Below are 110,792 nucleotides of genomic sequence, written 5' to 3'. Positions count from 1 at the left end.
GGAGAGCCTGTGTGGCCCTCCTGAGTCCCTCCTGAGACCCTTTCAATTTTTGGTGGGGTGGGGGGAAATGCATTTCCAGTAAAAAGGGTAAGGGGGCATTCCTCTGTCATGGACTGGCTGAATCAGGATGATGAGGACCCAAGAGAGGTCTCTTGTCATCCCAGCTCAGCCCAGTCCTTGACCTTGGGGAGTCATTGCAACTCAGAGTAGACAGTACAGGGCTAGAAGAACAATTATCTGAGTATAAGGCCATTGGCTTGCAAAGAAATCTATTTGACTAGTTCAACAAAATCCTCTTGTCAGATTCTAATCTCCATGGGATATAGGACCCCAAGAATTGAAAGTGACTCCAGGCATCATCCAGATGGAATCCCCCCCCCCAAAAAAAACCCTACAACAAAATGACTGCCAGGCAATCTTGAGCTTCCCACTTTTATTTTCTTTTTTAGAAAATTCTTGGGGTGGGGAAGTGGGAAGCTGTCCCATTTTAAGTTCCTGTCCCCGCATTTGCTGCTGCATCTCAGTACAGAAGTGCCATTAAAATGATGGATAGTGTAGACTTATCATTAGGCCTGCAAACATTCATTGAGCAAAGCACTGCTTGCAGATTAAAACTGACTGAATAGAGGAAATCTACCTGTCTGCAATGAAAATTATGAAAATTGTGTCATGTTGCGTTGAGGTTTTGCTGAGTTTTAGTACTTAATTGATTAATTGGTGGGCATGTTAAAGTCAGATGACTTTAATCTCTGACTTACTCAGTTAATACATTTATTTCTCCCCCTCTCATGACATACACCAAGTCATTATTCATGTGTGTATTTCTGAAGGGCGAGGGCCAATAGATGAGCAGTGTACAGGAGCATGAGATTTCATGCTGTCTTGTAATAGGGCTGCATTATCTATTAATTATTGTTATTAGGCAATTACTGTGTGCTCAGGCCTGGTGCGGTTACACAACAGCCTCAACAGAGAGGCAATTAATGTCACATATGGCATTGCTTGCTATCACTGATGCCCTATAGTGGCTCACTTACAAATCAGGCATTAAAAATGGGAACACACTGAAGTCCGAAGGGTTGCCAAATTTGCAAGCTGTCAATGTAGCTGTGCTTTTAAGAGCAACTCAGTGTTTAGGCATCATTTATTAGTTGATTCAAATGGTGTTACATATGTATCTGAGGTAATAAATAAATGAGATAATTTGATAAATGACAATGGCAACGGATCGTGTTTTATCTCCATGCTGTGAAAAGTTTCACCTGATGATATTTGGCGGGGGGTGGGTGGGTAGATCAAACTGCACAGCAGCAGACTAGAATATCGTTTGGTGAGGGGTTGTGCTGGGCAGTTAGCAACCCTAGAAATATTTTACATCACTGAGGACATGCTCTTTGCCCTTAGATTTGGAAACAAACAAAAACTAACCAAGCATAAAATCCCTCAAACATTGGAGTGAACTTGCACTCCATTCTCCCATTTTATTTATCTATTTGCTTACTGCAAGTTGTTTTTTTAAAAATCAATGTGATTTATAACAATTACAATACAATTAAAAATTGCACAAAAATCAAAGCAGATCACCAGCTGCCTATTACAGGAAAAGATTCCCGCCCCCCTTGACTATGACAGCAAAGCACACCCATCCTTCCACGTGTTTACTCTGAGTAGCAGCAGCCCATATTAGCTCACTTTCTAGTAGGCATGCTTAGTATTACAGCCTTAGGGTCTTTCCATATTACAGTGGTAGCTCAGGTTACAGACTCCGCTAACCCAGAAATAGTACCTCGGGTTAAGAACTTTGCTTCAGGATGAGAACAGAAATCACATGGCAGCGGCGCAGCGGCAGCGGGAGGCCCCATTAGCTAAAGTGGTGCTTCAGGTTAAGAACACTTTCAGGTTAAGAACGGACCTCCAGAACAAATTAAGTACTTAACCCGAGGTACCACTGTATTAAACCCACATTCCTCCTCCACCATCATTATAACACTGCATTATTATGAAAACAGGTCTGTTACAAGTCTATTTCACAATGGACAGTGAACTGGCAGGTAAAATAATGATAAAATGGAGCTCTAAAGAAATTGCAACAGAAAGGGGGAAATGGCTATCATAAAAAAATGCAAGAGTCTTGCTGTGACTTGAAAATGTGAAGGCAGTTCCTTGTGCACCTCTGCTACAGCAGCTGGTCATGCTCACACTTCGTTGAACTGGTCATGCGGTGCAGATGCCTGATGATCGTCTTCCAAAGCAACTCCTCTATTCCGAACTTGAAAATGGAAAGCGTAATGCTGGTGGTCAACAAAAGAGGTTTAAAGACTGTCTCGAGGCAAATCTAAAAAAATGTAGTATAAACACTGACAACTGGGAAACACTGGCCTGCGAGCGCTCCAGTTGGAGAACAACCTTTACCAAAGGTGTCATGGGCTTTGAAGACACTCGAACTCAGAACGCAAGGGAGAAACATGCTAAGAGGAAGGCATGCTTGGCAAATCCACACCGTGATTAACTTCTGCCTGGAAACCATTGTCCCCACTGTGGAAGGATGTGTGGGTCCAGAATTGGCCTCCACAGTCACTTACGGACTCATTGTTAAAACCGTGTTTATGGAAGACAATCTTACTCGGCTATGAGTGATCGCCAAAGAAGAAGAAGAAAGAAGCAGGTAAGGACCCTGAAATAGGGAGTCAATGAGCAGCCACAAGTGCTGAATCGGAGACTCAGAGAACTGTAGAGCTGGAAGGAGGGGATCGCGAGGGTCATCTAGTCCAACACCCTGCAATGCAGGCATCTTTGCAGCTTTCAAATGAGACTTAGGTCACATCCACACCACATATTTAAAACACTCTTATACTTTAACAGTAATAGCTTAACCCAAAGAATCCTGGGAACTGGAGTTTGTTAAGAATGCTGGGAATTGTAGCTCTGCAAGGGGTAAGCTACAGTTCCAGAATTCTTTGGGAGAAGTGGCATAATTGTGCATTAAACGTATGATGTAGATATAGCAGGTGGCTATAGTGGCATTTAGCATGCTTGTTTCCCCAATCCATAGATCAGGGTGGTGCCCTCTAGATGTTCCTGGACTCCAACTCTCATCAGCTTCAGTCAATACAGCCAGTAGTCAAGGAGGAGGTTCCCAATCCCTGCCATAGAAATTTGTGGGATGCAGTGGGATGCAGTTTTGCTTGCAAGCAATCTCCCCACACTCCCTTATCAAACAGGCAGCTATGGTAGGTTTTGTGTGTATGTGTTTCTAGGTGTATGCAGGGGGGAGAGACTTGGAAAGAAGTTTGGAGAAGGAGAAATTCAAGAAGTTTTTACTAGGTGCTATGATCTGCTTTCCCCCGGAACTGCTCAATGTGGGACAAAAAGTTGAAGTTTACAATGTAACTTCCAATGTGAAATGTGACAACTGGGGGTGTAATTCAGGATTCCATCTTGCATTGTTAGTTTTTCATGAATTTCTGAGCCTATCCTGCTTTGCCGTTCTTTCTCATTTGTAATTGTGACGTTATTTCATCCCTGCGTGCTTCCACCTGTGTAAGATTTTATGGTTGTTTTTGAAAAAAATCTGATAGGTGTTTCAAAACATGAATCCTAGCCATGTAACCATTACCTCTGAGAAGTCCATCAGGGAATCATGGTGGAGGCAACAAACCTTCCACATTGCTTGTCTCCATGGTCTGGGTTTCAAATGTCAACAGGAGGAGGAGGAATCTCATAGTAACTATCCACTGATGGTCTCTTCATGAATTGACCTAATCCATTTTGAAGGCCACCTTGCTGGAGCTGCCTCCCCCACGTCACCCCTGGTCCATTCGTAAGGAAGGTGAATCTGGTGGTGATGAGTTTTGTATTTGAGTAAAAAGCTCTCTCACTTTGCCATCAGAATTTTGAAAGAACCCTTTGTTTGACTGAGCTCTTTTGGCAGCTGCTAAAAGGTGGTCTCTATTTAACGTGAAGGAATAACATTAAGGTTTAAACAACAACATCAAGCATCTGATGATGCACTTTCCAAATATTAATCAAATGCCATTAGGTAAATGGTCAGACAAAACATCCATTGAGTCCCTGGCACAGATGGGACACATCCTGGTCTGGGTCAATCTGTTGCAAATGAAACTCCTGGTGCACAGCACTGCTCTGGCTTTCAGGAAGCCCCCCACACTGGAGGGCATTTGAATAGTGAAGATCTTCCCATGTGCTTTTGTTACATTTTCAAGTTCATCTGGATACCAGGTATAAACCACAGTGGACAGACCACCTGTTGCATCTCAGACCTTTCCTCTCCAGCCTCCATTACCATTGGAGAAGCTGAATGCCAGGCTAGATGGATCATTGCCCTTATGCTGTCTGGCAGCTCTTATGTTCTTGCACTGCTTGATTCACACTAAAGTGCCCCAGGGGTCTCTTGTTCAGGATGAAAGGTGCTTTATGGTGTAGTTACTGCACAAACATATCCCAGCTACTAAAGATCATTCCTTGCAAGAGTTGTGGCTTTAATTCCAACACCCCCCTGGCTCCATCCCAACTTGGGTTATTGCTTTCTCCCTCCATAAGTACCCTTTCTGCTTCCCATAGAGACACCCACACAAAGTGGATGTTGCTGAATCATTGGTTGTACTGACCTTATCCAGAACTGGCTGCATTTCAAGTGAGTGCCAACAGTGAGTCCACCCCAACAGCAATTCAGGATGTTGAAATTAGGGAGGTGATCAGTAAGGTCTTCAGTTTTATCTCCTATAACCACTGGAGACATGTTTGCAGACTTCTCTCTGGGAGGAGGAGGAGGCTACAACTATAGGGATCAATACTGATACAGTGGTACCTCGGATTACAAATGCTTTGGGTTACAAACTCTGCTAACCTGGAAGTAGTACCTTGGGTTGAGAACTTTGCCCCAGGATGAGAACGGAAATTGTGCACCAGCAGCGTGGCATCCATGGGAGGCCCCATTAGCAAAAGCGTGCCTCAGGTTAAGAATGGTTTCGGGTTAAGAAAGGACCTCCAGAGTGAATTAAGTTCATAACCTGAGGCACCACTGTATACTGCTTTGATTTATGCTGTGGTTTTGTTTGTTACACAAACAAGAAAGAAGCTGGGGGGTGGGAACCATCTCCAACACATATTTGTTTACGCGAGACTGTAAAATGTAAGAATGATTAATAGCACAATCCTAAACATTGCTACTCAGAAGTCCTTTTGAATTCAGCGAGGCTTAATCCAAGTAAATGGGATTAGGATTGCAGCCTGAAATATTAGTCTATGTGAACAACCATTATTGAAAAAGAAATAGAATCTATCACTGCGTAAGATTGTAAAGTAAGATGTACCATGCCGATGACATCTGCAAAATTAAAAATTAAAAAAATGGAATTACCTGTAGGAAAATTGCAAATATTGTTGTTTTCATTGCTCTTTATTGATTTTATTAAGTAAAATATTGTTTTAGATTGCTTTAAGTATATTTAATTTGCATTAAAACATAATGATAATTAATAATGAACTATAGGACTCCATGCCAGTTTGGGGGCTTATGCTTTTCATTTGCATTTGAACAGTGTGATCTAGCACTACAAGTCTTCACTTCTTCTTTGACGTTTTCTAAACCAGGATATGACTGGCAGTTTGCAAGCACAGCTCATACCCTTTGAAGGCTTTATTATATATTCCTGTTTCTAGATGTGAGTGATCTGGGTTCTCCTCTGCACCTTATCTCCATGGTTCTGTATATTAAGCGATGCATATATGCTCCAGTGTGCGCTCCAGTAGTACACATGCAGAGCCAATATTGTTTTAGGAGCATTTAGGCTTTGCTGTTGCTGTTATTTAAAAATACACCTGAAGTTTCGCCTCTGAACTACTAATTCAAGGAGAACAAAATGAAACCAGAGAGGCAGGCCGAAGTGCAGAGATGAAGCTGCCTTAGGGCTCATCCACACGTTGCTTGTCCCATGCCTAGAAAGTACGAGTCCAAGGTGTTTTTCATTTGCCCTGTCGCTTTCCCTGGGAAAACCTGCTCTTTACTGCTGAATCAGAGAAAATGGCAAGCCCCGTTGAAGTGGAAGGGCAAATGGAAGTGTAGACTAGATAGATAGATAAGATAAAACTTTGTTCGCATTAGCCAGTGGCCATAGCAACAGTAAAACATTACAGTATACGCAGAAAAGGAAATTTGATATAAGAGCACAATTTAAAGTCCTGAATCAGCTGTCAGTTAGTGGCCCTTATTCTGATTGCCCCTGCTATGAACCTAGCAACCTTTGTTGTTATCTGCTCATTTTGATCTGATAGAAGAAAGGCCATTGTGGCAGTGGTTGAGCGCCCTGGGATGGTTAGTACAAGTGAGGTGATGATCTCGTTCCTCAGGTCTTTGTAGAGAGTACAAGACAGGAGGATATGTGCCGCTGTTTCGGTGCTACCATCTCCACAGGGACAAAGACGTTTCTCAGGCAGGATCTTTTGGAATCGACCCTCAAGTACCGCAGATGGCAAAACATCCAGTCTTGCAAGTGTAAAAGCATGTCTGTATTTTGGGATAATAAGTTTGTGCAGATATAGGGCCAGAGATTCCAAATGGAGAGGTACATACCAAGGACAGAATTTCCTTATAGTGGCCAGGTTGTTCTGATGCTCGATATCTTTTAGACGTTGCCCAATTAGACTGTTTGCTTTAGTAGGGCCCATAGTGAGTAGGTGTTGTGGGAATAGGCCATAAGAGGGAAGTTTTTAAGTGTGAACGAGCCCTTAGGCAGAAACAGACATCAGGACCATTCTGCTCAGTGTTGTCTACAATGACAGGCAGTGACAGGGGTCTCTCCCAGCCTTACCTGAAGATGCCAGGATTAAATCTGGGTCCTTCCGCATGCAAAAAGCAGAAGCTCTACTACTGAGCTATGACCTTAAGATCCACAGGCTCCCCTGCTCCTCCTCAAAGGTGCCACAGCCCCTTTGCCATTACTCATGCCACTGGCTGCACCTCTTCTGCAGATGGGTCACCTATGGCCCTCCTTATGTCCCTGGACTGCAACTCCCACCATCCATGCTGCCTGGGGCTGATGGGAGTTGGAGTCTGCCTACATCTGGGGGGCACTGATGTGGTGCATATGCAGTTAACAGCACTATTAGAAGGCTACTGAGGGCTACTTCTGCTGCCAGCAAAAGGTCCTGGATGTGCGATCTATAACTCCTTCACCACCTTGAATGCTCTCTGCACTGAGACTGCTGTTTCCTCCCCCTTTCTAGCCTTTCCACCTCCTTTCCCTACAACCCTCTTCCTTCCCTTCCTCTAATCCCCCCACCTCTTCTTTTTTTACATTACTTGCTTGAGGCAATACTACTACTAACTGAACAGAATCTAATTAAAACAACAACAAAACCAAACATCTGGGCTCAGGAAATAAAGCTTTCGCGGTGGGATGCAAGAAGATAAATTTCACGTGATGTGTCAGCTAGCAAGAAGCGCTGCGCAAGAGCTGATGATGAGAAGAGAGAGCAAGAGAGAGAGGCCATTTGGGGGAAGATCATCTCTATCTGTCACTGCTAGTGCGGCTTTGAACAGGGATACATTGTCCCAGTCTGATGGACATTCCAGGGGGAGATTCATAGCGACGTCCCTCAGTACCTTCCACATGTAGTTAATTTGTGGCACAGTTATGTTTCTCATCATTAATGGGCCTGGGAAACTAAGGTTTTGATTAATACTGGCACATTGATTTGAAGGGAAAAGCAGGAGGAATAGGGGTGGTTTGGGGAAAGAAGAAAAAAGAGGATGTTTCCACCACCGCAACTCTGGAAAAGTGACCAAGGGAATCTAGAAAAGACAGAAGGGACTTGGCCACGGCGTGTCCTACAGTGGCGATCTGAGAAGGAACTTGAACACACTTTCACACAGCAATCAACAAACTCCCACCAAGTAAATTTGCAACTGGCTGAGGAATGACTCCACATACTCAGTAAGAGTTCTGAGAGTTCTCTCCCCCGGCTCAAGATGTTGTGGTGTGCTTGCAGGTCCAGGCGTTGTGCTCCTCAGTCCCCAACCCATATGAAGAGGATTGGTTTGGATCGAAACAGGCCACAACTTTATTGAATACAGATGAAAGAGGTTTGGCTGGGGCATGGGACAATCAAAATACTTCAAGCTCGCACACCGGAAGTGATGTGTAGGTCACTCCAAGTGGGGGTTCCTAAGACTTACATCAAATAGGGTGACCCCCTCAGGGACTGCCGTCTGTGGGAGTTCCTTCAGCCCTGGACATGACCACTCCCCCTGGATCCCTTTAAAGTGATACCCCAGCATTTGGAGGGGCAGGCGCAGACTACAACTTCCCCTCCATCCAAGACAACAGATTGACCCGATGCCCAACCCAGTTCTTACGATTGCTATGAGGTAGGCAAAACCACCAGGTTGGAGCCCATCTGCCCAGTGGACAAATTGGCCCCCAAAAACGGTGACCACTGTAACCACAACAAAGTCCTTGACTATCAGCTTAAACCGAGGGTGGGCAGGTGAGGAGCCCGATGAAGGAAAGGCAGGTAGGGCCCCAGGCGAGGCCTGCTTAAATGGCCAGGAAGCGGACCCAAAGGAAGCTTTCCCGCTCTGCCCCCTGGCACGGATAGGAAAGGGCACCGAGTCCATGCCTCCCTTGTAGGGGCCCCAGGGGAGCCTCTGCCATCCTGCAACAACACTGCACCAAAAGGCCTTGTGTGTTGCAGACCATATTATGCCTTAAGGATTGTCATTCCCAGCACCAGCTGTGGCTTAGAGCCACTTGGAAACACAGCTCACCCCTTCCCACAATACAAACACCCCTAGGACCAAGGGAGGGTTTTGGGTGTTGGAGCCAAATAAAGAAAATGCTAACCGAAAATGCTAACTGAAATGATGCTTTGTTGGACAAGGGGTTTGGTGGCATAGTTCACAGCAATCAATGAAAACTTCAGTTAGAATTAAAAGGGATTGACATAAAGTAGCTTTTGCACACGGAAAGCAACAGGCTTTTGGTATATCTGCTGAATTATAACAATGTGCATAAAAAATCCAGTTTACATTCCAATTTGGAGAATAATTTTTTTGGACGGAAATGCCACTCATTTCATAATAGAGATGAGCATTATGAGTGGGACCAATGTTATGTTCTGATGTTTGGTGATGTCACTACTTTTTGTGCATCCCACATTAACACTCATTCCACATTAACGCTCACCCTTCCTTTCTGCAAAGCTCTGGATGGATCAGTTGTGTGCTGTCTGCAGGTACAGCCTGCAGACTGAATATTGATTGGCATGTGTTACTTCTAAAATTGATGGTGTCTTGGTTAAAGGCTTGAAGACAAGGTAGCAGAGGAGAACCAGGAGTTGTCCCAGGGAGTCAGAGTTGAAAAAGCAAGCCAGGGGTCTGAGCAGAGCCAGATGTCCATTATTGCACAGGCAGACTTTCCCCCCTGCTGCACCTGCCCTAGAAGATGAATGGAGGAGGAAGTGCTGACTGAGTCTTGGCGTATGCCTACCCACAGTGTTATTGGACAGACACTGATATACCCGACATCAATGGGACTCAACATTTATTTTCATCTGTTTTAATGGGCACATTGCAGGGCAATGCAGAATCAACCTGCAACAAGCTTTTCTTTCCAGAATGAAACCACTTTCACGGCAAAAAATATGCAACAGATCTTGATTGTGTGTGGAGTACATGGAAACAAGCAAGTACTCAGTCTCCATTGTTTATAGAATAAAGTGTGGTGAGTACACAGCCAAAGATTAGCATGCGAAGAGGCATCTCCATACCTAGCCATGGACTCAAGTCCCACAAATTACTGCACACACACACACCCCTTCTCAACTCCTGGGTTGGTCTAGCCCAGCTAGGGACACATCAGTGACACAGAACCAGAGGTTACACAAACTCTTTTCTGGTGATGGTTCCACTTGGTTTCATGGTGAAAAGAATCCACTGGAGCATAGAGAAAAGGAATCGGTAACAACAACAGCCAGCTCCTTTTGATGAAATGCTGGAAGAGAGAAAGGAAGATTGGACCAGCAAGAATCTGTCTGGCGACAGAGAAGCTCATATGTACCACAGAGGATCTTGGAATTGACACAAGCATTATATTTAATATTTGACAACATCTTGCAAGCACAAAAGAATTGCACCACACTAAAATATGTCAGAGCAGCAATTGGGAAGCTTGCTTGTTGGCTTCTATATTCTCCCCTGAAGTTTATGCTGTGTTTTTACTTTAAAACAAGATGCAGATTTTTATGGCACAGCTGCGCTACAAAACTTAAAACTGTCTTTGCAGTCATTCCTGCTCCACAGGGAACCCCAGGAACTGTAGTTCTGTGAGATGGGCAAGGGATCTCTGAGACAGAATTCTCAGCTCCCCTCTTCTAATACCAAACCACATTTCCCACAAGTCTTTGGGGGAAACTGTGGCAGTTAAACTACTATAGAATAGAGCCAACATATCTGAAGGGTAGCTATAGTGACCACCTTATTGTGCACAGGGCTTCCGTTTCACAGATGATGGCGTCTTGCATCTGATTTGCTCTTGTCCCACCTCTGGTGCTTTCTGCTGAATGCTGTCTGATCTGTCATCATAACAATAAAGATTGACTACTATGGCTCACTTAATAGTGCAATTAACACACAACTTGAGTATAGAACAGGGGTCAGCAAACTTTTTCAGCAGGGGGCCGGTCCACTGTCCCTCAGACCTTGTGGGGGGCCGGACTATTTTTTTTTGGGGGGGTGAATGAATTCCTATGCCCCACAAACAACCCAGAGATGCATTTTAAATAAAATGCATTCTACTCATGTAAAAACACGCTAATTCCCGGACCGGCTGCGGGCCGGATTTAGAAGGCATTTGGGCCAGATCCGGCCCCTGCCCTGGGCCTTAGTTTGCCTACCCATGCTCTAGAATCCATCTCAGCATGTTTAGTTAGAGCTAAGACCCACTGATATAAGTGAAATATATTTCCAGCTATTTGGGTTTAGGGTTTCAACCAATGTAACCAACTCTGAAAGGGTGTATGCCAATCACTTTGTAGCAAGACAAATCTGGGCCAGATTTAGAAGGCAACTGGGCTGGATCCAGCCCTCGGGCCTTAGTTTGCCTAACCATGGTATAGAAGCTTGTGCTTTGAGAGCTCTGGAAACAAAATGGCCTGGCAGCAGGACCAAAGGGGCAGGGGGATCATAGGAGTTTCTGCAAATACTTCTATTGCCATTCCCATTTTGTATCTGCTGCGAGGCTCCCCCCACCCCCAGAACTCTCAAAGCACTAGCTCTTGTAGTGAACCAGTGCAATGTGATTGTTGTGTGGAATAGGCAGCGCACTGGTTGGCTAGTTCCTGTGTTGCAACAAGTGACAAGCACAGACTACCCCAAATCCTTATCCACAATGCCTGCACAATGTAACACACACCTTTTTGCAGAGCCTTTGTGCTTCTCTGTGAACAAAGCTCCAGCATAATGTAGATCTAATGGCAGAGGCCTGTAAAAACACACACAACCACCCTCCTTACCTGTTCATGGATTTGGGAGCCATTTGCTTGTGTCTTGAAATGAGCGCCAGAGAGCTCTTTGCCCATGCCTTGAAGTTGAGTGGCTGAATAAGACAGACCATCCCCCAAAAAGACAACCCTTGAGACCAAGTTGCTGCCAGTCCAATTAGATCCAGTTTTTGGAGAGATGGACAAATAGCTTGAGCTGATGATGTAACATAGCTCGTTATGTTCCTAACACCACATCTAGATACGTTAACATTTTAAAAAATAAAAAGTATATTTGTATTGTGTGTTTTATGGATGCTTGTTTGTATGTTTTGTAATTGGTTTTATACTTGTGAACCGCTGAGTAGCCACCTTGGCAATTAAGCAATATATAGGCTAAATAATAATAATGATGGTGATGGTAATGATAATCATTTTTCTTTTATTTCACCCAATTTATACACCACTTGTTTGTAATAAAACTTCAAAGTGATGCCACATTCAACACTCATAAGTCACCCCTTTCCAAAAAACGAATTCTCTCCAGTTTTTCATTTATTCATTTATTTAATTTAAATATATAAAAATATGAAGAAGTATTCACCCTGGCCAAGGGTGCAGCCAAAGGTGGGCAGGGTGTGGGTTTGTACCACTGCAAAGGGAGCAACCCTGCCGTGGCGAAGTAGACTTAGCTGCTGCCCCTTCTCAACCCGTCGTCCAGTGGCCTGTTGCTTCTTCACAGAATACAGACATTCTATAGATAATGACAACAATGAATGGCTGATAGTCCAGAGGGTGGCAGGGCAGGGGGTGATTCCCCAGGAGTGGTGACAGTTCCTTCTCGCTTCCTGTAATCTGACCTCATCTGCAGGCACAGCTCTCTAGTCCCTGGGCAGAAGAGGTTGTTGTCGCAATTCCCGTCTCTGATTTCCCAGACTGCACTCACAGGCAAGACCTCCTACCAGCTCATCAGCCTCTGCCAACTCCTGCAACCTCTGCCGTGTAGGTAAAGGTAAAGGACCCCTGAACAGTTAATCCAGTCAAGGGCGACTAAGGGGTGTGGCACACATCTCCACTTTCTGGCCGAGGAAGCCAGCGTTTGTCCACAGACAGTTTTCCAGGTCATGTAGCCAGCATAACTAAAATGCTCCTGGCGCAACGGAACACCATGACAGAAGCCAGAGCGCACGAAAATGCCATTTACCTTCCCGCTGCAGCGGTACTTATTTATCTACTCACGCTGATATGCTTTCGAACTGCTAGGTTGGCAGGAGCTGGGACAGAGCAACGGGACAGAGCTGGGACAGGCAGGAGCTGGGACAGAGCTGGGACAGAGCACTGTCACACAGATTTGAACGGCTGACCTTCCGACCAGCAAGCTCAAGAGGCTTGGAAGTTTAGACCACAGCACCACCCGCGTCCCCTCTGCCATGTACTGTCTGAATTACACATACACACTGCACACACCCTTGCCACGCCTAGCAACTACATGCATACGTACTCACACATACAAATAGATGTGCATGCACACCCTTGGCATCTGCACACCCACACCCACACACACACACCCCTTTGTGTTTCTCACAACAGTAGATGCAGAAACAAGTAGCGTTCCAGCAACCGGTCAGGAATTGCCACTGACGTGAGGATTTATGCCATTCGATGCTATGTATGATCTGATGCCTGAAATGAATGGAGGCAGTGAAACAGGATCTTGACAGCAAAGAGTCACATAATGATGTTTCTCATGCCATCAGCTGCAATAGGGGGCTGAGTTCATGGAGAAAATCTGTTGATAATGGATTGTACAAACTTTGGCTCCATGTTTGGAAAGAGGCATAGTTATGCATACCAATACACGACACGAGTACACGGCAGTACAAACTCCAAATGACACAACCACCTGTGGACTCCATGCCTCTCGCCTTCCACCTCCTGCCTCCCCCTCCCTGCCTGCCTCCTCCCTAAAGGCTGGATTAAAAAGTAATGAGGTATTTACAAACATATTTGGTTCCTTCACAGTTCAGAGATGTAAGAGTATATTAAGAGCTGCTGGCGTGTTTTCAAGCTTCACTACTTCACTGGCTAAAAACTGCCTGGCCTTTCCAAATGAAAACAGTTGTGATTCACCTTATTTCCTCATTAGGAGCCCCTACTGGTGTCACAGCTCAGCAGGAGAGCACATGCTTTGCTGGGCAGAGTACATGGCACTGGGCTTGGTAACGTAACAATCTGACTCCTTGTAAGGTGTTCTTTGCATCCTAAATTAAACAGAGCAAGCATCTGAACTTGCATGGACAGAGAAAGGACACACAAAACAAGACTGAGACGCAATGACCAAGAATCGCTTCCCAGGTTTTCCTTTGCACGTACAGATTGCATGCACCACCATGTATACATTATGATGTGTGAAGATTGTTCATGAATCTATTTGGCCATGTGCAATTGGGAAGCTGCAATTGGCAGTGGGTTCCAAACATGTATACATGCAGGAAGCTGGACTTGTGTGTGCAGTACGCCCACATGGAAGTGACTAGAGATTTCTTTCTGCACTAGCGTGAGACTGGAATGGTGCTTACGGAAATGCACATAAAAACACAAAACAGGTATGACTGAAGATAACAATACACACATACACACTGGGGAGGATACACCACTGAATGCCAACTATGTGCTAGGACAAATTAGCCTGCCACAAGAGGAGCTGAACCAGGCCTTAAAGAATGAAGAAAGCATGTTGGATGCATCCAATATTCCAGAAATACCTAGCATGGTACCCTCCAGATGTTGATGGACTCCAACTCCTATCAGCCCCCAGCCAAGCTAGCCAAAGTGAAGGGTGATGAGACTTTGGTCAAGCAACATCTGGAGGGCAGCACGTTGGAGACCCCTGCCATACTCTTTATAGGGGGTGAGCAACCAGTTGTGTTATGAAGGTGAGCTGGCACTCAGCACAAGCCCAGCACTATCTGGTTCATTTAGCTTTGCTCAACAGGAGATTGTGCTGTGAGTGTGGATTCGTATCAAGCGCAGAGGAAGTGACCACATAAGATGCAAGAACTCTAGATGTATGCTAATGCCTCATTTTGAGGCTAAGCTATCAGCCAACTGCCAACACAAGGCAGCACAAGCCACCACTTGGTCTCCCTTTGCCCTAGTGAGACCAGAAGTTCCTTCTGGCTGGCACTGCTCTGCCAGTAGCCTAATCACTGACCATTTGCTTCTCCAAAGATTAAGACCCCTACATCTGCTTCCATGTAGGACACCTCTGATCCCCACCCAAGTCCAAGCATGGTATGGGTTTGGAACATCTTGTCCCAATTGACTTCACCTTTGCCCGCTGGGACAATTCAGTCAGTCTGTGGCTGCAGGAACCTTGCAGTGATTTAGCACATTCCCTGTTGACTTTGGAATATTCCTTCGCAGCCTCAGTCTAATAATTCTTGGATTCAGGTTATCATGTTCCCTCAGGAAGTCAACATCTCTCCCCAAGAAACCACATTATTCGTCTTTGGTGAGCCCCCCCCTCAAACACGTTGCTTTAAGCTTTGATTGAAGTATGCTTGACCTCATGGAATAGATCACCACACCATGCTTGAGCTAGCACCATTCCTTTGCCTCCTTTGTCCTGCTGCCCTGTTTTTATTTTCCTTGGGTTACTCAGGAACTGCAAGGGAACATAACTTCCACATGTTCCATCTTGTAGAAATGGCTGTTTTTTGAAATTACATAGAGAGAATTTTAAGGAACTGACCTGTGGTTCCCTTATCCTTACCAGGGTCCTGAATGATCCATAGAAGTGGTTTTCAACCTTTTTGAGTCCCGGCTCCCTTGACCAACCACATTCTTTCTGCGGATCCCCTGTGGAAGCCGCTGACACTGGGCTTCCGTTATAGGACGTGTGTAAGTGTTCCACCCCGCCCCTTGCCAGCGCCATTTTGGGAGTGCTTGTGTCGACAGGACCCCAACCAACGCCACTGCTCTGCAGGGCCGAGCTGACTCACTCCACATGGCAGCCCCAGCCTGCCTTTCCAAAAATTAGTGTGCACATGGTGGAAGTGAGGGTGGAGAGGGCAAAACAAGATTAAGGTCAGAAGCAGAAATATATTGTTATTGCAGGGAAGGCAAGTGAGAAACACACAGCACAGGACACACATGCATACATGGCCCTTTCCTGCAACACTCCCTCCATGCCCATAAAGCTGGGTGACTGTTAAGGAGGAGGGAGGTTGCCTGGAGGAAGAAGCAAAGAAGAAGCAGGAGAGGGATGTCGGGGGCAGGGGATAGAAGGAGAAACACAGAAGACACTCCTCACTTTCAGAGTTATTTTTAAATACCTCCTTATAGAGCCAGCGGAGTAGCTATCTGCTCAGGTGCCCAGTGCGGTGCACGTGTCCTGCAGCCAGGGGTGAAGCGAGCTGCCCATGGGGAAGGGGTGAGCCAAGGCAGGGCGCACTGCATGGAGCCTCTCCACAACCGCCCCCTCAGATGCAGGGTGGCTGAAGCGGTGGGCAGACGCAAGCCCTGCGCTGCTCGAAAAAGCAGTGTGGAGCTTGCAGTCAGTCCACCCGGCGCCACCCCCTCAGGAGAGACAAGTGGCTCAGGCACGCTGCAGGCCCCGCGGTGTGGCGCCCAGTGCCCCCCACCTCACCTAGCTACCAGTGGCATAGGAAGGGGGATGCAGTAGTTATTTTTTTCAAAAAAAGTGTCGTGAGCCCAATTTTTAATTTTTTTTTTAAACACATATTTTTTTGCCATTTTGTCACCCTCCTCAGTAATGACACCCGGGGTGGCCCCCACCCGCTGCACCCCCTTCCTACGTCACTGTATAGAGCGCACACACATCCAGGCACACACACTGTCAAGCTACTTGGTTAATTTCTTGCATTTCTCAAGCCCTCTGTGTAAAACTAGGAACTGTTCGTTACTGAAGCTGGGAAGGATTTTTGTTGGTGTGGGGAAAAGATTTTAAGAAGATAGACAGTCTTGCAAAAGTGTTTCCCCACTTTTTTTGCCGCTGTTTTATTTCAGGAAGATATGGGCTGCAAGTTAAAGCTGCTGGCTACCCTGAATGTTCCTCAGAGAGAAAGATAATGCAGAAAGATATGGGCTGCAATTTAATGAAAGGATCCCCCCCCGGGCTCCCCGGAATGTTCCTCGAGTCACCCCAGGGTGCCATAGAACACTGGTTGAAAACCAATGATAGAGATCATCCCACCACACAGTATCTGCAGACTGCAGCATACAAATCCACAAAACCTGCACCTAGCCGTCCCAAGTGTCCCACTACATAGCTGTGATGATCCCAAAGTCTTGGGTCATGGCAAAACCTGTTCCTTCCCCCTCTTCAGAACATTATTAACATATTCCTTTCTCTCTTATCTCAACATCCTTCTGTCCTTGCATGGTCCAAACCCATACCATTTGTGTTCAAGCATTCTTCTGGGCACTTTAAGGCCTCCGGTTCAGCAGGCCAGATCCCCAGCACCGTTCTCCACTCCTTGCACAGTAGCCATTAGATTCTGAAGCTCCATCAGCTTCTCTCTCTATCAGAGCAACAAGCTTAGTACAACCTGCTGATCCAGGCAATGTGGCTTTGTTGTTTGCCAATGTCCGCCCTAGCAATCAGACAGAGCACAACAAGCTCTGGATTAAATATTCCAGATAACATGCCTCCTTGGCAACATGTATAAACTTGCAAGTTCACCAAACACGTAAACAGGGGCATGTGCAGACAGTGGTAAGAGTGGCTTTCTCCAGAGGTTGCTGCACTCCTATTGCCATCAGCCACAGCCAGCACAGCCAATGGTAGGGATGATGGGAGTTGTAGTTCAGCAACATCTGGAGGGCCACAGATTACCCGCCTGTGCTCTCTACTTTCACGTAGGAAAACTTTGTGCAACATGGATCCTTTCTCTGAAGTAACATCTTCCTGAGGGAGGGAGTCAGGGAGGATTCAGACTCACTAATGCAGCCTGCACTAGAGTAGACAAATGTGGGGAATCCCAAAAGCATGTCATAGTCCCAACCCTGAGTGCGAGTGTGCAAAGGGAAGGATGCTGAGAAAGAATACTGACTAGGATAACCTGTCATTCCAAGGAAAATGCTTCCCCAATGTTCTGGAAATATATATCTCATTTTGAGAATACAGGTGAAGTATGCCTTCAATTTTAAGTGGAAGCGGTGGGACGGGGGAAAGAATTTGGGAAGTTTAGGAAACGCTGATGTTATTGTGTAGACTAAGCACATCTACGCTTAATTCTAACACAATAGGAAGTACACCGATACAGCCACAGAGACATCAGACATTGTTGAAAGCACTCACAAAATCACTTACATACACCGACAGCTGCATGAGATTCATGCCTATCACATCAGCTGATGCGCACGAGCATCCCTGTTCATGGTTGTGTACACCCACAAAACACAACACTAGAGACACTAGCCTGCACACACTTTCAGCTGGGCTGCTGTACTTCTCTAGCTTTGCTGCAACAAGTAAGGTAAAGGTAAAGGACCCCTAGACAGTTGAGTCAAGTCAAAGGCGACTATAGGGTGTGGCGCTCATCTCGTTTTTCAGGCCAAGGGAGCCGGCATTTGTCCAAAGACAGCTTTCTGGGTCATGTGGCCAGCATGACTAAACTTCTTCTGGCACAATGGAACACCGCGACGGAAGCCAGAGCACATGGAAACGCCATTTACTTTCCTGCCACAGTGGAACCTATTTATCTACTTGCACTGGTGCACTTTCAAAATGCTAGGTTGGCAGGAGCTGGGACACAGCAATGGGAGCTCACACCATCGCGCTGATTCGAACCGCCTATCTTTCGATCAGCAAGCCCAAGAGGCTCAGTGGTTTAGACCACATTGCCACCCGTGTCCTGCAACAAGTAGGAGAGTAGTGAAGGTACAGCCTCTACCTCTAGAACTGGCAAAACTGGATGATTCACCATTTGGCCATGCAAATTCCAGGTGGGATCCCTTACAGCTGGGATGAGGCTTTAGATTCATGATCTACAACTCATGAATTCCAACATGAATCTTTTATTTCATTTGTAAACATCACCCACAGAGGTCCCCAAGACATTAGTCACTTGGTTATATGTGAATTGGCTGTGTTTCTGAATTCATCACCCGCTGTTAGTGTGAGTTCATAATTCAACATTTGTGTGAATGCAGCACGATGCAGCTTGCCTAACATATTCCACAACTGGCTGGATGTGTGTCACATGTCCTTGACTCATGGAAACAAAGTTGTTTTTAGGTGAAGGCAGAGTGACTTATTCTCAGTCAAAGCTACCTTCACATAAAAAGGTGCAAGTTAAAATTCAGGCCACTCTCCAATGAGTCACATTTTGTCCTCAGATTTGATTTGCAATTTTGAAAAGCAATCTAAAGTTTCATCTCTGGTGTTTAAGCTCTTGCAGCTGAACTGCACATTTGGAAGCATCAGGTGATACTGCCTTCCTAGAACTGTGCTACTTCAGAATGTAGGGGGAGGAATGAATGTCTGAATGCCCTTGTTAAAACCAAGCCAAACCATAACCCCAAACCAACATGTAGAAAGCTAGCATGACAGAGAGATAGGTAGGCTCCTTCCTCACATGCAAGCTGAATGTTTGCTTGCAGGACGGAGCACTCAAACATTTTAACAAATGTCATAGTCCAGAAATGACTGAACCATATGGTATTGCCATACTTCTTTTACTAGTACTTGACTGACGTTGCTTTTAAAAATGAATAAATGACTGTCTTATTGACAATAAATGTTTTTGAAGTTGTACATCAGAAAATATTCCAACTGTCTGATTTTGTAATGGCAGCACACAATTAAATTGTTCCTTACTTTGTAGTTGCTTTTTACTGTACGCATTCAAACCTGAAGAGCCACACGTATATTACTGTTTTGCTGTTAACTAACCAACAAACTAACCAACCAACAAACAATACTGATTGTCAAATAAAGAAGCATATCATTTCCCCTGTTCATTTCTATACCTGGCATGTGGCAACCGCTCAAAACCAACTTGAAACCCTTTGTAATTCTTGCAAGGGCAGTGGGTGGAAGGGAGAGGCTGATAAGCAGGAGGAAGGAATCAAGAGAATTCAGAGCATCGCTGAGCCAGAATGTTAGAAGTAGCTGCAATGTTACTAGAGTCTACCCACCCCTCTGAAGCCAGGACAGACGATAGACTAGCCTCTCATGGAACAGCCAAAGTCCTCTGGACACACCATGTGCAAGAGGGAGCAGGGGAGCGCAGGAGCATTGCAGAAATTGCTTTCAAAGTAACTGCTCTAGAGGACTCGCGTAAGCAAGCCCAGCCATACATTCTTACAAAAAATGAATCTGTTCTCTCCCTCCCATACAGTTTAGTAAGCCAATTTCTCTCTCACACCCCACCAGCACATGCAATCACATGCAGACTCCCATTAACACCATCTCACCTATGCTGCCACTGATTCATACAGACACTCCTTACTCAAGCATTCAGATTCCTGATAGCACACACTCATACTTACATATGCAAACTCAAATGTCTCTTCATACCCTTTAACGAAATCTTTACACTGAAATATATATGTTGAAAGTAGGGTTGTCAATTGTCTTTAAATAAATCTGCATCTTACCTAAACCACAAAAATGCAGGTGCCTTTTTATGATACAGCAGGATAGGCATGGCCTCCTATTAAATGTGAGATAGCTTAAAATTTAATCAACAAAAGCTACCGCTCAGCACTATTAAGAAGGATTGATCATCCTTTACATTTTTCTTTCTTGTGCAGAGCATTCCCTGTTACAGTAAAGTCATCAGAACCAAAATGTCTTCAAAAAGGAACAACTTCAAAATCCTGTAAGTGCTGTGGAAGATCCAGAGTTAAAAGAGAAACTGATGTGATTTTCAAATGAGCACTGTCAGCCTTAGTTGCTTTGTGCTTCATATAGCTGGCAGGAAAACCCCAGTGGGTTTTCACCCTGAAATGAAAAAAGATCTGGAAACTCTGGGTGTCAGCTGGAAAGCAAACCCATCCGCAGCAAAGAGGAAACTGCTACACCTGCAAGGACAGCACAGCAGTGTGCCGCTCAGTCTTAGCCCTGCCACTCAATCAAAGGGGACAAATTTTAATCTGAGATTAAAGCTCTAGTTGATCAATCTGCAGAATAAATCAATGAATGCTTGCAGCCCTAATTAAAACACACACACTTCATTACTGTCATGGTGGCATATATGCATTCCTAGTTATACAGACTTAAATAAATGTACTTGCAAATACATATGCCATTAAGGCCAAAAGAGCACACCTAATGTAGCACACATCCTTACTCGCTGTCATGCTGTGTATACACACACACACACACTCACACACGCTTTCCTAAGTTGTGCACACATACGTGTTTCGGTTGACTCTCACAGTCCTTAATAGAATTTCATTTGAATTTCTACTAACACTCAACTCAGGCTTCTGCTATGAACATAAAGTTTGGTGGATCTCACCCACCGAACCCCTTAACTCCAGCTGACACACATTCTCACTCTCCCTCCCAATTTAACATGATTGATCCATTGCACATCACATTCCTGTATTATATGAACAGAGAAGCTCCCGAGTTTGGCAATTTCTGCCCTCTGTTGGTCCTTTCCATTGTAGAGCATCTGGCAAGAGGTGAGTTGGCACTGTGGGTTAATATGCTTTTTCCACAATCCCAGGCAGGTCAATGAATAGCTTCAGTAGCAACTCAGCTGACAATTTGTGGCTCAGTCCAAGGAGAAGAGAGACAGAGAGATGCACAGAGGGACCTTATATTCCAGATGGGAGGCATGATCCTGAAAGACATTCTCATATAAGTCAGTGTTACAGCCCCACAGAAGCAGCAGGGTCCATTTATGCACAAAAGAGATGAAAGCCACAGCAAGCCATTTCTTCATATTGCTGGGAATTCCCTTGAGATGACCCAAACAGCATCGGAAAGGGGGTACAGTGGGGAGCAAAAGCAACAGTGTCCTTTGGGCCAGTTTCTATTTTCCTAAAGTCCTGGGACGTTTAGTGGCCACTGGGAAGGGAATGCCTTATGAGATGGAGCAGAATCCAGTTCCTGCTCAGAACCGGCCATCCTTCTCTCACTAAGCATCGGGGGGGGGGGGGCTCTCCTGTTTCTTTCACTGCCAGCCAAAGTTCTTCCAAATCCTGTCCTGATAAAAAGAGTGCAACTTACTTAACACCCCTCTGCACTGTCCCCCCCTCCCAAAGTCTTTCCCCCTCATCAGCCAAAGTAGGGGTTCTCGTTCTGGAAGTTGTAATCTGGACAGACCTTCTGGACCAGCTTGTAGTCGATGCTGAAGAAGGAGATGAAGATGCAGATGACCTTGAAGGGCTTGGCACACAACCAAGCGGCGTGACTCTGCGTGTGCTCAGTGAAGCAGATCTTAGAAGGGTCATAGAGGCAAGGCTTGTTCTTGCGTGCCCGGTTGGTCTTCTCATATTCCACGTGACAGTTGAAGGTCTTGGGCTCCTTGGGCTCAGCTAAAGTGGACTGCTGAGGGTGAAGGTGCTGGGCTTGGATAGGGGGAACCAGTACATCAAACTCAACTACCTTGGTGGGTGGCACAATGCTCACAGAGACATTGCCCAGGCTGGAGGAGTTGTGACGAAAGTAGACGCTGAAGGTGCCATTTATATGATCCACAATCTTGCCTGTCACCAGCAGGCTGAACTTCAGGGTCTTGATGTTGAAATAGAAGTCACCCCAGCCAAAGATCTTCTTGGTTCGGCCCGCCTTCATGGAGGGCTTCCTCTTAGCTCGCTGGTTGAAGTGCTCCATGGCCGTCTGGTTCTTGGTCCAGTCCCAGGGACTCAGGGCACCATTGTATGGGTCCAGCTTGGCTTTGGATGGCTCACTGGAAAATATTCGAGCAGGGTTGAGCGGGTGAGGTTTCAAAGCAGTGCCCTTCAAGACACTTGAGGGACTCATTTCCAGGTAGTTCAGGGTCTTGGTCACATGGCCTTTCACACACGCAACCTATCAAAGAGGTAGATAAAATAGGGAATTTGGGTTAAAACAGGTGTGCTCTGAGATCCTTCATATACTTATGGTGCATCTGCACCCTGCCCTGTGCATAGAGAAAGCATCTAGGTATCTTCAGGACACAAATAGGTTTAAAAAAAGACTTGTAAGAGTGCTTCATCTCTCTGTAATGTATACACTGGACCACAGTGGGAAATTGTGGTGCCCTACTTCATTCTAGTGCTACCCTTAAAATACAACAGCTCTGCACCTGAAATTCTACAACACAGAAAAATCCAGTTCCACGAACCATGCAACCCAGACAACAGGTGAACACATTTGTTCATATCACACACTTCATTTGGCAGATGGGAAGTTCTGCCTTTATTACAAGTAACAATAGCTGTGACATGTGAGCTCCATAATATGCCAACACTGTCTGACCTGAAAACATTTTCTGTTGTTGCCCCTGCATAGTGGAAGGCCCTTTCCTTGAGATTACATGAAGTGGCAACGATCACTTGCTTCAGACTTCTTGTGAGGACTTACCTTTTTGCCCATGCTTCCCTTGAACCACAAGATTGGGCCTTGTTCCATGTGTTTGAATCCTCTGAATTTCTCTCTTATTTGCTTTGATATCTCTTATGTGTTCTATACTGCTACTTTATTGGTTTTAAGTTGTGTTTTTGTTTGAATGTTTTACTGATAAAATGTTTGTCTTTTAGACCTCTGCTTAGAGGTTTCTGATATATTTAGCAGTTTATAAATGCTTTTAAATAAAGCAAATGAACAAATAGTTTGAACCTAAACCTGCCATGTGGTGGTGATTGGTAGGGTTTTGATTTTGATCAGAGCAGCAGAACTGGGGGAGCGTTTAATCCTTTCCCACCATGGTTTGGAAATAAACATAGCACTGGGCACACATGCAGGGAACAAGGATGACTTTCACAATGGAACTCCCCCTCTCCACTGCGCCCCCAAATAAACCTAATCTGGGTTCCCCCCAACCATCCAGAGCACGTTCAGTGGGTAGAGGGGGGAGTGCACACAAGAGTAGGGGGAAGAGAAGTTTTGCTGCACAAGCAGACCTCGTTCCATTCATACAACTTAGCTAAATCCCACCCATGCTGTTTTCCCCACTTCAAGCTGCTATTTCTCTACTTATTCATTTCTGATGTTTTTTTTCCTGGTGGTGTTTGTGTGTGAGCAATACAGAGCAAGAAAATGGCATAGGGGAAAATATCCCCTCCAGGAGTGCCACTGCTCTATTCAAAACTGAAGCACATTTAAAATAAAAACATTATAAGTGCATTAATCTTTATTTTTATTTTACAGTTAGGGGATTCACATGTGAATCTATTCTGTGAACCACCTTGAGACCTACGGGTATAGGGCGGAATATAAATAAAATAAATAAATGGAGTTATCCAACCTCTGAGCTGTTTGAAGGCAATCCTGTATAGGGAAGTTTTTCTTAATGTTTAATGTTGTTGTTATATGTTGGAAGCTGCCCAGAGTGGCTGGGGCAACTTAGTAAGATTTTCATTATGGAATGGGATGTCCCAATTTCTATTGGAGAAATGTTAGATGGTATGGAGTAGTTAGAAAAAAGTCCATTCCAATGTCGGTAGCAGAGGCTGAAGAAAGGAGGGGTTGGACTATCCATGCAATGCTAAGATACAATGATCATAATCCGAGACTGAGCTACAGCATGTGCCCTCGTAGCCTCCTGATTTCAGTGGACTTAGCCAGACCCATCTCTGTATTGAACTGTGGCGAACAGACGTGGAGAGGAATCAGAGGGAAAGGCTCTGAGGGAAGTGGAAAAAAGGAGTTTTTTGGAAGTATACTTGTACTTGCTTATTTGTGCTGAAGGGGTGAAAATACAAGCAAACCTGGAAGGTTTAGTATGCAGCCAAACAGTTTGGCAAGGGCACAAAGTGACCGCAGGGTTGGGGGGAAGGGCCAGAATTCATGGGTTTCTGTTTCCAGTGCCAGAGACTAGAGTGGGCAGGTGCTAGGGCCTTGATTTTGCATGGTGCTGCCAGTGCGGCCTCCTCTTTGCCTCTCCCTCTTCTGGGAGGCCAGGTAAGCACCGCCACAACACAACACCCTGCTGCTGAAAGCCACTGGCCAAGGTGGTCACTGAATGCTAGTACCAGATATTAGGAACAAATAATAAGGTGTGGGTCCCTTCTGTTTCTCAGCAACATTTGGTGCAGTTGAAAGCAAGGAGTCTGGGCTAAATGAACCACTAGACTGGCCCAACCTGGCAGCTTTGATAGGAGCAATCAGTCCCTCTAACCAAGTTTAAACCTTCTGTGCTTCCCTGATCTTCTCTATTCTTCTTCTAAACCTTTCCACTTTATTGGAACCTTTCCTCTCAAATTCCAGTTTAGCTTTATTCACAAATTCTCGTCATCTGCTCTCCCCCACTCAAGCCCAGGAAAGTTTTGTGCCAACGCAGCAGCTGGATGACAGGTTGTGATGGATTGCTGGTGTTCTTTTGCCATCACTAGAGCCGCTTGTATCACAGGCATATGGGCTACTTGTCAACAATGGTGGGAACACAAGGAGGATGAATCCTTCCAAAGGGGAGACGACTGGGAGCCCAGTTTAAGCCCCCCATTATTCCATGGCTTTCTGTTCCTCACCTGATGTCATATATGATGTCAGGTGTGGGGCAGGTGGGCGTGGCTTCCAAAGAACAGCCTTGAGGGCCAAATTAGGACTTCAGATAGGTCAAATATGGCCCATGGGCCAAAGATTCCCCACCCCTGAACTTATTCACACAGAAATTTAATGTGGATTTGAAGCTGCTTGTGTCTCCATTCTTTTTGGTGCTGTTCACTTTATGTCCTCTTCATCCAATTAGCAGTCCACACTTTCCCCCATTACATTTGGATTTTCCCAATCCAGGGATAATCCAATAAAGGAAATAAATTCAGTACAAATGTGTGTGCTACTCAACTGTGAATGCAGTGAAGTACATTGTGTGGGTTATGCTTTGGGTTTTTTTGTGTGGGTTTTTTTACAAGTGGGGTGATATTCTTTGCGTGCTGTCAATCTCCACAGCTGTCTCTCCCACAGCACACTATCCCAATGGCTAACTATTTGTGGGTTGGCCCCGGGGCACCAAAAGCTGCCTTGATTAAGATTTGTCTTTGCCTTCCTACCGCTCATCCCAGCACTGGTCCCTTCTCCGGGATTAAACAGCCCATTAGCACTTCATCCCAGGGAAGGGACTTGTGTGCTGTCATCAGACTTTACTCAGAGAAAGTTGATGACAGCAGCAACAAGCTGCACACGAGTGAGCGACAGGCCCCTGGCAGAGCTCTGTGAAGCCTTGATGATGCCACATGAATGGCCCTTCCCATCTCCCTCACCCACTTTGCCTTGATTGACCAGAAATACTCCACTTCTGCAGCTATTTGCCCGAGGACATGGAGCGGCCCTTGGGGACTGAATCCTGTGGCTCACAGATCTCAGACCCACTTCGCCTAGCAGCACAGAGAGCCATATGCAGCCATCCCAAATAAAGGAAAAAATGTGGAGAGTGAGAAAGAAAAGAGAGGAAATAAAAGCCCCCGCAGCTGAACGCACCTTGAATGTAAGCCACCACCAACTCTTACCACCAATGCTTCTTGACTGATTGGTTCCAGCCCAAATCCCCCAAGGCAGCAAGGCATAAGCGCAGCAGGTGGAGAGGAGCTACAGACACAGAGCTGTTCACAGGTACAGGGAGCACGCAGGGATGCTCATTAAAAGGGAGACAGGAGCTGCAAAAGGTGATGACTGAAACCGCTGGGAGATTTGGCAGCTTAAGATCCAGGGAGGCTGGAGAAGCAAGGGCCAAGGCCAGCCCTGGTGTAAACCTGGTCAAGTCAGCCTATTAGCAAATCCCGGTTCCTTCCCTCCTTAATGACAATTCTCTTCTGAGCTGGTAGATACTAAAAGAGAGGTCATCTAGTTCTCTCCTCCACCCTTCTGCATGCTACAGAGAGGCTGGCTTATTAAAATGGCCACAGCACAGGGCAGGGAAAGCTCAGAGGGCCAAAGGGCAGGGCCATATATGTGCCCACACAGACCCACACCACTAGATCAACCCATGTTGGTCACAAACTCCAGAGCAGATGCACCATGAAAAAGCCACGGAAGAGCAAACTCCTCTGCCACTTTGGGTAGGTGGGCATCCAAATTACTTCGATTGACTTGCTACTTCTGGAAGCTGGTGAAGTTTCACACAGGCCGCTTTGTTAAGGCTCTTAAGTCTTGCCTCTTCCATTTCCCTTCTCCTGCTCTTTAACATGCTACACATCTTAGAATTTTTCTCCTTCCACTAAATCTATTCCAGAACTGAAATCTCTTTGGAAGGATTCCAATCCATGCATTTGCTAGTTATGACCTATGGTGAAGCAACAAATTACTTTGATGAATGTATGCACTTGCGTTACAATCTCTCTTAAAATTTGTTGCTGATGCACTGTCTAACAAGGAAGACACATAATATGAGGCTGCTTTGTAATTTTTTTTAAAGCCTTCCATTCCATCCATGTTCATAAGCCCTACTACCTTATTCCGTTTTGAGGAACCACCAGACTGCAGTTGTCAGTAGGCATCGTGGCACCACATCCATGAATTCAAAGGTCCTTCTAACTCATCTGCAATGGCTCCTAGAATCAATGGTTTGCTATCAAGCCCAGCCACAACTTGTGGATCCCCATGTTTTTCTCACCTCTCCTGCTTCAGCTTCTATCATCTCAGTACCTCACAGAAACCTTATACAGAGGTTCGTCTATCTAGCTCAGTTTTATCTACACCAACTTGGTAGGCAGCTCCCCAGTTCCAAACTAGGGTTTCTCCCAGCCCTACCTGGAGATGCCAGGGTATGAATCTAGGATCTTCTGCATGCAAAGCAGGTGCTCTTCCTCTTCCCACTCTTCCCCATTGACCACCACCCTCTCACAGCTGCAGCTCTGCCACCTGTGTAGTGGAAGGCAGTGATGGCAGATAGTAGCAGATGACAGGGTAGAAAGGTGTCTGATGCTCCTTTGAGCTCCTCACTCTCTCATCTGCCAATGAGACTATTGCTACTGGTGGAATATAGAGAGTGTCCAGGCCTCTTTCTTCATATTCAGACATGCCCCTCGGACTTGCTGAAAAGATACAGGTAGATACATGCTCCTCAAATCAAGGAGCGGGGTTCAGCTGGCGTAAAAGCCCGGCCTTTGGTTGGGCTCCAATCCTGGAACTCACATGGGACCTGGCTTCCCCAGATGTGTCATCATACTATGAAAAGAGCCATCCTTGCTATTCTGTTGGGAGCCGCCCAGAGTGGCTGGGGAAACCCAGCCAGATGGACGGGCTATAAATAATAAATTATTATTATTAAGACCTCCAGGCACTGGTGTGTGAGGATGATGCCTGCATCGTGCTGGAGCCCAGCTACCCAATGATCTAAGTTAGCTTTCTAGACACCTAAGGGACATCTAGTAAATGCATCTGCTTTTGTTGTTGTTGTTTAGTCGTTTAGTCGTGTCCGACTCTTCGTGACCCCATGGACCAGAGAACGCCAGGCACCTCTGTCCTCCACTGTCTCCCGCAGTTTGGTCAAACTCATGCTGGTAACCTCGAAAACACTATCCAACCATCTCGTCCTCTGCCGTCCCCTTCTCCTTGTGCCCTCCATCTTTCCCAGCATCAGGGTCTTCTCCAGGGAGTCTTCTCTTCTCATGAGGTGGCCAAAGTACTGGAGCCTCAGCTTCACAATCTGTCCTTCCAGTGAGCACTCAGGGTTGATTTCCTTCAGTATGGAGAGGTTTGATCTTCTTGCAGTCCATGGGATTCTCAAGAGTCTCCTCCAGCACCATAATTCAAAAGCATCAATTCTTCGGCGATCAGCCTTCTTTATGGTCCAGCTCTCACTTCCATACATCACTACTGGGAAAACCATAGCTTTAACTATACGAACCTTTGTTGGCAAGGTGATGTCTCTACTTCTCAAGATGCTGTCTAGGCCTGTCATTGCCCTTCTCCCAAGAAGCAGGCGTCTTTTAATTTCGTGGCTGCTGTCACCATCTGCAGTGATCATTGAGCCCAAGAAAGTAAAATCTCTCACTACCTCCATTTCTTCCCCTTCTATTTGCCAGGAGGTGATGGGACCAGTGGCCATGATCTTCGTTTTTTTGATGTTGAGCTTCAGACCATATTTTGCGCTCTCCTCTTTCACCCTCATTAAAAGGTTCTTTAATTCCTCCTCACTTTCTGCCATCAAGGTTGTGTCATCTGCATATCTGAGGTTGTTGATATTTCTTCCGGCAATCTTAATTCCGGCTAGGGATTCATCCAGCCCAGCCTTTCGCATGATGAATTCTGCATATAAGTTAAATAAGCAGGGAGACAAAATACAGCCTTGTCGTACTCCTTTCCCAATTTTGAACCAATCAGTTGTTCCATATCCAGTTCTAACTGTAGCTTCTTGTCCCACATAGAGATTTCTCAGGAGACAGATGAGGTGATCTGGCACTCCCATTTCTTTAAGAGCATCTGCTTACTCTGGATTATTACTGGAGCTGATCTGGCAGGGCAGTTCTGCTTTCAGGTGGACCCCACCCCCTTTTCAATGTCTGGGAAGATCTCTGCACATCCTCAGCAGATTGTACTGCCTGCTCCAGACATGTGGACTGCAGCTGTAAGCTTTAAGAGATCCAAGTCAGGGTGCCAGCCTGTAGATATGGGGGCTCTTACCCACTCCTCAAGCAGCCTGTTCACCACCACCTTCTCCTGCTTGCTGTAAGATGAATATTGCTGCACCAGGCAGGAGAGATGGATAGGCGAATTAACCACCCACACACCAGGAAGGCAAGCACAACTATTCCATAAAGACTTGCTGCCCTGGAGCTCTTCAAATTAGGCAGTCTCCTGGACTGAAGATGACAACTCTGAGGGCTTGTCCATACTTTCTCTTGTCCTGAAACCACTCTTTAGCACTCAATCAGAGTAAAAGCCAATTCTGATCTTCTCCAGATTAACATTTGCTCTGAGCACTAAGGAGCTGGTTTTCCCTGGGAAAGGAGCAGGGCAAGGAGAAAACTGCTCAGACTCATACAAAAGTGGAGGAGGCCCAAGTGAGGGAGAAGGGCAGGCATTGGAGGGGGATGCAGCTGCTACTCCAAAGCAATACTATGTGCACATCAGAGACATGATGTTTCCCCTGCTGTGTTTCAAGTCACATTCTTATGCTGCTGTTCAGTCCAGAGATGATGCCCATTGCCTGTTTCCCTGTGCTGAACTCCAATTCAGCTCCAATTCACTGAAGTTGCCGCCTGCGCATATGCAGGCATCTGTGGATGAGCAATGGCTTCCTGAACTCTATGCACCGCAGCTTAACTGTAGCTTCTGGTTTGCAATCAGATGGAGGCTGGTATAAGGGAAAGCAAATTGAGCAGTATTTCTCAAGAAGTTGTAGGATACTTATGGGTTGTGGCTAGTGTCATGTGTACTCAGCTTCAAACACCAGCAGTGGAGCCATAGCAAGCGGTAATGGGTACACTGCCCTACTTGAGGCTCTGGAGCTCTTAAAAAAACAACAACAAGGAACACATCCTCCGAATCCAAGGGCAGCAACTGGGGCATGATACCTATCCCACCATTTTTCGCAAGGGAAAATGTTGGAGGCTACACCAGTCTTTTGCATTTCCTCAAAAAGTAGTCAGGGACTTTGTCATTTCAAATGTTACTTTCTGAGCATGCATTGGAACAGCATTTCATCCTCCATCCTTGCTTTCATCCTTTTGCTGAGAGCCAGAAATCATATGTTGTAGATTTTAAGATCAAAGGTTTAATAATAATATAAAAAACCCACGCCCCTTCTCTCCTTGTTTGGTTCTCGGGGTGTGTTCACACTGTGCTTTTAGTCTGCATTAGTCCTAAGGAGTTTGTGCATATCAAATTTTAAACGAAAGTTGAAAGCACTCTAAGCAGTCTTAGAAGATGCAGTCCGAGTCAAGAGAGTGTTCTGTCCTCCCCACTCAGTTCTTCAGCACATGGAATCAAAGTGCAGAGAACTCTGCAGTCACTGACTGTAATTAGTTCAGGCAGCCAGGGCAGAAAATCATGGCTGCAGCATCTCTTTTGTCTCAGCGTGATGAGAGAGAAGGCAGGCTTTAAGACTCATCTGTTCTGAAGTAACCCATCTGTGAACAGAAGTCTATCTTCATAGTGCAGACACAAGATGAACAGTTCATGTTCCCCACACTTGCTCTAAGCTCAATGAAACTTACTCCCATGTAACTGTGTTTAGGATGGCAGCCTTTACAATAAACACTCATATGGGAGTAGGGCCCACTGATTACAGGGGGACATCCTTCCAAGTGAATCCACATAGGATTGTGTCATAGTTCACACATGCATGTATGGGATTCCACTATACGTGGTTACTGTGCAGTTTGGGGGACTGGCAGATGAAGGTGTGACCATGTTACTCCACTGAAAGGTCTTGGGTGTGAGGTCCTTGATGGTGTCTGACTGGTTGTGATGGTGCATTTAGGCATACAAATCACCATTTGATGCTGCATGTTTGAACTGGCCCAGAGGGAAGCTTCCTTGCGGTGGGCTTGGGCTGGATGGCATAAGGAGGTATGAAAATTGCACTTCATCTGTGATGACTCATTCACACATGCTGAGTCATCATTGGTTGCTACAGACTTCAAGTGGTGAGCCTAAATGTGTGAAGTAGCCATAAGTGGTGCTGGATTCATTCAGAAGCACTAGGTCTAATATTAGAGGTCCATGGCATGCAAACATACATCCTATCTGGTGACTCTTGAGTGGGATTGATCTAATGAGCACCATAAGTGGAAGTCCTGTGCAAGGACTATCCCTTGTGCAACAGGGCTTCGTCCTCCTCTCCCTTCGTACACACCACAATTGACTCGAGGTTTGGGGGCGGGGAGAACACCAAAATGTTTGCCCAGATGGAGCAAACAAAGAGTGTGATGTTGAATTCCATCCCATTATCTTTAAATATTTCAAAGGCCTTGAATATGCTGCACAACAGAAGATACAGCTTCTCCTGAAACTCTTCCTTCTTGAAATTGGTAGTGGCTACAATGTGTTTCACTCACTCTCTCTTAAAAAAGAATGTTCCTAATGGTTTCTCGAAGGAAAGGTGGACAATTGGCCAAGTATGTGTAGCCACCTCTATATGAGCCAACAGCAAGTGTCTCAGTGCATATCAGCTCAGCGTTCATGTTGGGCTGGAACCTTGATCTGCACCAAACCACCGCTTAGCTATCTGAATGTTAGCTTGGTTGCACTGGCTAGATTAAGCTGGGAAGATGTTTGTTTGTGATTGACCACCTTGAAAATTGGTTACTGTATGTGGGGCTACCCTCAAGGTTGGTCCAGAAGCCGTGGATAATGCAGAAATGCAAAGGCCAAGCTCCAGACTGGAGGATCCCATGATCAGCATTTAACATAATGCCTGGAAGGAGGAAGATGCAGGAAGTTACCAGGGGCATGGTTTGTGTTCAAGGGGGATTGCACAGAAGCAAGCACAGGAGGCATATATACAGGAGGGAAGGTGAAAAAGGGGTGAAAAGTACGACTGCAAAACAGAAGAGCCTTCAGAAATGGGATGGTGAAGATCAAAAGTGAGGTTAGTAGTTTGCATGGGGCAGGAAGCAGAAGCTCAAAGGGGCTAATGAGGGTGAGTAGCTCTTGTCAATAGACTGTGTGGACTAGGCCCAGGAAATCCTGTTGGCATCCCTGGCCCAATGATTCCGGGCAAGAAGTAAAACTATTCATAGTTCAGTGACATAATTCCTCTGCTCTACATTCTTTTGAAGACACTTCATGACTGGAGTGGAAGGCTTGGGTTCTACTTCCGGGTTGGCGCCTCCAGGCAATGGCGGAGTTCCTCCCATCGGGAGGAATTTGCTCCGTGGAAATCAGGGTCTGAACCGCCACGGCGGAGACCCACTGAAATCACAGGTGGGAGAAGCTTGTGAATCTGGGATTCAGCTGGCACCTTTTGCGCCTCTCCTACTCGTGGGGAAACCCTGATTTGGGGATCCGGAGTGAAGTGGGGTGAGCGGCACGGTGCTTCGAATTGACTGCTTCTTTCACGGAGTGAAGCCGCATCGCTGTTGCCAAAGAGCGCTGACTTTTTCCTGTGGACAATTTGACTTTAAACAACTACCCGTGAGTAGATCGGAAAATTGGATCTTTAGATTCATTAATTTGGCATCGAAACGGGAAGGTTTTAAACAGGAAGTCCGCCTTCCTCTTTTGTAAATAGATTGAAGCAAAGATGTTGCAAGTTAAAGCCTTGGAAAGTCTTTCGTAAAGGATTAAATCTCCATCGGTTAAAACTATTAAACCCCCCTTGGAAGCGGGAGAAGAGGGGGAAAATTTTGGACCTAGCAAGCCTGCAGGAGAGAGTGAAAAATTAAATTACCACTGCTCTGAACCTGGAAACGGGCTGCCAGCAGAATTGACGTTTTGGGAGAGTTCATTGACTGTGAACAGAAAGCATGTTGACAGATGGCTAAATAAGAGAAATATATTGTTTCCATTGTCCTCTTCTGCGTTTAAAAAGGAGGAAAAGTAACAGAAAATTGAAACTAACTTTATAGTTTAAATTGTGAAAGGATTGATACAAGTGGAGACTGTTTCCCTCTAGAGGGAGCTTTTGAAACTGTTACAAGAGTGGAGCTGGGTTCTTTCCAGCTGCAAGATAAGAGCTGTGAGAATCAGAGATTGACCTTGGATTTTAAGAATGTTGACAGAAGGAGCCTTAGTGACTGTTTTATGTAAGATAAGCTATTCGTTGGAACAGCTTCACAAGAAGACGGATGTTATGAATATCAAACTTGAGAACTTGGAACAAAAAGTGATAAATTTGGGACAAAAAGTGACCATCAATACAGAAATTGTTCAGGATTTGACACAGGAACCTACTTTGACAGGACAAACTGGGGAGAAGACGAAGGAGCAAGTTGTTGTTGTTGAACCTAAAGTAATACAAGTGGAAGCCAGAGCCTTACAGAGGCAAATCGAGGACTATAAGTGGAGGCCTTTTATGAATGAATATAGAAAAAGTCAGAATTTGAAGATTGGAGCCCTGCTTGGACTGGAGAAGGAAGGTTGGATAGACTCTTCCATGCAGGGATTTACTGACCTTTGGGTCCTGAATCTGGGTCAGGAGGTGATTGGAGTTGTGGGGGCCTTTGGATCTGGAGGAGCCTTGAAACATGATTTGAGATATTGTATGGACCTTGGTTCTTGCTGTGGAGAGTTGGCTGGCCTGTCGAGAGGGAATGGGGGCATGGTTGGGTCGCCCCCCCCCCCGAGACTTGCTCTTCAGCATTTTCAGCATCAAAGAATATGAAGAAGAATTGCAGAAGGGACTTGGAAAAGATTTAAGAGCCTTGGACAGAAGATCTCCAGGTTGATGAACTATATGGAATGGACGGAAATGACTGGCAGAATCCAAGACCAGGGAGAAGAGATGGTGGTAGAAGATTGGGAAGGTTTAAAGTTTGTATATAGAAATATTGTAAAATTAATGAGTGTTTGAAAATTGTTGGAATGAAACTTTATGGCTTTAGCAGAAATGTTATAAGGAGTTAAGAATAAAAAAGTACTTTGGTATTAATGGAAAATAAGGTTAAAAATATGTTAAGATATTCATAATGATAAAAACAGAGAAAGATGGAAAGGAATTGCTGAAACAATTAACAGAAGTGGAATACCAAAAGGGAGGTGAGAGGAGGTCGATGAAATAAGGGAATGAAAGATAGAGTAATGAAATGGCATGCTATATGTTTTTAAATTGTTGTTGTTTTGTTTTGTTTTGTTCAGTTTAGTGTTAAGGTTGTGTTTTGTATTGTTTATTGTATTGTTTTTTCTCTTGTTCTTTTTTCTTGTCTGTTCTATTTTGTCTTTTTCTCCTGCCTTTTATTTTCTTTTTTCTTTTCTTGTAAGTTTGAAAAGTAATAAATATTTTTTTTTTAAAGGAATGCTTTGGTTCCTTGTAGCACTCCCTCACAGGCAGGGCGTGGGAGTCTGCGGTCAGGATGTTGACTCAAGATTTTTGGGGTTAATTACTTTCTCACCCACTGCCAAACCATCTGTCTGGATACTTGCCTTTGCCTGCCTAGTGGTGAACAGGTTCTGCATTTAGAGAGTATGGAATATAGATATGCTCACTGGCAGAAGGTGCTAAAACCTTTTTGATTGGGTTAAATTTTGCCATTAATCTGATAGCCAGTATAGGATTTTTCAGGATAGGATTTTCATCTTATGTTCATGCTGGGAGAAAATAAAGCTCTCAATGTGATGAGACAGCATATCATGGATGTGGATTTTCATGAGCTGTTGGCAGAGATTATTACCCAAATAACATCTCCCTTCTACCCAAGCCTGGATAACATGAGTTCCCTTCCACCATATTCAACAAAACATAGGTACCAAAGTGCCAGAGATTAATCAGCTTGGCAACACTAAACAATTTCCTTTCTGCAGTCACTTTAGGATGGCTCAGAGGGATTTCTGTGGAGCAGCTATGGAAGCAGTGTGGACAACCAACAGTGGAAACTCTGGAACATAATTGTGTTGCAGTACAGTCTTTGTAATTGCCCTAGGCAGAAATTTATAGCAAAAATGGCTGGGGGACATAAAGGATTGGGTAGGTGGTGAAATATTGGTCATTTTGCTGACAAACCAGACCCACAGGATCATATTTGACTTAGCTAGCTTTCTGTGGTTTTGTCTATTAAAAAAGAATGGGCCGAATCCCATAAGATTGATTGCCAGCACGATTTGGAGCAAGGCTGAGGACTGTCAGCTCTGTTGCTGGAAGCGCTGGGCTAAAGTGTAAATGAGCAGGAGCCTTTTTCTGTAGTGAATGTTACACTTTTGCAGTGTTGTAGTTTTAACGTTGTTGGGGGAAAATACTGAATGCTGCAATGGATTAGATACTACAATGGATTATGCTACTAGTTTGTTTTAATTATATTCTCAGTGATGCACTATGTTTTAAATTGTGCTACTGTATGATTTGCTGGTGGCCCTTGGCTAAGAAATAAAGAGCTGAATTTGTATAACATAACATGACTGCAAAAGCCAGGGCGGGCCCAGCCATGAGGCAGAGTGAGGTGCCAAAGGGTCTTGAACCGACCCTGGCAAATGGACTTTTCAGATGTGCACTATTGCGCTTACAGTAAATATATGTTATGGGAAGTGGGATCATGGCAGCAAGCCCACCTGTCTGACTGGCATGTAGGAACAGGACATACATACGCCCATACAGTTTATTTATTTCACAACTTTTACCTACTGCTTAATAGCAATAAAATCCCTAAGCGGTTATGTATTCAGCCACACATAGCATGGCCAGGGTCAGTGGGGTGCAGTGGTTAGAGCACTGGATTAGGGCAACCCAGGTTCAATTCCTTACTCAGCCCTGAAGCGCACCAGGTGTCTGGTAGGCATCATCTTCCAGGCTAACTTACTTCACAGGTTGTTGTGAGGTCTTTTGGATGTGATGGACATATTGGAAAAACATCAGTTATGTAATGGGCCAAGAGGTTTTCCACTGCAACATTTTTAAAGGGGCCAATCGCTATTTCATTGCACCCAAACAGTCAGGAAAATAGCAAGTTGTCTAAGTGGATTTGTCAGAATGCATCTGCTGTTTGTCTTTGTGTGTTGGGGTGGGGGAAAGGCAAAAGTGAAATACTTTGGGAGGAAACATCAGCAACAACCCATGAGGCTCTCAGAGAGTTTTTGCAATGGGGCATCATGTACAGCAGGAGTGGAGAACCTCAAGACCCAGAGCTGATGCGAACCTCCAGGCCTCTCCACCTGGCCCACCATCTTGGGTCTGGGCCATGCACCTCCCTCAAGCCACACACCCCAGAGTGGCCCTAGTACACACCCTCTCAAGGGCTTTTGCTTGTATAGAACATATTCTTGTTGTAATCATACTTTTTCTTTCCTGGATGGAGGTGTGTGTGTGTGTGTGTGTGTGTGTGTGTGTGTGTGTACACAAATTCTGATTTTTCAATGGTTGGAATGTAACAATAGGTGCACAACCCTATTGCTCTCCACTTGGCTAGTATGCCCAGCTTGTCCATCTGGGGGACGAAGAGGAGCCTTGGATAAATCCTCGTCTCTGAGCCTAACCTGGGGATGGGGGGGGGGGGAGTTGTGAGGATAAAATAGGACAGCCCCCATGTAAGCAACACCAGCCACCTCCATATTGTCACTATTTTGCAGGAGGGATTCAAATGTGTCCTGGAAATTTAGTTTCACAATTAAAGTGGATTAAAGTGTTCACTCACCCAAGCATAACAAATCCAGTTCAAAAAAAGAGAAGCAGACTTTTTGCTGTTAGGATGAATGACAGGGAAATGAATTGAAACATGTGGGATAAGTGAATGACTACTAACAGGAAAATGTATAAAGACCCTGCAAGCAAATAAGGACAAATGCAGAGTGAATAATTATTCTTGCATAACCACTTCACACATAAATGAGAACAAATGCTCAATAAAGACCAATATAATCCAACCTCTTTGTAAACTAAATCAGGATGAACGTTCAGTAAGTAGGTCGGCTCAAGGTGCCCACGGAGTTTGTTGGAAGAACAGCAAAATACAAATGTGATGGGTGGATTGACTTGTTTTGATGTGCTGATGACTATATGTTTATAATTCCGCTTCAGAAGGCAGGACATCACAGCTCTGGAGAAAGAAGAATTTTTGCAGGAGCTTGGGGTTGGGGGTTGGCAGGTGTGATTCCATGACCACTGTTTATCTGTTAATATCCATGCATAAGTTGAGGGAATAGATCGTGGGCATAGCCAGGGAGCGGCAGGGAGGGGCAGCTGGCCCCCATCAATAAAAATACATAGCAAACTGAGGTTCTGCCCCCCCCCCCAACAAAAATCTTGGCTATGCCAATTGAACAGAGCTCCAGCCTACTGGCAGTTTAGTTCTTAAAATGAAAAGCGACCACTGTACACAGCCTCAATGAGGAAACAGGGGCACTCCAGACATGCTCAAGAGTCTAGTACACTGAAAATAGTTCCAAGGGTACAGCCTGACAAAATTTAAGCCTGCCACAAACCCAAAAGAGACTTAGAGCTCATCCGCACTTCTGCTGGTTACTGAATGAGAGCAAACTTCAATCAGGTTTTCTCTGGATTGATGTTTGCTCTGATTTAGCCTTAAAGAGTGGGTTTTCCAGGGGAAAGTAGCCGTGCAAAGACAGAAGCCCTTGGACCCGTGCCTGGAAAATACAGGGCAAGCAGAAACAGCCCAGGCCTATGCTTTCTAGGCCTGGGACAAGTGGAAGTGTGGGTGAGTCCTTGCTCTTCCATGCCTGAAAGAAAGGTGCTGTTTGCTAAGCAGTCCCCCCCACACACACACACACGAGTTGCTTCTCAGCATTTAGTGTGGAAAGTACATCCAGCAGTTTGTTAACACCTGCTCAGGGAAGTGCTGAGGGTCATTAAAAGGCAGGTAGGAGGGCAGCCAGCACACCATGCAGCTGGGAAGCGCAGAAGGCCCCTAATTGTATTGTTATAAAAAAGCTCTGACAAGCTGCTTGACTCATAGAGCCCCTGCCCTCACGCCAGGGGAGTGTGCAGTGCCTGGGCAAAATGGAGCCTCCCTGGGCAATAACTGCATGCAGGGGGGAGCTGACTCATGAGGCAGGTGTGAAGATGCAATGCCATGCATTGTTAGGGGGCTCTGGTCTCCAGCATAAGCAAGCAGGAATGGAAGAAGCCTTGCCCTGGAACAGGCCTCAGCTTTTACTGGAGCCGAGTTGTGAATCCTCCAGGGTGGGCAAAGGGATGTGGTCCTGCTGCCTGCCTCTCTTCTGGGAAAGGAGGGAAGAGGAATCGAAGCAGAAGTCCCCCTGGGAAAGAAGCAAGCAGCCACTGGCAGCTGCACGTGGGTTAACCTCGTGTTGCATCCTTCGTCACAGGCGTTTGGAGAGCACTAATTAAACCTTGTGCGCTCTTGAGAGGGCAGCTGGTGTGAACTTCATGCTGCGGAGGGGAGAAACACAAGGCATGGAGTTGGGGGAAGTTGCCTTTCGTTAGAAGCAAGAGCAGGGCCCGAGAGGCCTCTTATCCACCTCTAAGGCTGCTATCCTAACCCTACTTACCTTGGAGTAAGCCCCACTGAATTCAGTAGGACTTACTTCTGAGGCAACGTGCTTAGGATTGCGTTGTAAGCCGGGATTGGGGAACCTGTGCCCTCCAGATATTGGCCTCCAACTCTTGTCAGCACCAGCCAGTATGGCCCATGAGTCAGGGATGGTGGGATCTGGAGTTCAGCAACATCTGGCAGGCCACAAGTTCCCCACATCAGCTCTACAAATTCTCCACAGCTGCAGATACAACCTACCCAACTAACCAGCAATATTAATGAAATGAGGGAGTTTGGTAGGAGGGAGTTGGGAATGTTTAGCCTGAAAAAGAGGAGGGTGGGTGGGATTCAATTGCATACCAGCAAACACAGGCTGCAAAATTAAAGTTGATTTGTATCCCGAAACACCTGGAGGCACTAGGCTGGGGAATGGAACCCTTGGGTTCTGCTTTTGCATGAGAGGTGATAGCACAGAGATTATAATGCAATTGTTTGACAAAAATGTTTTTTCTATCCCTAGTCTGCTTTGGGGGTTTATTCACATGTGAGTAGCATCATTGGGGGGGGGAGAGTGGGGGGAGCACAATAAGCTCCTCTCTGTTGCCCTCCATGAGAGCAGGAAGCCTCCGGTACTTACTGAAGACTGGGCTCTAAATCGCATGGTGAGTTTCCATGAGTACAGGAGGCACCTTGCTTTGGAGATGCCCCCTTCAACTTGCAGAGGGTGACAGGGAGGAAAGCAGAGCTTAGGATGCTTATCCCTGCTCTGCCACACACGACACTGCTTCCATGGGGACAGATCATGCTGCCTGAAGAGGGCTCATGAGAGGGTTAATTCTTGGCACCTGCAGTTAAAGGACCTTAGGTACCAGTACGTAAAAAGACCTCTGGATCAGACTCTGAAAGCCACTGTCAGCAGCGTGCTAGAGGAAGCATTGGCCTGTGACAATATCAAGCAGCTCATTATATTCGTGCTCTGCAGGTTGCTAAATATTTAAGTCCTTCTACAGAATGGGTTGTGGCCACCTCATCCGTTGAGAGCACTGTCCCATGTTCAGAGGTGGCAGGAGCTGTTCTAAAGGACCTTGAGGAGGAAGACTTTCCACTCAGAGGTATTCTGAGAGTCAAACTACAAATCCACTAATGTCATATGGTATAGCCTCCAGGCAGTACTGCTTCAGGTGTGGGAATTGTGTCTGAATGTTTCTCCAAGTTACAAACAACAAGTTTGTTCACCCAGAAGGTGAAGGCATCAGAGAAAAGGGGTTTTAGTCTACCCTGAGGGACAGCCTGTCTGAATTGTCGAAGTGCTCACCACTGTGCTTCAGTGCCACCACTACTGATGGCCAGAGAGTGGTGCTGCAACCACAAACTTGGCAGGGACCAGACAATCCAAAAGGGCTAATAACAGGCCACCTGGTCACATAAAGCTATTGACCCTGGCCGGGCTCCTCTGTCTCTTGGGGAGTTTTCAGGCTTGGTGACCAGTACCTGTTTGCCAGCCCTAACAAAAAGCCCTAACCTTTCAAAAGCTGCAAGTACAGTCTAGCAGCCCTTCCTTCTGGTTCTCACTTTTTATCACACTTACACACATGCCCGCAGAGCTTCCACATCACACACACATCATTCCAACTTGCCAGTCCTAACTCCAGAACCCTGAATAGAAACCTAACCTCCTGATTACATTTGAAAGCAGACCCATAAGTCCTATATATAAAAGAAAAAACCAGTCTAGCACCCAAGGCCCAAAATTAGGCTGGTGTCTTCACGTACATGTTGAAATAAAGGACAGTGTTTTCACGTGTGATGTTTCATCTTTGCAACACCCACTTTGTCAGGACGAATTTAATTCCTACACTTCAAAGACAAGGGGGAGGGAAATAACACTGTGGATAGGAGGATCAGTGCCTAGTTTGACCCATAAGGCCTTTCATAAAAGGCAAATGAGGACAAATACTCAGCCTAATCTGTCTAGTTGGGTAGCAAAATATCAAAATGCATGTAAATTAGGCAAAGAACAACAACAAGCAAGCTATAGGCACCCCCAGAGTGCCACTATTTTGCAGGAGGGATTAAAGACATCAAGAGATGTCTTGTGTCCAGATCAGAGGAAGTAATAGCACCACTCTATTGTGCCTTGGAATAATGTGTCCAGTTCTGGGCACCACAATTTAAGAAGGATGTTGACAGGTTGGAATGTGTGCAGAGGAGAGCAATCAATATGATCAAGGGTCTGGAAACCAGGCCTTATGAGGGAGCTGGGTATGTTTAGCCTGGAAAAGAGGAGACTGAAAGGAGATAGTATAGCCATCTTCAAATATCTAAAGGACTATCATATGGAAGATGAAACAAGCATGTTTTCTCCTCTGGAGCGTAGGACTCGTACAAATGGATTCAAGTTACCAGAAAGGAGATGCCAATGAAACATTAGGAAGAACTCTTTTACAGGAAGAACTGTTTGACAGTGGAACAGACTCTATTGGGAGGTGTTGGACTCCTTCCTTGGAGGTTTTTAAGCAGAGGTTGGATGGATGCTTTAGTTGAGATTCCTGCATTGCAGAGGGTTGAACTAGATGGTCCTCATGGTCCACTGTAACTCTCCAATTCTATGATTCTATTATAGGTGCTTATCAGGAGGTATGTGCAATTACAATGGATTAAAGGGCTCTTGTCACCCTAGCATAACAGGGCCGCTTTAAAAAAGAAAAGGATTGTTTGCACTTAGGAAAGTGATGTAGAAAGGAATTGAAAAGTGTGGGATGAACCAATTATTAACAGGAAAACATATTGACACCCCACAAGCAAATCAGGACAATTGCAGGAGGAACGTTCACTGTCATCTAACTCTCCCACAAACAAAGCAGGGTGAATGCTCAATAAATATATAATCTGTGTAAGCTTTGGCAAGTAAATCAGGATGAATGATGATTAAGGGTCTGGAGCAGGGCCAGTGAGGGCTGTTGCTTGGGGAGATTCCCAAAGGCCAGAGAGGGCCTGAGCTTCCCCCACCCCTAACCCAGAAGGTAAGAGGGAAGCCACCTGTTCCACAGCACTCTGGTGCACATATGCAATTCCTGCTGCCCTATGCTCACCAGAGGCAGGCCACTATGTTCTACACAACTAAAGCTTCCTCATAATTTCTCTAGGATACTGCAACAGCAAGACAATGATGAGTTGTGCAGGTTAGTAACTAATTCGGCACGTGGGCCTCTGTGAGGATGATGGGTCATGAGCTCAACATTTAGCCACCCAAAAGGACCGGCCAGCAGGTCCCACAATGCTACACCCACCACTTCCTCCACCCTTCTCCCTTGCCACTAGGGAGCAGGTGACACCCTTCCAAGGGTGAGTTTGGACTTGGGTAGAAAGCTGAAAGTACCCAAGTACATGCATAACACAGACTAATGAATAGTATATGCTGATTTGTGTAATTAGCAATCAATCTGCTTGCTGGTTTTGATTTCACCAAACATGAGTATCTAACTTAGATTGCCAAAGGGACCACAACAAAGGTCTCCACATCTTCTACTCTGTCTTCCCATAGAAATCTGCACCTCCCTGCTGTGAGCCACATCTGCTCATTTGTGTGTGTGTTTTAATGATTGCTTTTTACATATGCTGAGGGGCTTTTGCTTGAAAAACTAATTCAGTACTGTGGATTTCTGGTTATGTTCCATCCTACACTGGCCACCCTTTGGACCACATGGTCAACAGAGAACAAGTATGAAAACAAAATGGAGCACTGTTTTCCAAATTTCTTTTCTTGCAGCAATTCTCTAGCAGCACATCATTGTTATTATTATTCCATGTGTATCCCAGTTTTCCTCCAAGGATGGTGTACATTTATTTAGTTAGTTTATGCCCCATCCTCCCTTCTGAAGGAGCCTAGGACAGTAAACACACTCACAAATTTTATTTTTTTTAAAAAACAATGAATTCTAAAACAGTTAAAACATTCTAAAACAGTTATAGTTAAAAGCATATCAAAACAGATTCAGTTAAAAACATATCATCCAGTAATCTCAGGGCTGGCTATCTATGCTTAGTGACCTTCCAGCTAAGCAGTTCTCAATCTTAATTCATTCCGTTCTTTCAATACTTTGACAAACAAACCTTTGGCTTTGCCAGCATCTTCCTTGCCAAATTCTCCAACAAACTGTTGCTATTTTAGGTGGGATTCAAACACATTTAAAATGGATTTGGCACACATGCACAACAAACCCACCTCTAAAAAAACCCCACCTGACTTTTTGTGGTAATAGAAGTGATGGGGTGGGGGGAGCACAGAAAAATAAGGAATAACCATTGCTTCTAGTCCAACCCCCTGCAATGCAGGAATCTCATTGTTATTACTGTCATAATTAGCAGTTTTTACTTCAAAATTTATTTTATTAATAATCAACTTGCTTGATTAATTTATATGATTCATTGACTAAAATTTATTTAGTCTGGTAGCAACCCACTGCAGAATATAGTGGGTTTAGGAGCCAGCATGAGTGGGGTTAGGATCCAGCAAATCTCTGGCTGAGCTGGGAGGTTCCAAGCATAGCTGGGATACACCAGTATAACACCCCTTCCTTGGCTCAGCTGGAGATACGCCAGCATATTTTCCCCAGTTCAGCTCAGCTGGGACCCAGCCAGATGAGCCAAATCCAGTGGATATCAAGGCAGCCTAAGTCCTGATAATGGGGCACTCCAGAGGAGTGGCAGAGGCAGGACCAGAGAGCGGGGACTTGGGCTAGATCCTGACCTAAGCCCATTCAGCTTGGACATGTGACCTGGCCACCCAGGGTAAATTAAGCTGGCAGAAAGGGTGGTGTAACTCAAACACTATTCCTTCCAGTAGCACCTTAAAGACCAAGTTAGTTCTTGGTATGAGCTTTCGTGTGCATGCACACTTCTTCAGATACACTGAAACAGAAGTCACCAGACCCTTCTATATAGTGAGAAGGTGGGGAGGGGTATTACTCAGAAGGGTGGTGGGAATGGGTGATTGGCAGATAGCTGTGATGAGCCTGTTGACGACTCTTAACGACTGCAATAGGTCTTACAGGAAAAAGCAAGGGGTGAGAAGGTGAAAAATGGCTTTGTCATGTATAATGAGATAAGAATCCAATGTCTTTGTTCAGACCAGGTCTCTCCATGGTTTTAAGTTTGGTAATAAGTTGCCATTCAGCAGCTTCTCTTTCCAGTCTATTTCTGAAATTCCTTTGTAGTAAAACAGCTAAGGTGCTACTGGAAGGAATTTTTTTTGTTTTGACTATGGCAGACCAACACGGCTACCTATCTGTAACTCAAACACTATTGTAAAAGCTTGATTTCTCTCTGCCAGGCTTAGGCCAGTTCAGCCAGCTCCTCGTTTGTCTGGTTTGTCTTACACCAACTAGCTTTGTGCCATTTCCGGATGTTTCCCTTAATATAAGACGCTGCTTACTGAGGTTGTGGAATTTCCTCCAGTGGGTGCAGGTTCAAGAGAAGGGCTTGGCAAACATTGGGAAAGGCTGTGTTGCATGTTTTGACCTTTCTATGTGCTGCTGGTTTCTCCATGCATCCCGGGATGACCACAACAGGTGAATGACTTGTATGTGTGAAAGGGTTATCACAGAGCAAAGACTGTATGGCAAAGAGTGTTTACATATCACCTCTGAAGTGAAGAGATAAAAACAAACAGCCACCCAACATAGAACCATCAAGCATGGAAAACCCTAATGTTGGACCTGAGAAGTCCCAAAGGCAGGTGGGTGGTGCCTTCTGGCAACTTCTGCTGCCAAGCGGCTGTCAAACGTATTGCTCTGCTTTCCGTTGGATCACATCAGTGAGGCCAAGTGGTGGGGGGTCTTGTCATCTGGGTAGCCCAGAACCTCCATGCACTGCCCAGGCTTGTGCCCCAGGGCACAACACAGCCTAACACAGCTTGGAGACGCACTCCATTGTCTCTCGAGACAGACAGATGCCAACAAACTGAGAATCACTGTCGTCTTTTCTTGCTTACTGGGTTGAAGGTAAAGTTACATATTCCCTCCATCACCCAAAATGATGAATCCACATAACCACCTTTATGGAAAGAGACAGAGCTCAAATTGCAACTGGGGCAGTGGGGGTCTTATTTCTGCAACAGATCCCTTGGTTACTGTTTTTAGAAGGCTATTGGCGGCATGATTTGGCTACAATCGGGGGAGTCAGAGAGTGGGACTTGTAGATTTTAATAACCCCCTACCACTTCATAATTCAAGACGCAGATGAACCAGTCAAAATTTCCAGCCCCGCAGTACCACAGTGTTATAAAACATACGTAACCTGCTTAGATAAGTCTAGGGTTAAGCAGTATCGAGCTTATTCATCACCTTCTGACCACATGGACCATTTATCAATCTCAATTTATATTGCTCACTTCTCTGTCTTGCCACTGCCTCACCCCCCCCCCCCCACTGCCAAGTCTGCCACAGGCAACACAGCTCCCATTCTCTACCTTGGCCTCTTCCATCTATCAACAGAAGATAGCCGACTACAGTAGCTCTCCGTTCTCCCTATCCATCATGTGGGCGTCCGCTCTGATGCGATGCCTCCCTCACCCCTCAAACAGCTTCCTCCTCCCTTCCAGCTGCTTTTCGCTGCTTGTTCCTCAGCTGCGCTCCGATGGCTTTTGATCATCATGTGCGTCCGTGTCAGGCTCGTCAATCATTGTCACCTACTGTCGCATCTGACTTGGCGGACTTAAAAAAAAAAATCTCTTGGCTTGGCCACGGACAACCCGTCATCTCAGAAACTGATGTGTCTGAGCTTTTCAGAAGCAAAAAAGGGGCAAGAGGGCTGGATCACCAGTGGAGCAAAACTGCAAGGCTGTGTGGCTCAGTACCTATATCCATTCTAATTTGTTCTGTGACTGGAAGCCCCTTTCTCCCGCTGATGTAGCAAGCCTCTTGTGTCTCTCAGCCTAACTCCTTGTCAACATGAAGTCTTGTTAGGCTTGTGGCCTAGCTGGTTTTAAAGGAGTCATTCCTTTCTACTGTGAACTCCCCCGCTAGCCTGCCCCCCAGAAAAACTTTCAGGATTTATATTATTATTGTAAGGATTGTGATTTTCTTTTCCAATATACAGAGTTCTGGCTGCCTCTCATTCCTTCATTTGTTTGCTAAACCCAGCTAGGTTTCAGACTGAGCCCCTAAGCAGCGGGCAATTTTTAATCTAGGGCACCCTGAAATGAATGAACACATGAAACTACTGAGCAGCAGCCCCAATGTGCTCCAAAGGGTGTGAGATGACAAGAGTGGTTTTTGTTTCCCACTCTGTGGTGGTTCAGGAAGGAATTTGGCAGGAAAGTGGGAGAAAATACCTGATGGGATCTTGTGAACCTCCAGGGTTCTGGAAGATTCTGCAAATTTGGGCCTGCTCAGGAACGAGTTCTCTAGGCGGGACTGTACAGAGGCCACAAAGAAGAAGCCACATTTAAACAGATGTGTGTGTGAAAACAGGGCACTGGCTGAAATGTCATTTGAGATGAAGACCATGAAGCCCAGTTCCCAACTCAAAAATAGCGGATCAAACCACCCCACTCCATGAGCTTGGAAGGGAATTTCTCCCTAGGTGTAATTTATGGGTAATGTTTCTCTCACTCGCTACTTGCATCAATCACTTCATGCTATCTGTGAGGAAGTGTTTTTTGTCAGAATGTGTACTTGTGGTCTACACTGAGCAGTGATCTATGGATGGTGGATAGTCTTATTTTGTGTAGGGCTTGGTCTAAATGACATTTTCCTCTCTTCCAACTCACACGATTAAATATTTCAGTCAGGACCACCAGATAAGGCGCAAGCCTGGGCAGTGTGTATGGAGGTGGTGGGCTGCCCTCTTGGCCTCGCTGATGTAGTCCAAAGGAAAGCAGCTAGGCTGCAGGAGTTGTCAGAAGGAGGCGTACAAAGCACTATTCAACTGTCCTAGGGACTCCACTCCAGATTTGGCTATGGCTTACTTCTTAGCCTTTTCTTCTCTCAAAAGCAGTATAGGATCAGAGTTTTCCTTCTCCTAGATAGGCTGCCTTCTCAGGTTGACAAGCTATAAATGTACTGCAAATCTGAAAACCAAAATTGTGTAATCCAGGAAAACATAAAATACACAAGTTTACCGAGGCAAATGTATTTTTATGCAAATTTTATGCAGATTTTTTAATTTATTTTTAAAAAATGATATTTTGTCGAATGCAGGAATGTAGAAACTGTGACCTCCCAGGTACTGTTGAACTCCAACTCCAGTCAGTCCCAGTCAACAGTCCAATGGTCAAGAATTATGGGAATTGTAGTCTGGCAACATCTGGAGGGCAACAGATTCTCCACCCCTATTCAGCACTAGCAGAGGTGGGAAGAACTCACTTTGAGTTATGCTAGATTAAGCTCTTCTTAATTTGCATAAAAGCAAAGAGAAATGAATATTCAAATCTGACAAGGAGTAGGTAAAAGCAGAATACCTGAGACCAGGAGCAGTAGCCTAGGGACAGAGGAGTGTGAAGGATAACAGATCTTCCACCCTAGCCACCGGAAGCCCTTGCCAGACATTATTTAATCCTACAGCTCTTGAAGAGCAGTGTCATCACTTTAAAATGAAAAGCAAATATGCAAGAGTTAAAACTTCCACGTATAACAGAATGCCAGGATTCTCAAGAAGATGCTCTTGCGTGGAAATCAAACTCAGCTATATATAACACTGATCACAGCCACACAGTAAACAAATGAATCCAACCCTCTGTTCCGCCTCAGGCAATCTGGGTGGCCTTAGGCAAGTGATCCGATTATCATTCTGGCCTCAGTTTCGCCTCTCTATAAGAAAGGCGTGAAAGACCTGCTGCAAAGCTAACTATGGAATTGTTGGGAAAGTAACTCAAGATTCTGGCTTTTGTTTCCAGCCAGGTGGCGAGTTCAAGCAATTGCTTGCTTTTCAATCCTAGTCCCCAGCTGTTCTGTTAACCAGCTGTAAGGCTTCTTGCTCCCAGTTCAATTGCTTTATTCCCCACTAATGCCCTAGCCGCTACTGAGTGAGTGCATCTTATCTGACATGATGATCTGTACAGTGGGAGGTTTGTGTGCACGTGTGCATGTGAGCACATGTTTTCTGGTGGTGAGAGAGTTTCTGCAGCTAAGAGGAACATGTCAGTGGCTGCCACTGGGGAGACAGATGGTTTATACTCTAGCAGAGGAAGCCAACGGAGTGCCCTCCAGATGTTACTGGATTCCCCTTGGCCAGTGCTTAAGGATTATATATTTGCAAAATAAATAAATACAACAATTCTATACCACCAATGCTACAGGAAAATTTCATGGTGGAGAGTAGCATAAGATCAACAATCAAATTACACCCACAAAACAATTACAAAATACATAAAAAATCAGTAGCTCAAATTAATACCCTAACCTCTGAGAATGTGAACAGGCTGCTTGGACGAGTGAAACCAATCACCTGTCTCCTTGATCCTTGCCCATCCTGGCTGATAAAAGTGAACGGGGCAGGGCTGGACAATGAGTTCTGTGGGATGGTGAATGCTTTCCTCTGTGAGGGAGTCTTCCCAGACCTGCTTAAAGAGGCGGTTATTAAGCCGCTTCTTAAAAAACCATCTTTGGACTGAGACAATATGGCCAACTATCGCCCAGTCTCAAATCTTCCATTCTTGGGCAAGGTGATTGAGCGGGTGGTTGCTGAACAATTCCAGGCACTCCTGGAGGATGCGGACCATTTGGATCCCTTCCAATTCAGGCCTCATCATAGGACTGAAACTGCCTTGGTCGTGCTGATTGATGATCTCCAGTGGGCTAAGGACAAAGGTGAAAGCTGTTCCCTAGTTCTGCTGGATGTCTCAGCGGCTTTTTACACCATTGACCATGGTATCCTTCTGGACCATCTAGAGGAGTTGGGAGCTGGGGGCACTGTTATGCTGTGGTTCCGCTCCTTCCTCCTGGGCTGTGTACAGAAAGTGGTGTTGGGGGATGAGTGTTCAGGCCCCCGGGCTCTCACTTGTTGGGTGCCTCAAGGCTCTGTCCCTCATGCTTTTCAAAATCTATATGAAGCTGCTGGGAAAGATCATCAGGAAGGTTGGGCTGGGTGTTTATCAGTATGTGGAAGTTTTAAATGTTTGATATATTTATCTTGTTCTTAATATTCTATTGGGAACCACCCAGTGACTGGGGAAACCCAGCCGGATAGGTGGGGTATAAATAATAAATTATTGTTATTGTTACCCAACTCTACCTCTCTTTTAAATCAGAACAGTGAAGGCAGTGAAGGTCCTGTGTGAGTGTCTGGAGGTGGCTGGAGGATGGATAGCGGCTAACAGATTGAGGTTGAATCTTGACAAGACAGAAGTACTGTTTTGGGGGGACAGGAGGCGGGCAGGTGTGGGGGACTCCCTGGTCTTGAACTGGGTAACTCTGCCCCGAAGGACCAGGTGTTCAGCCTGGGAGTCATTTTGGACTCACAGCTGTCCATGGAGGTGCGGGTCATTTCTGTGCCCAGGTTAGCCATCTACCAGTTTTATTTGGTACGCTGGCTGAGACCCTACTTTCCCACAGAAGTGGTGCATGCTCTGATTATCTCCCGCTTTGACTACTGCAATGTGCTCTACGTGGGGCTACTCTTGAAGGTGACTCGGAAACTACAAGTAAGCCAGAACACGGTAGCTATACTGGTGACTGGGAGTGGCTACCAGGACCATATAACACCGGTCTTAAAGGATCTTTACTGCCTCCCAGTACATTTCTGAGAAAAATTCAGTGTTGGTGCTGACCTTTAAAGCCCCAAACAGCCTCGGCCCTGAATACCTGAAGGAGCGTCTCCACTCCCATTGTTCAGGCCGGACACTGAGATCCTCCTCCAAAGGTCTTCTGCTGGTTCCCTCACTGCGAGAAACAAAGTTACAGGGAACCAGGCAGAGGGCCTTCTCAGTAATGGTGCCCTCCCTGTGGAACGCCCTCCCTTCATATGTTACGGAGATAAAGAACTACACAACTTTTAGAAGACATCTAAAGGCAGCCCTATATTGGGAAGTTCTTAATGTTTTACTATATTTTTATATGCTGTAAGCCACCCAGAGTGGCTGGGGAAACCCAGCCAGATGGGTGGGTATAAATTATAAAATTATTATTATTATTATTATTATAGCTGGACCACCCTGCAGGGGAAAGCCCAGCTGAACAGGCTGAGCTTTAAGCAGGGGTTTAAATACTGTAGGTGCCTGTCTGATGTTCAGTGAAAACACAGGCAAACATTTTATGGATTTCAGCATGCCATGAATACATTTCAGCAAGCATTTCCTGATCTACAAACAGCTGTAGCTGTTGCACCAACTGAAGCTGGTAGAAGCCACTCTCAGGGCTTGTGCAGACTTCTGCTTGTCCTGTGCCCTGCTCCTTTCCAGGGAAAACCTGCTCTTAAGCTCTAACTCAGAACAAATGGCAATCTATGAAAAACCTGATTGTTGTTTGCTCTGATTGCACACTAAAGAGCAGTTTCCCCAGGGGAAAGCAGTGGGACAGGAGGAAGTATGGCTAAGCCCCTAGCCACTGAAGCTACTTGAGTCTCCAGAGACAAAGATGGATGTAGGAGGAGCCCCCAGCTTTAGAGGGAGTGCTACCCTATGCAGAACTGTTTTCTGGACATTAGAACAGCTCTCCCACAAAACCTCCTTCTTACCAAGATTCAAGTTCAGGTTATTCGTGGTCACACATCCCACCACTGTGCCCAGGCACACCTGATTCAGATGCGATGGAGAAAAGAGTTGTTCATCATCAGCATACTAATCACACCACACTCCAAACCCAATAAGGATCACTCCCATTGGCTTCATATTTTTAAAGAGCATTGGGGATAAAATAATGCGTTGTGGAACCCCATAACTGCTAAGGGGACAAAGAGCAGTCTCCCCATACTACCGTCTACAACAGATCCTCAAGACAGTAGTAGAACCATTGTAGAACCATCCCGCAGAGCTAGTCTGGAAGGATACAATGGTGGATGGTACTAAAAGCTATAGAGAAACTGAAAATACCCTGCCCCCCCCCAAGTCATACATTATCGCAAAGGTCAACTAACTCCCATATGTAGTACAACATCTGGAGAGCACCATGTTAACTGCTTCTATACCATAGGCAAAGAGGGCAATAACTAAGACTTCGGAATTTTGTATCTACCTGGAAGAGTGAAGCCAACTGAATATGATTGCTGCTGCAGCAGCAGCCAGATTTAAAGCACACTTTTTTGAGAGCTCAAATGTCTCCAGGTCACTTCCGTGTCAGGACCTTTTAGCATTGTGGAGGCATTGGCCTCCTGGATTCAACTGGAAATAGAATTAAAACTCTGATTCCACATAGCACTATAGATTTAGTCCCCTGTGGGTATGTTCTTATGCCTGTTCACTCATAAGCCAGGCCCATTTAGTGACAGGGAATAAGGCTGTGTCAAAAACTTGATGGTTCGGATTTTAAACTCAAAATGCTTCTTTTACCCCACTGTTGAAATGGAGACCTAAAATGGGAATGATTTTAAACTATTTGGGGAGGGGAGGTTTACAGTTGGCAGCTGGGTGATTTCTTCTTTCTGTTGCCTCACCCATTTTCTTTCTTTTTTCTACCAGTCATGGCAATGGAGTTCCTTGTGATGGCAGGTAGCTGCCATTTTTCTCACTCAGAATGTCTTCACAGCATCATTTCCAGGGGCAGCTGAAGGAGAACCAGGGCAGCCAGCCTAGCTGGCTTGATGTGTTTCACCACTAATACTTACAAAGGTGTTGTTGTTTAAAGCTACCTGCCAACAGTAAGTGTGCCCTCATCCCCAAACAGTTTGAAATAACTCTTCCTGAAATTGACAATCCCGCTGCCTCCATCACCCATGAATGGGGCAGCAGATTTGGGGACCATTTTCATTAAAAACCTGAAGGACGCTTAGGATTGCAGCCTTTAATCAGCAAAGATCTCCTGGTTTGCTATGGCCTTCAGTAATGCCAGCATTACTGAAATCTGTTGGTTCAAGGGGGAAAATAGGTATAAAATGAGAATTCCTGGATGCCAAGATCCAAGTTTGGGGCAGGTGAGAGAACTCCTGCAGAGATCTGAAATCACAAATTATGCAGCAAAGTAAAGCATGGAAATATAGGTTGTTAGACATTTAAAATATGCTATTGTGAATTCCAAAATTTCCCTTTCCCCCCAACATAGAAAAAGACGAGACAGTTGGTAAGTTAACCATGGTTTACTTACAAACTCTCATGTGCTTTTCCATACAGCATTCAGAAAAAGTTGCACAGGCAGTAAAACTTGGCTTAGTTACAGTGGTGAACTAAGTGGTGAAGTTGATATAGGAACTCCAGAGAGGCTTGTTAAGAGACTTGGAGCAGCCAGCTCACCAGCTCAGACCTACCCACATACTGAATTTCTCAGGTAGACTGGAAGAAAACAAAAGCTGGATTACCTAGTCCTTCCCAAGGGAGCTAAGCCTGGCAGGGAAGCTTACTCTGTGGTCTTAGCCCCTTCATGCATATTAACTTAAGCATGCATAGACTTAAGCATCTTAGTTACCCGGTATATGAGGCTGGTTATCCCACAAAATCAGCCCTTTATAACCAGCCATTTCCTGCTGCCTTCCATCCTGCCCCCCCCCCCCCCCCAGCATAACTGAAACAGGCCCTTTAACTCAAGTCACCGGGCCTGTTGACATTAGCTGTTTAATGACTCGTTTCCTATTTCCAGCCAGTACAATTCTACCATTTGCTTGCTTATTTTAATTTCATTTTATTTTCCTTTAATTGTGCTTTAGCAGGAAAAAAAGATACTAAAAAGACAAATCTCTGGCTTTGGAAGGGACCATATAGTGTGACATAATGCCAGCTCTCCCAGGAGATGCAGGGCAAGCAGTTCAGAAAATTGGGCCATCACCAGCCACATGCCAACTGTTCCATGGACCTCCGGGCACGTCAACAGCACTTTGCCAGGCATCATGGAAAAGGATGGAATTAATATTGTGTTTATAGTTTTGTTTTTTAAAAACATTTTTCACCTGCAAGATGCTTTGGGAGGGCTTGACTTTTAGGGCTGGATTACATAAACAAAATGCTCAGAAAAATTGCAACAAAGCTGTTCTTTAAAAAGATGGGGAGGCAGATTTGAAATACAAATGTTTGGTGGTGTTATCGTTTGGATGCATCACAACAACTGGATAAACAACTGTGTCAATTCCAGAGAAATATGCTTATTAATCCTCTAGACAATACTGAAAGTTAAATCAGCAATATCCCCAGACTGAGAGGTCAGCTGAGCAACACTGAGGGTCTCAGAGCTATAGAACTATTCCAGCTAGGGATTTCTTAGTAAAAGTTCGCACTCTTCACAAGGGCTTTTTTTCCAGCCAGATCTCACTGGAGCTCAGTTCTGGCCCTTCTCCTGTGCCATTTCTTTCTCTCTCAGAACGCTCCCCTAAACCCACTATTCTCAGGGGAGTTGTATTACACCACAAAGCAACTTTCCCGTGCTTTGTGGATGAAGTTAAACTGGTAATAGAGACAGCCTGGGGCCTTTTTTCCATTTCTTTTAAGTAGGGCTGCCACACGCCTGGTTTTTCTTAGACATTACCAAGATTTCAAAGGCAGAATTGACGGGGGGGGGGGTCCAGAAGCTGGTGCTTTGTCCTGGATCTTAGGCAAGTCAGGGTGACTGCTGAAACATAGTTTTATGTGAAGCAGAATATATGGGAATGGTCAGGATTTTTACGGGGTGGGCAGGCTTTTGTTGGGGGGGGGGGCAGAACCTAAGATTTGTATTGATTTGTATTGATTGGGGGGGCACTTGCCCCCTTGCCTTCCCTTGGCTACGCTCATGGGCAGAAAGTTTTTGTGACCCTATTTCCTTTATGGAAACATCAGCTGGGGAAAGGAGGAGCCTAAGCCACTTACTATGATTTGCTCTGCATTAATATAGTGGTGCCAAATGCAGCAGACAAAGCTTTAATGGGCTTTTCGGCACAGAATCATGTAGCACCAGCCCTGGAAGACCTGAGCCAATTCACTTCAAAGTTATAAAGTCCACACAACTTGGGGCCTCTTCCCAGACCATCCCACTTCAGGATCAGCTGCGAGGCAGTTCTGGATCAACATCAGTACGTAAGGTCAGAGGATCTATTACTCGCCAGAGCTTCTTCTCAGTAATGGCAGCCCAGTTGTGCATCACCCATGAGGTTTGGCTGCTGCCAGCTGAAGACCTTTCTCTTCTGCCCGGCCCTCTGAATATGTATGTATAGGGCCTGCACAGTGAGATACTGATCAATGCTTTTTTCTATTATAATTACTTGTATAGACTGTTTTAATGGTATCTTATATCTTACTATATCTTACTATATTGTTGCTTCTGGCCTTGGGATCATCTATGATGATGTTCAAGATATAAATTTTAGAAATTTTTTTATATATAGATGTCTCTCTGTATATATGTGCACACACAGGGTTTTCATTGAGAAGCCAGAAAAAAACTAGGTGATTATTTCTGCCTGGTCTTTGAAACTAGCAAAATTGCAGGCCACCCACCACAATGCTTCTTGGACTCAATCCCCACTTTTCCCCAATAGCTCTCTTTCCCACTCAATATTTTATTCCCTGTTCCTTTTCTTCCTCCTTTCCCAAGTGCCTTTTGGGTCTCTGTCACACCTTTCTCTTTACACTCACTCCTTTCCCTCCAGTTGCCTTCTCTGGAAGCAGGGCTTCATTTGACTTAGAACTTATTAGCACACTGATTCTGCATTCATTCAGTGTTGAAGGTCAGCTCTATGAAGTACCAATGCACAGTGATAAGAAAAGGACCCTTCCCTCACCACTGAGTTATTAAAACAAGCCCCCATGATCCTGGTCTATCTTAGCTCTCAGCTAAACACTTAAACACTTCCGGAAGAGAAAGTGAAAGAGGCGGGAGATCAGAATGCACTAGGGAGCTCAGTCTTTCAATATGTTTCTATTAGACTTCAACTCCCATCAGCCCCAGAAAGCATGGCCAATGATCAAGGATGATGGAAGCTGTAGTCCAGAGGGCCAAAGGTTCTCCATCCCTGCACAAGTGCGATCAGAACATAATTCCTTCTCCCATTAGCAGTCTCAAGCTTATGTTCTTTCAAGCAGATTCCTACACGTTACAAAATAAATAATATTATGAAGAAGTGTCTGTTTGGTTTGGTTTTGCTGAGGAACTTGGCCCCCATTACCTGCACTTTTCTGCTGCTTGAATTGGTTGCAGATGTTTGTTCAATGAATTAGGTTGATTGCTGTTTTGATATTGATTTTAAATGTGTTTTATGTGACTACTGTCATATATGCCACCTTGGGAGCATAAGGAGAAAAGTGGTAGAAAATCTCCTATATAAATACATTTTTAAAAGCAAGGACATAACTGTGTGGCCCCTCCCTCTACTTGACAGTGGGGGCTGGGGGCTGTAGTCTCCTAAGGCGAGCGGGGGCGGGGACTGTATGCATTGTGCCTGTGGCTGCCAATTCATAAAGAACACACATGCAAGATTTGCTATCAGGCCTAGAATTTGGTCTCTTGGGAATCTCAGATTTCGTTTTTAGTTGCAAAGCCCCAATGAAAAGGTCACCAGACTTTCCCATTCCCGCTGTTACCCTTTCCCTTTCTTGCTAATACCATAAAATAACATTGTGGATTTGAAAACCTGAATGGTGAAAGCAGAATGAATCATTCAAAGCCAGGCAAATGACTGCATATATATATTTAAATTTCATTATTCATTCTGAACACAGAACTTTGACTTCTTGCAGCAATCCATCTCTCTCTCTCTCTCTCTGGTAGTGAGTGGGGTTCAAGTATAATCCTTGATGTGTAAGAACAAACTGTTGATACCCGGTAGCAATAAACTTTGCATGTGGTCAAACATACTGTTTTCTTTAGTATTACTTCCCACTTGCATAAATGGCCCTTATTATGATGAGTCAAGATGGGGATATGGCTGGTATAGTGCAGAGATTTATTATGACATTCATATCACTCCCACCTTTCCTGCACGGAGCTCAAGCAGGCACACACGATTCTCCCCTCCTCATTTCATCCTCACAACACCCTGATGGGGTAGGGCAGGCTGAGAGACTGCAACTGTCCCAATGTGAACTTCTTGACTGAATGGGGATTTGAACTCTGATCTCCCAAGTCCTAGTCCAACATGCATTCAGGATTGGATCTAGTCTGACCCATAGTTTAGGGCTGAGCCATTAAATGGAACCAGGGTGTGTGGTAATAAGTGGCCAAGCCAAGTACAAGACAATCTCAGTTAGGCTGCCATGCCCCCCCCCTCTACTTTCCACCCTCTCTCTCTCTCTCTCTCTCTCTCTCTCTCTCTCTCTCTGTCTCTCTCTCTCTCTCTCTGCTGCATTGGGCCTTATCTATTTTTCAATGCATCTTCAAAGGCAGAGATTCTCTCTAAAGAGAGAGACAGTGTGGGAGATGGGGAGATAAAGGGAGGGGGAGGCAGGCAAGGTTAATAGCTAATTGAAGAGCAGGGAGGAGTACCTTAACTATGCTGAAAGGAGGTGGAGGATGGAAATGTAGCACTGGGAGCCAAATCTGTAAGGGGGAGAATGGCCAAGTCCAGAGAAGGGGGAAAAGGCAGATGTGGAAATAAGAGAAATGGCTGGAGTGGGTTGAAGAGCGTGAGCTGCCCTCCTGGGGAGAAGGGTCAGAATTCACAGGTCCTGCTCTCAGTTGTGGAAAGTTCAGCAGGCAGTCAAGGAGCCCAGGCTTTCTATCTTGATTCTCCATGGGAGAGATCCAAGGACTTGGTGCTGAGCCTAGGCCGGGGGGAGGGGGACGGGACGACGACGACGACCTATGGCCCTCCAGGTCCTATTGGACTCCAACTTCCAACTCCCATCAGCACCCATCCAGCATGTCTAATGGTCAGGGAGGACAGAAGTTTGTGTCCAGAAAGATTTGGAGTGCCGCAGTGCTCCCCAATAAAACTTGAGTGTGGGTAATGTATAGGGAAATATCTGGCTCAGCAGAATGTTTCCAGGGATCAAGAGTCAAAGACTCAGTGCCCCATATATCTCCCTGCCCTTCTAAACTAGGAAAAGGTATATGTTTGATTTGTGTAATTTAAACAGGTCATGGGGAATTTAAATTTCCTGCCACAGAGTTTGTTTTATGTTGGCAAAGAATTTTGATTTTATTTGGATTCTTTTTAGCAACCATACAAAGAAAACAGGTGTCTTCTTTGTTAGGAAAGATTGTGCTGTTTAATGGCTGAGAGACCAGGGCTAAAATCCCACACACACTTACCTGGGAGTACCATTGAATTCAACAGTGCTTACGTCTGCATAGACATGAATAGGATTACACCAAGAGCAGCAAATCTGGTTTGCATTTACCTCTGCCAAGAACTTACTAGGTTGGGAGTAGCCAAAATGGTTCCCACCAGATGTTTTGCAGCACAGCTCCCATTGGCTTCACTGAGCGTGGCCAGTGATCAGGAACAGATGGAGCTGAGAAGGCAGTGGTGACAAGTGGGGAGCTGAGTTTGGTAGCATTATGAGGGTGTGGGTGCCAAACCCCTCTAATCCCTGGATCCAGCAAGTATTAGAATTTAATCAAGTCTTGGGGTGTTAATAGGGGTGCTAGACGTCTCTAATCCCTGGATCCAGTAAGTATTAAAAGCTAATCAAGCCTTCAGATTCTGGGAAAGGGACAGACTAGCTTCCTGGTGAGGTGTAAAGAGAGCCAAGGAAGGGGCTCTGTGGGAGATGGCAAATGGGTGAACCCCCTACCTCAACTTGCAGATAGTGAGGAGGAGTAAAGCCAGAGTTTAGTGTTAGTTGTTAGGTGAGCTAGAAGCTGGAAAGCTAGAGAGGCAGAGCACAATGTTTGATTTCTGAATCCAAGGCTGTGGCTATGGGAGAAACAAGACCCTTTTGGGGTATTCATGCTGTAAACCCCTCTAGCTAGGCTCAGGGTGCAAATAAACCATCTATCCTAAAGAGACCACAGTCTCTGTTGTGCCTCATTTCCAAAAGGAAACACAAATCTTGGGTAAGCATCTGGAACCCCTGGAATCTCGCACCACTCGGAGATTGGAGTGGCATGCAATGGTATATTTTAGCCTTGGAGAAGAAAGATTAGCCCAGGCCAAACCAGCAGAATTTATAACTTGTTTGGTAGCTTGCTGATGACCCGAAAAATCTTCTGACTGGGACTGGGAAAACAGGACTGGTATGCATCTGCTAGGCCAGGCTACAGTGCCAGTGGGGCCATGCTCAGCTCACTGGATCATGGGCGCTGGACCTCAGTGTCCGGGCTGAACGATGGGGGTGGAGACGCTCCTTCAGGTATACTGGGCTGAGGCCGTTTAGGGCTTTAAAGGTCAACACCAAGACTTTGAATTGTAGCCGTTGATAGCCCTCTCCTCCCCCATGAATATGTCTAATCCTCTTTTAAAGCCAACCAAGTTGGTGGGTATCATTGCCTCTACAGACTCAGGGGAGAAACAGGGGTGCATTGCAGATGGATGGTTGAGAAAGAACACAGCTGCCACATAAACAAATAATGAAAGTACAAGAGTTGGGGATGGAGAGATAATCTGCCACCATCTCTTTTTGCAGTTATTAAAGCCTCGTCTTATGCATATTTATGGGGCCCTCCCGATACCTGGTGCAGGGGACCCCGCCGGCAGCACAGGAAATTACCAGGAAATTAGTGTTGCGGCTGATATGCCATCAGGGTTGAGGCTACCAAACAGCATTCTCTCAGCCACCACCACTGAAAATGCATCACAATTGTGCAAGGAAAACTGTGCGTTTTTCCTTTACTGAGATGCCTCAGCTAAGAAAATCTAGGGAATACAATACACAAACTGCTATACAGGGCTTCCCATTAATGCTACTGCAGTTTTTCCCTGGCAGACCTATCTGCCACATGTCTACCATGTGCGCTCCTTGGAACAGACCCAATAAGGATGGTGCAATTCTGCTGCATGGTTAGTGATGTGCGCCTCCCTTTCCAAGCTCACTGCTTTACATTTGGCAGATATGCCACAAACATATTTGCCACATAGCATAAAATGGTTCTTCATAAGCTTCACTGAGTTTATGGAAGCCCAAATATGGAGGACAGATCTGGTCCATTGCCACTCACTGGAGTAACCAGATTTTTCAAAGATGGAGAACACACACTTTGAATCTCCTAGTGGAGCGGGACCTGTAGCTTCTTCAGCCCGTTTTCTCCCTAGCCCTGCAGACACAGACAGACAAACAGACAGACAGACACAGCTGGCTACTTATTGTGTGGCATAGAAACAAAATAAGAGCCCTGCTGGATCAGGTCAAAGGCCCATCTAATCCTCTTCCCACAGGGGAGACCACAAGCAGAACCTGGGCCCAAGAGTCTTCTCCCCACTTGCAATTCCCAGCAGCTGGGTGGCAGCAGGTCTTTGGATTCCTTGGCAAGAAAACAGGACACAGGGAGGCTCAGTTGTGCATGGCTTCAAGATAACGCTAGTGATTTTGTGTTCTAGGGTGCACTGCAGACCCCAGCTCTGCCTGGCACTCACAAGTTACTGGTACTTGTCCCTTGTTGACTATGTCAGACTCTCATGGCAGCCATTCTGTGGTGGTGCACGCAGCGGATTTTCACATTTCCAAATGTGTCCGGCAAGCCCTAAGCAGCTGGTGCCCCCTGCACCTGCTTAATGGCCTCAGACACCTGGTGGCCACTAGCTAACTCCTCCCATTCAATACAGAGATGAAAGAAAAAATCTGACCATTTGGAATAAAGCCACCACAAGTGAAAAAGAATGTCTGGGTTTTGTAGCTGGCCAATAAGCAGCAGCCTCTGGGGCAGCTACAAAGACTTGATATTGTTGCTTTTGTAGGGAGAGGAAACTGGTGCTGTTTAAAATACCAGCAGTGTATGTCCATGTGTCTGTCTGTTCCCTGTCGGAGCCCCAAATGAACAGATCTTACCAAAACACCTGAAATTTCCATTATCCTCTCCTCCTTATAAAGCAAGGATGGGGAAACTGTGGCCCTCTAAATGCAGCTGGACTACATCTCCCATGGTCCAAGACTGTTGGTCATGCTGGCTGGGACTCATGGGAGCTGGAGTCCAACCACAGTGCTCCGAGTGTTAGACGAGGCCCTGAGGCACCAGGGTTCCCATCCCTGTACGCACACGAGAAGAGTCTTGTGCAATAATATTGGACCTGGACCACAGGCTGAGTTACTTTTGTGTATTTTGTAATTTTATAAGCTATGCAACTTTGTTGCTCAGTTTGACCCTTTTACATGGTCTTTTATGTATTAAAGTATTTTATTGTAACTTTGCTGTTATTTTTATTATAGTCTAGCAATGATTTATTGTAATTGCTGAGAGTGAATTTCTGTTTAATTATTATTTGCTGATATTCTGAGTCAATTTAATGTGTCATATTATATTCTAATTGGATTATGCTTGATATAAGTTGTTTATTTTAAAGTCTTACTTTTTATTATGACTTATTTGCATTGGATTGGATTGTTATAGAATGTGTGATCGTTGTATATTTTGTTGTTTCTACTGCCTTGTAAACTGCCTTGTGAGTGGCAAAATAGAATTGCTATTTGCAGTATGCAAATTAAAAGTGGAAGCAAATGAAAAATCCCCCCTCAGCCATGAAGCTCACTGGGTAACCATGGCCCAGCCACTGTCTCTCAGCCTAATCTAACTCACAGGGTTGTTGTGAAGGTAAATGGCAAATCAGAGAAGAATGTAGGCCACCTTGGGGCAGTGGCGAAGCTGCATGCTCCGGCACAGGGGACGGAGAGCGGGTGGGGGCGTGGCTGGTGCACGCCTGGGGGTGTGGCACGTGTCCCGGGGGCATGGCATGCGTCCCAGGAGCGTGGCACCCGGGGCAGGGGGGGCGCGGCGTGTGTCTGGGGGGGTGGCTGCGATGGTACCCCCCTCCCCGATGGTGCCCATTCCTCCCCCAGTGCCTTGGGGTCCTTGGAGGAAAGCTGGGATAAAGACCAAACAAACCAACAAACCCTCCAGAGGGCCTCAGGTGAGCCCCGTGTGCCTCTAAAAAGTGGCTTGCTTGGAAAAGTGCCATGGGGGCAACAACTGAAGCAGCCTTGGCTCCTCTACAGAAGCCTTTGCCGGCTACCTGCCTGACACTGCCTGTTGAATCTGAGTGAGGAAAGCAGTGAAGCAAAGGCTTCTTCTGTCCTAAACTTTCAGCCATCAACAGAATGACAGCTCTCCCCTCTCCCCACCTGCAGAAAGGGGAACACAGAGGGACAACCAGAGACAGCGTCAGCATTAAACCTTCTCGGCTGCTGCACCCAGACTTTGGAACTGCTTCCACAGAGAGCTGCTACTTGTCCTCTCCTTCCAGTGCAGCTTTAAAACCTCCCAATTTAGACTGCCCTTGAGAAGCTTTGTGGGTGTGTATCTGTGTATCCCTCTGTTTTTGATGCATGTTGTGTGTGTGTGTTAAACTGGCTTTTACTACATTTTATTATGCTGTTGATTGCAGTTCCTCTTAAACTCCTTCATTGTTGGCTTTCATTGTTGTTTGTTTTCTTTTTTGTACTGCTGTCTTCATTGTGTTGCATCTTTGGCTGCTATTTTTTGAGACGCACCTTCAACTGGATGAGGAAAGGGAGGGTATAGATTTTCTTTAAAACTGAATTAAATAACAAATGAAGGAAGAGCAGCTTTTCAAAATCAGGTGCTTGAGCTCAAGACTGCAAATCTCAGGACAATCCTGAAGGACCTGCTGTGGCAAAAGGCATTAGAAGGGCATGCAACCCACTTTGCAGAGGACAGTCCTCAATTCCTTGCATCAGCCCCAACCCAGGCACAGAGGGAACTGCAGCTCCGCATGTTCCCACTTTCTCTCCCTCCTTTTCCAAACTCCCTTTCACAGCAAGAGTTTGCAATGGGCATGATGAAAGGGAATTGCAAAACGTTTGGCAGCCCAGGCAGTGTGGTCGATGGCACGTGGGGCAGAGGAGGTCATTGGACATGCATGTACTTGAGGAAGAGAGCCAGGAGCACCCAGCAATTACCTAGTGCTGATGACACCTGGTTCCAATTCACAGGTCATTTGCCCCTTACTCACAGTGACAGTCTCCCTAGAGCAGGCTCCTTCAAGAAGTGTGTGCCAAAGGCAACAGCAATTATTTCCCTAGATAGTGTTTTGAGTTTAGGTTCTTTAAAATCTCTCTCTCTCTCTCTCTCTCTCTCTCTCTCTCTCTCTCTCTCTCTCTCACACACACACACACACACACACAAACAAACACAAAAACAAACACACAAGGAATGCAACTCAAGGCCCAGGGACCCACATCATGTGGATAGCCGGCTTCAATATTTAATCCAGTGCTGCTGCTTCTACATACAACCTTCTGTGGGTTTCTCAGCCGTTATGGTGTGTACGTTAATAAACTACACCTGTGACATTCTTGGTGGGATGAGCACATATTTTTTGTTATGTGGAGTGTGCAGTGAAGTGTACTGAACCAGTGCAAATGTGTCAGCCCAGTGAACTTAATTGGAATCAGGCAGGGCAGGAGAAAATCCTAGATGCCTGGTCAGTAGAGCTCCGAAAATATGATACGTATTTTAAATACCACCCCCTTTTTTCTGTACTGAGCTGGTACTTAAATATATGACAGCTTTGGTCTTGATTAGGCTTGTATTGCTGCTTGAGTTTATGGTGTAATGGTTAGAGCATTGGTCTTTGACCAGGAAGACTAGAGTTTAAATCCCTCAGACACAAAGCTGACTTGGGTCTAAGCACTGCCTCTCAGCCTAACCTTCCACTAGGGATGGGGAAGAAATTCAGTTTTGTTTGCAGTTTTATGAGAAACGCCTAATTCACACTCTTCACAAACCAATACGTGAAGTGAAAAACAATTATCCTTCAAAACTCGCACATCTCCAAATTTTGAAAATAGCCTTTATACAGTGTTTCACATACATGGTCTCCTTGAATCTTAAAGCAGCCCTGTGAGATAGGTCAGTATTATTATCTGTGCATTATAAATTAAGGGGCTGAAGCTTTGTGAACAGCAGCATCCTGCCTAATGCCATGGGCATAGGAGCCAATTCCTAGGGGTCCCTTCAGTCCCCCCAATAAAATATTTGAGGGGGTCGGGGCCTCAAACTTCATGGGGAATGGCCATTCAAGTGGTGTATGTGCATTGATTACCTGCCCCCACCCACAATATAGTATTTTATTCAAGTTGGCACCCCGGGCCATGGGCATGGGTTTGTGGCTGAGGTAAGATCTGAACTGGGGCTTTTCAGTTCACAACCTTGAGAAGTACAGTGGTACCACTGGTTACGAACTTAATTCATACCGGAAGTCCGTTCTTAAGCTGAGACCGTTCTTAACCTGAGGTACCACTTAGGTAATGGGGCCTCCCGCTGCTGCTGCATTGCCGGCACATGATTTCTGTTCTCATCCTGAGGTAAAGTTCTTAACCCAAGGTACTACTTCCATGTTAGCGGAGCCTGTAACCCAAGGTGTTTGTAACCCAAGGTACCACAGTACACTGCACTACCTCTCATGAAGCAAAGACGTGGAAGGGAACAACCCAGAGGAGCCCCTTGCTGAGGAGCTCAGGAAGCTGCCTTATATTGAGTCAGGACATGAAGCTGTGCTGATATCAACAGCTAGTGAGGGGAAGAGGTGTGAAATTACAGGGGGGAGGACTTCACTGCACCCTAAGGAGGCAACGTGAACACACCCTACTTTGACTTCAGCTCTAAAGCAGGGCCTGACTTGGATCACCATGCTTGAGAAGACAGACAGGGGCGCAGGCTGTTCCTGGAATATGCCAGGCCCAGTCCATTTAGGGCAGGGATGGGGGAACCTGTGACCTCCAAGTGCTGTTGGAATACAAATCTCATCATCCCTGGTCATTGGCCATGCTGATTGAAAGGTGTCAAGAGCTGGAGTCCGAAACTTCTGGAGGGTGACAGGTTCCTTAATCCAAACAAATCCTTGCAAACACTCGTTTGTGTGCAGCCCCCTGCACCAGCTTTTTGTTTAAAAGAGAACTTTGGGGGAAAGATAAATGTGACTGGGCAGCTTCAGCCTCCAAGACTGTCCTCCAAGACAAGTCTCTAGTTCGAATTCCGCCTCTTCCATAGACTTCCTAGATGGTCTTAGACGAATGATTCTTTCTCAGCCTTGGTCTCCTTCCTGCTCACCAATGACCTACAATAATAAGACTGACCAATACAGATACAATGAGATAATGGATGTGAACTCTTCAAAGCGAAATATAAACGCTCAGGACTCCTATTATTAGCCTCTCTACTTCACCATGACCCAGCAGAGCCCTAATGCCTTCACCTACGTGGGTGTAATGAGATTAACTGGCGCTTGCAAGCGACATCCCTCCCTGGCCCTTTCTGCCCCCCTCCCGCCTGCCTCCCCTCCCCCTGCTCCATCCTGCAGTTCAGAGCCAGGCAGCGTGGCATTTCCAAAGGGTTAGGAGTGAACACACAGCTGGTGACAGATCCCATTTATCTTGGCTAGGGGAAGGACACCAGAGAGGGTTTTAATGCGATTGCCTCAATGAGGCCAGAAGAAATGGCACAGCAAGCTGCATCTGTCAGGGCCTGACAAGAGCAGCCCAAGAACAAACCGCTGCTGGGACACGGGGGGGGGGGGCAGACAGGAGGGAAGGAGGGACAAGGCAGCCACAGGGGAGTCCTGTTGCGAATGCACGTGGGAGGCAAGAGAAGACGCGCCAGCAATTTGCTCCCATGCTCTGCGCCGAAATGTGTCCTCCAGTTTCCCAGAAGTTTTAGTTCACCTGTGAAAGTGCCCTCTGTTCCTCTGACTCTTTCACAGGACACTTCTCTCTACTTTTGTTGGCTGTGTGTGAGAGAGGGGTGATGGTGTGTTTTATTTTTCCAGTTAAACATCCCCCAGAAATCCTGATCTGAGGAAGCCCCATGTGAGAAGTTACCTCATGGCGCCTTCCCCTGGTGCCCATTGGAACTGGCAGCACAGAGCACAGGAAGACCAGCGGCAGGGGGAGCAAGAGTCAGGGACAGCAGAGCCAGAGGCAAGGCCAGCCTCTGCACCAATTTCTTTCTATTTTTTCTGCACCAATTTCTTTAAAAGTAAGAAGATTTCACCTTAAAGCAGGAGTTGTCGACCTGGTCCCTACCGCCCACCAGTGGGCGTTTCAGGATTCTAGGTGGGCAGTAGGAGGTTCTAGGGCACAAGCTGAATCCTCCTTCCATTGAGCACTGGGGGGCAGTAAGGAAATTTTACCATCAAGAAAGATGCATTAGTGGGCGGTAGGTATAAGAAGGTTGACTGCCGTTGCCTTAAAGCAACAATAGCAGCCGTCAGGGGCACTCCTGCATTCTGTGTGTACAGAAAAGCCCGGCTGAGGACATCACTGGGTTTCCAGGAAGCACAGGCACTCAGGAAAGCTTCAGAGTGCAGACCACCAGAGAGATTTGAATTGCAGAATGAAAGAAAGGACACCCACAAACATCCCTCAACTCCCTTGAAAGCAAGCTAAATGCAACCAAAACCCTGCACCTCATCCATGGGAATTTCACCAACATTTCCTCCCCCTCCCCACTTTTGATAATTTTCAAATGGTATTTCTTTCCTCGTTAACTGATGGAGAAAGGTCCTCCCCCCCCCCCAAAAAAAAAGAAGTAGAAAATTTACACACAGCAATAGTTTGTTCACTTGAACATGCAAATCAAGTGTACGCAAATCAAATATATGCACATCAAGTGCCTAACAATGCAATCCTATCCATTTCTACTCAGAAGTAAGTCCTACTGAATTCATATGACTGCATATGGAGAGGCTCCTGAGAGGCCAGAGCTGCAAGCAGTTGGGGCAAGTCCTTCAAGGTGGAGGTGGGTGACCAAAACGGGGAATGAGTGGCACAAGGGTTGGGTGCCAGTGTGAGAGCTGAAAGGAGATGCCCAGAGCCTGAAGCAGGTAGATCAAAAGCATGGAGAAAAGGCAAGTGAGACAGTCCTCCGGTGCCTGCACCACTTTGGGATGCAGACAGAGGAACTGGACGACTTTGGCAGGGAGTCAAAAGGGATGGAATTTATGGCTGAAGATGGCGCCCCAGTGTTGAATTCCCCACCTTCTGCAACATACAGTTATATTTCCTCCTTGTCCTCATGGACATGGTGCTGAGCATTTTCCCAACACCACCAGCCAATGATGAGGAGTTGAGGCAGGAAGGACCCAGCATTTTGGCACAACAGCATAAGGCAAGGTTAGTCAATGTGGTGCCCTCCAAACGTCTTGGACTACAACTCCCATCAGTCCCAGCCTGCATCGCCAACCATGAGGAATGCTGGGAGCTGTAGTCCTGAAATCTGGCAACTAGTAACCACATATGACAAGAGAGGAAGAGAGGGAGAACACAATGTGCTATTTCTGTGCTATTTTCTTTTCAACACAAAAATTCCCTCTTGCAGCTTTTCCCCATCTGCTTCCCTCACTCAAGAGGTTGTTGGCCAGGGATGATGGGGAGTAGTATTCCAAATTATCTGCCAGGCATCAGATTGAGGAAGACCAGCATGTTAAGGAGAAGGGGCCAAGCCTCATTATCTCAGTGATGTGCTGGTTTTCCATGAGCAGGGAGGTTTGGTTTTGATTTACGTGGGGGAGCATTTGATCACACAGAGTCACATACTGTACTTTATTTGGAGGTATACATCAAGTTGATCAAGAGAGCTAGGATAACAGGCTGAGTGCACATGTTATGATAAGTTCCTCGTGACCCACTTCAGTTTGCAGCCTCCATAACAAGTTTGCCTGCAATTTCAAGGCTTGGTGATCAACTAATGCATAGTTTGTTCATCAGTAGTTTGTAGCTAATGGTCGCACAAATGCTCATACACATGAACAAAGGTCAGAAAAAACAAAGGCAAGAAAATATTTCATTAGCTTTGGTTCTATGATCCAGGAAGACTGGATGCATCATGCAAGCATCCCGTTCTTTGTGAAATTCAGGGAGGGTTAGTTAGGACTTATCCACACTTACCTTTCGCTCCGCTCTTTTCCGGCAGAGGTGTTTGAGCATTTATATGTTTGTTTTTGCCCTGAGTTTTTTCCATGAAAACCTGCTCTTTAAAGCTGAATCGGAGCAAACGTCAATTCGGATTTTCATGGATTAGCGTTTGCTCTGATTGAGCCTTAAAGAGCGGGTTTTTGCGGAGAAAGCACCAGAGCAAAAAAAAAAAAAAGGGTGCTTGGAGATGGAACTTTCAATTGCAGACCATGCCTGGAAAGTGTGGATGAGCCCCTAATCAGAAACCCGTTGAAAGGAAGTCCAAACCGCTACGTATAAATTGCATATACACGCAGAGTCCTATTTTAAGTTGCTAGGAGCTCCCTAAAACATGACAAACTACCCAACTAAGAGGCAGTGACTAGCCTAATCGCCCAGCGAGCTTCATGGCTGAGTGGGGATTTGAACCCTGATCTCTCAGGATCTAGTCCGGCCCTCTAACTACTACACCACACTGGCTTTTTTCACAGTTCTCTATGAGCAGTGCTTTGTCTCCATAACTAGGAGGGGAAATAGTGGAACCACATTGATTTTTGCATAATTTGCATACACATTCTATGGAAAAATCCTTCTCGGATTAATATGCAAATGTTGACACTAAACAATTTGGACCTTTTAAAAAGTGTGGAGTTGAGGGCTGCGTCTGGAGCTCTCCTTCTCTTGATCCGCTCCAAACGACCCCCACTGATACCCCCCCCCCCCATCTTTCCTCCTTCCTTTGCACTCGGAAGGAACTGCCTCCTAACTCCCCCCCCCCCGCCCTTCTCTCACATGGGCTGCACTCTAGTCAAGACACGGCCAACCTTCTGCAAAGTAAATCCAGAATCAAAGGCATTTGAAAGAGATTCGGTCTCTGGCCGTCTGTTTGGGGAACCAGCCAGCTACAGAATCATTTCATTTACATCCCGACTGCTCCTTCCTAAACGCTGGTTAACCAGCTCCTGGCTGGACTCCCTGCGCTTGGCATTTGGTGCCTATCCGCTTATTCCCGACCCCGACTTCAAAGGCTTTGATCTTAATTTCAAAACCACCCTGACAATTAGTCGTGGGCGCTAATGGAGCTGCCGTCGCCAGGGGGGCTTCCATGCTTTCTTCTTTCCCACCCTGCCCTTCCCCAACGCAGAAAGGAAATCGGATTCACTACAGCAAGATCGAAAGTGCCGGATGGAAATGTAGAAGGGACCCTGACAGGACGCTGGTCCTCTCAAGGGGGGTCCTGGGTGCAACTCAGGGGTGTCTGCTTAGGACTGGCATACCAACCACCGTGTTCAGAGCAGTTTCTAGGGAAAGCGCGTAGGGGGGGGAGAGGGAATAACAGCAAAGATAGATGAAGGGGGGGAGACTGGAAGGAAGGGAACAACACAGGCTGAAAAAGAAGAGAGAGAGAATGCAAACAAGGGAAGGAGGATTGTTGCAGGCATTCTCTTTTAGACGTGCAAAATGACCTTTCCTTCACGTTTCTGTATTACTTGGAGCTGAATGTGCTTGCCAGATGGCCTTTGATGGCTGGTGACACCAAGCTACTGAGCACACATCTTTCCTGCTTGAAGTGCAGGCTGAAGGCAACAGTTTGACAGTTTGGAATAGAACCAACAACTTTTGCAGCTGGCTGATAAGGAGATCTGGAGGGCTACAAGAGTACGCTGATGCTTGAGGGGTGGAAATCTACACTGTTTTGAAGATTAGCACCATCTGTCTAGATGCTTGCATGCTTCCCACTTTTCAGCTTGCATTTGCAGGGAGGGGAGACAACAATACAAAAACACTCTATGTCTCCAGTTCTCATTCCTCACAAGGAAACAGCCAACTTTTTAAAAAGTTTACTCCTGAAAACTTCCTACTTATCAGGGAAGTACCAAGATTCCAACATACAACACGACCAACCCCTACTTCACCTTTTCTGTCCTTCACACTGAGTTCAGAACTTCAACAGCTGATTCTTCCCACAACCTTAAACCCACATGCCATGAAAAGCATTGGTGGCTGAAATTCTGCATGGTAAATACCTGCAGAAGACACATGAGTTCGGGGGGGGGGGTGTGTCAGTTAGGAACCTTTGTGCATCAAACAAAAGGAAGTACTTCTTCCCAGAAAGCGAAACTAAACCTAGGGAATTAAATGACTAAAAGGTGTTACATGAGCAGTTGTTGTTTTAAGGTTTAAACATTCAATTCATGAAGATTTGGTAGCCCCAAGGGGGTCATATCAGTGCCTGTTGGCCATGATGCTAAGAACTGAATGTATGTATTCAACGGCAGCATACCTCAAGCGTTGCCAACTATTTTACCAGTGTTGCTTTTGTGACTGTAATGGCAGCCACGCATGCAAAAAACCAGCAGGTGATGCTTTTCCTAGAATGCAGGCCACAGAAACTCCTGCTGCTTGACACTCAAGAGGCCCTTGCAGAAACCACTCAGCTTTCATTTGACCCTTTGCAAGCAGATGTTCCCAAGTTCAGTCCCTGGGGCTGGGAGAGTCCTGGGCTGGGACCTGGAGAGACTCTGGCCTGAAATCTTGGAGAGCAGCTGCCAGTCATTGTAGACAATACTGAGCTAGATGGAGCAATAAGGCAGCTTCCTATGTTCCATCAGAACCAAAGAGGAATGTGGAAAGAGCCCTGCTTATATTCTGGACCAGCACTGCCTCTTACAGTGCCCCTGGGTAGGGGCAAACTAGGCTTTATTTCACCCAGGTCAAAGACCCCATATGACACCCCACCATGCGCATTTCTGTACACAGACACAGACACACACATGCTGGAAGCCTGAAGGGCACCCCTCTGGAGACTTCACCTGGGGCAAAAAACCTGGCTAGCCTCTCCCCCACCCCCCACAGGAGCTACAGCTCTGTCCTGGGAAGCCAGAAACATGGCAGACTTGGAGGCAAGAGCCCTTTCCAGCTGTTGACCCCGGCATCTAGCATTCAAGTGCATATTGTCCTTGAAACCGGAGGCTCCATATAGCCACTATGACTAACAGCCACTGATTGAACCATCCAGCATGCATTGTGCACATAGTGTCCAGGTCCTAAATCTCTCTCTTGTAAGGACGTCACATTCTTCTCTTTCTCTCACACCCACTCCTCTGCCACAACCCAGTGTATTTTTTTCCTTTTCCCCACCCTCAAATAAGACACCTCACCACCACCCCTGACAGGAGCACCATGCAAATGTGGTTGCTTTATTAATGCGCCCGGAACGCATGCCAGCTAATAAATATTTCATCACTGCTCTCCCCCCACCCTCTTCTACTGTGCTTTATCCCTGTCACTTGTTTCCTGCCTTTTCCCTTTCTTTCTTTTCTCTCTCTCTCTCTGTGTTTGAACATCTTTGGCCTGGAGGAAATCAGGAATGGAGGGGAGAGGAATGAGAGAGGGAGAGAAAGAGAGAGGAGGTACCACTCAATTCCACACACACCCCTTCCCACATTATTAACCACCAAACTCTGCAAAATGGAAAAGCAGTGAGGGGAAGCAGCCGCCAAGAGGACAATGAATCTGAGCTGGGTGACTCATCGGGTGGTTTAAAAAAAAAGAGGGAGAGAAAGGAATAAATGAACAGTGAACCCAGTAAATGGAGAGAGAAAGGAAAGCTATGGATTTGATACATAAAAAGCTGGCAACAGCTACCAGCCAATTGGTCAAAGGAAATGGGAGGTTGCTGCTGTTGGCATATCAGTGGTTTAAAACCTTCTGCCGCAGAAGTAGCAAAACTGGAAGCCCAAACTGCTCCCAGATACGAAAATATCATTATTTAATTTCTCTGCCGGAGGCGGGGAGGACAAAACGCTGATGGTGCATCCAGCCTCCTCAGTGAGTGACAGAAGCCCTCATGCATTAAAAGCTTATGTGAGGGGCGATGTGGGGGTTAGTCCCATTCCTGCCCTCAGTGTTCGAAATTTGCCAGGCACATTTTGCACCTGGCTATCAGCCACTTGCAACCAAGTGAAGACGTCTGCCTCCACCATCTGGAGGTATGTCCCTGGGGATCCTTGGATCTTGACTGTTTTCACACACACCAGCAACACATCCTGTAGAATTCTATCCATTGTATTTTATCTGCACAATCTGAAGGAATTCAGGAACCAAAAAGTCATCTGGCTCAAAAATGGCAACTAGGCATTCCATTTGGGCATCTGTAACCCTGGTTTAAGGAGCCATTTGGTGCCAAGCTTATATATCTGAGTTTCTAATACTGCCTAGTATGTTGGGTTTCTGTGAGAAGAGTCCTTACATACCTACCTTACATACACGAGGGAGTCATGGGTCATTTGACGTCCTCCCTTTCATGGAGGCTCCTACATGTGTCTGTTGGTATGATTGTAGGCCCCTGCTCACAGTTGCTCACAGCATGACCAGAAGATGCGTCAGTGGTGGAAGAGAAGAAGCGCTATGCATGCGATGCCTTCACACATGCTTTCAACACATGAAGGGGTTCAAGTGAATCCCCACAGTGTACCCACATGTGAAACTGCATGTTGACTGCAGGACAGGTGAATAGTGGGTTGGGATCAGGCTAGAAAATGTATTTCAAATTTCTAGGAGCTAGTTTTGTAGACAGCTGGGGGGAAAAATTAGGCCACAATCTCAGACAGTCATTTGTACAGATACGGGTAGAAGTGTTTGTACAGCTAGAGGCGTTTTCTGAGTTTTTACTGCAACTGATTACCCGGATGAAAAGGCAAGCCAATTTTAAATATAGTCAACTCATCCAACCTTCCAGGTGATGAGTTGCAGTAAAAAGAATACAGAAACACCTCCAGCGGAAGACTCTTCTCTCTACCTGACTATGTTTGAGGCCTATACAGATTAAATCTCTACTGTGTTGCACTTGCTGCAAGGCATCTAATTGGTTAAACTGGTGTGGTGTCACAGAACTTGCTTGAACATTCCAACTGTTCAGGGCACAAAGTGGTCAGAAACAGGCCGGCTTCTGTGATAATGGATAGCTGAGAGTGTAATCTACCATTAAACCCTCACACATGTCCTGTGGAAGAAGGAACAGACTAAAAAAGTATAAAGCTGGCTGGCAAATTCTAGATTATAGGGAACCTAAGAGTTAGGAGGGTCAAGAACAGTAACTGAAAGATTGAAGGGGAGGAATAGGCAGCAGAATGAGATAGAGGAACCTGTGAAGAAGAGTCAGAGAAAGGCAGAGGCATGGGAAAAAAGGCTTAGGGACAATAAGCCAAACAACAACATGGCTTAAGGTCTATGGGTCTAATGAGAAGGCTCTTGTGTGCCTTAACCACCTTGCAGCATATAAGGGCTTCTACCATCATTGCAAATTGTGACCCGGCAAAGAAAAGACAGTAATGAAATCCAAGAGAACCTGCATGCAATTCTAAGACAAACTATAGCTTAATTAGCAAATGTACAGCTGCACAAAGCAGAAATTGTAACCTCTTCCCGCCTCTCCTCATTGTGCTGCTGCCATGCTATCCAGACCTGAACCATGGTTTGGCTTATAGCCGAGGTTTGTTGTTGGCAAACTGCTCATGGGTTGGGAGAGACAAACCATGAACCCAGATTCAGACATAACACCAAGCCAAACCATGGCTTGGCTTCATGTACTAGGAAGAGTGAAGCGGTTGCCATTTTCTTTCTGTGCATCCACCTGCTAGCGTGTTCAGGCTGTCCAGGATTTCTTAGATGTATAATGCTTTCCTAGGGAATGCCTACCTCATGCTTCAAGAACTGCTGGGATGGGAGAATGTCCACATGAGATCTACCCAGCCTGCTGATTCAAGAGCTTTGTTGTTAAACTGGGGACACCACACACAAAAAATGAGGTACCATGCTGCTGTATGGTGTTGTGCATGATATTATGTTACTGAATTTAACTGGGGGCCAATGAGACTGCAATCCTTGATGCTCCCATGTATTAAAAACTTGGAATGACCAAAGCCTATGAACTCTGACCCATGCCACTTCCCCTTATGAACATTTATAAATGGGCACAATAAATACACCACATGACCCACGGTGCCATACATATTCTACTTCTTTGCATTTCAAGCATCTGGTATGGGCATCTGATTAAGTTATTTATATAGACACACTGAGATGTGTCTGGAGAGAGGGAGGTGGCTTTCTGATTGATATGAAGGCCAGCCAATCAGAGCTGATCACAGCCTTGCTCTAAGAGAGGGGAAAGCTGCTTTATGGTTGATTGATACAGAACTGGCCTATTAGTCCTGTGCAAACCCAGCTTCTCCTGGCTTATTTATTTATTGTTATTCAATTCAGTTGTATCCTACTGTGCCACATGGATTGCATTTACCAGGGGAGGCAGCTGTCCTTGCCTCTAATTACCTTTGGGGGAGACTTCAGGATGCTATTTTTTAAATTTTAAAAAAAACCTGTTTGTGTCAATTGCTAGAGTTACCACCTAGAGTTTCTAGAAGTCAAAAGCTCAATCCTATGTATGTCTACTCAGAAGTAAGTCCCACTGAATTCAACGGGGCTTATTCCTAGGCAAAGTGGAATAGGATTGCAGCAATCCAATCTACATTTATCTGGGAGTAAGTCCCACTCAATAAGTCATGCTTCTCAGTAGGCATGCATAGGATTTCCACCTCACTCCAACCAGGTCACCTCCACATGATGTTGAACCTCATCTTCCACCATCCCTAGTCTGCATGGCCCCTAGTCAGGGATGATGGGAGATGTAGTCCAAAACATCTGAAAAACACCAGTTTGTTCAAGTTTGTCTTAAGTTGTACACCTCTGAAGGGGCTGGGGGCCTGGGCAATGCCTATTTCAAGCAAGAAAAATGCATGCATATGTAGACCCCAAATACCAGTGTGCTCCTTCCCTTCCTTCCATTTCTCTTGCTTATCAAGAAATTAAAGGTTGCTAAAAGTGTTCAAGAAAATTGCAAAGATCAAACTGGTATGGTCTATTCACACTCCTTCAGAAGTGAATGCAGGAGAATCTGGCAGAATGAATGGGCTGCAGAGAGAGCAACTGTATGTATAATGACAAGTAGCTAACTAGCAGAGAAGTCAGTGTTTGTGGATGTGTGAACAGAACTGTTACAAGTAGACAAGAATAACCCCATTTTAAACTATGAAATGTTGAAAGGCCACCCACGTATTCCTCTGGTCTGCCAAGTGGACTAGCAGTGACTAGTAGGGCATAATCAATGCACCAAAACTCCAGTGGAGTCCCAGGGTGTTCCTAGAAAGACACAGCACAGATATGGAATGGCAGAATAACTTGCAAGTGGAGCCTTCAGCATCAGATCAGGAGAAAGGAGGATGAGTCCATGACGAGGACAGCAAATAGCTGTAGGTGGTTGGGATCGAGGCACACGAACACAGAATCCCCTAAAGCCAAGGCAGAAGGCAGAAGGCAGCTTCTGGGAAAGCAGACCTTATCCATCGCTTTATCCCCGGCAGCAGTGAGATCGATAGAGGCTCATCACTTCGAAATCTCCACGCCGCTCTCTCCTTTGAGCGCACGCCTTGGCAGGTTATTAAGACTTCTTATTATTCCCTTGTAAGAACACAGCCAGGCTGCGGCCCGGCTCATCCTCGCCTGTGAGGCTGGGGGGTTAATCCCCCCTGGGCTAGATTCCCTACCCTGAGAGCCAAGCAGCCTAGACTTGGCTGATTAGCAGGAGCAAAAAAATGTGAGCTTGCTACTTTCCAACAATCTCTCTCCTCCAAGGAACAGCCGCAGTTGTAGGATGGAACTATTACAGCTCTAACACAGTGGGGAAGGAATATGGGAAAGCAGCCATAGTGGGGCAGAATGCTTTCTTATTCACACTTACTTGGGGTTAAGTCCCACTGAACTCAGTGGGAGGCAGTTCTGAGCAGGGATTTATGAGAGAATGAGTGGTAAACTATCTGGGCTCTGGCCTGAACTGAGCAAGTAGCCTTGGGCAAACCTCAGCACACATACCCTGTCTGAAACCGGATCCTGCAAGTGGGAACATAAGAAGCTGCCTTGTACCAATTAAGGCCATTAGTTCATCTAGGTCAGTTTTTGTCTGCATTGACAAGCAGCTTTCACACAGGGGATATTCCTACCCCACTTGGAGATGCCAGGAAATGAACCGGGACCCTTTTGCTTGCAATGTGCACTTTAGCATAGAGCCATAGGCTTCGCAAGAGGCATCTAGGTGGCCACTGCAGGAACCCAGAGGCTGGCCTTGGTAGGTCTTTGGTCTGGTCCAGAAGCGCTCTTCTTAAATACCGCCAGTGGGAGAGGGAGGCCAATACTAATCTGCTTTAAAGGCAAAGGTACCCCTGACCGTTAGGTCCAGTTGTGGACGACTCTGGGGTTGCGCGCTCATCTCGTTCTATAGGCCAAGGGAGCCGGCGTTTGTCCACAGACAGCTTCTGGGTCATGTGGGCAGCATGACTAAGCCACTTCTGGAGAACCAGAGCAGCACACGGAAATGCCAGAGCGGTACCTATTTATCTACTTACATTTGATGTGCTTTTGAACTGCTAGGTGGGCAGGAGCTGAGACGGAACAATGGGAGCTCACCCCATCAAAGACCTTCCAATCGACAAGTCCTAGGCTCTGTGGTTTAGACCACAGCGCCACCCATCTACTTTACAGGGTATTATAAGGAACACTAAGACTCTAAACTTCTGAAAGCCTATGTACGGTAAATGCTGTACTTAAAACAGCACACACCACCCCCTAGCAGAAATAACAAGGCAGTGTCAAATTTTCACCTTAGTCTTAGAAACAGCCTTCCATGATGATGCTCACAGCCCCTTTCCTGCAGCAGCTTCTTATAGACTTCCAAAAGCAGAAGGTGAGGCTCACTACCCAGCATCCCCCCCCCCAAGGTAGAGCTGGGACTGTCTCCCCATCTGAAACCCTTGAGAGCTACTGCCAGTCAATGTAGACAATGCTGACCTAGATAAACCACTAGCCTGGCTATGATTTTATGTTTCTCATAGCCAGCTGGCCACCCAGCTCCAACAATGACCCTGTTAACCCAAGGACCGTTGAGGGAAGAGTTCCATACACAAGTTCCAATTCTGGGGAATGCAATGGGAAAGCTCTCCATTGACTTGCCATGGGAGAGCCATAGATCCATGTGAAAAACAGACACTACTTTGAATCACTTTGACTGGAGTGCACTGGGAAAATAGCTAGCTGTGATTTAAAGCTAGACTTGCACACCCTACCAGTGGTCCTATTTTCCAGGGACCTCCCTGATTTAGAGAAGCAGTCCCAGTTTCTGATTTGATCCCGGAATGTCCCGCTTTTCCTTAGGACATCCCTATTTTCATTTGAGAAATGTTGGAGGGTATGGAATTACCCAATCCTCGAGCCATCTGAAGGCAATCCTGTATAGGGAAGGTTTTTTAAAAAATGTTTAATGCTTTATTTTTTTTGTGTGTGTGTGTGTGTGTGTGTGTGTGTATTGGAAGCTGCCCAGAGTGGCTGGGGCAACCCAGAAAGATGTGTGGGGTATAAGCAGTAAAATTATCATTATGGAATGGAACGTCCCTATTTTCATCAGAGAAATGTTGGAGGGGATGGACCTGCCCATTAAAGCAAAAGATTCCCCCTCCCACCCAGGTCAGCTTGGTTCTATTTCTCAGGGGAGAAAAATAACCAACAATCACAGAGTTTGGGGGTCCAGATCAGCCTCGTTAATGGCACCATCTGACTTGGAAACATGCGCTGCAGAGGGCTGTACTAGATGACCTTTGAGGTCCCTTCCTACTCTACAATTCTATGGTTCTATGAGACCCTTCTCTGAATATTGAGCCACCTTGTAATTTGGGGTACACATAGAGCTGATACAGACCCCAACTAAATGCCTCAGGCAGACCCTGGTAGGGCAATGCCACTTGCCTGGCAAGGGTTTGTTCTGCTTTGGCACAGAACCCGAATGTGGAGCTGCAGAAACACCACGAAGAAGAAGAACTAGAAAAGAGAATGCCTTAGGAAGATGCCTAACACCAACCCTTTCTCACAGTACTGCTGGCACTGAATGGTGCTGTGTCTCCAGGGTCTCAGACTGGGGAGATTCAAAATCCTGCCTGATGGTGCCAGAGGTTGAACCAGGAACCTTCTGCATGCACAGCAAATTCTCTGCCACCGAGCTGCGGGCCTTCCCTTCGCTCCTTCTCTTCCTTCACTCCTCTACTCCATGCACCATCCATAAAGCAGGGAAAGGAAAGTGGTTTGGGATACACCATGGCTCACCCCCAGCTCAGGGCACCAAACAGAGGCCTGACTCCCAGGCGGGTGTTTCCTTTTGGAAAGCAAAAGTTTTGTCTGCTGCCATGGGGGAAAGGAAATGTCTCGACGCTCCCCGTTTCTCCATCGTTGCCACCACCGGCCCCACCATTTCGCTTTATTATTGCAATAAATGTAGCCATAAAAGTGGCAAGTATCATATACTCAAGGAGATCAGTGCGGCGGAGCTATGGAAATGTAATTTCGAGTGTGCCCAGGAAATTTTATAAGATCTTATCGGGAAGGGTCATAAATTGCATTTCCAAGTTCCCTTTCCCCCCGCTATGCTGCACGCCCCTTGATTTGTATGAGAGCCGATTGCTGGTGGCACATAAGGTCAGACGTCGGAATGAAAAAGTGGGGCATCAGAGGGTGGCGATGGGAGCAAAGGCTCCCCAGGCTCCCAAAGTAATTCCAAGAAGGGAAAAGCTTGAAATAACAAGGACCTTCCCTGCTCCCAGAACACACAAACAGTATTGGTGAACGTACAGAAAACAGCCACAGGCCATCCCACCTCGGTTGCTCACCCTTCCTTCCATTGCCCCACCCCAACACACACACCCAAACAGCAGGAGACTGTCTTTGTGGAATCTCAGGCCCACCCCTGGCCCTCAATTCCTCTCGCCATCTTCAGTCCCAGGATTGCTATTCCCCTCCCCCATACCATGTTTGCCTACCCAATTGATTTCGTTCAGCTACATCCGCTTTAAAGAGTTAAACAAAACAAACAGCAGCCCCACTGCATCTTAAAGGCCCTCTGGGGAGAGAGTTGATTCGCTTGGCTCAGGTGGGACAATATATTATTTTCACACCCTCTCTATCTACATAACCCTGCTCTCTCCTGGGGCCGCGGGAGGGAGAGCAGGAACACAGATGAAAATCACCGTGTGAGAAATATTGCTAAAAAAGAAATCAAAGCAGAGGCACCAGGAGGGATGATTTGTTTTGTGGACAAGTACAGTCAGACGAGGATGACTGAGCTGGAAGAAAAGGGAGAGCAAGACTTTGGGGAAAGCAAGGCAGGGCAGCAGTGATGATGTCCTGTTCTTCTCTCTGTTCAGTTCCCGGAATGAACAGGGCGAGGACAGAGGGGCTGCCAATGGTAGCTGGAAGCGAACCTCCCCCCCCCCCCCCGGGATGTTCCAAAGATTAAAATGGAAGAGACCTGCAGTGATGAGAGTTGGAAGAAAAGATGCTCTTCTTCATTTTTATTTCTACTTTAGATTTCCATACAGCCTTTATCTTAGTGACTCAGAAAAAGTTGTGGTAATAAACTACCCAAAATGTCCTTTGAAGCATTAGAAGGCTGAAAGTCCAACCTCTCTCAGAATGCGGGGGGGGGGGGGGGGCAAATCTAAAGCATCCATCACTTGCCCAGATCCACTCATTCCCATTCATCTCAACCAGAGAAGTCAACTCCCACCAAACAAATGCACCAAGTCACATCTCACTCCCGACATTATGTGAGGTAAAAACATGCCCTTCCTGCCCTCACACTGGCTAGCCTAAGGTCCTTCCTAAGTGCCAGGGTAGCAGAGCAGGTATAGAGAACCTGCAGCATGCCAGACATTGTTGGACTCTAACTTCCACCAGCCCCAGCCAGCATGGCTAGTCGTCAGGAATGACAGCAGTTGGGAGTCCAGCAACATCTGGAGAGCTACAGTGTCCTCCATAGTAGATGAATTACAAGTAGAGAGGTCCACAATCCAAACCTTGGCTCACCCCAGAAACTGAATCGGTGGTCTTAAGCAAGCTGTTGTCTCTCAGCAGGTGCCCCTAGGCATTCTATAATACTGAAGGAATTGTATTGGGCTACCTTATGGGATCCCTGTTAAGATGACTGAAATCATGTACACTTTGGAATAGTGATCCATAAAATTTAAGCACTATTACCAGTTTGTTTTTCAATTCCTTTCCCCTCTCTAACCTTTAATAAAGGAATCAGCAGATACTGAAATGGAACATGTGATATTGAGGCATCAATTTCTCTGTGCATCCATTCTCCAATCTGTAGACTGGGGATACAGGAAGTCTTCTGATAACTGCTCAGTAGAAGGCAATATACCGGTAGTCCCTGAAAATGGATCACAATGGGAAAAGTCTCCAATCAAAGCAACAGAAGGTGAAGGGGTACCATGCACCTTTCAGAACCTTGTTCCTTTGAGCAGCATTTTTGGGGTGCCAAGGCAGCCTCTACTTTTGCTTCAGAGATGGAACCATTTATATCTAGTGCCTTCCGACCATTAGCTGGGACCCTAATGGGGCCATTAAACTGTTTAACATGTTCAGACATGACATTAATGGAGGTCACAGAGTTACCTTTAGATATTCTGCTCTTCTGTTTATTACCCATTAAAAACCACGCAGTGCTCCAGTACTCCAGTTTAAAAAAAGAGAAAGGAGCAACATTTGCAGCAGACAGATGCTTGCAGAAATGCAGGAGTGCTGTTCACATTAAATATGGTGTGTCACTGGTGTTACGTGGCTTATTTGGGCAGCTGGATGGTATTGGCATTAAACATACAAGGCTCCATCCACTAGAAATGTCTCTCGCCCCAGTGAAATGGATGAGAGTTGTTAGTACGCAGTCGTACTTGTGCAAAATCTCTCATTTTAGTAGGGCTTGGAGGCAAGAGTCATGAATTACTGGATGTGAGAAATTTGAGTGCGCTTGCATGCATATAACTATGCATTTTGTAAGATGCTATAGGAACGGTTCCACTGTTGGCTGCTGTTTCCCTATGGCTCCATCCCATGAGACTCTAATAACATTAATGGGTGGAAGCAGTCAAATGGGAAGATCTGGCATAATTAGTTCCCTTGCTAACCAGCAGCATACCCCATGCCACTCCTGTAATTTAGGAACCACCCTTTGACTCTTGACCCTGGAAGTATCATGTTCAAATCTCAGCTTAGCTGTGGACTCTTCAACCTCCCTTTTGCCCTCTGAAAAATGAAAACTTCACTGGATCCACTCTGGGCTACTGAACAAGTATTTAATGAGCATTGGGTAACCCCTGCTTAAGTTTGTGGCAACCCAGTTATTGCAAAAAGAAAGAAAGAAGTTGTAAGTTGAGGGTGTTCAGATTATATTTTGGCCTCTCTGTGCTTGTTCAGCCTCGCTGCTGATAGTGCCATAGAGACCTTTCGCAGGGTCCAGAGAATAGTCTGAAGACACACAATGCAGCTGTACCTCGGGATGTGAACGGGATCCAATCCGGAGCCCCGTTCGCATCCCAAACGGATTGCAAGACGCTACGGCGCATCTGCGCATCGTGTTTTGCCGCTGCATCCTTCTCAGCCGCCCTCTGGCAGCTGGGGGGGGACGCAGCAGCTCAGTGTGCTAAGAGCCCAGCCCTGAGTGGTGCTGCTTTTGGGAGTGGCACACTGGGCTCTGGGACTTGTGCTTCACCTTGGGCACCCTGCCCCCCCCCCCAGCTACACTAGCGCATAGGGTTATCAAAAATTTCAAAAGTAGGGCGTCCATGGCTTCACTTTTGGAAAATAGGGGGTCCTCAGTAATTAGCTAATTGGGAACCACTGTCCTAGAGTACTTCTGCTGTGGGGCAGCTATATAAATTTAGTAGGCAAACAAATAAGGGGAAAGCAAAATGTCACTTAGATCTGAAATATTTCCCTTGAAGCTTTAATTTGTTTTATTCTGGATTGATTTGATGTTTCAATGTGTTGTATACTGCTTTGAGATCTTTTTTCTTTTAAATATAAAGTGGTATAAAGGTAAAGGTAAAGGGACCCCTGACTGTTAGGTTCAGTCACGGAAGACTCTGGGGTTGCAGCACTCATCTCGCTTTACTGGCCAAGGGAGCCAGCATTTGTCCGCAGACAGCTTCTGGGTCATGTGGCCACCATGACTAAGCCACTTCTGGTGAACCAGAGCAGTGCACAGAAACACTGTTTACCTTCCCGCCGGAACGGTACCTATTTATTTACTTGAACTTGGCGGTCTTTCGAACTGCTAGGTTGGCAGGAGCTGGGACCAAACAACGGGAGCTCACACCGTCACGGGGATTTGAACCGCCAACCTTCTGATCGGCAAGCCTTATAAAGCGGTATAGTAAATAATAATAATAATAATAATAATAATAATAATAATATCCATTGCAAATAAAATGGTGCCTAGGTATTCCGTTGTGACGACTGCAACCTCTGTTTAAGGTGGCCTTTGGTGATTAGCTTCTATATCTGAGTTTCTAACACGGGATGTGGGTCCCTGGAGTGGATTGGGTTGGTTCCTGGGGGTGGGGTGGTCAGGCTTCACGGGTAAAGACTCCAAGGGTCTCTTTAGGCCCTAGGTGAGTTTCTGCCATCTTTGTTTCTGGTTATGCTGGCCTGATGGATCTGGTCACCCACTTCTGTTCCAAGTGTGAACCCAGGCTGCTGCTCGGGGTGACAAATTAAATCTCCCCTTACAGATTTTCCTCAGAGCTGCTGCTCTTGGGATTTGGATTTGATCTCTGTGAATCATACCTTATTCAGAGAGCTAAATCATCTGTATTTTAAGAATCTCGTGGTTGAGACAGATGTTTTCCCTCTTTTTTCTCAAAGGCTTTTCCTTTGACAAACTTAATTTGTCAGTCTTATTATTTATTAGAATTCTTTCCCACCCTTCACCATAAGTTCCCAGGGAGTGCTGCAACAACTTTAAAATGCAGTATTAAAACAGTTATTAAAAAAAAAAATACAGTCAAGGTAATAGGGTGGGCCCTACATATGTACATATGCATATATAAAGCTGAGGTAAAGATGTGCATCTTCAACATACAACAAAAACTACGTAAGGAAGACACATTCCCACCCTCACAAAATTCAAAAGAGCTTTATTAAAACAGACATGCACAATGACCTAGTGGAGCATAGACTTTCTGTGACTGCGATACGTGTAGATACGTGTGTGAGAGAGAGAGAGAGTTGTGTGTGTGTGTGTGTGTGTGTGTGTGTGTGTGGCAGATGTTCTTCTGCCCTTCAGGGGAGCGAAAGAAATTAAAAAGTATTTGTCCACTGTGAGTGCTAACTGTGTGAGTTCAGCTGCCTGCGACCAGCATTGAAGGAGGGATTAGAGATAAAGAGACAGCCGGTCCACCATGGGACATTTCCCCCTCCCCCCAAACCCCTAAGAGCTGAAGCAGCAGCTTTTATAGCATCCCCACAACAGGCCCTGGGAGGAAGAAGGGGGAAATTAATTCCAATCCTAGAGTGAGCCTTGGCGGCTCTTAATAGCCGAGATTGCAGTCCCGGTGCTCATTTGCTGAATGGCTTTTCGCCCGGCGATCCGGGGGTTGATTATTTCTTTAGCATCAATCCAGTCGGGCGCGGAGAAAAGTTTTCATCTTCTCGGGGCCATTTAGCCTTGGCAGCAGAGGAGGAATGCTGAACAGGGGGAGCGATTCGGCTGGGGTGGGGAGAGGAAAGGGCTTTTTGATCACCTACAAAGAAAAGAGACACGAACCATTTGTTCCCGGGGTCTCGCGCCAACGCTGGCGACCTTTAAAAACCTGTGTCGCCGACAAATGAGGATTTGCTAAGGAGGGATAATATTTTGCCTTGAATGCTCATTTGTAGCAGATTATGGTGACGGGAGTGAAAGGCGCATGGCAACGCAATCGTTGCAGGAGTTGGAAGGACTTCAGAGGCTGTCTAGCTCAGCCCTTTGCCACAAAGCTGGATCAGCTAACACAGATATCATTCTCTGCAATCCACACCAGCAGCACACACTCAGGAACTATGTACCAATGTCCTTAGAGAGGAAACAGCCTAGGATGGCTCATGTAAGTAAGCCAAGCTGTGTGTAACAGGGGAAGGCAAATGCACATCTTGCTTCACCACAGAGCAGCCTTTCATTCTTTAGTCCCACAGCTCTAGTAAGCTGACATATACACCATAATTCAAAGCACATTTTTCACCCAAGGAATCCCAGGAACTATAGTTTTTAATGGTGCTGGGAATCGTAGTTCCGTGAGGGGTAAACTACAGTTCCCAGGATTCTTTTTGACAGGGAATATGCTTTAAATGTATGGTGGATACACAGCCCAGGTTTCTGCTGATGAACATTTTGCTTTCAGCTTAAGTAAAATCAGTTGACTGTGCTTCACCGCTTTGAGGTGGGTTCCTGTCATCCTGAACACTGGACACTCCCTCACCAACAAACACTGCAGCAATAGTCTTCCGTCCAAGGGATCCAGTATAGAAAGCCTTACAAGTGAGAGCCAGTATTGTGTGATGGCTAGCATTAGACTTAAGAGAGGAAAAACTGGGTTTAAATACATGCCACAAAAGTTTCTAAATGATTTGGGGTCAGTCACCATCTTCCAGTTTAACCTACTTCCCAGGGTTGTTGTGTGAATATAATAGGGGAATCGTGTACAGTACTTCACCCTGAGTTCCCTAAAGCGAGGGTGGGCTAAGAATGTAAAATAAATAAATAACTGGGTTCAAAAGCAGAATTCAGGGACACTTGGGAGAGGAGTGTTCAATATGATACTGTTGACTCTTCCTAGTTTAGTCCTCCAGTTAAACGCAGACATATATTAGGACATGGGTGTGATAGCCAGCCTGCAGCTTGAGTGTCACCACTCTCTCCCATAGAGGGGTCCCACAGAGCTACAGTCCCGCTTGTCTCTCCTGTTCTGCATTACAGCCTTCTTTCTGGCTCAGCAGACTAACACGAATGGCTCAGAGGAGAGGGGTTTGCATGTCTACTTTCATAATCAGTTAGCTTGCATGCCATTCTTCCACCAGAAACCATGTGCAACATCTTACAACGTCAGAAACATTTACATAATATAGCACTGTTTCCAAATAATTCACAAACGACATTTAAATACTTATGCAAACATTAACCAGAGCAACACTTTGAGCCTGTTGCACACTTGCAAAAAATATTGACCATTGTTAGCTTGGGGGATATCTTCCTCAACTGTGGGGGGTTTGCGGGGGAGAGGTAAAACAGTCTTGCCCCTAACCAACACTCCACTTCTGAATTTCTTGGCATTAAAGTTAGCACTTCACGAAAGAGGCACCAACCTTCCCACAGTCTTTAAATCCAGCTGACTTTGACTACCCAAACATCCCAATTCTCTCCTGCATTAACCAGCGTTCATGTGCAATACGGAAGGCTCAAATAGTTTTTAGCATTGTTTTTGGGAAACCCTCAGAAATACTAGCCTGGCTGATATTATGAATCCATGGCAGAGGTAGGACTTGAACTCTGCTCTCTTGGAAACAAGTCTAAGACCCACTTTATAGAGGCTCCTGGGGCAGCATGGAATATTCCTGCCTCCGCAGCTACTCCCTCTACAAGTTTTGGACATCTTTGACCATAAAGTTTTGCTTTACGGTGTTTGTGTAACAGAGAAAAAATACACTTCCCAAGGGAGTGTGGGCATCGTCTCTCTGTTACAAAGCAAAAGCAAAACAACCATGTGGACAGACATTTATTAATGTTCCTGGAATGATGTGGGAGAAACCAAAGAAGCATCAGCAACCACATCGCTCCAGGTACAGATAAAGGAGCTCTAAACCCTCATCTGCACAGCCGCACTTCTGAATAAGACAAGCTCTCATATGAACTTTCAGTGAATGCAAACGCAAAGAGCCCCCCGCCCTCCATGGACACTCTGCTTACTGGCCATAACATCCTCTGTGTCTGTCAATCTCCTCCCACACCTCCTGATAACCTAGCTCTGACGGTGCCCCTCAGTTCTGACCTCCAGCCTCCCTGTTTATACTGATTCTTGCAATGCTCTCAAATATAATCAACCGCAAAGGGGGGGATGGCAAAGGGAGAATATTTCATTCTTATTAAAAAGCAAGTGGCATTTATCAGGAGAAGTCGGATTCTGCCCCAGTCTAGCCCCAGCTTCCCAGCCGTTGGTTCGTTTCTATTCCAGATGGATGTGCTGCGTCCTGCGATATGCGCAGCGCTTGTCTCGGGGTGGCAGACGGGGTCGTGTGCCTCCTTATTGAATTGCTCGCAGCCAAGGGTTTAAAGGCCGCAGCAGGGGGAGTGTTATTAAAAGGGAGGGAAATGAGTCATATTGGAAAGCTTCAATCTGAATTACAGTGTGTTTGTTCGGCAATATATTAGCTCTGGAGATGGCTGGAAAGAGACCAGCCAGCACTCCGGTCTCTTGGAGACAGCTTTTCAATCATGCATAGTTCCTAACATTAGCACCTCGGCTACTGCTGTAAGATGCAGGAATCCAGGCAGTATGCAACACTCAGAAAATAAATTTAATATCGATTAAGAGCACTTCAGAAATAATTATTAGTTAGAGTTATAGTTCCTCCTGTACACAGGACTGCTGTACACTCTGCCCACAAGCACACTTGGTCCAAGTTTAGCACCAAGGAAACAGATTCTGCAAATGGAATAAATTATGCAAATTAGAGCATTTTTGCTTTCATTTGAATAATACATTCCATTTCTGTTTTCCATGAGAGGGGGCAATGAGCTCTGCAGCACTCACCACCTCTATTCTGCGGGAAGTCTCTTTAAACCCCTAACTCAATGTGTGAGATTTCCCCCAGTGGCACAATGGGTTAGTGCATCTGTTAACCACAAAGCTGGGGGTCCAAGCCCACCTAGGGATGGCTGTGGGGCTGGACTAGATGAGTCTTGGGGACATTTCCAACTCTACAATTCTATGATTTTACCTCATATGAGCTAGAAATGTTTAGCCCTGAGTGCTAGAAACTTGCTTTACTTTTTAAAGAGATTTCGCACAATGCTGAATTCTGCAAGAGATACCAAATTTGCTGCTTGCCGACTGCATTCAGAGTTTCATGGAGCGGGCCCAGCCTTCCTCCACCTGCGGTTCATTCTCCATATCTCATTCAGGCTCACAATAAGCTTGTTAAGCCACGATGATTCCAGTGTAGTAAGTGAATGTACTTCTTGCACCTCCTGAGACTGTAACACTTACCATTGGCTAGAATGCACATGAGACTTAACAATGGCTCCCTTAGGGGACTTCCAGATGGGGGCTTAACGTCTCAATTTGATTGTTCTGATCTGCTTTTTCATGTGGGCAATTGGTATGCAAGTGTCCACACACAAGTAGTGCTTGGTGGAATGTTCTTAGGATGTATTTTCTGGTCCTGCACCCCCGTCTTCCTCTACCTTTTCCCATTCTAGGCATGCAAGCAGGTATTTTTGTACCTGTACACATTTAAATAATAACAACCCCCCAAAAAAATCTGATGACATTTTTAAAAAATAAAAAAATGGTGCTGAGGCCTTGCACAGTTTTTAACACAGAGGTCTTCCATGTTGTTAGTTTTTTAAAAACAAAAAGAGCTCCACTGTATGTACAGTATTGGCATTACATTAGCTGAAGTGATTCCCCACATGTACTGTGTGGAGATCTTGTAGTAGTAATAATAGTAATAATAATAATTTCTCAACTTCAGATGTGCCTTTGGCATGCAGGAGTTGGTGGAAACAGGCATTGTTTGGGCCACCGGAAGCAAAATGGCTTTGGTTGTGCTCAATTGAGCAGCAAGCTGAAATAAGGGTGTTGCAGTACAGATCACTAAGCACTTATCTTTAGGGCATGTTAGGAAGTAGGTTAAATCTACTCAGACACTCCCCACCCCTGAATTACTTTCCCCCCCTCTCCCAGGTAAGGAGATGCAATTTCTGAGAGAGGGGCAATGGTTTGTGGGGACCTGGACCAGGCAGGAGGCAAAAAACAGAGGCATGGGGAAGCTTCGGAGCTGGAAAGTGGAGCACAGGATGGGTCAGAAGAAGAGGAGAAAAAGGCAGGTCAGGCAAGGGAAGGTGCTTCTCCACCCTTTCCTGCACCACCCTCCCAGAACGAGGAGGGAATTGAAACGGGATGCACAGAGAAAGTTTCCATACAGGCACAGTCTCCAGCTGCATGCACACAGCCCCTCGGAGGAAGGTGCATAAGCTGGTGGAGAGGGAATGGCCCCCTGTTGCTGCAACTACTCCATAGAATGTGGACCTGAGAATAGCTGCCTAGCCTTTAGATTGGGGTGTGTAGATATCCAGAGATGTAGAAGTGACTGTGCTATCTTAGACAAGAAATACTTAACTATCTGCCATATGTATTCCTTGTCTGAGAAGTGCCCTTGACAGTTGTGTATGGCAATAGCAACAATAGCTAGAATTCAGGGACGCGGGTGGCATTGTGGTCTAAACGGCTGAGCATCTTGAGTTTGCCGATCAGAAGGTCGATGGTTCAAATCCACGCAAAGAGGTGAGCTCCCATTGCTCTGCCCTAGCTTCTGCCAACCTAGCACTTTGAAAGCATACCAGTGCATGTAGATAGATAGGCACCGCTGGGGTGGGAAGGTAAACAGTGTTTCCGTGCGCTCTGTCTTCCGCCACGGTGTCCTGTTGCGCCAGAAGCGGTTTAGTCCTGCTGGCCACAGAAAGCTGTCTGTGGACAAATGCCGGCTCCCTTGGCTTGAAAGTGAGATGAGCATCGTAACCACATAGCTGCCTTTGACTGGACTTAACCATCCAGAGGTCCTTTACCTTACCTTTTACTTTTAGACAGAATTCAAATAAGAGTGACATTTACATACTCAAACCTCACCCAGACAGAACAGATGTAGTACCAAATTGGGGGAACCTAAGCCAGACAACTTGGTTCTCTGGCCTCTTGACAAACCCAGTCTTATAAAAATCCCTTGCTGTGATTTTGCCCCAGGGTTGTTGTTGTTTTGCACCCTGCAGGGGGAGTCAGAAGGTTGATCATGGTCTACTGGTGGTCTACAAGTCAGTTTCTAGAGGACCACCTTGCATTGAGTCCTAGATTAGCTGGACCTTGATCCTATCTATCTATCTATCTATCTATCTATCTATCTATCTATCTATCATCTATCTATATCTATCTATCTATCTATCTATCTATCTATCTATCTATATCTATCTATCATCTATCTATCATCTATCTATCTATCTATCATCTATCTATCATCTATCTATCTATCTATCTATCTATCTATCTATCTATCTATCATCTATCTATCTATCATCTATCTATCTATCACTACCTATGCACACATTAGAATGGGGGGGAGCAGATCATGCAAGGCAGATGCAAGACAACATCTGGTTTACAACATCTGGTTTCAGGGGTTGCTCCTGTGCATCGCCTTGGTGCTCATGCCAATGCGATTTCTTCTGGCAGCCTTTCAACACCAACACCACCACTCCAGTTATGCAGAACTGGTGGAGGAATTTTGTTGTTGTTGGCACTGATTTGTCCTGAGAGACAAAACTGTTGGAGAGTTACAGCTCCTGCTGTGGGTGTAGAGAACAATATGGGAGAAACATATTTTATTGCCGGTGCGACAGCTGAAGGTGTCAAGTTTCACTCTTACAGATGCACCATGGTGTTTCTTCTCTCTGCGCTTCTCCCAGTGGTCATTTCTCCTCTGGTCACTGCTGGGGATACATGACCTGAATGTCTGTCTCCAGGCACTGCGGTCATCTGCAAGGGATTGCCACAAGGCAGCATTGATGTTGCCAGCCCTCATCACATTTGCAAACGTCTTTGTAACACAGAGTTGGTCTGCCAACAGTCCTGGTACCTGAAGTCAGCTCCCTGTAGAGCATATCCTTTTGGATCCTGCCATTTTCCATTCTGTGTACATGACCAGGCCATCACTGAGACAGAAATGTGCAAACATGCTGGCAAAGTGGGCTTGGAAGAGCACATCTTTGTTTGAGACCCTGTCCTGCCGTGTGATGCCCAAAATCTTCCTGAGGCATTGAAGTGTCACTCCTGGTGGGTGTAAGTTGCCCGTGTCTCACTTCCGTAAAGCAGCATGCTGAACACGCAAGCCTGGTAGACCTTCATCTTGGTATTTGGTTGTTAGCATCACATTTCCCCCACCACCACCCCTTTCAATTCCTTGGGTTGCCCAGGCAAGGATATGGGACAAGGGGAATGGATGACAGTCTGGGAGGGCGTAGAGCAGGGGTAGGCAACCTAAGACCCATGGGCTGGATGCGGCCCAATCACCTCCTCAATCTGGCCCGCAGACAGTCCAGGAATCAGCGTGTTTTTACATAAGTAGAATGTGTGCCTTTATTTAAAATGCATCTCTGGGTTATTTGTGGGTCCTGCCTGGTGCTTTTACATAAGTAGAATGGGTCCATTTATTTAAAATGCATCTCTGGGTTATTTGTGGGGCATAGGAATTTGTTCATTTTCCCCAAAAAATATAGTCTGGCTCGCCACATGGTCTGAAGGACGGTGGACTGGCCTATAGCTGGAAAAGGTTGCTGACCCCTCGACTAGAGCAATGCCAAGGAAAATCATATGGGTGTGCCGTGAGAGCTGAGAGGCTTGCTCCACTGGGTATATTGGGCAAACGCCAGGTGTGCCAGGATGTGCTGTATTAAATGCTGGGAGCTGATGGAATATACCAGTTCTATGGAAGTAATATGAGGTAAGAACATAGAACAGTGGGAGGCCTTCTTTATATAGCTTTAAAGGTGGGGTGGGTCCCCACCCCCCAGGAACACAGTCTCTTGGGCAAAGTAATCGGGGTGACATATGGGTGGAGAATGGAGCCAAATTACAAAGTGAAAGATTACTGCTCAACAGTAGTGAAACCTGCAATCAGCTGAGCAGAATCTGGAGGGTGGGGAGAGATCACATGGCAGGAAGTGCTGCACAACTGCACAGGGATTGCCGATCAATAGCAAGTAAAGAGCAGTCTAGGGAGAACAGGCTGGACCTGATGGGAGGAGGTGGGTATGGATCTAGAGGTTTGGCAGATTAGGCCTGATGACTCTCCCTGCTCTACGAGAACAGAAGGCATCTCTTAAGTAATAAGGCATGAGGTAGTCTTATTTTAACATTTAATCAATACAGGGCAGAGAAGGGAATTCCCTAGATTTCCAAATTGTTCCCAGGATTTTTTCCTGGTATTGCCTTTTTCTCCAAATCCTGCAAAATGGAAACTCAAGATTTTAAACTCAGAATCAATTACAATATGGATTATCATTCAAACATTTTCAAATTAGTTTGTTTTGCATGTCTTATTCTGAATCAGCTATCCTTGGAGAAAGGGCAAGATAAAATGTGACCAATTAAAATAGTTTGGGGGGGGTCACATACACACACACCATACACTCTCCCAGGTGTTGCCAAATGACGTACTGTTTGGGTTCGGTATATGCAGAGAGCAGTATCACTGGAAGCCATGAAGGAACTACACATAAACAGAAGGAGCGAGTTTTTAGAAAGGCACTGTACATCTGAAACACACCTCTCAACAGTCATAAGGGCTAGAAACTTATGCTTGAATATAAAAGAAAATACCAGTAACAAAATTGTAAAACAAAGTAAAAACAGCTGGGATTCTGAGGGGTCCACATTCTGGCTGAAAACTGGCTATGCCAACTACAGCTTGTCCCAATTCTCAATAAGCTTCTTTGAGTTAAAGCTAAAAGGGGGCTAGAATGGAAACTGAGAGGAATAGAAATCAAGAGCTCCCCTTACTGGATGGACACGGAGCATGCAGGTGAAAGCGGAAGAGAGGGAAGAAAAGGAAATCCACAGCAGGTTCTCTTCAGCCAGGGACAGCAGCTTCTGTCCACTCGCCCCTTGATAATCAGACAAAAGGGTGTGCGAGGCTTGCTTAGATCAGTGACTCCTGGATCTCCAATATGGCCTTCTAGGCTTGCACAATGCACTGTTGTCTTCCCCCGCCCAACTCCTGGATGCACATACTTGCCTTTCACATTTCTGCATGTGTAATGAGTGAGGGTCTAATGAGACAAAGGGCTTATCCACACTTGCCTCTCCTCCACTCTTTCCAGGCACAGTCCACAATTTAAAGCTCTCTATCCAAACACCCTCCAGTTTTTTACCTTCATTTTTTTTTTGCTCCTGAGCTTTCCCCGCAAAATCCCACTCTTTAAAGCTCAATTGGAGCAAAGTCAACCAGTGGAAAACCAGAATTGGCAGTTGCTCCGATTGAGCTTTAAAGAGCAGGATTTTGCGGGGGAAACTTGGGGCAAGAAAACCAACCACAACAACACTCAGACACAGACCACTAAAGTGCAGACCTCTGTGTGGAAAGAACAGGGCAAACAGTAAGAGCGCATAAGCATAAACTGAGGTGGAAAATACAGAAGAATATAGGAGCCAGAACTCCAGGGTTCGGTTTGGAACTATGAGAGTAAATAGGACTGACTAAATAAGGCTAAAAGTGTTAATGCCTCCTGAGACAGGCACATACTCATACAGATGCATTTATTAATGGTTTACATTAGGCTTCCTCAACCTCGGCCCTCCAGATGTTTTTGGCCTACAACTCCCATGATCCCTAATTAGCAGGACCAGTGGTCAGGGATGCTGGGAAATGTAGTCTCAAAACATCTGGAGGGCTGATGTTCAGGAAGCCTGGTTTACATACTGCTTGTTCATAATATAAAATGCTTTTATGGCTTTATCTCCAGCTTGCCAACAACTGTGTGGGAGGTAAAGCATTCCCATTTCTATTTTATATACTGAGGCCAACAAAGAGCAACTTGGCCAGACCCGTGTCAGCCACATCCCTTAGGCAGGAGGTCCGTGACCAAGCAAGCTTCTTAAATTCACCCTCCCAGCTCCAGGCCCACCTCTGAGTTTGCCATGTGGATGAAACTAGTTCTATGTGGGCCTGGGCCTTTCTTAAGGAAAAGGCAAAACAAATAGTTAGAGCAGGAATCCTATCACACATTAAAGGATAGAACATGAAGGCTGCCTAGAACTCCATCTGTATGGAAGGTGAGCCAGCACTGATTATGGCATCGCACAGCTTGCTCCACTGGGAGCCTGTCACACACATGCCATTTCATGTAGCAGCCATGCAGCAGCCATTTTGTTTCCAGAGGGCCCGAGTCAGCCACATCCCTCAGGCATCTTGGCTCTCAGCCTGCTCCCCACTCTTTGAGTCCACAAGCGCACACTTTTAACTTCTGCTTCTCATTTTCTAAGGTGTTCAAGTGCCCTTCTGAACCTAGCTGCTGCATCCATTAGAAAAAGCTGTTTCCCATGTTACATGATTGCTTCTCTCCCAAAATAAGAACTGTGTTTTGTCTGCTTACCTACTAGTCCCAATTACAATACGGGGGAGCCAGTCAGACAATGAGCTCTTAACAAGGCTGTGGCTAATGAAGAAGTGTGTCCTTGCTAATTAATACTGCTGAGATGGGGAATATTTCTTAGATTTGCTCAGTTCAGAATTGGGCAGGATAACTCCTTCAGTGCTCACCACCAGTCTTATAGACAAGAGCACCAGTTACTACTCCAGCCAGGGTTGCAAGAGTCAAAGAAAAGCAGCGTTCCGGTGCACTGAATCAGTTTTACTGGAGGATTAATATCAGTGTTCCCCTTTTCCAAAATATTGCTGTAATAGCGGGAGAAGCAGCCCCTTTCAAAATTATCCCTTCTATACATCTGCTAACAGCTTCAAGGCCTCAATAAATTCCCCCTCCAGTTACAATCCAGGCCCATTTCTCTACTGGTTAAAAAATTCCCTGCCCCTCATATCATTATGTCAATCCAGTGTGAACGTGAATAGCTCCAAGTTGCTATGTAGCATTGGCTGTGAGTGGTATGAGCCAGAAAGGGGTTAAAGCCAAAGAGGAGGGATTTATTATTTTATCAAAATGAGGCTACGGCAGCTGTTTAAATGCAGGAACATCTGGCACCGCATGACCCTGTGAAACAGCAGGGCCAGACGGGGCTCCAGGCACCCATCAGCTACTTTAAGTGGCTATTGAGCGTAATAAATGGAAAAGAAAACGAAGCCAGCCCTTTCCCCAGGACAGGGCAATGCCGAACACAGCAAGATAGCAAGCCCAGCAAAAGGACAGGCATTATTATCTGAGGACGAGGACACATGCCTTTGTCCTTGGGTCAGAAAAATAATAGGATGTTCATTTTGTGGAACTCCTTTAGAGACAGACATGTGTTAAACGTGTTGCATTTTGCAAGGGTGCCTCTACATCATGGGTAGGCAAACTAAGGCCGGGGGGGGGGGCAGATCCAGCCCAATCGCCTTCTAAATCCGGCCAGCAGACGGTCCGGGAATCAGCGTGTTTTTACATGAGTAGAATGTGTCCTTTTATTTAAAATGCATCTCTGGGTTATTTGTGGGGCAAAGGAATTTGTTCATTCCCCCCCAAAAAAAAATCTAGTCTGCCCCCCCCCCAAGGTCTGAGGGACAGTTTGCTGACCCCTGCTCTACGTTATTAGAACCATTTTCATATGGGGGAAAGTGATGCACCCTACTGAAGCAAACTGAGTGGAAAAAACAAAGTAGAGGTTTGTCCTGCACCCCATCTCTGATCTCTTGGCTCTGAACTAAATCCCATTTCCTCTTTAGGGCCAGGAATCATTTTTTTAAAAGTCCTGAGGTCGTCTGCCTCCTGCTGCGACCATCAGCCCCTACCCGCCCCTAGCCTCCAAAGAACTGAGGCAGTATATGAGCAGAACATAGGGAAGAACTCAGTGCTTTTTTCCTTAAAAAGTTTTGACTCACCATTTTATAGTTCAAATCGGGAAAAAGAAATACAGTACATGGATAAAAGTACAAAGATTCACAAAATGTTTAGGGGTATGCATTTCCCTGCGTCCCCCCAGAAAAAAGCACCGGAGGAACTACAGGAAACAAAGATGGAATCAGGAAAGGGGAAGGGCAGGGATTCTGCTGTAGCAATTTCCAAATCTCTCCTTTTCAATGTTTTTCCACAGTACATGTTTAAACACCACTGTTAGGTTGATATTTGAGGCTGGATTTCAGAAATCTTCATTGCTATAATAGATAAATATGGCTTTCTGGAATCTGAGCCCTCACTTTTAGTTCAGTGCAGCCTTCATTCTTCAAAAGCAGCAGAATTGCGGTCCTCATAACAAAGAAACACCTCTCACCACAAAATGTACAAAATTGAGTAGCAATTTCTAAACATTCCAAAATGAGATTCTTGGGATGTCGGTGGCTGAGTGAGGGACACAGGGGCTCTCCAGATGTTGCTGGACTCCAAATCCTATGAGCCTCAGCTACCATAGGCAGTGGTTAGGAATGATGGGAAGCAGAATCCAGTCACAGCTGGAAGGCTACACCTTTGCTTTACATCCCCCAACCCTACCTCCTTGCTACATTTTTGGTGTTCTTCATTCATACACTTCTGGATCATGTTATTTCTAATGTTTTATCCACCCAGTTCCTCTTTTCCTCCAACATACTAGTCCTTGGTAAAGTAAATTCAAAATTCTACTGTCTCTTTTGCAACCACAATGCAAGCACACCAAGCAGATTAGCACTATTCTATTCCATCCTGCAATGTTTGGGGATTTCTTACTTTTTTTTAGCTCAGAGCTGTAGATCCCACTCCTCATAATCTCCCAGCATCTGCTGACAGAAATGTACACAAGTACAAAACAAGTTAATGGGCAGGGTCCTATTGACCCGGACGGTGCTGAACCACAGGGGGCTGCCATTAATAAGCTTTTTTCAATTTGCTACAGCAAAGTTAGAAATATCTCAAAATACCGTGTGCTGGTTAAACACCATAAACAACATTTGGGTAAGAAGTTCAACATCAACTGAACTGTTTTCAAAAAGCAGTATCAACTATCGAAGTCTCACGATTTCCCCACCACCACTTTGTTAAAATAACTTCAGGTTGGTTTGTGGATAATCAGAGTTCCCACCTCAACTTGACAAAATGCTCTGGTTGAAGTCTGATCAGCATGGAAAGGGAACTCTGGGCTGAGAGTCAACAAGATTTTCAGCTGAACCCCCTTGCAGAGCTTGCCATGTGCCAAAATGCTAGCATCTTCAGAGAGACAATGTACATGGGCTTGTTAGCAATTGCCTTGTGGGGCACTCGTGCCCCTTCTGCAAAGGACATCTGTAGGTGATCGACAGAGAGCCTTTCAGCATTAAGCTCTGGTACTGGGCAAAGCCTGGTAATGGATAGGGTACTCATGCCAAGTCGTTCTTTCTCACACCAGGCTTGCACTCAGGTAGAAGAGTACTGGGCTAGATGGATTCACACCATACATTTAAAGCACACAATTAGCCTCAAAGAATCCTGGGAAGTGTAGTTTGTTAAGGGTGCTGGGAACTGTAGCTCTGTGAGGGAAAATTACAGTTCCCTGGATCCTTCGGGGATGAATTATGTGCTTTACATGTGGGTGGAATGTGCTTTAACTGTATGATGTCCACAGTCTGTCCATAGCTGACCTGGTATTAAGCAACATCCTGGGTTCCTTATGGCCAAAGGTTGCATAAAGTTGAATCTCATTCTCTCAGTGATAGAAATAGGTGAGTAAAATTTCACATAGCTATGCTTTTCAGTCAAAGTCTACTCTGAGGTGGCAGCATCACATTCAACATCCTCAGAGCCACAGATAGGATACTTATATACGTGATTGGCAATTCTGCATTTAAAAGAAACAAATAAATCTGAAACCCTAAATCTACATTCCAAGCCCACTGAGCAGTCTTGAGTTAGTTATCATCTTGTGAAGATAAAAGGTGACACAATCCCCATGAACACGATCACAGACTTCTTGGAAGATACAAAGGAAGATGAGTAGCACCCCTGACTTTAGGGAAGTCAATTCCTTGTTAGTAGATCAATATTACCAGATAGCACTCAGACATTATTTTAAGTTAGAGTCCATATCTTGAGGGCTAGCAAACTGCTCCTTTTCTTTTGTTTATTTGAGGGAAACTCCAGAAATGCTACCATGGCAGCTGCAACATTCAGCACTATTGTTTTTTTGATTCCACATCATGATCTTAGACTTCCCTGCCTGCTGCTGGGTAGACTGGAAACCAGGAAGCACAGATGGGGCAAGTAAAAACTTCCAGTGGTCTTCAATATCAACCAAATTCTCAGGTGAAAGAATGGCATTTGCTGTGCTCTGCTCTAAATATTCATTCACAGCAAGGTTTTCATTCTATAGGCAACTGCAAAATCTCATTTGTCAAAATGTTACGGGCAACACGGAAAATGTTGGGATAAATTAGAAATGTAGTTGAAGAGGGATGCTGTCTGCCTAAGATGCACTATAACAGGGCCACAAAGGAACTGAATAAAAAATTGAAGTCCACAAAAGCAGCCCCACATTTTAATGGGGCACCTCCACAGTAATAGTGGCGGCTTCCAGCCTGAGAAGTTAATATAGACCAGGCACTGGTGTCTGAATTGTTTCTCATTCCTTAACTTTGCTTGTAATATTTATTTGAAACAACTGATGATCCAGTGAGGTGTAGTTGGGGGGCTGCGGATTTCCCACCCAGATGTTGGGCTTTTTATGAGCTCGCAGTAGTGTTTCTTCTCTCTCTCTCTCTCTCTCTCTCTCTCTCTCTTACACACACACACACACACACATCGCACAAGACCTAGTTTGAGAATCAGGAGAGCATCTCATCTGTACCTTCACTGAATGTTTTTTTTCTCTAATGCAGGGCTCAAAAAAACCTCAGTAGCTAAACCTTCTTTCCAAACCCAAAGCACACCTCATTCCTTTGATCTCCCTGCCTTTCACGCCAGGAACAAAAATCGCTGTTATCTGATTAAAACAAAGGTCCCCCCACAGCCTCTTAAAAGCAGTGCTCTCAGGCTGATGGAAAGCTGAGGGTAGCCCCCAAATAATGTTTTCCTCCCCATCTTGCTACATAGAATAAGATAAGCCCAAGAAAGTCAAACTAGTTAGATCTAACCTTGCAAAAGTCTGTATGTAGCTCCTTGAGAAAGAAAAGAGGGTGGGGGAGGGGTTTGCATTCATGAAACTGTTGAAAAGTAAAAATTGATTGTCATGAAATCCGATTCTCGCTGGCCTGGTGCTTAATGAGCCTGTTCCTTATTTCTCCCTGCAACATTACAATGCCATAAAAAGAAAAATAAGACACAGGCAGAGAAAAAAATTAAAAATGAAACCAAAGCTCTTAACTCCCCATTTGCAAGCACTAAAAACTGCAATGCCTGTTACCTGTGAAAGAATTATTTCACACACACACTGCACACCAGCGGATGTGTATGAAGCAGACGGAAGAGAATCAAAATTTTATGATTCTTTTTGAAAGCTATTGTTTGACTGGTCTAAAGAGAAATTGGGAAGTTCCAAATCACGAGGGCCAGGTCATTTCTGCTCCCAAAAGTCACTTTAAAAAAAATATGGCAGCATGTTTGGTAGAAGAAAAGAAGCCCAGGGGAATGGAAGTAGGAGAGGGGGAGTCTAAGTTGGAAGGCCTCTGCAATTATTTAATAACACTTTGCTTTAAGTGCTTCTCCACTCAGTTTAAACTGGGCAAATTAGAAGAGCAAGCCTCCAAGTGGAACAGCTAATGGGCCCTGGTTTAACCAATAAGGGGTATACTATATATACTAGGCACAAAGAAACACTTAATGCCACAATCTGTAAGCATGTTGGAGAAACAGAACCAACAGCAACACACTGGCTGTTACATCCCCTTTCATACGTATGTGCAACAGAGAGAATGATGCATTTTATGGAAGACATCTCTTCGGACTGGATTGTAATTCAGAAGATGGGCGTCAAGGTCAGAAGGGCAGGGGGGACAGGGTTTGTGCCTGAACTGGGTTCCAGTTTGATTTTTTCTGAGGGCTTGCACCAAGCAAACAACCATCCTGTCCTCAAGACAAGCAAATTGGAACTAGTGCATCGGATCCTCTGGGGGAAGCGACACTGGCTCCCAGGGTTCTGCAGTGCTTGTGGCATTTGAGACAAGCTAAATTCGCAACAGGAACACCCAGTGCAAAAGGTCAAAGCTCTGTCTAAAATTACTCAGTTTAGAACCAGAAGAAGCACCTCAAAAGAGGGGAGCAGGGGAGTTGCCATGTCATGAGGAATAAAATGTACCTCTTTTCCTAGCCAGTGGAAGTGGGTTCTGAAAAAGTGGTGGAAACCAGTTTTTGTAGATAACGAAATGGAAATAAAACTCTGAATGCTGGGATTGTGGTGGAAGGTCTGAATGGGCTGATCTGCCCTGAGAGCCCCAGATCTTAGCAAATGCTAGGTACGTTTATTCAGCTGTCTAACACTTTGCACAACTCACAGAACAAGAGTCTGAAATATGTGTGAGCACACACACACACACTATTTCCCACCACCTTGCACGAAATCGCTATTGTACGGTGTGACCCGGACGTGTAGGTGCCGTCTATTCACGCTTGCATGGTGTTCCCACGTGCAAACCTTGCACACCGACTCCGTACTGATCCACCTGCCTCCGGGAGCCAAGTGGCACTGCACGACCACGTGCGCGCGTTTGTACACACAACGGGTACGTGAGGGCGGGCGCCGGAGCCTCGCTTGTGCCGCGCCTGCGAGCCCGTTCCGTGCGCATTTCAGCCCTATGGGAGTTGAAAGAATATGCAATATCGTACTGGAATATGACACGAGCGTCCGATGCATGAACGTCTGAGTTCGGGAAGAAAGATCGGCGCTGCCCTCGGCTGGACCGACCACTCGACCTCGGGGTGCCCGCGGGTCACCAAGCCGCCGCTCCTCGCCTTTTTACGAGCATTGCGAGCGCGCCTTGACCCGGAGTTACACCTAACCGCCCCCGTCGCTGTCTGCGGGCTAAGCGGGAAGAGGATCCGAATTGGCAGCCAGGCTATATTTACACGATTCACGTCTCGCGGAGCCGCCAGACGGGCCGTCGCCCCAGAGGAGAGCGGAGGAGGTGTTTTTACAGCTTGGCAATCTCTTCTCTTCCTCGCCCCACTCCGCCAAAAAACCCAAACCAAACACCCCACACAGGCGCTCCGTGCAGATTTCTTTTTTGTGGGCGGGGGGAGACGAACTTGCTACATAATCTGATTATGTCCCACGCTAAGAAAACAGGACGCACACGCAACCCACACCCAAGCCAGCCGCCCGCCCAGCTCGCCAATGAATGCATACAGACGACTCCCCGCTCCCCAGAAATCAGCGTCTCCCTTAACTTTCGAGACACGCGTCAAGTCTCTGCTGCTTACATTCCAACGAATTGTAACCCGGAGTCGAGTCAAAGTTGGGGAAACGATGCGGGCGGCGGCCAGAATTATACACACTACCAGCCTTTTTTGGACCGGGCAGAAATCTCTCCTGGTTCCTTTGGTGCCCCCTTTCCCTTCCCTCGTGCCAAGGGGCAAGTTTGCTTCGGGCACAAGGCTGCCTTCTGGGGCGACCGCAACTTCCCCCGCCCGCGACCCGCCCGCCCGCCCGCCAGCCAAGCCGCCCGCGGCTTCTCCCTTCCCCGCTCGCTCCTTACCTTTTGCAGGAGCCACTGGCTAAGGAGCAGATGCACCCAGCTAAGGACCTTCATGTTTCAAGGCAAAAATCTTCCGCCAGCATTGAGAGCGCGGCGGAGAAGGGGGGGGGGGGGAGAAAAAAAGAGAGAGAGAGAGAGAGAGAGAGAGAGAGAGAGAGAGGTGGGTCTGGAGGAGGTGTGGGGAGCTCGAAGAAAGGAAGACCACCACCAGCAGCAGGCACACACACACACACACACACACACACACACCCCAAAAAAGGGGAAAACAACAAAATCCTTGCGGTGGGAAGGAGACCGCGAAAGAGCTGTGCGGGAAGGAGGAGCAGCAGGTATCCGGAGCAGCAATCCAAGATGCACTGAGAATTGAGGCGGGGGGGGGGGGAGAAAGTTGACTCTGCACTTGATCGGAAGGAGGGGAGCGCGCGGAGAAGAGACGGGCGTGAGTTGCATGCGCCCTGCCCAAGATGCTGGCAGGGAAGGGGGCGCTGGCGGCGGCGGGGGGGGGGGTATGTTCCTTAATTCCCTAGTTCACCAATCCCAGTCCGCCCGCCGCTGATGGGAGAGGGTGTTGCGATTTTTCTTCCTACACCTCTTCCTGGGAGGGAAAGAGTCTGGGGGCAAAAAAAAATATGTGACCGGGGGGCGGCGGAGAACATACTGAAGAAGTTAAAATTGTACTTTTCACAGAAGGGAGAAGGCTGGGTGGGTTGGTTGGTTGGTTTGAACTTGTGATCTCAAGGGGAAGGAAGACATCAAAGGTTGCCCCCGCCACCCCCGCCCCACACTCGGCAGCATACGCGTAAATCCGTTTATTTCAGTGGGTTCAGATCCATGCGCAAAATCGCAGGGTGCAGTGTGTTAAATCTTCCAGTTTGAACAAGAGATGTTGGGGGGGGGGGCTAAACAGGGGACAGTAGACAATAAGGTTTAATCTGATCTCTCGGATCTGTTTTCAGCCATAGTGATCAGTCTAACTGGGGTTGTATGCAACTATAGGCTAACCTTGCTATTTTACTTTCTATATAGGTAATATTTCAAAAATGTCAGAAGACTGTCTATCTTTTGGCAGGGGTGCTTTTAGCGCCTAGTACATGTTAAGTTTTTGAGGATTATTTTTATGAATTTCTCTGAAACGTGATAATAAAGGAAATAATTTCCAGAGGGGTGGGTGTGCCCTAACAAATGTTTTAAGCTGCCTCAAGACCTCTCTGACGAAGAAAATAGTGCCCTCAAGCATGCGCAGAGTTTGTGCCAGGTTATTTTCACTTACCACTAAGAAAGCTTACGCATCTTGGATTAGGGGGGGGGGTCTTTCATAGCAGTAGACACTTAGTTCCAGGTGGGCTTGAATCCCATCACCAAGCATTTAATTGTTTCATAGAGAACTGGAGACCCATCCACTTCAAAATCAAAATCCCCTTTATATTCCACAGCCACCCGCACCTACCTAAAGACAGATGCTGCCCCATCAAGGACATGATTCCTCCCAGAGGCCCCTCTGCCCTCCAGTTCCTACCCCCGAAGCAAGCTGACTTGAAGAACCTGCCTCTTGTGTATGCAGAGGATGCCCTTATATATTCTAAGGTGTCTGCCGCCTCATATGCGGGCAGTAATTCTTTCATTTCAGCAGAAATACATATTCAAGTGTTATTTTTCTTCTCCCTCTTTCCCCTTGAAGGCTGACAGGGCTCTGCCTGGTGTGTGAGCAGCAGGGGAGCGGGGATGCGGGGAGGGAGCCACCAAGGGGGGGGGGAGTGAAGACAGGATCCTACGCAACCCAAACAAGGAAGCAATCAAGCTGCCCTTTTAACGCTGGCAACAGCAGCTGCTTGCCCTTTCACTGGCCACCTGGCTCTTCTGCAGCTGGCACACAGGACCCTCCTCCTGTCCCAGCACCTGCTGGCTGACCTGCCTGGCTTTCTGAAGAGGGTGCTGGGAGAGCTCTTGCCAAATGGGCCCTCTCTCAGCGTGAGGGGTGGCATATCTCCCACCCCACATAGAAGTATCTCAGAACAACTGGGCCTTCCAGGAAGGGTGGCCATGCCAAGGGGCTGGAGGCCAGGGAGGGGAAATGCCCAGGAGGTGTGAGACAGCTTTCACAATGCCCTGTGTTTCTTTCCCTAAAACACCAGCTTCTGAAATCATGGGATTCTGGGGCCAGTCTCTGTTCTGCCCTCCTCAGAGCACAAGATGAAAGGATGCTCTACAGATGTTGGAGTATGATACCCACAGGTCATCAACTGAATGCTTGCTGGGCTGGATCTAGACACGTCAAAAAAACTTTCAGCAAAACGCGTTGTAAACCTCATAGTGGGAAATCGCGCTGCCGAAAGACGGAACTCCACAGCGCCATCTGGTGCCACAGTGTTATAATGCATTTAAAATTCTTTTCCTTTACTGATGTAACTGAGTCCCTGGCTTAGTCCACAATAAAATAGCTAATCATTTATTTAACTGTGGGTGCCAGGGCAAATCTGGTTTGTGTCACTGAGACCCGGATGGAGGGACTGGGAGGAGCTTGCCAGCAGTGTCCTCCTGGGTACTTGGTACATTGCTAGCACTGATTCAAGAGTCAGGAAGGTGGGGAGGTGCCATGGTCTACAGCAGGGATAGCCCAACATGGTGCCTTCTAGATGTTGTTGGCCTCCAGTTCCCATCAGCCCTAACCTGCATGGTCAGTGGGCAGGAATGATACAAGATGTAATCCAACAATATCTGGAGTGCAACGCATTTGCTGCCCTCACAGGGGTTGCCAATCCTTTTGGGCAAGTGGGCATACAGTGGTGCCTCGCAAGACGAAATTAATTTGTTCTGCGAGTTTCTTCGTCTTGCGGATTTTTCGTCTTGCGAAGCACAGATGCACCCTGGTATTAACGGTTTTAAGAAAAAGGAAACAAACTCACAAGACATTTCGTCTTGCAAAGCAAGCCCATAGGGAAAATTGTCTTGCGAAGCAACTCAAAAACCGAAAAACTCTTTCGTCTTGCGAGTTTTTCGTCTTCCGAGGCATTCGTCTTGCAAGGTACCACTGTATCTGAAATTTTGGGAAAGTGCCCAATGATGTTGTCGGTGGGCATATGGCAGGACTGGGGGATGTGTAGGGCAGAAATCCTTGCACTGACCAGATACAGCAGTTTGCTGTGAACCACGGGCTTTTCGATGGTGCCACCCTACCTGGTATTCTTTTGCCACCTGGCATGTACTCTGTGTTGGTGCCAGGTGAAGATCTTTTTATTTTCCCAGGCCTTTAAAATTATTTAAAAATCTCTTCGCATTTTTAGTGCTGACTGAGAGTCTTGTCTTATTGATTTTATTATAGGCTGCTTGAGGTTTGTTTGTTTAAATGCTGCATTATATATTTTTTTCTTTTCTTGGTTACTGTACAGTATATTAAATATACATTATAAGCCACCCAGATAATCTTTGTATGGGTAACATACAAATATTCTAAGTATTTTTAAAATGGTATTCATCTCATCACGGGGCATCACCCTACAGCTTTTGGCCCTGCCCATGGAGGCCGTGTGTTTGACATCCAAAGCCTGCAGCCTTAACTACCATTGGTGCAATTTGTTCAAATCAAAATCACTCCCAAAGTACTTTAAATATGGTGCATTACCTTCCCATACTGTGTTCCCTGTCACCACGTGTTTAAGAAAGTTATTCAAATGTCACGGGGTGACATTTAAGTAGTGGGAGGGGCAGACACCCCTGAATACTTGGGATAACATGTTGTTATTCCTCAGCAGCGTCGGCAACTGTAGTTCAGCTTCCTGGTTCTTTACCCTGAGTGACGATGGTTATATAAACACTCCAGCAGGCTGACGTATGAATTAGGTATGCATGCCAAAGGCTCAAATCCCTTTTGCTTACTAAAAGGGAGTGGGATTGGAAGGATCTGTTTGCTGTTGATAACATTGCTTTTGTTTTATTGAGGTACTTAAAAAAACTAATCACAACAGTTGTTCTTAAAATCCACCTTTTTCGCCATTTTTTCGTCAAATGTTTACCAGGAGTGGATCTTTGCATCTTTCTGGTGGGGGGGCCCAAGCGTGAGGGAGAAAGGTACAATTTACCGGGGCTTCTTTGATCCGGGGCAGGGGCCAGACCAGCCTGCAACCCTTTATCACGAGGGCAGAACATGAAGCTGAACTTCAGATCTTGAGAGAGTTGCGAGAGCCAATCGGAACAGAAGCAGCGTTGCAACAGTCTGAAGAGAAAAATGCTGCCCCAGGCTTTTTTCCTAGGACAAGGAGTACATACTTTGTGCAGTTAAGCAAGGACTTGTAGTTAGAGAGACAGAGAAATCATTTGTGTTTTCCTATGTCAAATGCTCTCTCAAAAACCACATTGATAATCAGGGACATTGATCCCAAGAACAGTGGGAACAAGTGCTGATTTACAGGCCGAAAATATATGTCAACAAATGTCCAGTACATGCACACACCTTACTGCCATGTCTGGCTATAAATATAAATCATGAGGTTGAATGTATGCAATGGAATCATGATCTATGTGTGGGAAGGAGCCTGTCTGGCCTCCCCAGTGAAGCTGGGCCCTGCCGAAGAATCTTGATCACAGCTAGTATATCTTAAGTCATAGGAGCCAACTCCTAGGGGCCAAGAGGTATTTGACCCCCCCATAAAATATTCCCCCCCCAAAAAAAAAATATGCTGTGCGTGTGCCACATCATGTGATTGATTATGCCGGGCAGGGCTTCCCTCCCCCCCCCAATATTTTTTCTAGTTGGCACCCCTGTCTGAAGTGGCACCTCAGTTCAGATTAAGGGCACCAGTTACATGATGCAAAAAGAAAGAGGACACAGATTTTTATAAAATGTTCACATGCTAATTAATAAATAATTACTATGTAGAAAGAGATACAATGCAAAGGATAACTAGGGAGTAATTAATAATTGGAGTACTGAAGGACATGCAGTGTTACAAATTAAAAAAAATAAGAAACCACAAAAGGAATGGGGGGAAGTCAAAATATACGTATTTGTTAGAAAATGTTGGATTGTATGTTGATTTGTCAAAATATTTCTGAAAGACTGAAAAATAACATTTATTTTAAAAGCGAGAAAGAGATACAATGCAATTCACCCTCCTGGGGAAGACTGTGCCCAGGTGATCTGTGGGCCTCCTCTCTCTGCTGCTCAGGTGCTCCCTTTTGATGGCCACCTCCAAGGCTCCCTCTTTGCTCTCACTTTTCAGGGTTCTTCTTTCTATAAACTAAACTTGAACCTTCAAATAGAAAACTGTCCCCTGTAAATGTAGGACACATGGTGGTGGTCCTAATTCAAACTGTGCTCACCCTACACAGTCCTTTCAAAGCAGTCCCTATGTCCCACTGTTCAATGCATTTTTAAATGCTGTGGTTCATTATGTCCCACCATGCAGTTTTGAATTGCATTCCAGGATACCATCCAGAAATGTGACTTTGGAAGCAGACAGAAGTGTAGATGGTGCCTATGGGGTTTGTTTGGGGTGAGGTGGAAAAACATGTTCAGCATTTGCCACGGGTGTGCTTATATTCTGACATGTGCAAAATGTAGCATTTAATTTAGTCACTTGAGCCTTGGCTTTCCTGTCTGTGCAGATCACCTAACTATTTTGCCTCAGTCTCAAAAACATAAGAATATGTATATGGCTTCTGCTTCAAAGGTGAATTTGTCGGAAGAGTAAAGTATGAAACACTGAGCTAAGGAAGGGCCATAGCTCAATGAAGGATCTACATGTTTTGGATTCAGAAGGTCCCAGATTCTCCAGCATCTCCAGTTAAGCATAATATAAGAAAAGCCCTCCTGGATCAGCCAAAGGCCCACCCGATCCTGGATCATGTTCTCACAGGTGGTCAACTAGATGCCGATGGGAAGCCAGTAAGCAAAACCCTGTGATTCCCAGCAACCGGTATACACAGGCTTATGCCTCTGACAGTGTAAGCCAGTGTTGCTAGTAGTCATTGATAGCTTTATCTCCCATGGATTTGTCTAATTCTCTTGATATACAGTCACTGGCTCACACTTTCATGCATGAAAGGGTTAACCTGAGCCCTGAGCTCAAGTTACCAGAATGTGGCTTGGCAGGCATACAGCAGCCTTTGCTCCCCACTTTCAGTCTTTTTTTCTTTGTGCTTCCTCAAACAAGCAAGGTTCCATACAGTCAATGGCTCCCAGATGCAAGAAAAATGAAGGAACCTTACTCTCTCCAAAAGGGAGATTTTACAGCCTGCTTCTTTGCTAACCTGAAGATTGCATTATCATTTTGTAAGGAAACCAATTGCTTTTCTTTATGAAGTTATTTGGATCCTTTTTACACCTTTATTTTACTGCCAGCCAATGGAGACTGTGAATAAAACATTCACTTACAGACTGCAACCATTTTAGGTATGTCTAGTTGATGCACGGTCCTTTTGGACCCAGAAGATGGCAGAACAGGGCAGCCCATGCTTATACATGCTCCACTGATGCATGTGGGGGTCAGGAAGGGATCCCCCAAGCGAAATGGTTGCTGCCTGTACTTGTAAAGCTACGATTTATTCTAGCCTAAATATTTTGTGGGGAACACTTGTTTAAAGGTGGATGAGGACGGATGTAAATCTAACCAAGTTTTAACGTGCTTGGAATAATTGCCATTGTGCTGAACTCCATTCCAACCCTTTCTCTCCAACACCAAGTTGGTGGCCATCACTACATCTTATGGCAACAAATGCCATAGATTATGCACTATGTGAAGAAGTGCTTTATTTTGTCTGCCCTAAATCTTCCAACATTCAACTTCTTCGATGTCCCGAAATCATAGTTTTTTGAGAACACTTTTTCCATGCCATGAATAATCTTATGCACCTCTATCATGTCCTCCCATCCAGTTTTTCTAAACTAAAAATCTCTAAATGTTAAAAGTTTAAAAGCAGTGCTGGAAGAGACTTCTGCCTGGGGCCCTGGAAGAACAGCCATTATAAGTGCAGACCTAGATGGCCTAATTAGTAGGACACCTTAATAGATGTTTCTTCTGACATTAATATTTATTTATTTATTCAACTAAGTTCTCAAAGCACTTTGCACACAGCACTGCAGCAATCCTTACAATTGTCCTGAGTCAGTATTACTACTCCCTCTAATTTTGAACATAGCTGATTAGCCACAGACAAGACTATAGCCAAGTAAGGTAACCAAGAAACCAGAGGATGGTATGAGCATGCTCAGGTGAATCCTAAGATGTGCATATGTACTCCTTCCTGTCCCCTGAGGGGACAGAAAACAGCTCAATGAGGACTGAGCATGCAGAGTGGACTGGCTACAGAATACTGAGTGTGTGTGTGATGAAAACAGGGTGGGAGGTGATTTATCCTGAAATAAGGCATGGCTGGTTGACCAGAACAGACCACAAAATTCTCCCCACTATAAGTAACCTTTTGCTGAAGGTCCTGTTTGTTCTCCCTGTATCACAGATGGGTCAGGAGCTGATCTGGGGGGTAGCTTGCTTCAGATTGACTGAGTTAAATTTTGAGCCAGACACTTGTTACCTCATAGCTCATTCACTTAATCACTAATATTATTATATTTATTTGTTGCTCTTTACATGGAAAAGTCTCAAAGTGATTCACAAAGTAAGAATGGAAATAACAAGAAACATTTAAAACTAAGTATAAAAACAGCAATAAAACAATGACTTAATATATAACAGAAATCCAACCAACCCCAGTAAAAGGCTGAGGTGCAAAAAAGAGGCCAAAGGCAGAACTAATTACTCTCCAAATTAAAGGATGAAGGCCTGGGTAAATAAAAAGGGTATTTGCCTGGTCCTTAAAAACAGACATGATAGTGCCAGGCGTGTCTTCCTGTGGAGAGCATTCTGTAAATGGGGGGGCCAGTACGGGAAAAGTCTTTCCTCTTGTTGCTGCCCCCGAACCTTCCTCAGAGTGGGCACATGAAGAAGGCCCTCAAATGATGGGCGCAGTGTCCCGGCTGGTTCATCTGGGGAGAGACAGCCCTTGAGATATTGCAGTCCTAAACCATAGAGGGCTTTGTAGTTCAAAATCAGCACTTTTAATTGTGCCTGAAAACTAATTGGCAGTCAGTGGAGTCGTGCCAGAATTGGTGTTATATGCACAGACTGCCTTAACCTGGCTGCTGATTCTACATCAGCTGCACTTCTTGAACTGTTTCCAAAAGCAGCCCCACATTTAAGGGATTGCAGTAATCTAATCAGAGACAACAGAGGTTACGTTATTCTACTATTATGTTATTAGTCTTTTTGAAGTGATCCCAGAGAACTAAATGAGGCAATGTATACTATCTCAGGCCCTTGGGTGTCTCAAAGGCAGCCTACCACACTCCCCACACCCCAAATACTGAACCATTTTCAAGGCTTGGACATGATATTCTTAATCAGGCAAAGGGGTGAACTGTGGCTGCTGCCAGGAAACAAAGATATATAAAGTATTTGTTCTGGAGGGCATTCGGCTGTTGAGATCTGCCTAGTAAGTATTATTCTGGTTTCAGCTTCTTCGGATTTTTTGTTTGTGCTCGGTGTTTCTGTTTAGATACAATTATGGGAAGTTATTGTTCTCCTTGCCTCCTTCCAATTTGTGTGAACCACTTTGATTGTGTAAAGGTGGCATAAAAATGTTTTGTTTTAAGTACCGTATTTTTTGCTCTATGAGACTCACTTTTTCCCTCCTAAAAAGTAAGGGGAAATGTGTGTGCGTCTTATGGAGTGAATGCAGGCTGCGCAGCTATCCCAGAAGCCAGAACAGCAAGAGGGATCGCTGCTTTCGCTGCACAGTGATCCCTCTTGCGGTTCTGGCTTCTGAGATTCAGAATATTTTTTTTCTTGTTTTCCTCCTCCAAAAACTAGGTGTGTCTTGTGGTCTGGTGCGTCTTACAGAGCGAAAAATACGGTACTTCTTCCCTTAAATATCAGTCTTACCCACCACACTCAGTCAAATTAGCAGATCAGCTGTGCCCTGCCTGGGCAGCAGTGACCTTTGGTCACTTTGGAACAGAGATTTGGATAACGAGGGTGTTTAGGAAGCGGGGGCAGCTATTTTCATGTAGGAAAGGATTTGGGAGAGGAAAGCATCAACATATTAGGAAAGGGCCTTCAAGGCTGTGTGCTCCTTGGCGTCAGCAGTGGTGCTAGGGAAATAATTTGGTGGGCAACGTGTATAAGGCAGGCTGAGACATTTTGCTGCTTGAGGCAGAGCGGGAAATGGCACCCCCCCCCCCAATCCAGGGGCCAATCAAGAGATTTTAGCACCTGAGGAAGAAACTCCCATAAGCGCTACTTCTTCCACCCCATGCCCAGCTGTACTCTACCTAATGGCAAGATTGATGACAATTAGGGTCAGATGGTGAGGATCTGAGGAATTTAATATATATATAACAAAAGAAACCAGCTGCTGGCCTTGTGAAGACCGTTTCCCAACCATTCCTGCATCTCCCATAAAAACCAGTGGGGAGGTTGGGGGGGGTGATGTGGCCCCCCTGGACAACTGCAGGGTGGGGAGCTTGCTTCTCCAGCTCAGTTAAATGTGGCATCCTTGCGACACAGAGCTCTCCAGCAGTAGAATTTGACACATGACTGCAGGTAAAAGCAAGGATTGATGCTATATTTGTTAGCAATGCTGCACAGGTAGGCTGAAAATCCAGAGTAATGCTGAAGTACACCTTCAAACGGTGCACAGCTGAATGTATGGAATTTGCTGCCACAAGGTGTGGTGTTGGTCGCCAATTTGAGTTGAGTTTAAAAGCGGATTAGACAAAGCTCTCAATGGCTACTCATCATGATAGCTGTGTACTACTTGTGGTATTAGAGGGCGCATGACTGAAATACCAGTTCCGGAGAACCAGGGGAGAGGATGAACTTGCTGCCTTCATGCCTGTTTAATAGGCTTCCTATGGGCGTCTGGTCGGTTGCTGTGAGAACAGGATTCTGGACTTGAAGAGTTTTAGCATGATCCAGCGGGGGCTCTTCTTATGTTCTTGTGAGTCAGCAGAAATAGTGGAATTCATTACCTGAGGCCCTGTTTGCATCTTACACTTTCCTAAATGATATCTGAATGAACAAGAATGTCACATAATCAGACACGTGTCAAGACAATTCAAATGCTTACGAAGTGTTCGCTTAATAGATACACTACTGGGTTATTTGCCCAATACTCTGTGCTTTCTATATAGTGGAATGTGTTTACAAACCTGAAGGGGAGCACAGCAGTCCAGGCAAATCACTCAGGCTTGCTTTGTGATTGTTGGCTTGTCTCAGTTTTTAGGGGGATATGCCTGTCCCTCTACCCTTATTGTCAGTTTCTCCATGTCATATTGACAAAATTCAGATGTAATTCTAAACAATGTTTTAGCATTATGGGATTAGTAACCTCAGCAAGTTTGAGTTCTTGTGCTTTCCTCCATCTTTATGCACAAGGGGAGGAAATGTAAAGCAGTGGTGAACAGTTGTGGAAACACTGGGTTGCACAAACCATACTTGGTTCAGAAAGCAGGATGTGTACCAACTGCAGTTTCTCAGATTCAGATGAAAGGAATGTACTTCTGAACCATTTACCTATAGTATAGGGACTCATGGATGGACTACAAAAGTGGATTTTGTAAACACTTCTGGTAACTAAGAGACTTCAACTCTGGAAGGAGAAAAACCCGCCATCTATTACACAGTGGCCCAAGGATCTTATTACCTTGGCTGCATTCAGAAATATTTCATATAGGAATTTTCTGTGGATACCTATTTGGACATCTGGAGGGCTTAAATTAATTTATATGTTTGGTTTAAGATTCATGTACTTATGGTGGTCTAATATTATTTGTATATTATTGTTTATCAATAACATTTTTAAAATGTTATTTTATCTTTTTCTCTCATCTTTCCTCTTGTTAAATTCACAAATAAAAAAGTAATAATAAGATTCAGATGAACCGGGAAAGTGTGGCTTGTTACAAACCATGCCCAGAAGCTTTAAATTTCTGCCCCTTGCACATGAATAAGGGAGGAGAACGGAAGCCCAATGCTCGTCACGTCACACTCTCAGAATGCTAAGTCATGGTTTAATGACACGCCCTGATTTAGCCAGTGGCTATATGTGTGTATTGATTTGATACTATATTAACAGCCATGGCTTCTCCCAAAGAATCTTGGAAGCCATGTTTTGGTGAGAGTGCAGTGAATTTTTCTGTTAAATGTGATGTGTCTTAATAAATCTATGTTCCCAGGGTTTCTTGAGGATGGGAAATGATTGTTAAATCAGTCTGAAATGTAGAAGTGCATGATGTACACCAGTAGTTCTCAAACTTTTTTCTCTGGGCCACACACACTTTCAGAATAAAAATTTGATTGTGCCACACCAAATGTTTTATTGATAAGAAATAAATTGGAAAACAAAGAGAAACAACAACTAGCAGTACTCAGTTGATAACCCAGCACACAACTACTTCAGGATACGATCACGGAGCATCCAGAAAGTATAAAACAGTGCAGCTACATAAGAACATGAATCCTTCCCAAAATATAATTACAAACGAGCCTCTTAT

General features: G+C 45.7%; 1 protein-coding gene and 1 long non-coding RNA gene across 7 annotated transcripts; both read right to left on the bottom strand.

Annotated features, from left to right (window-relative positions):
• Positions 1–21,010: 21,010 nt before the first annotated feature.
• Positions 21,011–99,473, bottom strand: NXPH4 (neurexophilin 4). 5 transcript variants are annotated; one of them, XM_083729256.1, is made up of 2 exons: positions 99,248–99,473; positions 21,011–22,516 (listed from the first exon to the last, which is right to left on the bottom strand). In XM_083729256.1, exons 1-2 carry the CDS (start codon positions 99,299–99,301, stop codon positions 21,761–21,763), a joined length of 810 nt encoding a protein of 269 aa, XP_083585382.1. In that variant the 5' UTR covers positions 99,302–99,473; the 3' UTR covers positions 21,011–21,760. The 5 variants fall into 5 exon arrangements, 4 of the variants coding, with proteins under 4 accessions (XP_083585382.1, XP_083585384.1, XP_083585383.1 ...); XM_083729258.1 differs by lacking the exon at positions 99,248–99,473 and adding an exon at positions 45,240–45,665; XM_083729257.1 differs by lacking the exon at positions 99,248–99,473 and adding an exon at positions 45,137–45,230.
• LOC310840115 lies at positions 93,742–98,342 on the bottom strand. Of its 2 annotated transcripts, none has more exons than XR_014561814.1 (3): positions 98,086–98,342; positions 96,692–96,830; positions 93,742–94,366 (listed from the first exon to the last, which is right to left on the bottom strand). It is a non-coding gene; the product is annotated as an uncharacterized lncRNA (long non-coding RNA). The 2 variants fall into 2 exon arrangements; XR_014561815.1 differs by having other exon boundaries at positions 96,692–96,841; positions 98,103–98,342.
• Positions 99,474–110,792: the final 11,319 nt, after the last annotated feature.

The sequence above is a fragment of the Podarcis gaigeae genome (assembly GCF_964106915.1).
Source record: "Podarcis gaigeae genome assembly, chromosome: 2".
NCBI classification, from domain to species: domain Eukaryota; kingdom Metazoa; phylum Chordata; class Lepidosauria; order Squamata; family Lacertidae; genus Podarcis; species Podarcis gaigeae.
Note: the sequence above shows the minus strand (reverse complement) of the source record. Positions and strands in the feature narration are given on the sequence as shown.

Coding starts and splice junctions, on each gene's coding strand:
- NXPH4 (XM_083729255.1), bottom strand. CDS start 26,190: ATGCCTTGCTGCCTTGGGGGATTTGGGCTGGAACCAATCAGTCAAGAA. Junction 22,517..26,133: donor TCAGTCAAGAAGCATTGGTG/GTAAGAGTTGGT, acceptor CCTCTTTGATAG/GTTGCGTGTGTGAAAGGCCA.